This window comes from Nematostella vectensis, chromosome 10 (assembly GCF_932526225.1).
Source record: "Nematostella vectensis chromosome 10, jaNemVect1.1, whole genome shotgun sequence".
Lineage (NCBI taxonomy): Eukaryota > Metazoa > Cnidaria > Anthozoa > Actiniaria > Edwardsiidae > Nematostella > Nematostella vectensis.
The window spans coordinates 1,239,658-1,378,850 of record NC_064043.1 but is presented as its reverse complement, the minus strand read 5'-3'; the positions used below and the strand labels follow the sequence as shown (position 1 = coordinate 1,378,850).

The 139,193-nt window shown below is 39.8% G+C and overlaps 5 protein-coding genes and 1 long non-coding RNA gene across 7 annotated transcripts; 3 read left to right on the top strand and 3 right to left on the bottom strand.

The window, feature by feature from the left end:
* The first annotated feature begins 18,990 nt into the window (after nucleotides 1-18,990).
* On the top strand, nucleotides 18,991-35,611 carry LOC5512142 (protein SGT1 homolog). Its single transcript, XM_032381591.2, has 11 exons — nucleotides 18,991-19,049; nucleotides 19,147-19,195; nucleotides 20,809-20,899; nucleotides 21,206-21,275; nucleotides 31,218-31,288; nucleotides 31,661-31,717; nucleotides 31,893-31,930; nucleotides 32,321-32,385; nucleotides 33,306-33,402; nucleotides 34,380-34,487; nucleotides 34,925-35,611. The coding sequence occupies exons 1-11, from the start codon at nucleotides 19,027-19,029 to the stop codon at nucleotides 35,318-35,320; spliced, it is 1,065 nt and encodes a 354-aa protein (XP_032237482.1). The 5' UTR covers nucleotides 18,991-19,026; the 3' UTR covers nucleotides 35,321-35,611.
* Nucleotides 35,612-36,549: 938 nt separating this feature from the next.
* LOC5512139 (zinc metalloproteinase nas-4) lies at nucleotides 36,550-46,832 on the bottom strand. Its single transcript, XM_001632432.3, has 7 exons — nucleotides 46,257-46,832; nucleotides 42,656-42,811; nucleotides 40,598-40,715; nucleotides 39,974-40,149; nucleotides 39,310-39,603; nucleotides 38,386-38,514; nucleotides 36,550-37,465 (listed from the first exon to the last, which is right to left on the bottom strand). The coding sequence occupies exons 1-7, from the start codon at nucleotides 46,345-46,347 to the stop codon at nucleotides 37,428-37,430; spliced, it is 1,002 nt and encodes a 333-aa protein (XP_001632482.3). The 5' UTR covers nucleotides 46,348-46,832; the 3' UTR covers nucleotides 36,550-37,427.
* Nucleotides 46,833-52,683: 5,851 nt separating this feature from the next.
* LOC116618156 lies at nucleotides 52,684-59,367 on the top strand. The gene is made up of 5 exons (XM_048733481.1): nucleotides 52,684-54,091; nucleotides 55,072-55,565; nucleotides 56,229-56,248; nucleotides 56,490-56,776; nucleotides 57,178-59,367. Exons 1-5 carry the CDS (start codon nucleotides 53,504-53,506, stop codon nucleotides 58,399-58,401), a joined length of 2,613 nt encoding a protein of 870 aa, XP_048589438.1. The 5' UTR covers nucleotides 52,684-53,503; the 3' UTR covers nucleotides 58,402-59,367.
* LOC5512137 (putative ATP-dependent DNA helicase Q1) lies at nucleotides 59,182-65,022 on the bottom strand. Its single transcript, XM_048733312.1, has 4 exons — nucleotides 64,883-65,022; nucleotides 64,367-64,423; nucleotides 61,165-63,470; nucleotides 59,182-61,096 (listed from the first exon to the last, which is right to left on the bottom strand). Exons 3-4 carry the CDS (start codon nucleotides 61,392-61,394, stop codon nucleotides 60,421-60,423), a joined length of 906 nt encoding a protein of 301 aa, XP_048589269.1. The 5' UTR covers nucleotides 61,395-63,470; nucleotides 64,367-64,423; nucleotides 64,883-65,022; the 3' UTR covers nucleotides 59,182-60,420.
* A 288-nt stretch (nucleotides 65,023-65,310) lies between these two features.
* On the top strand, nucleotides 65,311-80,421 carry LOC116618148. 2 transcript variants are annotated; one of them, XM_048733310.1, is made up of 6 exons: nucleotides 65,311-65,450; nucleotides 66,121-66,776; nucleotides 69,065-69,153; nucleotides 70,287-71,337; nucleotides 78,530-78,598; nucleotides 78,766-80,421. In XM_048733310.1, exons 3-6 carry the CDS (start codon nucleotides 69,073-69,075, stop codon nucleotides 79,290-79,292), a joined length of 1,728 nt encoding a protein of 575 aa, XP_048589267.1. In that variant the 5' UTR covers nucleotides 65,311-65,450; nucleotides 66,121-66,776; nucleotides 69,065-69,072; the 3' UTR covers nucleotides 79,293-80,421. The 2 variants fall into 2 exon arrangements, with proteins under 2 accessions (XP_048589267.1, XP_048589268.1); XM_048733311.1 differs by lacking the exon at nucleotides 66,121-66,776.
* A 2,080-nt stretch (nucleotides 80,422-82,501) lies between these two features.
* On the bottom strand, nucleotides 82,502-84,345 carry LOC116618154. The gene is made up of 3 exons (XR_004296059.2): nucleotides 84,071-84,345; nucleotides 83,789-83,956; nucleotides 82,502-83,646 (listed from the first exon to the last, which is right to left on the bottom strand). It is a non-coding gene; the product is annotated as an uncharacterized LOC116618154 (long non-coding RNA).
* Nucleotides 84,346-139,193: the final 54,848 nt, after the last annotated feature.

Sequence of the window (139,193 nt, the reverse complement as noted above, 5' to 3'; positions counted from 1 at the left end):
TCGCAATCACCTTATCCTAAGGTATGTCGATTTCGGGTATACAAACGAGTCACTAAATCTCGCGATCACCTGATCCTAAGGTATGTCGATTTCTGGTATAAAAACGAGTCACTAAATCTCGCGATTACCTGATCCTAAGGTATGTCGATTTCGGGTAACAAATGAGTCACCAAATCTCGCGATCACCTGATCCTAAGGTATGACGATTTCGTGTAAAAAAACGAGTCACTAAATCTCGCAATCACCTGATCCTAAGGTATGTCGATTTCGGGTTATTTAAACGAGTCCCTAAATCTCGCGATCACCTGATCCTAAGGTATGTCGATTTCGGGTATACAAACGAGTCACTAAATCTCTCGATCACCTGATCCTAAGGTATGTCGATTTCGGGTATACAAACGAGTCACGAAATCTCGCGATCACCTGATCCTTAGGTATGTCGATTTTGGGTAACAAATGAGTCACTAAATCTCGCGATCACCTGATCTTAAGGTATGTTGATTTCGGGTATACAAACGAGTCACTAAATCTCGCAATCACCTTATCCTAAGGTATGTCGATTTCGGGTAACAAATGAGTCACCAAATCTCGCGATCACCTGATCCTAAGGTATGACGATTTCGTGTATAAAAACGAGTCACCAAATCTCGCGATCACCTGATGCTAAGGTATGTCGATCTAGGGTATACAAACGAGTCCTTAAATCTCTCGATCACCTGATCCTAAGGTATGTCCATCTCGGGTATACAAACGAGTCACTAAATCTCGCGATCACCTGATCCTAAGGTATGACGATTTCGTGTATAAAAACGAGTCACTAAATGTCGCGATCACCTGATCCTAATGTATGACGATTTCGTGTATAAAAACGAGTCACTAAATCTCGCGATCACCTGATCCTAAGGTATGTCGATCTCGGGTATACAAACGAGTCACAAAATCTCGCGATCACCTGATCCTAAGGTATGTCGATTTCGGGTAACAAATGAGTCACCAAATCTCGCGATCACCTGATCCTAAGGTATGTCGATTTCGGGTATACAAACGAGTCCCTAAATCTCGCGATCACCTGATCCTAAGGTATGTCGATTTCGGGTATACAAACGAGTCACTAAATCTCGCGATCACCTGATCCTAAGGTATGTCGATTTCGGGTTATTTAAACGAGTCCCTAAATCTCGCGATCACCTGATCCTAAGGTATGTCGATTTCGGGTATACAAACGAGTCACTAAATCTCTCGATCACCTGATCCTAAGGTATGACGATTTCGTGTATAAAAACGAGTCACTAAATCTCGCGATCACCTGATCCTAAGGTATGTCGATTTCGGGTATACAAACGAGTCACTGAATCTCGCAATCACCTGATCCTAAGGTATGTCGATCTAGGGTATACAAACGAGTCCTTAAATCTCTCGATCACCTGATCCTAAGGTATGTCCATCTCGGGTATACAAACGAGTCACTAAATCTCGCGATCACCTGATCCTAAGGTATGACGATTTCGTGTATTGAAACGAGTCACTAAATCTCGCGATCACCTGATCCTAAGGTATGTCGATTTCGTGTATAAAAACGAGTCACTAAATCTCGCGATTACCTGATCCTAAGGTATGTCGATTTCGGGTAACAAACGAGTCACCAAATCTCGCGATCACCTGATACTAAGGTATGACGATTTCGTGTATAAAAACGAGTCACTAAATCTCGCGATCACCTGATCCTAAGGTATGTCGATTTCGGGTACAAACGAGTCCCTAAATCTCGCGATCACCTGATCCTAAGGTATGTCGATTTCGGGTATACAAACGAGTCACTAAATCTCGCGATCACCTGATCTTAAGGTATGTCGATTTCGGTATACAAACGAGTCACTAAATCTCGTAATCACCTGATCCTAAGGTATGTCGATCTCGGGTTTACAAACGAGTCACTAAATCTCGCGATCACCTGATCCTAAGGTATGTCGATTTCGGGTATACAAACGAGTCACTAAATCTCGCGGTCACCTGATCCTAAGGTATGTCGATCTCAGGTATACCAACGAGTCACTAAATCTCGCGATCACCTGATCCTAATGTATGTCGAATTCGGGTATTCAAACGAGTCACTAAATTTCGCGATCACCTGATCCTAAGGTATGTCGATTTCGGGTATACAAACGAGTCACTAAATCTCGTAATCACCTGATCCTAAGGTATGTCGATCTCGGGTATACAAACGAGTCACTAAATCTCGCGATCACCTGATCCTAAGGTATGTCGATTTCGGGTATACAAACGAGTCACTAAATCTCGCGATCACCTGATCCTAAGGTATGTCGATCTCGGGTATACAAACGAGTCACAAAATCTCTCGATCACCTGATCCTAAGGTATGTCGATTTCGGGTAACAAATGAGTCACCAAATCTCGCGATCACCTGATCCTAAGGTGTGACGATTTCGTGTATAAAAACGAGTCACTAAATCTCGCGATCACCTGATCCTAAGGTATGACGATTTCGTGTATAAAAACGAGTCACTAAATCTCTCGATCACCTGATCCTAAGGTATGTCGATTTCGGGTATACAAACGAGTCCCTAAATCTCGCGATCACCTGATCCTAAGTTATGTCGATTAGGGTATACAAACGAGTCACTAAATCTCGCGATCACCTGATCCTAAGGTATGACGATTTCGTGTATAAAAACGGGTCACTAAATCTCGCGATCACCTGATCCTAAGGTATGTCGATTTCGTGTATAAAAACAAGTCAATAAATCTCGCGATTACCTGATCCTAAGGTATGTCGATTTCGAGTAACAAATGAGTCACCAAATCTCGCGATCACCTGATCCTAAGGTATGACGATTTCGTGTATAAAAACGAGTCACTAAATCTCGCGATCACCTGATCCTAAGGTATGTCGATTTCGGGTACAAACGAGTCTCTAAATCTCGCGATCACCTGATCCTAAGGTATGTCGATTTCGGGTATACAAACGAGTCACTAAATCTCGCGATCACCTGATCTTAAGGTATGTCGATTTCGGTATACAAACGAGTTACTAAATCTCGTAATCACCTGATCCTAATGTATGTCGATCTCGGGTATACAAACGAGTCACTAAATCTCGCGATCACCTGATCCTAATGTATGTCGATTTCGGGTATTCAAACGAGTCACTAAATTTCGCGATCACCTGATCCTAAGGTATGTCGATTTTGGGTATACAAACGAGTCACTAAATCTCGCAATCACCTGATCCTAAGGTATGTCGATCTCGGGTATACAAACGAGTCACTAAATCTCGCGATCACCTGATCCTAAGGTATGACGATTTCGGGTATACAAACGAGTCACTAAATCTCGCGATCACCTGATCCTAAGGTATGTCGATCTCGGGTATACAAACGAGTCACAAAATCTCTCGATCACCTGATCCTAAGGTATGTCGATTTCGGGTAACAAATGAGTCACCAAATCTCGCGATCACCTGATCCTAAGGTGTGACGATTTCGTGTATAAAAACGAGTCACTAAATCTCGCGATCACCTGATCCTAAGGTATGACGATTTCGTGTATAAAAACGAGTCACTAAATCTCGCGATCACCTGATCCTAAGGTATGTCGATTTCGGGTATACAAACGAGTCCCTAAATCTCGCGATCACCTGATCCTAAGTTATGTCGATTAGGGTATACAAACGAGTCACTAAATCTCGCGATCACCTGATCCTAAGGTATGACGATTTCGTGTATAAAAACGGGTCACTAAATCTCGCGATCACCTGATCCTAAGGTATGTCGATTTCGTGTATAAAAACAAGTCACTAAATCTCGCGATTACCTGATCCTAAGGTATGTCGATTTCGGGTAACAAATGAGTCACCAAATCTCGCGATCACCTGATCCTAAGGTATGACGATTTTGTGTATAAAAACGAGTCACTAAATCTCGCGATCACCTGATCCTAAGGTATGTCGATTTCGGGTACAAACGAGTCTCTAAATCTCGCGATCACCTGATCCTAAGGTATGTCGATTTCGGGTATACAAACGAGTCACTAAATCTCGCGATCACCTGATCTTAAGGTATGTCGATTTCGGTATACAAACGAGTTACTAAATCTCGTAATCACCTGATCCTAATGTATGTCGATCTCGGGTATACAAACGAGTCACTAAATCTCGCGATCACCTGATCCTAATGTATGTCGATTTCGGGTATTCAAACGAGTCACTAAATTTCGCGATCACCTGATCCTAAGGTATGTCGATTTTGGGTATACAAACGAGTCACTAAATCTCGCAATCACCTGATCCTAAGGTATGTCGATCTCGGGTATACAAACGAGTCACTAAATCTCGCGATCACCTGATCCTAAGGTATGACGATTTCGTGTATAAAAACGAGTCACTAAATCTCGCGATCACCTGATCCTAAGGTATGACGATTTCGTGTATAAAAACGAGTCACTAAATCTCGCGATCACCTGATCCTAAAGTATGTCGATTTCGTGTATAAAAACGAGTCACTAAATCTCGCGATTACCTGATCCTAAGGTATGTCGATTTCGGGTAACAAACGAGTCACCAAATCTCGCGATCACCTGATGCTAAGGTATGTCGATCTAGGGTATACAAACGAGTCCTTAAATCTCTCGATCACCTGATCCTAAGGTATGTCCAACTCGGGTATACAAACGAGTCACTAAATCTCGCGATCACCTGATCCTAAGGTATGACAATTTCGTGTATAAAAACGAGTCACTAAATCTCGCGATCACCTGATCCTAAGGTATGAGGATTTCGTGTATAAAAACGAGTCACTAAATCTCGCGATCACCTGATCCTAAGGTATGTCGATTTCGGGTATACAAAGGAGTCACTGAATCTCGCAATCACCTGATCCTAAGGTATGTCGATCTAGGGTATACAAACGAGTCCTTAAATCTCTCGATCACCTGATCCTAAGGTATGTCCATCTCGGGTATACAAACGAGTCACTAAATCTCGCGATCACCTGATCCTAAGGTATGACGATTTCGTGTATTAAAACGAGTCACTAAATCTCGCGATCACCTGATCCTAAGGTATGTCGATTTCGTGTATAAAAACGAGTCACTAAATCTCGCGATTACCTGATCCTAAGGTATGTTGATTTCGGGTAACAAACGAGTCACTAAATCTCGCGATCACCTGATACTAAGGTATGACGATTTCGTGTATAAAAACGAGTCACTAAATCTCGCGATCACCTGATCCTAAGGTATGTCGATTTCGGGTACAAACGAGTCACTAAATCTCGCGATCACCTGATCCTAAGGTATGTCGATTTCGGGTACAAACGAGTCCCTAAATCTCGCGATCACCTGATCCTAAGGTATGTCGATTTCGGGTATACAAACGAGTCACTAAATCTCGCCATCACCTGATCTTAAGGTATGTCGATTTCGGTATACAAACGAGTCACTAAATCTCGTAATCACCTGATCCTAAGGTATGTCGATCTCGGGTTTACAAACGAGTCACTAAATCTCGCAATCACCTGATCCTAAGGTATGTCGATTTCGGGTATACAAACGAGTCACTAAATCTCGCGGTCACCTGATCCTAAGGTATGTCGATCTCGGGTATACCAACGAGTCACTAAATCTCGCGATCACCTGATCCTAATGTATGTCGAATTCGGGTATTCAAACGAGTCACTAAATTTCGCGATCACCTGATCCTAAGGTATGTCGATTTCTAGTATGAAAACGAGTCACTAAATCTTGCGATCACCTGATCCTAAGGTATGACGATTTCGTGTATACAAACGAGTCACTAAATCTCGCGGTCACCTGATTCTAAGGTATGTCGATCTCGGGTATACCAACGAGTCACTAAATCTCGCGATCACCTGATCCTAATGTATGTCGATTTCGGGTATTCAAACGAGTCACTAAATTTCGCGATCACCTGATCCTAAGGTATGTCGATTTCGGGTATACAAACAAGTCACTAAATCTCGTAATCACCTGATCCTAAGGTATGTCGATCTCGGGTATACAAACGAGTCACTAAATCTCGCGATCACCTGATCCTAAGGTATGACGATTTCGTGTATAAAAACGAGTCACTAAATCTCGCGATCACCTGATCCTAAGGTATGACGATTTCGTGTATACAAACGAGTCACTAAATCTCGCGATCACCTGATCCTAAGGTATGTCGATTTAGTTAATAAAAACGAGTCACTAAATCTCGCGATTACCTAATCCTAAGGTATGTCAATTTCGCGTAACAAACGAGTCACCAAATCTCGCGATCACCTGATCCTAAGGTATGACGATTTCGTGTATAAAAACGAGTCACTAAATCTCGCGATCACCTGATCCTAAGGTATGTCGATTTCGGGTATACAAACGACTCCCTAAATCTCGCGATCACCTGATCCTAAGGTATGTCGATTTCGGGTATACAAACGAGTCACTAAATCTCGCGATCACCTGATCTTTCGGTATGTCGATTTCGGGTATACAAACGAGTCACTAAATCTCGCGATCACATGATCCTAAGGTATGTCGATTTCGAGAATACAAACGAGTCACGAAATCTCGCAATCACCTTATCCTAAGGTATGTCGATTTCGGGTATACAAACGAGTCACCAAATCTCGCGATCACCTGATCCTAAGGTATGTCGATTTCGGGTATACAAACAAGTCACGAAATCTCGCGATCACCTGATCCTAAGGTATGTCGATTTTGGGTATACAAACGAGTCACGAAATCTCGCAATCACCTTATCCTAAGGTATGTCGATTTCGGGTATACAAACGAGTCACTAAATCTCGCGATCACCTGATCCTAAGGTATGTCGATTTCTGGTATAAAAACGAGTCACTAAATCTCGCGATTACCTGATCCTAAGGTATGTCGATTTCGGGTAACAAATGAGTCACCAAATCTCGCGATCACCTGATCCTAAGGTATGACGATTTCGTGTATAAAAACGAGTCACTAAATCTCGCGATCACCTGATCCTAAGGTATGTCGATTTCGGGTATACAAACGAGTCCCTAAATCTCGCGATCACCTGATCCTAAGGTATCTCGATTTCGGGTATACAAACGAGTCACTAAATCTCGCGATCACCTGATCCTAAGGTATGTCGATCTCGGGTATACAAACGAGTCACAAAATCTCGCGATCACCTGATCCAAAGGTATGTCGATTTCGGGTAACAAATGAGTCACTAAATCTCGCGATCACCTGATCTTAAGGTATGTCGATTTAGGGTATACAAACGAGTCACTAAATCTCGCGATCACCTGATCCTAAGGTATGTCGATCTCGGGTATACAAACGAGTCACAAAATCTCGCGATCACCTGATCCTAAGGTATGTCGATTTCGGGTAACAAATGAGTCACTAAATCTCGCGATTACCTGATCCTAAGGTATGTCGATTTCGGGTAACAAACGAGTCACCAAATCTCGCGATCACCTGATGCTAAGGTATGTCGATCTAGGGTATACAAACGAGTCCTTAAATCTCTCGATCACCTGATCCTAAGGTATGTCCATCTCGGGTATACAAACGAGTCACTAAATCTCGCGATCACCTGATCCTAAGGTATGACGATTTCGTGTATAAAAACGAGTCACTAAATCTCACGATCACCTGATCCTAAGGTATGACGATTTCGTGTATAAAAACGAGTCACTTAATCTCGCGATCACCTGATCCTAAGGTATGTCGATTTCGGGTATACAAACGAGTCCCTAAATCTCGCGATCACCTGATCCTAAGGTATGTCGATTTCGGGTATACAAACGAGTCACGAAATCTCGCGATCACCTGATCCTAAGGTATGTCGATTTCGGGTATACAAACGAGTCACGAAATCTCGCAATCACCTTATCCTAAGGTATGTCGATTTCGGGTATACAAACGAGTCACTAAATCTCGCGATCACCTGATCCTAAGGTATGTCGATTTCTGGTATAAAAACGAGTCACTAAATCTTGCGATCACCTGATCCTAAGGTATGACGATTTCGTGTATACAAACGAGTCACTAAATCTCGCGGTCACCTGATCCTAAGGTATGTCGATCTCGGGTATACCAAGGAGTCACTAAATCTCGCGATCACCTGATCCTAATGTATGTCGATTTCGGGTATTCAAACGAGTCACTAAATCTCGCGATCACCTGATCCTAATGTATGTCGATTTTGGGTATACAAACGAGTCACTAAATCTCGCAATCACCTGATCCTAAGGTATGTCGATCTCGGGTATACAAACGAGTCACTAAATCTCGCGATTACCTGATCCTAAGGTATGTCGATTTCGGGTAACAAATGAGTCACCAAATCTCGCGATCACCTGATCCTAAGGTATGACGATTTCGTGTATAAAAACGAGTCACTAAATCTCGCGATCACCTGATCCTAAGGTATGTCGTTTTCGTGTATAAAAACAAGTCACTAAATCTCGCGATTACCTGATCCTAAAGTATGTCGATTTCGGGTAACAAATGAGTCACCAAATCTCGCGATCACCTGATCCTAAGGTATGACGATTTCGTGTATAAAAACGAGTCACTAAATCTCGCAATCACCTGATCCTAAGGTATGTCGATTTCGGGTATACAAACGAGTCCCTAAATCTTGCGATCACCTGATCCTAAGGTATGTCGATTTCGGGTATACAAACGAGTCACCAAATCTCTTGATCACCTGATCCTAAGGTATGTCGATTTCGGGTATACAAACGAGTTACCAAATCTCTTGATCACCTGATCCTAAGGTATGTCGATTTCGGGTATACAAACGAGTCACTAAATCTCGCGATAACCTGATCCTAAGGTATGTCGATTTCGGGTATACAAACGAGTCCCTAAATCTCGCGATCACCTGATCCTAAGGTATGTCGATTTCGGGTATACAAACAAGTCACTAAATCTCGCGATCACCTGATCATAAGGTATGTCGATTTCGGGTATACAAACAAGTCACGAAATCTTGCGATCACCTGATCCTAAGGTATGTCGATTTCGGGTATACAAACGAGTCACGAAATCTCGCAATCACCTTATCCTAAGGTATGTCGATTTCGGGTATACAAACGAGTCACTAAATCTCGCGATCACCTGATCCTAAGGTATGTCGATTTCTAGTATGAAAACGAGTCACTAAATCTTGCGATCACCTGATCCTAAGGTATGACGATTTCGTGTATACAAACGAGTCACTAAATCTCGCGGTCACCTGATCCTAAGGTATGTCGATCTCGGGTATACCAACGAGTCACTAAATCTCGCGATCACCTGATCCTAATGTATGTCGATTTCGGGTATTCAAACGAGTCACTAAATTTCGCGATCACCTGATCCTAAGGTATGTCGATTTCGGGTATACAAAGAAGTCACTAAATCTCGTAATCACCTGATCCTAAGGTATGTCGATCTCGGGTATACAAACGAGTCACTAAATCTCGCGATCACCTGATCCTAAGGTATGACGATTTCGTGTATAAAAACGAGTCACTAAATCTCGCGATCACCTGATCCTAAGGTATGACGATTTCGTGTATACAAACGAGTCACTAAATCTCGCGATCACCTGATCCTAAGGTATGTCGATTTTGTTAATAAAAACAAGTCACTAAATCTCGCGATTACCTAATCCTAAGGTATGTCAATTTCGTGTAACAAACGAGTCACCAAATCTCGCGATCACCTGATCCTAAGGTATGACGATTTCGTGTATAAAAACGAGTCACTAAATCTCGCGATCACCTGATCCTAAGGTATGTCGATTTCGGGTATACAAACGACTCCCTAAATCTCGCGATCACCTGATCCTAAGGTATGTCGATTTCGGGCATACAAACGAGTCACTAAATCTCGCGATCACCTGATCTTAAGGTTTGTCGATTTCGGGTATACAAACGAGTCACTAAATCTCGCGATCACATGATCCTAAGGTATGTCGATTTCGGGAATACAAACGAGTCACGAAATCTCGCAATCACTTTATCCTAAGGTATGTCGATTTCGGGTATACAAACGAGTCACTAAATCTCGCGATCACCTGATCCTAAGGTATGTCGATTTCGGGTATACAAACGAGTCACGAAATCTCGCGATCACCTGTTCCTAAGGTATGTCGATTTCGGGTATACAAACGAGTCACGAAATCTCGCAATCACCTTATCCTAAGGTATGTCGATTTCGGGTATACAAACGAGTCACTAAATCTCGCGATCACCTGATCCTAAGGTATGTCGATTTCGGGTAACAAATGAGTCACCAAATCTCGCGATCACCTGATCCTAAGGTATGTCGATTTCGGGTATACAAACGAGTCCTTAAAACTCGCGATCACCTGATCCTAAGGTATGTCGATTTCGGGTATACAAACGAGTCACTAAATCTCGCGATCACCTGATCCTAAGGTATGTCGATCTCGGGTATACAAACGAGTCACTAAATCTCGCGATCACCTGATCCTAAGGTATGTCGATCTCGGGTATACAAACGAGTCACAAAATCTCGCGATCACCTGATCCTAAGGTATGTCGATTTCGGGTAACAAATGAGTCACCAAATCTCGCGATCACCTGCTCCTAAGGTATGTCGATTTCGGGTAACAAACGAATCACTAAATCTCGCGATTACCTGATCCTAAGGTATGTCGATTTCGGGTAACAAACGAGTCACCAAATCTCGCGATCACCTGATGCTAAGGTATGTCGATCTAGGGTTTACAAACGAGTCCTTAAATCTCTCGATCACCTGATCCTAAGGTATGTCCATCTCGGGTATACAAACGAGTCACTAAATCTCGCGATCACCTGATCCTAAGGTATGACGATTTCGTGTATAAAAACGAGTCACTAAATCTCGCGATCACCTGATCCTAAGGTATGACGATTTCGTGTATAAAAACGAGTCACCAAATCTCGCGATCACCTGATCCTAAGGTATGTCGATTTCGGGTATACAAACGAGTCCCTAAATCTCGCGATCACCTGATCCTAAGGTATGTCGATTTCGGGTATACAAACGAGTCACAAAATCTCGCAATCACCTGATCCTAAGGTATGTCGATTTCTGGTATAAAAACGAGTCACTAAATCTTGCGATCACCTGATCCTAAGGTATGACGATTTCGTGTATACAAACGAGTCACTAAATCTCGCGGTCACCTGATCCTAAGGTATGTCGATCTCGGGTATACCAACGAGTCACTAAATCTCGCGATCACCTGATCCTAATGTATGTCGATTTCGAGTATTCAAACGAGTCACTAAATTTCGCGATCACCTGATCCTAAGGTATGTCAATTTTGGGTATACAAACGAGTCACTAAATCTCGCAATCACCTGATCCTAAGATAAGACGATCTCGGGTATACAAACGAGTCACTAAATTTCGCGATCACCTGATCCTAAGGTATGACGATTTCGTGTATAAAAACGAGTCTCTAAATCTCGCGATCACCTGATCCTAAAGTATGTCGATTTCGTGTATAAAAACGAGTCACTAAATCTCGCGATTACCTGATCCTAAGGTATGTCGATTTTGGGTAACAAACGAGTCACCAAATCTCGCGATCACCTGATGCTAAGGTATGTCGATCTAGGGTATACAAACGAGTCCTTAAATCTCTCGATCACCTGATCCTAAGGTATGTCCATCTCGGGTATACAAACGAGTCACTAAATCTCGCGATCACCTGATCCTAAGGTATGACGATTTCGTGTATAAAAACGAGTCACTAAATCTCGCGATCACCTGATCCTAAGGTATGACGATTTCGTGTATAAAAACGAGTCACTAAATCTCGCGATCACCTGATCCTAAGGTATGTCGATTTCGGGTATACAAACGAGTCACTGAATCTCGCAATCACCTGATCCTAAGGTATGTCGATCTAGGGTATACAAACGAGCCCTTAAATCTCTCGATCACCTGATCCTAAGGTATGTCCATCTCGGGTATACAAACGAGTCACTAAATCTCGCGATCACCTGATCCTAAGGTATGACGATTTCGTGTATTAAAACGAGTCACTAAATCTCGCGATTACCTGATCCTAAGGTATGTCGATTTCGTGTATAAAAACGATTCACTAAATCTCGCGATTACCTGATCCTAAGGTATGTCGATTTCGGGTAACAAACGAGTCACCAAATCTCGCGATCACCTGATACTAAGGTATGACGATTTCGTGTATAAAAACGAGTCACTAAATCTCGCGATCACCTGATCCTAAGGTATGTCGATTTCGGGTACAAACGAGTCCCTAAATCTCGCGATCACCTGATCCTAAGGTATGTCGATTTCGGGTATACAAACGAGTCACTAAATCTCGCGATCACCTGATCTTAAGGTATGTCGATTTCGGTATACAAACGAGTCACTAAATCTCGCGATCTCATGATCCTAAGGTATGTCGATTTCGGGTATACAAACGAGTCACGAAATCTCGCAATCACCTTATCCTAAGGTATGTCGATTTCGGGTATACAAACGAGTCACCAAATCTCGCGATCACCTGATCCTAAGGTATGTCGATTTCTGGTATAAAAACGAGTCACTAAATCTCGCGATCACCTGATCCTAATGTATGTCGATTTCGTGTATAAAAACGAGTCACTAAATCTCGCGATTACCTGATCCTAAGGTATGTCGATTTCGGGTAACAAACGAGTCACCAAATCTCGCGATCACCTGATGCTAAGGTATGTCGATCTAGGGTATACAAACGAGTCCTTAAATCTCTCGATCACCTGATCCTAAGGTATGTCCATCTCGGGTTTACAAACGAGTCACTAAATCTCGCGATCACCTGATCCTAAGGTATGACGATTTCGTGTATAAAAACGAGTCACTAAATCTCGCGATCACCTGATCCTAAGGTATGACGATTTCGTGTATAAAAACGAGTCACTAAATCTCGCGATCACCTGATCCTAAGGTATGTCGATTTCGGGTATACAAACGAGTCACTGAATCTCGCAATCACCTGATCCTAAGGTATGTCGATCTAGGGTATACAAACGAGCCCTTAAATCTCTCGATCACCTGATCCTAAGGTATGTCCATCTCGGGTATACAAACGAGTCACTAAATCTCGCGATCACCTGATCCTAAGGTATGACGATTTCGTGTATTAAAACGAGTCACTAAATCTCGCGATTACCTGATCCTAAGGTATGTCGATTTCGTGTATAAAAACGATTCACTAAATCTCGCGATTACCTGATCCTAAGGTATGTCGATTTCGGGTAACAAACGAGTCACCAAATCTCGCGATCACCTGATACTAAGGTATGACGATTTCGTGTATAAAAACGAGTCACTAAATCTCGCGATCACCTGATCCTAAGGTATGTCGATTTCGGGTACAAACGAGTCCCTAAATCTCGCGATCACCTGATCCTAAGGTATGTCGATTTCGGGTATACAAACGAGTCACTAAATCTTGCGATCACCTGATCTTAAGGTATGTCGATTTCGGTATACAAACGAGTCACTAAATCTCGCGATCTCATGATCCTAAGGTATGTCGATTTCGGGTATACAAACGAGTCACGAAATCTCGCAATCACCTTATCCTAAGGTATGTCGATTTCGGGTATACAAACGAGTCACCAAATCTCGCGATCACCTGATCCTAAGGTATGTCGATTTCTGGTATAAAAACGAGTCACTAAATCTCGCGATCACCTGATCCTAATGTATGTCGATTTCGGGTATTTAAACGAGTCACGAAATCTCGCGATCACCTGATCCTAAGGTATGTCGATTTCGGGTATACAAACGAGTCACTAAATCTCGCAATCACCTGATCCTAAGGTATGTCGATCTCGAGTATACAAACGAGTCACTAAATCTCGCGATCACCTGATCCTAAGGTATGACGATTTCGTGTATACAAACGAGTCACTAAATCTCGCGGTCACCTGATCCTAAGGTATGTCGATCTCGGGTATACCAACGAGTCACTAAATCTCGCGATCACCTGATCCTAATGTATGTCGATTTCGGGTATTCAAACGAGTCACTAAATTTCGCGATCACCTGATCCTAAGGTATGTCGATTTCGGGTATACAAAGAAGTCACTAAATCTCGTAATCACCTGATCCTAAGGTATGTCGATCTCGGGTATACAAACGAGTCACTAAATCTCGCGATCACCTGATCCTAAGGTATGACGATTTCGTGTATAAAAACGAGTCACTAAATCTCGCGATCACCTGATCCTAAGGTATGACGATTTCGTGTATACAAACGAGTCACTAAATCTCGCGATCACCTGATCCTAAGGTATGTCGATTTTGTTAATAAAAACAAGTCACTAAATCTCGCGATTACCTAATCCTAAGGTATGTCAATTTCGTGTAACAAACGAGTCACCAAATCTCGCGATCACCTGATCCTAAGGTATGACGATTTCGTGTATAAAAACGAGTCACTAAATCTCGCGATCACCTGATCCTAAGGTATGTCGATTTCGGGTATACAAACGACTCCCTAAATCTCGCGATCACCTGATCCTAAGGTATGTCGATTTCGGGCATACAAACGAGTCACTAAATCTCGCGATCACATGATCCTAAGGTATGTCGATTTCGGGTATACAAACGACTCCCTAAATCTCGCGATCACCTGATCTTAAGGTTTGTCGATTTCGGGTATACAAACGAGTCACTAAATCTCGCGATCACATGATCCTAAGGTATGTCGATTTCGGGAATACAAACGAGTCACGAAATCTCGCAATCACTTTATCCTAAGGTATGTCGATTTCGGGTATACAAACGAGTCACTAAATCTCGCGATCACCTGATCCTAAGGTATGTCGATTTCGGGTATACAAACGAGTCACGAAATCTCGCGATCACCTGTTCCTAAGGTATGTCGATTTCGGGTATACAAACGAGTCACGAAATCTCGCAATCACCTTATCCTAAGGTATGTCGATTTCGGGTATACAAACGAGTCACTAAATCTCGCGATCACCTGATCCTAAGGTATGTCGATTTCTGGTATAAAAACGAGTCACTAAATCTCGCGATTACCTGATCCTAAGGTATGTCGATTTCGGGTAACAAATGAGTCACCAAATCTCGCGATCACCTGATCCTAAGGTATGTCGATTTCGGGTATACAAACGAGTCCTTAAAACTCGCGATCACCTGATCCTAAGGTATGTCGATTTCGGGTATACAAACGAGTCACTAAATCTCGCGATCACCTGATCCTAAGGTATGTCGATCTCGGGTATACAAACGAGTCACTAAATCTCGCGATCACCTGATCCTAAGGTATGTCGATCTCGGGTATACAAACGAGTCACAAAATCTCGCGATCACCTGATCCTAAGGTATGTCGATTTCGGGTAACAAATGAGTCACCAAATCTCGCGATCACCTGCTCCTAAGGTATGTCGATTTCGGGTAACAAACGAATCACTAAATCTCGCGATTACCTCATCCTAAGGTATGTCGATTTCGGGTAACAAACGAGTCACCAAATCTCGCGATCACCTGATGCTAAGGTATGTCGATCTAGGGTATACAAACGAGTCCTTAAATCTCTCGATCACCTGATCCTAAGGTATGTCCATCTCGGGTATACAAACGAGTCACTAAATCTCGCGATCACCTGATCCTAAGGTATGACGATTTCGTGTATAAAAACGAGTCACTAAATCTCGCGATCACCTGATCCTAAGGTATGACGATTTCGTGTATAAAAACGAGTCACCAAATCTCGCGATCACCTGATCCTAAGGTATGTCGATTTCGGGTATACAAACGAGTCCCTAAATCTCGCGATCACCTGATCCTAAGGTATGTCGATTTCGGGTATACAAACGAGTCACAAAATCTCGCAATCACCTGATCCTAAGGTATGTCGATTTCTGGTATAAAAACGAGTCACTAAATCTTGCGATCACCTGATCCTAAGGTATGACGATTTCGTGTATACAAACGAGTCACTAAATCTCGCGGTCACCTGATCCTAAGGTATGTCGATCTCGGGTATACCAACGAGTCACTAAATCTCGCGATCACCTGATCCTAATGTATGTCGATTTCGAGTATTCAAACGAGTCACTAAATTTCGCGATCACCTGATCCTAAGGTATGTCAATTTTGGGTATACAAACGAGTCACTAAATCTCGCAATCACCTGATCCTAAGATATGTCGATCTCGGGTATACAAACGAGTCACTAAATTTCGCGATCACCTGATCCTAAGGTATGACGATTTCGTGTATAAAAACGAGTCTCTAAATCTCGCGATCACCTGATCCTAAAGTATGTCGATTTCGTGTATAAAAACGAGTCACTAAATCTCGCGATTACCTGATCCTAAGGTATGCCGATTTCGGGTAACAAACGAGTCACCAAATCTCGCGATCACCTGATGCTAAGGTATGTCGATCTAGGGTATACAAACGAGTCCTTAAATCTCTCGATCACCTGATCCTAAGGTATGTCCATCTCGGGTATACAAACGAGTCACTAAATCTCGCGATCACCTGATCCTAAGGTATGACGATTTCGTGTATAAAAACGAGTCACTAAATCTCGCGATCACCTGATCCTAAGGTATGACGATTTCGTGTATAAAAACGAGTCACTAAATCTCGCGATCACCTGATCCTAAGGTATGTCGATTTCGGGTATACAAACGAGTCACTGAATCTCGCAATCACCTGATCCTAAGGTATGTCGATCTAGGGTATACAAACGAGCCCTTAAATCTCTCGATCACCTGATCCTAAGGTATGTCCATCTTGGGTATACAAACGAGTCACTAAATCTCGCGATCACCTGATCCTAAGGTATGACGATTTCGTGTATTAAAACGAGTCACTAAATCTCGCAATTACCTGATCCTAAGGTATGTCGATTTCGTGTATAAAAACGATTCACTAAATCTCGCGATTACCTGATCCTAAGGTATGTCGATTTCGGGTAACAAACGAGTCACCAAATCTCGCGATCACCTGATACTAAGGTATGACGATTTCGTGTATAAAAACGAGTCACTAAATCTCGCGATCACCTGATCCTAAGGTATGTCGATTTCGGGTACAAACGAGTCCCTAAATCTCGCGATCACCTGATCCTAAGGTATGTCGATTTCGGGTATACAAACGAGTCACTAAATCTCGCGATCACCTGATCTTAAGGTATGTCGATTTCGGTATACAAACGAGTCACTAAATCTCGCGATCTCATGATCCTAAGGTATGTCGATTTCGGGTATACAAACGAGTCACGAAATCTCGCAATCACCTTATCCTAAGGTATGTCGATTTCGGGTATACAAACGAGTCACCAAATCTCGCGATCACCTGATCCTAAGGTATGTCGATTTCTGGTATAAAAACGAGTCACTAAATCTCGCGATCACCTGATCCTAATGTATGTCGATTTCGGGTATTCAAACGAGTCACGAAATCTCGCGATCACCTGATCCTAAGGTATGTCGATTTCGGGTATACAAACGAGTCACTAAATCTCGCAATCACCTGATCCTAAGGTATGTCGATCTCGAGTATACAAACGAGTCACTAAATCTCGCGATCACCTGATCCTAAGGTATGACGATTTCGTGTATAAAAACGAGTCACTAAATCTCGCGATCACCTGATCCTAAGGTATGACGATCTCGGGTATACAAACGAGTCACTAAATCTCGCGATCACCTGATCCTAAGGTATGACGATTTCGTGTATAAAAACGAGTCACAAAATCTCGCGATCACCTGATCCTAAGGTATGACGATTTCGTGTATACAAACGAGTCACTAAATCTCGCGATCACCTGATCCTAAGGTATGTCGATTTAGTTAATAAAAACGAGTCACTAAATCTCGCGATTACCTAATCCTAAGGTATGTCAATTTCGCGTAACAAACGAGTCACCAAATCTCGCGATCACCTGATCCTAAGGTATGACGATTTCGTGTATAAAAACGAGTCACTAAATCTCGCGATCACCTGATCCTAAGGTATGTCGATTTCGGGTATACAAACGACTCCCTAAATCTCGCGATCACCTGATCCTAAGGTATGTCGATTTCGTGTATAAAAACGAGTCACTAAATCTCGCGATCACCTGATCCTAAAGTATGTTGATTTTGTGTATAAAAACGAGTCACTAAATCTCGCGATTACCTGATCCTAAGGTATGTCGATTTCGGGTAACAAACGAGTCACCAAATCTCGCGATCACCTGATCCTAAGGTATGACGATTTCGTGTATAAAAACGAGTCACTAAATCTCGCGATCACCTGATCCTAAGGTATGTCGATTTCGGGTATACAAACGAGTCACTAAATCTCGCGATCACCTGATCCTAAGGTATGTCGATTTCTGGTATAAAAACGAGTCACTAAATCTCGCGATCACCTGATCCTAAGGTATGGCGATTTCTGGTATAAAAACGAGTCACTAAATCTTGCGATCACCTGATCCTAAGGTATGGCGATATTTGGGATACAAACCAGCAAACGAGTCCAAAATTGATGAGTACCGCATTGGCCAAGGGCGGTAGGAACAGTGTTTTTTAGGCTAAATTTTGTTAATTAACCATGAATTTCCTTTAATTTTCCAAAACACCCTTGATGTACAACTTGAACCGGGTTTTCTAATCAAATTCGGAGAGCGCGTCGCAAACAAGGCACGTTTTAGCCAAATTAGAGAGAATTTTGTTGTTTATTATTAGAATTATATTTAGCCTAAAAACACTGTTCCTGCCGGTGGCGCCCTTGACTGGCCTCGACACATCGACGTGTGTAAATCGACCTTGTTGTACTTCAGTGAAAAAGATACTCTCTTTAGTTGTTCCAGTTGCCCAAAATAAAACAACGTCTATCAAGAGATGGTAAATGTTTTCTTGCGTCTATTGAATCCGAGCCTACCTTGCTTTTTAATCTGGTCTCCCTGTGTTTATCTAATTTTTATAATTTGGGTTTCCTGTTCATAGCCAGGTTACTAAAGCATCTCCCACGGTCGCCATGTCGGCTCCCGATTTGTTCAGGTAAAAACACAGATTTATTTATTATTTGTTCAGTTTCCACGACAAACGTCATGCTAATGTGAAGAACTGTTTGTATTTGTGTTGCCTTTTGTACCAGCGAGGGAAATGATGCGTTTGTAGATGAAAACTACGAGCTTGCGATTCAGGTAATGTGATAGACTGAATTGATGAATCGGACATTATTGTACACACAACAACACCAACTCTGAACCATCAACGGAAAACTCTTCTATTTGTCAGTATATTCTAGATAGATGGGTTTCCCTAGCCACAATGACATTATTTTTGTTCTTTTATCTTAATTCTCTCCTTGTTTTGGAACTGTCAGTGTTGGGAAGTGTAAAAATGTTGACTGATTATGGTGTTGTCGTCATCATTATGATTTTGTGGGGATGGTAGGTGAAATAGGGATAATGATGATTATGAGACTTGATGATATGATTGTACACTGTGGAACTGTGAATGGTAACAATGATGTTTGCTTGTAAGTACAAATTATTTGTTGATAATAGTCAAAGTACTTTTACCTATTATTGGCCACTTTGGGTTTACGTTAAAATATCTTGCAAACATAAAACATTCAGCTTTCAATATTCAAAACAACGAATGTTTGACTGTTTGTTGTAAAAAATCAGACTAGATTAAATTACCTTGATGTCTACAATTAAGAAAAATGTATTTTAGTGAAGAGTGCTTCATTGCTCTATTATCAACCACACTTTCTTATTATCAACCACACTTTCTTATTATCGGCCACACTTTCTTATTATCAACCACACTTTCTTATTATCGGCCACACTTTCTTATTATCAACCACACTTTCTTATTATCAACCACACTTTCTTATTATCAACCACACTTTCTTATTATCAACCACACTTTCTTATTATCAACCACACTTTCTTATTATCAACCACACTTTCTTATTATCAACCACACTTTCTTATTATCGGCAACACTTTCTTATTATCAACCACACTTTCTTATTATCAACCACACTTTCTTATTATCAACCACACTTTCTTATTATCAACCACACTTTCTTATTATCAACCACACTTTCTTATTATCAACCACACTTTCTTATTATCGGCCACAGCTGTCCTATTATCGGCCACTTGCTTTTTTTAGGTAAACAGCACAGAAAACATGCTTCATTTTAGCCGAAAAACCACAGACAATAATCCCTTATAAGTGTACTTTGCAAAAGTTCTATTAAATTCAATTAAAGCTCCATCTGGCTCCGTACTAAGCGATCGAAAAATGCATTACGCCTGCGTGTCACACTGCAAGGCAAAACTTGCAATAGCTCCAATCACTAAAATTTGTTTTGAATCGTTCTAGTGGCCGTTATTAGGACATGCGACAGATGCCCAAACAATGAAAGATCACATGAAACCGAGTTAGAATCAAAGGCCAGAAAGCGTCCTGAGGCATCAAAAACAGAATGGCAGATTTGCTCAGCTATTTTCATTGCGATTGGTAAATGTTGGAGATTTTCATGTCTTTTTTCGTCATAATGTTTTCAACTCAAAGACAATTTTTGGTGTGCTATTTTACAGCACATAAGAATAAACAATGGAAAACATGTTAAACGGACATTGTCTTCTCGTATCGATATGTCATTTTCAACTTGTTCTTTGTAGTTTATGAAATATTTGACATTATTTTTAGGTGGCCAATAATAGGTAAAAGTACCTTGCTGTAACATAGAGCCTACAACAGTGTTTAGAATAAAGTGTGATGGCTCGTTTCCTAGAAATACTCTGCTGCTATTGAACAAAATGCATTCAACCCTGAGTACTACATCAAAAGAGCAGCTGCACAAATAAAGCTTGCTAACTACAAGGGTAGGTCAATGGCATATTCCAAGTATATGCAATGGGTGTTTATATCCTTCATATGGGATTAGTGGTATATAAAAAATATCAAAGTTCGAAATATGATGTGAAGTATTTCCTCTTCATGTTTGATATCAAATTAAGAAGTTGATTTGTTTATTATTGATCTGCCTTCCTATCCTGTCTTCATACTGTAGTCTCAAAATCAAAATTTATATTTCTTGCTAATTTATCCTCTGATTTTCTGCTTAGTTATGAAGTATCAGTATGAATAGTCTAAATTCATATGGTGAAAACATGATTTGTTTATCACAGATGCCTGTACTGATGCATCTGTTGCTGTGGATTTAGACCCTAAAAACTACAAAGCTCATTTAAGAAAAGGGTAAGCTTTCCCAAAAGAGTTTCAAAATACTTAAGGGACTATTGCTAACTATGTTTGCCACGGTGGTGAATGTTCCATATACTCATATACTCTGGACAATCTCCAGTTACTATTGGTTACCATATTGTTACTATATTTCACGGGCACTTAATTTTGCCAAAAAAGGATTGGCATATTTCGCATTTTTAATTTGCTGTGAGACAAAAGTAAAAAATCAAGTTTTTAATCATCTTTGTCTTGGTCGTCATTTAGGAAACAGGATTTGAACAAATCCTTGAAAGTGCTTGGATTTTAAAAGTTGAAATTCAAGGTCTGGAAAGTGCTTGAATTTTTATCGACAGTCCTTGCAAGTCCTTGAAAAATATTTTATTGAAGAAACAAAACAAAGCTTATTTGAATGTAAATTCATTGCAAATTACTGTCAAATATATGGTTTGCTAGCACTTGCTACATATCATTTTGGCCACAGTTCTGTAGTTTAGGTTACCTGTTTTTAAAGCGGTAAAACATGGCTAGCCTGAACAGGTTTTTGGCCTTTTGTCCTTGATGCCAAGTTCTGCTGAGAGCAAAAAGAGATGACAGAAGCACAGAGGATGTACAAGATAAAGTATGTATAACCCATGGCCAGACAGAATTTGCCTAGATCCTGTGTGGATTGTACAGTGAAAGGAAGTGTTCTTCGCCAAGTTCAAGCTCTTGCTACAAGCATGTAAAGATAAGAGACTCCTGGTGCTGGTTTGTGGAGAAAGCTGAGCAGGCTCATAAGACGATCTTCATGGATTTTAACTTTTGGGGGGGGGGGTGGCGAAAGGTCCCAATATATATTGAATTCTTGGATTTAAGAGTTTCAACTTCTTTTCTGATCTTTAGAAAAGCAAGATCTAGTTTTTCTGATATTCAAAATGGCCTTCTCACCGTCTTGGAACTATTTCTTGGATTGACCATTCGCCTCTCCTTACAAGCTTTGGGCTGGATGCGTTCTTCTTAAAGCACCTAGCCTGGAAGAAGTGTTTTTTGAAAACTCTGGAAGCTTTTTAAGATGCTGTTGACATGCTGTCAGGCAAGACGCGAAAAAGCTTCTCTGTTAATTGCCAGTTGATGGTTGAAAACCTGAATAAAGAAGCTTAGAAGCTTTAAAAGGTATTTACAATCATGACAGCTGTAGATAGGCTTGCTAAACTAGATGTAGAAGTAAGGCTCTGCTCAATATCACGAAGACTAGAGAAGGGTCAAGGAGAAGATTGTTGGAACCCAAAAGCGAAGAGGCCAAGAAGAAACGGTAGAAAGGGCACAATTAGGCTCCTCACTAAGTCAAATGCACTGTGAAGCTGAGGGCTTTCAGAGAAGAGGAAGAGAAGTTTTAGAATCTCAAAAAATGTTTGAAATCTGTCGGTGAACGTTTGCTTGAAATCACTGTTTGAATAACAGTTGCTCACTAGTGAGTCATGATGCTTGCATACTGTATGTTTTAAAGAGTCCAATTGTCTTCTATTTCCATTTTGGAAATAGACCAAGTAAAATTGAAAATTAAAAAACGTTGGCCCTTTATGGTCTCTTTGAATTTACTCTTTATACTAATCCTTGAATATCTACAAAGATTCCTTGAAGATGTCCTTAAAAGTCTTTGAATTTGATTTGTGGAAAATTGTACAAACCCTGAAGAAAAAACATGGGCAACAAGACAGAAAGGGTATTGAATTTTGTCATATTAAAGTTCGTAGGAATAGAATTTCAAGGGACTTAAATGTCGCAAAATTAAAGAGACCAATAAGGTATTATTTGGTTAAATTGTTCACTATAGCTTCTCGGTTGTGGCTAATTCCCCATCAGTGTGGCTAATTCTTTTAGCTTAAAATTAGACACAGTGGCTTGTGCCCTCAAGATCCTAGCACACGGAGGCATGTGAATTCAACGTGGCTTAAACAAATGTATAATTTGCAGATGCATGTAATTTCAGCATGGCTTAAACTAATGCATATAGCTGCTGATGCATGTAACTTTAACATGGCTTATATACATGTATATAGCTGCTGATGCATGTAAATTCATCATGGCTTATATACATGTATATAGCTGCTGATGCATGTAAATTCATCATGGCTTATATACATGTATATAGCTGCTGATGCATGTAAATTCATCATGGCTTATATACATGTATATAGCTGCTGATGCATGTAAATTCATCATGGCTTATATACATGGATATTGCTGCTGATGCATGTAAATTCATCGTGGCTTATATACATGTATATAGCTGCTGATGCATGTAAATTCAACATGGCTTATATACATGTATATAGCTGCTGATGCATGTAAATTCATCATGGCTTATATACATGTATATAGCTGCTGATGCATGTAAATTCATCATGGCTTATATACATGTATATTGCTGCTGATGCATGTAAATTCATCGTGGCTTATATACATGTATATAGCTGCTGATGCATGTCAATTCAACATGGCTTATATACAGGTATATAGCTGCTGATGCATGTAAATTCAACATGGCTTATATACATGTATATAGCTGCTGATGCATGTAAATTCAACATGGCTTATATTAATGTATATAGCTGCTGATGCATGTAAATTCAACATGGCTTATATACATGTATATTGCTGCTGATGCATGTAAATTCATCATGGCTTATATACATGTATATTGCTGCTGATGCATGTAAATTCATCGTGGCTTATATACATGTATATAGCTGCTGATGCATGTAAATTCAACATGGCTTATATACAGGTATATAGCTGCTGATGCATGTAAATTCAACATGGCTTATATACATGTATATAGCTGCTGATGCATGTAAATTCATCATGGCTTATATACATGGATATTGCTGCTGATGCATGTAAATTCATCGTGGCTTATATACATGTATATAGCTGCTGATGCATGTAAATTCAACATGGCTTATATACATGTATATAGCTGCTGATGCATGTAAATTCATCATGGCTTATATACATGTATATAGCTGCTGATGCATGTAAATTCATCATGGCTTATATACATGTATATTGCTGCTGATGCATGTAAATTCATCGTGGCTTATATACATGTATATAGCTGCTGATGCATGTCAATTCAACATGGCTTATATACAGGTATATAGCTGCTGATGCATGTAAATTCAACATGGCTTATATACATGTATATAGCTGCTGATGCATGTAACTTTAACATGGCTTATATACATGTATATAGCTGCTGATGCATGTAAATTCATCATGGCTTATATACATGTATATAGCTGCTGATGCATGTAAATTCATCATGGCTTATATACATGTATATAGCTGCTGATGCATGTAAATTCATCATGGCTTATATACATGTATATAGCTGCTGATGCATGTAAATTCATCATGGCTTATATACATGGATATTGCTGCTGATGCATGTAAATTCATCGTGGCTTATATACATGTATATAGCTGCTGATGCATGTAAATTCAACATGGCTTATATACATGTATATAGCTGCTGATGCATGTAAATTCATCATGGCTTATATACATGTATATAGCTGCTGATGCATGTAAATTCATCATGGCTTATATACATGTATATTGCTGCTGATGCATGTAAATTCATCGTGGCTTATATACATGTATATAGCTGCTGATGCATGTCAATTCAACATGGCTTATATACAGGTATATAGCTGCTGATGCATGTAAATTCAACATGGCTTATATACATGTATATAGCTGCTGATGCATGTAAATTCAACATGGCTTATATTAATGTATATAGCTGCTGATGCATGTAAATTCAACATGGCTTATATACATGTATATTGCTGCTGATGCATGTAAATTCATCATGGCTTATATACATGTATATTGCTGCTGATGCATGTAAATTCATCGTGGCTTATATACATGTATATAGCTGCTGATGCATGTAAATTCAACATGGCTTATATACAGGTATATAGCTGCTGATGCATGTAAATTCAACATGGCTTATATACATGTATATAGCTGCTGATGCATGTAAATTCATCATGGCTTATATACATGTATATTGCTGCTGATGCATGTAAATTCATCGTGGCTTATATACATGTATATAGCTGCTGATGCATGTAAATTCAACATGGCTTATATACAGGTATATAGCTGCTGATGCATGTAAATTCAACATGTCTTATATACATGTATATAGCTGCTGATGCATGTAAATTCAACATGGCTTATATTAATGTATATAGCTGCTGATGCATGTAAATTCAACATGGCTTATATACATGTATATTGCTGCTGATGCATGTAAATTCAACATGGCTTTATATACATGTATATAGCTGCTGATGCATGTAAATTCAACATGGCTTATATACATGTATATTGCTGCTGATGCATGTAAATTCATCATGGCTTATATACATGTATATAGCTGCTGATGCATGTAAATTCAACATGGCTTATATTAATGTATATTGCTGCTGATGCATGTAAATTCAACATGGCTCATATTAATGTATATAGCTGCTGATGCATGTAAATTAAACATGGCTTATATACATTATATTGCTGCTGATGCATGTAAATTCAACATGGCTTATATACATGTATATTGCTGCTGATGCATGTAAATTCAACATGGCTTATATACATGTATATAGCTGCTGATGCATGTAAATTCAACATGGCTTATATTAATGTATATAGCTGCTGATGCATGTAAATTCAACATGGCTTATATACATGTATATAGCTGCTGATGCATGTAAATTCAACATGGCTTATATACATGTATATTGCTGCTGATGCATGTAAATTCAACATGGCTTTATATACATGTATATAGCTGCTGATGCATGTAAATTCAACATGGCTTATATACATGTATATTGCTGCTGATGCATGTAAATTCATCATGGCTTATATACATGTATATAGCTGCTGATGCATGTAAATTCAACATGGCTTATATTAATGTATATTGCTGCTGATGCATGTAAATTCAACATGGCTCATATTAATGTATATAGCTGCTGATGCATGTAAATTCATCATGGCTTATATACATGTATATTGCTGCTGATGCATGTAAATTCATCATGGCTTATATACAGGTATATAGCTGCTGATGCATGTAAATTAAACATGGCTTATATACATTATATTGCTGCTGATGCATGTAAATTCAACATGGCTTATATACATGTATATTGCTGCTGATGCATGTAAATTCAACATGGCTTATATACATGTATATAGCTGCTGATGCATGTAAATTCAACATGGCTTATATTAATGTATATAGCTGCTGATGCATGTAAATTCAACATGGCTTATATACATGTATATAGCTGCTGATGCATGTAAATTTAACATGGCTTATATACATGTATATTGCTGCTGATGCATGTAAATTCAACATGGCTTATATACATGTATATTGCTGCTGATGCATGTAAATTTAACATGGCTTATATACATGTATATAGCTGCTGATGCATGTAAATTCAACATGGCTTATATACATGTATATTGCTGCTGATGCATGTAAATTCAACATGGCTTATATACATGTATATAGCTGCTGATGCATGTAAATTCATCATGGCTTATATACATGTATAAAGCTGCTGATGCATGTAAATTCAACATGGCTTATATACATGTATATTGCTGCTGATGCATGTAAATTCAACATGGCTTATATACATGTATATAGCTGCTGATGCATGTAAATTCAACATGGCTTATATACATGTATATAGCTGCTGATGCATGTAAATTCAACATGGCTTATATACATGTATATAGCTGCTGATGCATGTAAATTCAACATGGCTTATATACATGTATATAGCTGCTGATGCATGTAAATTCATCATGGCTTATATACATGTATATTGCTGCTGATGCATGTAAATTCAACATGGCTTATATACATGTATAAAGCTGCTGATGCATGTAAATTCAACATGGCTTATATACATGTATATTGCTGCTGATGCATGTAAATTCAACATGGCTTATATACATGTATATAGCTGCTGATGCATGTAAATTCAACATGGCTTATATACATGTATATAGCTGCTGATGCATGTAAATTCAACATGGCTTATATACATGTATATTGCTGCTGATGCATGTAAATTCAACATAGCTTTATATACATGTATATAGCTGCTGATGCATGTAAATTCAACATGGCTTATATACATGTATATTGCTGCTGATGCATGTAAATTCATCATGGCTTATATACATGTATATAGCTGCTGATGCATGTAAATTCAACATGGCTTATATTAATGTATATTGCTGCTGATGCATGTAAATTCAACATGGCTCATATTAATGTATATAGCTGCTGATGCATGTAAATTCATCATGGCTTATATACATGTATATTGCTGCTGATGCATGTAAATTCATCATGGCTTATATACAGGTATATAGCTGCTGATGCATGTAAATTAAACATGGCTTATATACATTATATTGCTGCTGATGCATGTAAATTCAACATGGCTTATATACATGTATATTGCTGCTGATGCATGTAAATTCAACATGGCTTATATACATGTATATAGCTGCTGATGCATGTAAATTCAACATGGCTTATATTAATGTATATAGCTGCTGATGCATGTAAATTCAACATGGCTTATATACATGTATATAGCTGCTGATGCATGTAAATTCAACATGGCTTATATACATGTATATTGCTGCTGATGCATGTAAATTCAACATGGCTTTATATACATGTATATAGCTGCTGATGCATGTAAATTCAACATGGCTTATATACATGTATATTGCTGCTGATGCATGTAAATTCATCATGGCTTATATACATGTATATAGCTGCTGATGCATGTAAATTCAACATGGCTTATATTAATGTATATTGCTGCTGATGCATGTAAATTCAACATGGCTCATATTAATGTATATAGCTGCTGATGCATGTAAATTCATCATGGCTTATATACATGTATATTGCTGCTGATGCATGTAAATTCATCATGGCTTATATACAGGTATATAGCTGCTGATGCATGTAAATTAAACATGGCTTATATACATTATATTGCTGCTGATGCATGTAAATTCAACATGGCTTATATACATGTATATTGCTGCTGATGCATGTAAATTCAACATGGCTTATATACATGTATATAGCTGCTGATGCATGTAAATTCAACATGGCTTATATTAATGTATATAGCTGCTGATGCATGTAAATTCAACATGGCTTATATACATGTATATAGCTGCTGATGCATGTAAATTTAACATGGCTTATATACATGTATATTGCTGCTGATGCATGTAAATTCAACATGGCTTATATACATGTATATTGCTGCTGATGCATGTAAATTTAACATGGCTTATATACATGTATATAGCTGCTGATGCATGTAAACTCAACATGGCTTATATACATGTATATTGCTGCTGATGCATGTAAATTCAACATGGCTTATATACATGTATATTGCTGCTGATGCATGTAAATTCATCGTGGCTTATATACATGTATATAGCTGCTGATGCATGTAAATTCAACATGGCTTATATACAGGTATATAGCTGCTGATGCATGTAAATTCAACATGGCTTATATACATGTATATAGCTGCTGATGCATGTAAATTCATCATGGCTTATATACATGTATATTGCTGCTGATGCATGTAAATTCATCGTGGCTTATATACATGTATATAGCTGCTGATGCATGTAAATTCAACATGGCTTATATACAGGTATATAGCTGCTGATGCATGTAAATTCAACATGGCTTATATACATGTATATAGCTGCTGATGCATGTAAATTCAACATGGCTTATATACATGTATATAGCTGCTGATGCATGTAAATTCAACATGGCTTATATACATGTATATTGCTGCTGATGCATGTAAATTCAACATGGCTTTATATACATGTATATAGCTGCTGATGCATGTAAATTCAACATGGCTTATATACATGTATATTGCTGCTGATGCATGTAAATTCATCATGGCTTATATACATGTATATAGCTGCTGATGCATGTAAATTCAACATGGCTTATATTAATGTATATTGCTGCTGATGCATGTAAATTCAACATGGCTCATATTAATGTATATAGCTGCTGATGCATGTAAATTCATCATGGCTTATATACATGTATATTGCTGCTGATGCATGTAAATTCATCATGGCTTATATACAGGTATATAGCTGCTGATGCATGTAAATTAAACATGGCTTATATACATTATATTGCTGCTGATGCATGTAAATTCAACATGGCTTATATACATGTATATTGCTGCTGATGCATGTAAATTCAACATGGCTTATATACATGTATATAGCTGCTGATGCATGTAAATTCAACATGGCTTATATTAATGTATATAGCTGCTGATGCATGTAAATTCAACATGGCTTATATACATGTATATAGCTGCTGATGCATGTAAATTCAACATGGCTTATATACATGTATATTGCTGCTGATGCATGTAAATTCAACATGGCTTTATATACATGTATATAGCTGCTGATGCATGTAAATTCAACATGGCTTATATACATGTATATTGCTGCTGATGCATGTAAATTCATCATGGCTTATATACATGTATATAGCTGCTGATGCATGTAAATTCAACATGGCTTATATTAATGTATATTGCTGCTGATGCATGTAAATTCAACATGGCTCATATTAATGTATATAGCTGCTGATGCATGTAAATTCATCATGGCTTATATACATGTATATTGCTGCTGATGCATGTAAATTCATCATGGCTTATATACAGGTATATAGCTGCTGATGCATGTAAATTAAACATGGCTTATATACATTATATTGCTGCTGATGCATGTAAATTCAACATGGCTTATATACATGTATATTGCTGCTGATGCATGTAAATTCAACATGGCTTATATACATGTATATAGCTGCTGATGCATGTAAATTCAACATGGCTTATATTAATGTATATAGCTGCTGATGCATGTAAATTCAACATGGCTTATATACATGTATATAGCTGCTGATGCATGTAAATTTAACATGGCTTATATACATGTATATTGCTGCTGATGCATGTAAATTCAACATGGCTTATATACATGTATATTGCTGCTGATGCATGTAAATTTAACATGGCTTATATACATGTATATAGCTGCTGATGCATGTAAATTCAACATGGCTTATATACATGTATATTGCTGCTGATGCATGTAAATTCAACATGGCTTATATACATGTATATAGCTGCTGATGCATGTAAATTCATCATGGCTTATATACATGTATAAAGCTGCTGATGCATGTAAATTCAACATGGCTTATATACATGTATATTGCTGCTGATGCATGTAAATTCAACATGGCTTATATACATGTATATAGCTGCTGATGCATGTAAATTCAACATGGCTTATATTAATGTATATAGCTGCTGATGCATGTAAATTCAACATGGCTTATATACATGTATATAGCTGCTGATGCATGTAAATTCAACATGGCTTATATACATGTATATTGCTGCTGATGCATGTAAATTCAACATGGCTTTATATACATGTATATAGCTGCTGATGCATGTAAATTCAACATGGCTTATATACATGTATATTGCTGCTGATGCATGTAAATTCATCATGGCTTATATACATGTATATAGCTGCTGATGCACAGACCTCGGCCTGCAGCCGTGATTTCTCAGTACGGACCTAGCAAGCGAGGTTAATAAGTAGTAGGTATATAGCTGCAGATGTATGTAAATTTAACATGGCTTAATGTATATATCTCTTAGGTCATTTTTGTGAAAGGACAGGTTAGGCATGTGTTAAATTCCAGTGCTATATACAATATACCTAAGTATTTGAAGCAATTCAAATGATTTTTTTTTTCAGAATTGCTTATTTTCATGCACAAGACTTCAAAGCTGCCAAAGAGTCATTAGAGAAAGGCTTGGAGTGTGAGAGTAAGTATTAAAGCCAAGTTGAAGTTGTTCAAAAAGATACCTTATTCACACATTCAGAAGCCTCTTACTGTATAGAATATCAGTACCCTAGACATTACCCCCTCAAGTATTAACCCTCTCCCTCAAGTATTAACCCTCTCCCTCAAGTATCACCCCCCCCCCCCCCCCTGGTATCAACTCTTCCTCCCCAGTATCAAAATCTCAGTACCTCTAGAATATTTTTATATTATTATTATATGTATTTAGCAGCCTTTGCCCAGGTGGGATCCTTACTTATAGCATCTGAGCTGACCTTCGTATTCAGAAGTGTTTTTATCATCTTTTTATGTGTCACTAGTGGACAGAGCATTTTTAACTAGATTTTCTCTACAGATGACAACAAAGATTTGAAGAGCTGGTTGGAAAAATGCAAGTCAAAGTTACCTGCTGGTACGGTACACAGGCATTTGTGAATTATTATGTTAGACAAATTATGCTGAGATATATTATGTCAGGTTTCTTTAAAACAAATCTTTTAGCAATTGCTTAGATATTTCTTTCTTTTTTTAATGACTCTATGTTTTGTTTCAGACATTTCTTTTAATTGCTGTATGCTTTGTTTCAGATGTTTCTTCAGAAGCCCAACCAACCCCATCTATAAGAGTAAGTCCAAGGACAAACGCTGTTCTTTTTATGATTTGTTCCAAATGCAAATAACATAGAACATTCAAATTGGTCTATTTGCATGAATTTGCATTTGGAAGGGTACATTAAAAGGACTGTGTCTCAACTAGGTCTAAGCCAAACTGCTGTCCCTTTGGTTGTTATTTTGCTAAACCTAAAGCAGGGCTAGGAATTATACCTGCACAATTTAAAGCCCTATTAAGTCTCTTACTGTATTAAAGCATTATTAACTAGACAAGGACTGTACTGAGGAATATCAGACTGAGATCCTGAATGAATAACCCAAGGCAGTAGCCAATCACAGCAGGCATACTATCGCAGCCATATCATTAAGTGTGGTTCTTACCAAACCATGTTCTATTGTTTTAGGATGAAAATGAAAGCAAGCCTCATGTTCCTGTACAGATCCCCATGCCAGCACCAGCAAAGGCAAAGTAAGCAATGTTCAGCCCGTGTTTATAAACATGTGTTACAATGTGTAGCAAGTTACCTTAGAGAAAGTGTATAGAGTTTATGTGTTACAGATATGGTGATATGTTACGATGTGTAGCATGTTACCTAACAGATTTGTGTTTAGAGTTTGTGTTACAGATACATATGGCCATGTGTTACGATGTGTAGCATGTTACCTAACAGATTTGTGTTTAGAGTTTATGTGTTACAGATACATATGGCCATGTGTTACGATGTGTAGCATGTTACCTAACAGATTTGTATTTAGAGTTTATGTGTTACAGATACATATGGCCATGTGTTACGATGTGTAGCATGTTACCTAACAGATTTGTGTTTAGAGTTTATGTGTTACAGATACATTTTGGTCATGTGTTACGATGTGTAGCATGTTACCTAACAGATATGTGTGTAGCGTTTATGTGTTACAGATACACGGTATGTTGAGGTGTTATAATATGTAGTGTACCATACTACAATAACTTACAGATACCTGTATGGTGATGTGTTGTAAAGTGTCATGTGTTACCTTAAAGATATGGTGATGTGTTACCTCACAGATATGTGTGTTGAGGTTCTGTGTTACAGATACACTGAATGTTACAATATGTAGTGTACTACATTACCTCCTAGATACGTGAATGGTGACATTACAATCACGTGAATTGCGTTACCTAACAGATATGGTGATGTGTTGTAATGTGTAGTGTGTAACCTTACAGATTATGGTGATGTGTGACAATTGTTGTGTATTACCTTGTGGATGCGCTACAATGTGTAGTGTTTTGTATTTTGAAGTGTTACCCCTTGATTTGTTACAATGTGTATTGTGTTACCTAAGATGTGTTACAATGTGTAGTGTTTTGTATCTTGATGTGTTACAATATGTGTTACCTTGCAGGTATGACTGGTACCAGACCGAGACGCATGTTGTGGTGTCTGTGATGATCAAGAATAGTAAACAGGAAGATGTTTACATAGAGTATGGGGATCAACATGTGAGTAACACAACAAGTTTATATAACTACATATGTTTGCATTCTAAACAAGCCAATAACTGATATGACCAATTAATATTTTATACGACAAATCTATTATAAATAATAAAATTTGTTATTATTGTCTGATACTTAAAAAGCCAGGATTATCCATTAAAATTTGCTATTTAAGTATCAGACAATTATAATAGACTTGTTGTATTTTGAGCTGGACGACAAAGTAGTGGCTGACTGGCTTCCTTTAATGGAAATGTGTAATTTATGCAACATCACTTTTGAATTAACCCAATATCTAAATATTTGTTTAGCAATAGCAGTCATCATAAAAAATGGTTTCGCAAAATCTTATTATTTTTTTTTTCAGTCTTTGTAAAACCTCTTGTGATTTTTAAATTGTTTGATAGACATGCCATACATTTTTAAATTGTTTGATAGATATGCCATACATTTTTAAATTGTTTGATAGACATGCCATACATTTTTAAATTGTTTGATAGACATGCCATACATTTTTAAATTGTTTGATAGACATGCCATACATTTTTAAATTGTTTGATAGACATGCCATACATTTTTAAATTGTTTGATAGACATGCCATACATTTTTAAATTGTTTGATAGACATGCCATACATAAAAAGTTGTGCCCAGGAAACCCTTACAGTAGTGCCTCTGATTGAAGGGATAATTTTTCTCCAAGATCCTAATTTTGAGATTTGAAGAAAAAAAAGGTAAATAAAAATAACTGCCGGCCTCACGCTCCCGAGGAAGAAGTGGATTAACTGTCCTGCCCCATTTATTTATTAGAAAATTGTTTCTGTTTCTTTCGTGGTTTTTGTGTTTTGTTGTTTTTGTGTATTTACAGTATCTTACTATGATGTTGGTGTTTTGGCATTGTCGTTGTATTTCTTGATGCTGGTACTTATAGCTCTAGTTCTAGTAAGACAGGAGGTAATGATGGTTTTGTTCGAAATATAGTTAAGCGTGACAGTCAGGCTTCCTAGTGGCAATGACTACAGTCTGGAGTTGGACCTCGCCCACCCAGTCTCACCTAGTCAGTGCAAGACCAAGATTCTGTCCACCAAGGTGAGCGGGGACAACGCTAATATAGATGTGCCATTTGATAGCTTTCTTGTCTAGATATTTTAAAAATATATATTGTATATGTATGGAACATATAACGCTTTGCCAACTGTAACCAAGACAACAAATCACGAGCAGTGTTGTATTGAGTGTTTGATCCTTGGCATGTTGATCCTCAACTTCCTCAACAATACACCTCTTTCCCCTTGAGATTCGACAACAAAAACAACAATACAGCAGTAACAACATCATACAACGACAATAAAACCATCAACAGCGAAAAAAAAACACAGAGCAACAACTACTGCTATAATTATTTAGCAACTACAACTACTACTACTGCTACAACATTGCTACATCTGTTACAACAAAAAGCAACAACATCAGTTTTCGTCTTCATCGTTTATTTAAAATATTGGATGGTTTTATTTTCACCACAGATTGAGCTGAAGATTAAGAAACTGGAAGCAATTCGCTGGTCGTCGCTGGAGACTGACCATAATGTGACAAAACCAGCTGTCAAATTCCCCCAACAGAACGCAACCGCTGACCCGCACCAGTACCCCTCGTCTAGGCATGTCGTGAAGGACTGGGACAAGCTAGCAGCGGAAGTAGCCAAAGAAGACGAAGCCGAGAAGCAAGAAGGCGAGGCGGCTCTTAATCAGCTCTTTCAGAAGATTTACGGGGAGGGTAGTGACGAAGTTAAACAGGCCATGAATAAGTCATTTATCGAGTCCGGGGGAACTGTGTTAAGCACGAACTGGGCCGAGGTAGGGAAGGAAAAGGTTGAGGTCAAGCCACCGGACGGAATGGAATGGAAGGAATGGGAACACTAACGGATCAGCACGGATTTACTGTGAAATGCAATGGTGCGAGGTCTTGCTTGTGGGCAAAGAAAACTGTAGTATCAATGATTTAAACATTGATTCATGTTTTCCGTCGCTGTTGCTAGAAGGAAAACAGATTGCCAAAATCAGATCCATTCTTTGTATTTTCCCGTGATAGCTTTGTCAAGACATTTTTATTCCATAAAATCAACATAGAGGATGTTGAATATTAGTATCGCTTATATTGTGGCTTATAGGAAAAAGAAATAACATTTGCATTAAAACGTTTAACGTTTGAAACTATCCGACTATAACTCGCAATGAGTTAATTGACCTCACCATTCATCTCACTAGGACGCAAGCGGAGGCGCAACATAAATGAGAATCGGTCAAGCGCAAAAAAATCAAGCAGTTGCGTTCTCTTGCGCTTGAGTTCTAGTAAGAATCGGAAAATTACGTGCGCGCGTTGCGCTTGTGCTTACGTCCAACTGAGAACCAACCTTTCGGGCACTCAATATGCTAAAGCTGTATTTTTAAGGATGATTCAAGCAAACAACTTATGCTGGCATCAGCACAACGACGACCTCAAACGCGATGTTGGTTGATGGTTCTATAAGATATTACTGTTAGCGCTGTCCAGGGCAAGCGGAAACGGTTACCATGGTTACTGTTATGGAATGCGAAGTAGGAGAGTGGGCCAGTGCTGAATAACGTATGCGCATGCGCGTGTTCTGGCAAAAAAAAAAAAACAATCGTAGTGTTGAATAGTTCGAGCAAAGGTACGAAAGGCTGACTTCAGTCGTTGTTTTGACAAACTGTATTAAAACCATACTGTACAAAAGATGACAGATTTGTTTGATAATGAGGGAGCCATAAAGAAAATTATAGCCTTAAGTTTGGTCTAGTTTTCTTAGCATTCGTCAAAATGTGACAGTTCGCCGGTAAAACGCTGCCATTTTAAAACAAAAAGGCTAGTTTAACCGCGCGGTACTAGAACTACTAGTCTTGCGTTTTTCAGCACTGTCGGAGAGTCGGACCTCAAAGGCATTACGGTTTGGGGTGTGAGGGCCAAGCCGGTGCGGTGTTTTAGGTTGTTTTAGGCTGGGTTTACGGGGGGGGGGGGGGGGGGGGGCGTTACGGTTAGGGGTGTGACAAGCTAGTGGATGCGTTGTTCGACATTTGGATTTAAAGGGTGAATTACGGTTAAGGGTGTGAGAAGGTAGCAGGTAGGTCTCAAATCAATTTCTTCCTTTATTCGATAGAAGGCACTAAAAGCGTGAATATAAAATGTGACCATTATTCAATAACTACGATATACATATCTACTATACTGTATGGTTTACTACACAGACTTAGAATTCTATGGATGTGAAACGTTGGGCTGTCGAAGTGCGTACACTCTTTTTTTATAAGAACGTCTAGGTTTGATTTGAGGCTGGGGTGTTCTTATTTTTGTCTGAAATGTTATTAAGGATGTCACAGATGATCAACAGCAATAATACTTAAGGTTGTTCTTATAGAACGCAATTTGATTCTGCATTCCAGTACGCATAAAAAAAAAACACAAGCAAAAAATAGTTTGCTGCTATCTGAGCCTCGACCTGTTCTTATCACGTTCTTAGAATTTGAGGGGGTTCTTATAAAATAATATTTTTATTTAATCATATTTCAGGAAATCTTGTATTACTAGAGATATAAAATATAAAATAATGCCTAATAATCAATTTTATTATTTCTATCATCTCTTGTTCAACACTATTTGGATATCAATACTTCATTCGGGTTCTCGACTTCTTTGGGTGTGATAATGGCGTTTATAGGCTGCGCGAATGGAGTAACTGGTGCGAAATATATGAGCTGTTAAATATCAAGATCACACATACAGTAGGTAGTGTAATAAATAAGCCTGCCTGCACCTGCTTTCTTTTTTCATAAATAACCTATCAATTTAGATATATGACGAACGGCGCGAATATTGGACAACAGCTGAGTGTATGGGGGCCGATTGATATGTGGGATGGCTGTAGCGCCAATGGTAGAGAGATGACTGGGTCCTAATATGTGATTGTTTCCACAGTGACCACCTGTGACGTCTTTTCTCCGATGTGGAATTATTCTATTTTGTCGCGTTAGCTTCCAAGAGCTTTTGTTTTTCTAGAACAAAAACGTAAATATCAATGCTTGTCGCTTTTACAATAGAATGAGTGATTATCGGGAGGGGAGGGAAGTTCGGAATGTTGTTTTAAGTAAACCTCTAACTCTTAAAAGGCCCCGGATGGTATTTGGCGAGCACTTGCGGGCACTTGCGAGCACCCCGTTTTTTATGCGAGAACGAGCATTTTGAGTTTTTGAATAAATCGAGCAGCGAGCACATCGAAAATTACAATAGAGCACGGCGGAAAAAAATTGCGCGAGCATGCGAGCCGAAAACTGCGAGCACATCGAGATTTCGGGGGGGGGGGGGGGGGGGGCATTCGGGGGCCCGTAGAGAAATAAATTAGGGCGCGTTTTTCCCTATCATTCTGGAATAGGAATCGTTGGTAGAGAATTTTCATCTTTCTCCAAACCCCCGACCCACGCTACATCCATCCCCCCTTCCCGCTACATCCATCCCCCCTTCCCGCTACATCCATCTCCCCTTCCCGCTACATCCATCCCCCCTTCCCGCTACATCCATCCCCCCTTCCCGCTACATCCATCCCCCCTCTCCGCTACATCCATCCCCCCTTCCCGCTACATCCATCCCCCCTTCCCGCTACATCCATCTCCCCTTCCCGATACATCCATCCCCCTTCCCGCTACATCCATCCCCCCTTCCTGCTACATCCATCCCCCCTTCCCGCTATATCCATCCCCCCTTCCCGCTACATCCATCCCCCCTTCCCGCTACATCCATCCCCCCTTCCCGCTACATCCATCCCCCCTTCCCGCTACATCCATCTCCCCTTCCTGCCACATCCATCCCCCCTTCCCGCTACATCCATCCCCCCCCTTTCCGCTACATCCAAGTTGACGAGCCCCGCACTCTGAGCAGGGGTATTCCCCTCCCTGACACAGGTATCCCAGACACTCACCATTGTGCTGTTGGCAAAATCCGCAAGATAGAGGGCAGTTCTTGCCCATGAATGTCTTCCAGTCGCTACAGTAGTTAATATGGGACGAGAAAAGTTTACATGGCGCCGGGAAAACATCCGTGCAAGGCTCTGCAAGGAAAGGACGCGTAATATTAGAGAATGTCGATGAGCCACTGTTTGTTTACATTTAGATAACTATTTGAAACAAATGTTCAAAATAACCAACCACGATTGACTTGACTTTTGCATATAGTTTATGGCGATATTTTATTAAAAGTTTGTGGCTCGGAATTTGTACGAGGGCGTAAAATGGCGGCGTGCCTAGCCTCTTTGATAAGGCCATTGTATTCATTCGTGGCGTGACACAACAGCATTATCGTTAGCTCAGGGGCGGTAAGGAGGGTCCCTGCAGGTTTCACGATAAACTGACAACAGGGATCCATCTTAACTCGGAAATCACGATTTACGATAAACTGATAAACTGACGACAGGGATCTATCTTAACTCGGAAATCACGATAAACTGATAACTGACGACAGGGATCTATCTTAACTCGGAAATCACGATAAACTGATAAACTGACGACAGGGATCTATCTTAACTCGGAAATCACGATAAACTGATAAACTGACGACAGGGATCTATCTTAACTCGGAAATCACGATAAACTGATAAACTGACGACAGGGATCTATCTTAACTCGGAAATCACGATTTACGATAAACTGATAAACTGACGACAGGGATCTATCTTAACTCGGAAATCACGATAAACTGACGACGGGGATCTATCTTAACTCGGAAATCACGATTTACGATTTTTAAAGAGCATAGATCACGATTCACGCTGATCAAATTTCGTCATTCATCACGGCGAAAGTCTCGTTGTGTGACCCCTTTAAAGTGAAATTGCTGTGCTAGTTACCGAGATGCTTTGGGGCCATCGTCTTTACTTTACTCTTTACTTTAGGCTGTGCCAGTACTGGTCGTTCGGTGCCCGGTTTACAGGGGTAGACTTTAAGCAGTTGGTTGATATCGGTTTCGCTAAAGTCATCCATTTGGCCTAGCTTCCTGGTCGGGTTATCCAGTGCCTCTATAGTGTTCTGTCTGTTTTTGCTAAAGGCTTGCTTGTCGTAGTGCATCAGACTGTGGTAGTCGTACGGAGCGTTAAGCGTATCCAGGACGCTGTGACTGTACACGTTAAAGTTGTTGAAGAATCCTAAGAAAAACACAACAAAAAGAAATCGTTGTTCTCAACTCGCTGTGCTATGTGCTCATACATTTTCAATTTTCACAGTATTATTTAATAACGAGCTTTTTCATCTTACAAAAATACAAAAAGTTGAAAAAGCACCCATTTCCATACTTTTTGGGGAAGATATTGAATTTGATAAATGAACTATAACACATGGTTTACACGGTGGTTACAAAGTTGAATGGTTGGGTTGGGCTTGGATAGCACGCCTCCTATGCGTAACCCATTGCCTTCTATTTAGATGACATGACACAATGCACTTTGCATTACTTCCGCTCAGAGCTTGCGTGACATGCCTAATAAAGAATTACCTCCAGTAGGTTCTGTTACTCACCAGGCTCTATGTTCCACCATAGAATCTTGACGTACTTGTCGCGGTCGTGTCGGGAGTGTTCGTGAAAGAACCCGAGGGCATGCATCAGCTCGTGCATCACCGTACCACGATATTCGCAACCCTCCCCTACTGACAGCTTCTGACGCCCCCCCTGGCGACCGATTGGAGAGTAACACCTATACGAGGGACAAAAAAAACTATCGGTGAAATTTAGAGTAAAAAGTATGCTTTTGTTCCCTCTTACCCCAATCGGTTGAAAAACTATTTGATTTACCAGTCGTTTCTGTGGGGATTGTGCCCTAACGTACGCAGGGAAATAAGGCCGCATCGCCCGAAGTCGGCTGGAAATAGAGCATACTGTTTTTGTTGCTGCAGTCCAATTTTCTTTGCTTTCACTTTTAGCCGGAAAGCTACTTTAAACATAATCCGTGAGACTTTTCCAGGAAACTTACCCATAGTCGAGGCTGAAGTGAACAATCCGTGGGACACTTCTAGAAAACTTACCCGGAGGCTGAAGTGAACAATCCGTGGGACACTTATAGGAAACTCGGGGACACTTCTGGAAAACTTACCCATATTCGAGGCTGAAGTGAACAATCCGTGGGACACTTATAGGAAACTTACCCATAGTCGAGGCTGAAGTGAACAAAGTCTGGTTGAGTACTGCGCGTAACAAATCGAACACATGTCTTCTTATGGTACTCGCGGATCGCTTTACGAATTGCCTTGCGAGCCGACTTGCCTGAGGATAACAAAAATCATATGATGCAAGAATGTCAAAAAGCATGTGTGCTATTCTAAATACAAAAATGTAACATGCGATTGTTTTAATTGAATCTCTCCGACACGCAGCGCCTAGACCAACGCTAGGCGGAGGAGGTCAGGGTCATTTGGAAGGATGGGCTGATGTTGCTCTTAGTATAATTCCCCACTACAGGAGTCCCAGCAAAGAAAGGACACTAGGGTAATTTGTATAGATGAGCTAACACGACATTAAGTTCCCCACCACAGGGGTCCCAGCGATCTGGGAGAAGGTGTCAGGATTGTTTGAATAAAATGTCTGATACTGTAGCCAACCACCACAGGGGTCCCAGCGGTCCGGGAAAAGGTCAGGTAGCCTAGAGGAGTGGTAACATCTGGGATTTGTTTTTGGTAATGTCGTACCAGGGGAGATTAAACAGAACTCTCCCAGACCTGTTTGTCAAACACCTGTTTGTTCTCGTCGACTGTGGACTATACAGACACTGATTCCAAAGAGCATTCTTTTACGAACATACGGAAGAGAGACTATATTTGCTACGTAAAATACTATATCTAAGTATTAAGTTTTTGGGTTTTTTTTTGAACGGTGATATATGATTAGAAGGATCCTTAATATAAAACGTCGCATATATAGCAATGCAATCCACAGGGTATTTGTACTACGACTGCCTGTGGAATCTATCGCCACAGGGAGCCACTTTCCTAGTGAGCATATTTCATATGTGCGCTGTGTGTCTATGCTTTTTTGCGAACTGATATTTGATACAGACAATAACTGTGTTTTGAAATGGTTTGTAATCTTTACATGATACAAATACAGTAGTAGAAACTTACTGAATCGTTTGTCTAAAGTAGTAACTTACCGAGTCGTTTATTAAAAGTAGCAACTTACCGAGTCGTCTGTCTATAGTAGCAACTTACCGAGTCGTTTGTCTAAAGTAGCAACTTACCGAGTCGTTTGTCTATAGTAGCAACTTACCGAGTCGTTTGTCTATAGTAATATAACAGCAACTTACCGAGTCGTTTGTCTAAAGTAGCAACTTACCAAGTCGTCTGTCTAAAGTAGCAACTTACCGAGTCGTTTGTCTATAGTAGCAACTTACCGAGTCGTCTGTCTAAAGTTGCAACTTATCGAGTAGTCTGTCTAAAGTAGCAACTTATCGAGTCATTTGTCTAAAGTAGCAACTTACCGAGTCGTTTGTCTAAAGTAGCAACTTACTGAGTCGTTTGTCTAAAGTAGCAACTTACCGAGTCGTCTGTCTAAAGTAGCAACTTACCGAGTCGTTTATTTAAAGTAGCAACTTACCGAGTCGTCTGTCTATACTAGCAACTTACCGAGTCGTTTGTCTATACTAGCAACTTACCGAGTCGTTTGTCTAAAGTAGCAACTTACCGAGTCGTTTGTCTAAAGTAGCAACTTACCGAGTCGTCTGTCTATAGTAGCAACTTATCGAGTCGTTTGTCTCGTTTGTCTATAGTAATATAAGAGCAACTTACCGAGTCGTTTGTCTAAAGTAGCAACTTATCGAGTCATTTGTCTAAAGTAGCAACTTATCGAGTCGTTTGTCTAAAGTAGCAACTTATCGAGTCGTTTGTCTATACTAGCAACTTACCGAGTCGTTTGTCTAAAGTAGCAACTTACCGAGTCGTCTGTCTATAGTAGCAACTTACCGAGTCGTTTGTCTCGTTTGTCTATAGTAATATAAGAGCAACTTACCGAGTCGTTTGTCTAAAGTAGCAACTTATCGAGTCGTTTGTCTAAAGTAGCAACTTATCGAGTCGTTTGTCTAAAGTAGCAACTTATCGAGTCGTTTGTCTATAGTAGCAACTTACTGAGTCGTTTGTCTAAAGTAGCAACTTATCGAGTCGTTTGTCTAAAGTAGCAGCTTACCGAGTCGTTTGTCTAAAGTAGAAACTTACCGAGTCGTTTGTCTATAGTGTAAGGCACAATGCCATTCTGCCAGAGCTTCACAGCATCTGTGGTAATTTCTCGCCTTGATCGACCCGATGTCTGCGGCTGTTCAATCAACTTTTTCAGTCTTTCTGTCACCAGTATATCGCCTTCGATAACTTCACCTAAGATTCAATAAATCTCTATGTTATATCTAAAACAGGTTATGAGGTATAAGATTTATCAATAGCACTATAGCACGTAACAAGACTCATAGATAGCTGGGGCTATCGGTCCAATAGCCCTGTGGTACTAGTCATTTGGTCCAATAGCCCTGTGGTACTAGTCATACGGTCCAATAGCCCTGTGGTACTAGTCATACGGTCCAATAGCCCTGTGGTACTAGTCATTTGGTCCAATAGCCCTGTGGTACTAGTCATACGGTCCAATAGCCCTGTGGTACTAGTCATACGGTCCAATAGCCCTGTGGTACTAGTCATACGGTACAAAATCCCTGTGGTACTAGTCATTTGGTCCAATAGCCCTTTGGTACTAGCCATACGGTCCAATAGCCCTGTGGTACTAGTCATACGGTCCAATAGCCCTGTGGTACTAGTCATACGGTCCAATAGCCCTGTGGTACTAGTCATACGGTCCAATAGCCCTTTGGTACTAGTCATTTGGTCCAATAGCCCTTTGGTACTAGTCATACGGTCCAATAGCCCTGCGGTACTAGTCATACGGTACAAAATCCCTTTGGTACTAGTCATACGGTCCAATAGCCCTGTGGTACTAGTCATACGGTATAAAAGCCCTGTGGTACTACGGATACTATTTGGTAAAAGTTAGAAATGTGTTCTCCCGATAACTCGATCCTCCAAGGGAAATCGAGAATGGCGGGAGTTCGAGTTACGTAGGGTATAATATATAGATTATATTATGGCCTCTCGTTCAAAAATTTGTTCCAATTGAAACCCGTTTAGTATCCCCTTCAAAGCGTTAGATTTCTCTGATCTTTGGCGAACATAATCACCATTGCTTCTAGTTTGCAAATACTGAAATATAAATAATATATTAATGATCGGCGAGGCGCGACGCACGTGCAAATGAAATCGCAGTTTTGGGGGTTTGGTACGAAATCTAAAATACTGTAGTTGCAAAGAACTCCATTTTGCATATATGAGGTCAGTTCCACATGATGTCTTATACGACATCATGAGGACCACCGAATCGATTCCTTGGAAATATGGAAGAGTAAGTTAGAAATTGACATCGATTTTTTTCGATATTTCCAAGGAATCGATTCTGTTGTCCGCTTGTCATATAAAACATCAAACTGACCTCATATACGCAAAATGGAGTACTAAACGTGTTTTAATTTGACCGAATTTTTGAAAACAATTACCCGCGAATTATTGGTCGAATTATTGGGAGTCAGTTATATTTATTTTTCTCTCCTGAAATAGAACTCACAGTGGGATACTCGGGATTCCCATAGAGGCTTGATATAATCCTTATTTGTACAAAGTTGCCCCGCAGTCCCGCGGGATCACCCGCAGTGCGCTGGAATCCATACCTCTCGGTCGTGGGAGCCATCCAGCCCGCGACCTTGAGATCGTGAGATGGTTTGTGCGCGAATCGTAAACACCTTAGGTATCAGTCATTCAATCATTTGCATAGGCCTAAATCCCAGATAACCTTGCACAACTTCAACTCAGTTCATAACGATGCTCGTAAACTTAGTAAACGTGTAACACTTTTATCGCTTTTAATCAGCGCCAGAGACATATTCAAAACGCGCATAGGAATTTCCTTTCATTATCACCTACTTCCGAGAGTTTGATGCAGTTTTACACGGGGTAATTAGAGCAAAGTTGCGCTTTCTTACACGATGAGGCGCCTAGCTATACAAGACTAGTATCGAAACAATCGGTTACGTAAGGATTGTAGAAAAGTATCTAAGCGAGATATCATTATTGAGGCACATACAGGATTTAATAGCAAGAAAAGAACGCCTCACGCTGCTCTAGATAGCGTAATCATCATCGCAATTTACAATATTATGAGTATTAGTGGAATATGTGAAACACGATATTAAAGCCTGGAGCGCAAATCTTTACGTCTATAAAAAGCTAATGTGTGGTAGGTCTATGAATTCTGTAAATAAACTTTGAGGATGATTTTATCATAACTAAAATAAAAGTTAGATTGCAAAATCAGAGTAAAAAATGCAGACTACTACAGTACAGACTACTTTTACAATTTGTGCAAATTACTACTTTTGTTTGTGTCCGTTAAAAAGAAATGTTAAATTGGTGTGCAATATTAGCGATTCGTGACGAGTACACTCTTTATCAAGTTATACTATTCAAGGAAAACTGCAAATGGCTTTCCGCGTGCGTGTATGCCTTGGAGGCTATGTACCCCGTGGCATTCCCTTTCACTCTTTGATGATAGTTTAATCGCATCTAACAATCCTTTCCGCACACTCTAGGCACCGCCATTTGCACTGCACTTGGTCATCAGTCATTTTTCCCGCAGTAAAAATAGACCAAAAGAAGCGGTTAGGGCATATTGCCGACAGACTTGCTTTGGTTTTGTAGAGCGGGGGCAGTGCTGTTATACGATTAATGCATAGGAAATAGAAGTTTAGAGGTTACTCATTTTAGACTATCAGTCTTTACTGGATTTTGATCGGCGTTTTAGGGATTAGAGATGATTTCTTGCTCGGGTCACACTGCTGTCAACGAGTACAAAAATATTTCTCAAGAGGTTCTCTGGGAAGCCTGCAGTCGTTTTTATTGTGTGTATACCCTTAAAGAAGCATATTTGCTTTAAAAAAATTGAAAAAATAAAATAAAAATATATGTCAGATACGAGAGTATGGGAAAAACGCGCAAATTTTTAGCTTTTAAAATATTTTGTCAGTAAAAGATGAAACCCTAAAGTTCAAACTTAATCGTGTTATACATAACATAAGAAAAGAAATACCCGACGATTTCAGCTGCACTTTGTTTTTAAAACATCCAACGACCCTCTACGATTCTTATGCGAAGCACAATTAGAAAAAAATACAGAAATGCACAAAAAGTGCTTTTCACTGAAGTATACTTCTGTAAAACACCCAAAACACGTAAGTGTATTAATAAGTCTCTTACCAATGACAAACTTAATGACAATAAAATTGACAAAATGATTAGAATAATCGAGTGTGAACAATAATACTAACAAATTGACTTATCACTAGTGTATCGTATGGTCTCACAGTAAGGAGGCAGACTATCAGAGGAGGACTGTATCAACAATGATGACCCTTAGCACTGCAAGCTTTTCCACTCAAACGTAAATTATATATCTAGTCGCCACCAAGCACACTAAAGCAAGCTCACACTTTCTGGTCGAGTTTCCCATGCAGCAAAGTAGAAACACAGGTATTTGCCGCAAAAATAAACAGCGCAAATTCATTGTTTACATACTGTACACCTCATTCAAAAGATAGCACCATTATTTGCTAAGCAAACGTCACTGGGTATTGGAATTTGAAACTTCAAACCTTCTCTTTAAGGGACTAGATGGGATTCTTAACGAGGGGGGAGGCTAGGCATTCATTCATATAAACTAGAGACATACCTTCATTCACTTGAGCAATGTGGTTTTGCGGCCGAGCGTCGGATAGAGATAGAAGACCGAGAAGTAGTATACAGCCTGTTGTTACTATCATGTTGAATGAGAAGCTGTAGCATCGACTGTTATCGATGGGATAGTTAGACGAGCCTCTAGTGTGGGGTCTCCTACACTATGAAAACAATATATGGAATACAACAAGGTCAGTCGCTTATATACCTCCGAGTGCAAGAGCGCCGCGCCGTACAAGCGCTCACTCTACGCGCGGCCGGCGGCTAGGAAACCCTGACATTCTCCTCTGACGTCACCAGTTCATCAATACAGGTCACGTGGTTGACGCCCGCTGAAAGGCCTGCACCTTGATCGAACGGTAGATGGGTTGCTGATTTGATTTAATTTGATTTATTATTACTCCTATAGGTAGCTTTCGCTAATACTAGGAGACCGATTCCTCGGTAAGTAAGCACTGTCACTGGGGGTGGTCACTGCCAGAGGGTTTATTGCGTCCCCAGTGGTTCTTTTACGTCCCTTCGGTTCAGGTTAATGTAGTGCAGCTTGAAGAGACGGGACCTTCGGTTTAGTGTCCTTATCCGAGAAGACTGGAAACACGGGAGAATAACTTCAACTCACTTGTGACAAATTCGATTCAAGGCAGGAACCCGGAAAAAATCCCCAGTTCGAGCCAGGATTCGAACCTGGGCCACAGCGGTGAGAGGCCGACGCGCTAACACACTAGGCCACCCGTGCTTCCATATGTTATCACATAGTTTTGCGGGCATTTGTTGGGGAGATATGTAAAGGTAGAGTATGCGCTGACGTGTGGACATGATAATGATTTTAAAGATCAAATAACGATTGCGTGAGCGTGGTGGCTTTGGCCGACTCTGGAAATGTCTAGCCGTAGGGGAGGGGGATTTACCTTTGCTTTCGACAATTCCTTCCCGGAAGAATTCATTTGAATCTATTCATTGATCTTCTCTTCCGTAAACAGATCGATAAGGAGTCCTTGATAAGGCTTTTTGTATCATTATAGAACAATGCCCTTCACCGTTATCAAAACAACGGCTTATGTGCCTCTTGCCGCATCGCTTTGCGCTTTCTAAAAACTCGGGTAGCACTTATCATCCAGACATCACGTGGAAGAATGACAACATCAAACGACGCGCTCAAACGTGATGAACTTTACCTATCAATAAAGGAGCTGGGATCGTGCCCAAAATGTTAATAACTTGCTTATTGTTGTGGATTATTGCAACTCTAAGATGAAATCGACACACGTCGAGAGATACCCCCTGATAAGATTCATCATGTTTTTGAAAGGAGTTTTGGCGTTTAACCGACTAGCGACAAACGGCTTAAAAAGTAACTAACTTAACGACAAAACATGAAAAAAAATAGTGACTAGCGACAAAGAAAATATTTGCCGACTATCGACATTTTATTATTTCCGGTATTTGACTCTCTACTTTCATCGTCAATCTACTTAAATTCGGCCATTTCATAATCTGCACTATGTATTGTTGCATTTCAGTCAATTATTAATCCATAATTAATTTATTATCGAGTTATTCATTACTAATCAATCCTAAATAATGTATAAATCTTGTTTTTACATGAAATCTGGTACAAATGCGAATACTAACTTAGATTCACCGACTAACGACAAAGACCAATAATTCTTACCGACTACCGACAAGTTATGGAAATTTTAACTGACTACGACATGCAGACCCCCCCTCCCTCCCCCCCATCCAGAACCTGCTTCAGGGAATGTGATTTCGAGGGGGATGGGGGTACCTGGACAGGGTTTGTCATAGAGTACCGCTAAAAATAAATACAAGCAGTTTTAGGTTTAACTATGTATAATATCGTCTTTTATATCAAGCAATTTATTTAACGTGTAACTGGTGATACTTTTGTCTTTCCATCAGATTTTGACAGCTAAACAAAGGGTACCTACATATATATATTTCTCGGATATTTCTTGGTTTGTAGGGAAAAAAACACGCGAACTACCGTTTCATCTCTACAAGCCTGTTTCGTGATTGCCCACTCATCAGGAGATTTATTAAGAATATATTACTACCATCATCCATGTATCTATGGATAAAATTAACATAAAAATAGGGCGCGAAATTTGAATGGCTGTTATGATGAAATTGAATAGTTCAGCTGTTGCATAACAAGGCTTTGTTCCTGTGGCGGCACGAAGACACTAGCTCGTTACGCTTGTTTAAAGTTGATAGATTGGGTTGGCGGATAATGATAAGTTTTTCTTTGAGGCAGAAATTACATCTTTCTAGAGCTGTTGTAGGCGGAGTGAGATGACAGGATTTCCCATGAAATAAAGTGTTCTATGTCGTTGTCTTTAAGGCTCCATATGTACTTGCTTAGTTCGGTCGAGTTTCTGTGTTTAGCGTGTCGGAATGAGGCGGTGTGGTTTCTATATCTTGTCTTGAATTCGTTCTAGGTTAGTCCTACGTAGGTTTCGGAGGTGTTGTTGTCCTTTCTTGTTACAGTAGCTTGGTAGATAACAGATGATTGGAGGCAGTTTCCGTCAAGGGGGCACGCGTTCTTTTGTCTGCAGTTGCATGTTTTGTTATTGGCGGTGGCGAGGGAGGTAGGGGCGTCTTCGGTTGTTATTGATGAGGCGATTATGCGTTTGTTGTGGCTGTCAATTATCTGCTTGGTGTTGCTCATGCAGCTATAACTGATTTTAATTGTGTTCCGGTTGAAGATTTTTCTGAGTTTGTGGTCTTTAGGGAAGTGCTTGTCTATGAGTGAGAGGAATCTGTGGCCGATGTTGGTGCTTGTGTTCTTGCTAAAAGGTGGGTTGTACCAGATAATGTTGTTGCGCTGGCGGTTCTTGCGTTTGCTTGTGGTGTTTGGTTCGTAGTGCAGCGTGTAGTTATATCCACTTTCGTCGAGTGCTTTCTGGTATGGCGGGGCGGCTTGGTCGAAGTTTTCTTTGTCTGATGATCAGACAAAGAAACCTTCGACCGTTCCCGAAATGTCGTTTCCGAAATTTCGTTGCCCGAAATGTTGTCCCATCCGAGAAAAAAAAAATATATATATACCTTTTGTCTTTCCATCCATCAAACTCTTTGACAGGTGGGGGGCGCTCAGCCGTGGAGCGCGTACTCGCGTAGGAGACGACACTCGGTTTGCAAAATACAACATTTTAGGTCCATTTCCTCATCATATGTATTTTTTCTTTCAATTGACAAAGGATATCATGTGAGTTTAAGGTTTGGGAGTTTAGTTTAGGGTCCCAAAATATGTAAATAATTTTTCGCGCGATTTAAAAGCAGAATTACGCGCTCTTATAAACTAAGTATTATAATCGGAGTTGAAATTAAATTTTAAAATAATACCACTAGACTTTTTCACCCCCAGTTTCATTAACTAGCTAACTTAGCTAGTATCTAAATTCCCGATTCGTAAATAGATTTCTGTAAATAATAAGAACCTCAACTGATGGTCATCATTCTTTACATAACACATTTCGCATTGTGAGCACATTCGCATGGTTTATGCGCCAACAAAAACACATCTTTGTTGAAAAGCTTAATTATTGCCAATTTAGTGAACCTATGGAATAATAAAGAAGAAGAATATTTTTTTTTCATAATTTTATTTAAAAAAAAAAGTGTTGTCATTCTCATCTTTTGCTATTATCGGATAGCGGGATTATTACGGCAATAAATGAGTCTATGTTATTAGGCAGTTGAGAATAAAACACACCGTTGAAGAGAGTACAATGTAAAGAAAATAGCCAATAAACGTCCAAATATATGGATATGATATTAAATATGGATCGTTACTTTATTTTTCGATCAAATTTATTTAAACTAGGCTGTTAAAACATGGAAACAAGATACAACTAGTACATGTACGCACTTTCGAATCTTTTCGTTACTTTGCTTTGTTATCACTAAAAATCCTAAGCTCGGAATAGGAGTTTTTAAGGCAGGAATTGAAGTCAACGTTCAAACTCCGATGATAATACCTTTACTACTTTATTTAAACCGTAGGAAGGCTCCGAAAAAAACTAAAACTACTCAGACCGTGGAGGTGAGCTCCCTGTGTAATCGCGTGAAAATAAACTCTGGAACCCTAAACTAAACTCTGTCAACCTTAAACTCACATATATTATTTGTCAATTGAAAGAAAAAATACATATGATGAGGACATGGATCGAAGATGTTGTATTCTGGGGGGTAATGGTTAAAATAGGGATACGAGGGGAAAGAGAGACGTGGCGAGGAGGGGTGATGGTTAAAATAGGGATACGAGGGGAAAGAGAAAAGAGATAAGGCGGGGGGAAAGTACAGGGAGGAGGAAGGAGGGGTAATGGTTGAAATAGGGATACGAGTGGAAAGAGAAAAGAGATAAGGCGGGGGGAAAGTACAGGGAGGAGGAAGGAGGGGTAATGGTTGAAATAGGGATACGAGGGGAAAGAGATAGGAGGCGAGGCGGGGGGGGGGGGGGAGGAGTACAGGGAGGAGGAGGGAAGGGTAATGGTTGAAATAGGGATACGAGGGGAAAGAGAGAGGAGGCGAGGCAGGGGGGGAGTGGAAAGAGTGACCAAGAGGGGAGGGGAGGGTAACATTTGTTGCCATTGGCCCAACAATGCTGTACATAATGTTGTGCGGTTATCATTAGTATCACCTACTACTGCATAGGGAAATGCTATTTTTATGAGGTATGAATCCAACACAAGGTATGTTGAACGCCTCTGTGAAAGAGAGTGGTTGCGCTGACGTTTCGAGCGTTAGCCCTTCGTCGGAGCAAAAGAAACTGAATCGGATGGTGGAGTGGTTTTTATAGTGTAGTGTGCGAACAATAGGCAGTGAGCCGGCGCCGCGCGCGCGGTCTGACAAAGGAACAAGGAACAATAGGCAATTAGAGCGGGGCGTGCTAAAGAAATCGTAATTATTTATGCAAAGGACAGTTTTTCGTTTATACCTAGGGGGGCTCGACAGCCAAGAGAGAAAATAATTCTTTTCTCTTTCTGGATGCGAGAGTCATTAGAACCGCTGTGTAAAGAAACTCCAGACAAGTGGTGGACAGAGTGTTATTTTTATGAGAATTATCACCACCAGCCATAACAAATATCACATGAAAACCAACGAACTGGCCAGAAAGCTTAAAGATGATATACTTTCATAGGGCAAATATGAAGTAGGATTTCCGAAATGAAGCAGGAAATGAGATATGTTATATATTCAGATTGCTATTGTCCTGCGCGGTAGCCTCTCCGACTGCTCATGCGCAGTTAGGAGATGGCGAGCATGTGCTTTTGAGTTCGGCCATGTTTACGTTCCAGAGTTAAAGTTTAACAGTGTTACATACTGTCTCTTTTATTGGATTATTATCTTCAACCTGACTTCCCAATACACTACAAGATATATCATCCGATATTTGTCAGCCTTGTTTGTTAGCTATTAACGGTACTCACGAAATAGTATATAATAATAAAAATGAACACCAAATAGTTATAGATCTTCAGGTGCTGAATGTAAAACAACTATAAACTAATTTGGAAATGCATGAAATGGATAACAATAGCTGGTGATTACAGATCAGGTTAGGTTTTTTTGATATTTTTATTTACTTATTTGCAAAAACATATGGTGTGAAGAATCTAGGGTTTTTTTGCTGAGAAAAGAAAATAATGTGTTCATAGAAGCAATTAGCGAGGCCAAAAAAATTATGATAGTAAAAGAAGCATTAGTTCCTTTGAAAGCTTGCTAACAATTATTCGGTGTGTGTGTGCGCGCGTCGTTTTTCTGTTTAGGCCGAACGGACGCATCAAAGTTTCTTCAAATAAATGTCTTTTCCTATCCAGCGTGCAGTACACGTAAGATTGTGGGGGGGGGGGGGGGGCACAATACAGAAACACTAAGAAAATATTGGGGGGCACAGCAACGCCCCTTCTGGTCATTTCCTTATAATGTTCGAAAATATTGGGGGGGCACAATACAGAAACACTAAGAAAATATTGGGGGGCACAGCCACGCCCTTCTGGTCATTTCCTTATAATGTTCGAAAATATCGGGGGGGGGGGGCACAATACAGAAACACTAAGAAAATATTGGGGGGCACAGCCACGCCCTTCTGGTCATTTCCTTATAATTTTTCAAAATATTTTTTTTTTTTGGGGGGGGCATATGCCCCCAGTGCCCCACCCCGTGCTCCTTCCTATTTGTATGTGATCCTGAATTCTTCCAGTTTATTAAATCAGTTAATTAAATCTACACCGAATAATTCAACATTGCGCCTTTGTCCCTCGGTACGGTTAAGAAATCGTCTAAATTAGATTTAGACCTCCTATTTATTGTGAACTTTGCACCACAGCATCAGTGCTAGGAGTTCGTGAGGACACGATATGACTATTAAGAATAGTAAAATATGTTTTTTTTTTTTGTGGGCGGAGGGGGGACGGGGGCTCTTCACTGATATCATCAATACATGCTCAAAGATCCATCGTACTTTGCGGGCGCCCCCAAATGTCACAAAGCTGGCTGATTCTAGCCTCCTACGCGCCGCTCTTTGGGACCACGATTCCTTAGGCCCCGCCTGCTCCACAGAGCGGCAAAACGAATTAGCTATTGTCTTTACATGGCCAATCACGATCGAGCGATTGTTTGCGAACAACCAATCAAAACCCATGTTAGAATGCCGCACCCTGTGTTTCCGCCAAAACAAGTGTTTCGATTTTCCCTTTTCAAATGTTGCAATAAAATGTCCCAAATATAAATGGCAGAAACTCCTAAGAAAATTGTCGAGGCAGACTATAAATGCTTCATCTGTAGCGGTGTAACGACAGTGTCTTGTGGTAAAGTGAATGTTTTGGGGAAAAGCTCTATAGATATCTCCAAACTGATAAAATGTTCGACGGGAGAGGATCCCATTGTTTACGGGAAGGAAAATTCCAGACTTCTTATCTGTACAAAGTGCTACAAGAGACTTGCGAAACTAGAAAGAGCACTGAAACATGTTGATAGTGTAAAACTCGAGATAAATGAACTGTTCACGGCAACAAAACGACGAGTGAAGCGCCTGAGACCCCCTGAAAGCGCCGCTGTGGATCCAAAGCCCGTCGCTAAATCTCTCAAGTTCTCGTCGGCAGAAAATTTATCAAGTGCTGTTCCCAACGTTTCTACTACTTGTACTTCTTCAATTGGCCACGCAGCCTTCTATGGGAGCTCTCTCGCCTGGTTGTTACCGCGGTGTAGTGGCATGCAGGCATGCAGCTAATCCAACGAGCTAGCGAACCTGTTAGTGTTAGTCACCTTTTAGGTCAGCCATTGTCAGCTTCAACTCCACGGTCAACCCCGACGAAGGTACAATCTCAGGAAAAAACACATGCCAAAGTCACATTAAATGTGGACTATCCAAGCAATAAAGTGAAGAAAGTATTATCGCCTGACTACGAGTCCTTGGGCAAGGCGATTATTCACGGTCCTCCATCGCGGATAGCGAATGCCGTTATGAAATGCGCACCTGTATCTCAACTGGTGGTTGAGAAAGTTCTACGGATCTTCAAGGCAGAGGTGGCCGATCTTTGCTCCAGAAAGCAGCCTTCTTTTCTAAGAAAACGCACAAAAAAGGATCTAGAAGAGTTTGATTTTGAAAAACTTTGCCAGGAATGGAGGAAGCGGGCGCCGCTGTTTTATTCTTTTCTACTAACAGCATGTACTGCTCGAAAGAGGGAGAACGTAACATGGTTCCCAAGTATGGCTTTGGCTGGTTCCATCCTACTCAAGCAGCGATGTTCGGACATGAACACGACGGCGTGCATTATGGCTGTTCTCGTGAAAACACGATCGATGGAGGTGAGGCATCTCGTAATTCAATAACTGTTTCTGGGGCGGGTCCTGTGACGCTAAGTTGTACTAATTTGTTTTTTCATACACACCTCGGGGTAATGGCAATGAAAATGTTCGGTCATTTCTTACTTCCTTTTTAAGATGTTTTAGAAAATATAGATATAATGACTATTTTTTCCAAATAAGGCCAACTAAAGAAAGACATGTTTATCGTCCCCGCCCGCATCCTTTATCGGGGCCGCATCAATATTTTTTTGCTATTTCTGCTGCTTTTTCATTGTTTGTTCCTCAGAAATTCATATTTTGTGCGTTAGCGGTGCCTAGGCAGACGTTCCCGTTTCAAGGCTTTTCTTAAGACTTTTTTCACCCTTTCGCAACATCGCGGGACTTTCTTTTGTAAATCATATCAAACATATTCCCCACGGATAGTGTCCTTCGTATGTATTGCCTTATATGGGTATAGATGCCCATATTTAGAACAGCTAAAGTTTTCCCGCTCCCTGATCTCCAGAAAACATGGTGAAAAATACTCATTCCTGTTAATTTGCGACTCGCGGCGAAAATTATTTACCAAAATTTGCTCGCTTGGTCAAATCTTTTCCTTACTAATCCTATAAAGTCCTTAGACCCAGGCCTCCAAGAGATTGACCAAGCGGGTTTGAAGGTCACCCAAATATTGATATGGAACAAATCTTTGATAAACCAAGGAGAAAAAATAAATAAAGAAATCAAAATCATTTTTACTAGTTGCTAACAATTTTGTGTACATTGTTACTATTAGCCCCCCCCCCCCCCAACCAGATAATAACCCCCCCCAATCAAGAGTGTGCTCCACCCCTGGTAGTGGATAATCCAAGTTTGGGTCTCTCTACTCTGATGTGGAAAGGATGGGGCCAGGGGAAGTGAAAAATTGATAAAAATGGACAAAATGTTATTCTATTTGATTGTTATTTAAATGAACAATTGTTTTGTTCTCATTCCCAAAGGCAACACTGAGCAGACTAAACAAGCTCAAGGTTACATGCAGCAACACCAAAGCTCTGCAGGTTCTTGATGTTCTTGGTGAGGACCATGATCATGTGTGTGTGGAAACTCAGAAGAAAATAGCTCATGAAGTTAAAGCCACTAAAGAGGCCATGGAGAATCACACCACTGCTGGTCACTGCACTCAGAAACCAGATGCCAAGCTCATAACTTGCAAGGGTTGCCAGGAAATTGTTTCTGCTAAAACCCAGTCCCACCCCCCAGGGTTCGTTGTGGCATTTGACAACATTGACATGACAATAGGAAGAAGGCAGATGACAATTTCTGCACAAAATGAAGATATCCATTGGGTGAACCATGCAATGATCATGAACAGGGTGTCTGGTAATGGCTTGCAATCTGAATGCCCTAAGGCAACCCTTACAGACATTCCTAATATTGAATTCCTACAAACTTTGATGACCAGAACAGACAACGATTTAATTGCATTGTATTAGTGTCAAGAGTTTTGGTTGAGTACTTTGGATGTTTTACTAATCTCAAGGATGTTTGCATCAAGCACTTACCCCACAAATACAACAAGGATCTAGCAGAGCAGTCTATTAAGGTGTGTGTCTACTTATTGCATAGTCTAAAAATCAATTTGAAACCCCTGAGGGCAGAACTGAATTTCAAAATGGGAGCACTTAAATAAAGAGGAAAGTTAGGAGGAGATGCAGTAAAAACTAACTAAACTGCAATTCTTTGGTGTAAAAATTTGATGGTTTCCAGGTCGAGTTGTGGATAAAACATTCCTGAATGGGTTAGTTCATACTGCAACTTCAGTTAATTTCTGAGAATGCCCATAAAAAATCAAGACATGGAAATAAAAAAAGGTGTCTTTTCTGTCTGGCTGTGTGTCTACCATACAATCTCACTTAGTAACCCCACTCATTGAAAACTGTTCTGCCATCCCTGAAAAGCATGTAACATACTGTGTTTCTAGAAGCATTGTTCCAAACTTGATTCTGGTTAGTAGGGATTGTGCAAATACCCCTTCCTGATCCCCTTACCTGACACTACCATTAACATTATTTTTCAATTACCATTTTACACATATTACATTTGTACACATATTACATTTTTAAGATTTTTTATACTCTTTTTTTGCATTTTTTAGCATATTTAGAATGAATTTTTGTAACATTTAAGTAACTTTAAGTTTTTAATTTTTATTGTAAAATGCTTAGAATCTAGTATTAAGCACTATAACAAAAACACTCTATTGTTATTATTATTATTAATTGAGGAGTGGGAATAGCCCAATGAAAGAGGCCTGTGAGCCAAAATTCATCTCTCTGACATTTTTCTGCAATATATTTTGTTTTACTTATTTTACTACTATTACTATTATTTTACCTTTTAACTACATTTTACTTAGTTTCTATTGTTCTTTTTCTTTATTCTTCAAAGGTTCCCCTGGGAGTAATTTTTAAAGATGAAAACACAAATGAGGACATGCTACATATTTTGCAGCAATTTCATGGCTATCTGCCTCATTTGGATGAAGGCCAGTATGATCCACAAATATTTGCTGGCGTCCAATTGAGTATCGAGAGGGCTGTCAATCTTATTGCAGCTGTTGCCAATGGCTACACTCCAGAGTCAACATTAGAGGGAATGCACCTACAAATTGGAGACTGGCACACTGCCGTCAAAGTTCTCTCTGTAATTATACAGCAAAATCAATCCCTATAGTACAGGCCCGCAGCAGTAATTTGAAAAATAATAATAATTTGAAAAAGCATACTTAATGTGTGCTTAAAGGTGTTAATTATAGGAAATGGAAAGTAGGAAATGTGTATTTTTTCGAAGGTTGAACCACCCAATAATATTATTTGAAGGCTGCCAATGTGGGAGCCCCCCCCCCCCCCCCCCCCCAATAATTTTGAGGTTGCTATGGCCTTGTAGTATAGGCATTACCCATAGGACGTACATGTCATCGATATAACAGCTTAATTACTGGGTTTAAATTTTATTAGGCAATGTTTTCCATATTTTAGACAAAATGCTGAAAAAATTCTCTCTCCTGCTTAGTTTTTATGGTATTTTATTTTAATTGTTTGCAGTTGCTGTTCAAACGATTCTACTCAGCCCAGAGTGATGGAGATCTGTGCACTATGTATGCTGACAGAACCACTATTAACCGCCGAAATGTAACAGCCGATCCATCAAAGGCTTATCATGCTGACAGAGATTTCCTTATCATTGTCATACAATCCAGGATAATAGCTGCTGCAATGGAAGTTCTGGGCATCAAATCGAAGTCTGACCAGCCAACTAAATGTGCAATCCCCAAAGATATGGAAAACATGAGCAAGTTAGAAAAGTTGACATTCCTACACAAAGTTTCTGGCTTGGTTGTAGATGCCATAGTATTTGACAAAACAGTAAATGGTTTTGTTGACAGTATCCTAACTGCTCGAGAGAAACAAGATGCAATTGATAACCAAGTTTTGACCCCAGATGGTAGGTTTCCTTGTCGTTATCATGGGTGTACTCGCTCCTTTGCGGTTGATGGAAAGTGCAGACGCAAGCATGAGCTGACTCATGACCCCCCACCAAATGCTGATGAAATTAATACATTCAAGCCCTCTGATGAAATTCCAGAATCAGCACCTGCTGAGGATCAGTGTGATGATGTTTATGCATACAACTGCAGTCTCTTATCAGATGGCTTACTATTCATGAACTTCCTTGATGCTATAGCTGAGGGTGATGGTCTTAGAATCGTACGCCAGTTCAAGTATTTCTTGCTTCACTTCAAAGTTGATGGAATACACAGCCATAAATATGCATTAGAAAGTTTATACCAGTCATTCCTTTTTACTGCTCTGCTGAGCCCGAGAGATGCAGAGCGCTTCATTTGGAACAGAACAGTAAACAACTGCGGTTTGGTTGGACGAAATATCCCACTTGATCTTGATGTTGAACATAGTAACAAGTTTTTAAAACAGGCTTTCAAGAACCTTGGTCCGAATCTGACTGAAGCTGCTGTTACTAGAATTTGTAGAGCAGAAAACAGTTCACGTGCTATACTTGCTAGCCTTGACTCTTCCATCCAAAGATCATCAGGGTCAAGTGAGCATACCTGCCGGTCAACAGAAAGAGATTTGGAAACTCTTGTTAATTCATGCATCACTAACAAAGTATTCACACCGCAAGATAATCGCCATTATGTTTACTTCAGAGACTTTCAAAGAGATCCATTTGCTTCTCTGGATATGTCAGAGTTGTACAAATGGATCAACAAGCACAAAAAGAACATAGAGTGTGGCTTGAAAGCAAGGTAAATTATTCGAACAGTTGTGTTGGTCATTTGCCAATGGGAGATTAATAGTATACATCACTGTATGATACAGATGGTTGACTAGAATATCATGTAGGCACACAGCAGTCAAGCACAAGGACACTGGATGACCAAAATAATGGGATTCCTTTGATACACTGGTTGAGGGTTCTAATTGAGGCACTTGAACTGGATGTAATATGGATCACAGGCAAGCATGCAGACATCCTTGGAGCTTGTCCTGTTTTCCAAGAATCAGAACCTATTAACCTAGAGACATGGAAATTTTACATATTTTTAGTACAGCTTTTGGCTCTTTGAGAGCAATGAACAATATAAATATAATAAAAATATATCAAAGATGCCAACTCTCCCACATGCTGAAGGAGTTATGTGCATTTTAGCCTTCTCCCACTCTCCAGCATTTTATGTATAGTTGAATCTCCCACATTTAATAGAAAGATAATTGTTCTGAGATATTTAACAAACAAGGACGTTTAGTGGCAAAGAATATAAAAAGACACCCTATCTCCCACATTTAAAGGCCAAAGGTTGTTATCTCTGAAATGTTGTGTTATGGTGAATCCAGAGTTTTCTTTTGCATAGAATTCCAAGATATCAATAAGTTGAGCACAAAAGCATCCTCATTGCAGCAAGTTCACTAAGTTGCTGAAATTTTGAAAAGCCAACAAAATGGTGTTTGTAAAATTTGGCTTTTGGTTGTCAGACACTTTTCAACTTGAGCTAAATCACAGAGGTCCTATGTACATGTATGAGGCAGATCTTGGTTGACATGTTTTACTCTCATTAGTAGACATTAGTATATCATCACATCTAGTGGGACTACGAATAATAGACTACTGAATACTTATACAAACATAAGATATTGTCTGAATGTGTATACAGTACAACTTTAACAACTCCAAATTTAAAGAATTTATAATAAAAGCTCATTAAGTGTGCCACACAGCATCGTGGAAAAAATTAAGTCTTTACTATGCTCTAAACTGCAGAGAAAATGTGGAAGTACTGTTTAGACACTGTCCTCCTGGGTCTTTTTCTTGTTTGCAATGCAAACTAAAGAGTAGAGCAATTAGTGTGCTGTGGGCCAAAACAGCTATTGTTGAGGTCATACACACTATAAAATTAATTCGAGTTTTTAAAGTCACCTCCAGAATCGCTTACTGTGTTCTGTTAAGTTTTTGCCGCTCTAAGTGTCTGTATTGCAATTTGTTATATGCCAATGAATCTTAAATGTAAAAGTTGCGTTACAGATTTTTCTGCTTTTTCCCTTCACTTGATACCCAGCTCTGACAAGAATAACATAAGCCGTGTCATACACCTACTGGTGGTATACATTTTTTCTACTCTATACTTAGATTTGTAAGTGCAGTCAGAGCAGCAGGTGATAAGCCAGAAGAGTCAGATGACTGCATGTGGGTTGACTCATTTACTGTGCTCTCTAATGCAGACCAAGATAAATTGTCTGCCATCAAGGCAAAGAGCTCTTCGTCCTCAGCTAGAGCAGCCCATTCTCCAATTACTTCGTCATCTAATTCATCATCGCTAGTGCCCAGTCTCATATCTACCATGCATGACAGATGTTCCATATTTCAATCTTATCTGTGACATCCTCAAAAGAAAATAAAGTTTCACAGTTTTCTAGCACCTGGTCGATTTGTGTTTCTCCAAACCCCAGAAGAGAATTTATGCTAATCAGACTTTGGACCATGCCATGTGCTGACTTTCGTACCAGATCCATTAATAGTTTCTTGTGGTACTTTTTGAGTAATCCTGAGAGTTCTTTTTTCTGGTCTTCACTAACAGAATGCCTTTTCTCTTCTGATGCAATACCTGTCTACGTAACCATGAAATCAGTGTAACTTTCACAATTTTCACTACCACATTCACAAGCTTTAGCACAATTATCACAGCAAGCATGGAGGTCTCCAGAAAATACAATATGGTTCTTGCTAAAATGTTTCATAAGCATCTGTCTCCTGCAGGTTGTAGCTTTGACGTATTATTTTATGTCCCTTTCCACATGATTCAGCATAATGCCTTTGTACAAAAGATAAGAAAAACTAGACTTCCCATCTCTTCCAGCACGACCATTCTCTTGGATAAAGGCCTCACAGTTTTTTGAGGGGCCAAAGTGTATTGTGCGGTGGACACCTTTACAGTCTATTCCCATGCCGAATGCTATGGTTGCCACCAAGACTTGCACATGACCATCCAGTCTTTTGAATGACTCTAATATTGCATCCTTATTTTGTTTTGGAGTACAGGAATGAAGCATTTCAAGTTTTGGTTTTCCATTAGCAACCAACTCTATCAACATAGATCTCAGGGTGCCATACACCAAAGAACACTGTTTTATTGTTTGGCAGTAGATGATTGTTTTATCTCCACCATCTTTTCTTTCATTGATTTCATTCACCAACCATTTAAAACTTTCTTTAGCATCCATTGAGTTACTTAAATACTTGACAATATAGGTAATGTTCTTCTTATTGGGATTTTCATTTATTTCTATGAAGTCTTGCATTCTAAGTACATCTGTAATTGTTTCTTTTGTTGACAGCGTTGCTGTTGCTGTCAAAGCAATTACTTTTGCACCAGCAGCGAGGGTTCTCAACTCATGAAGCTCTGAATATATTGTTCTAAATGCCACCATCTTATTTGTAGATGAAGTCCCCCTGTCAAAAAACGAAAAGCGTGAGCCATACAAATATATATGATCGTTCTCATAATACGACATGCTTACCATTGCTTGATTACATGCGCTTCATCAACGGCTATGCAACATAGTTTTTCCTTGAACAACGCGCTAGAAAGCAGCTCCCTCCATCGCTGGTTTTTCAACCATGATTCTGGGCTTCCATATATCACGGAATACTCTCCGTTCTTTACTTTACCAGCTTCTCCCTCTTTTAGATTGCTGAGACTCACAGAACTTACACCGATGCTTCGTAAATAATCCACGTGGTCGTCCATTAAACACACAAGAGGAGACAACAACAACAACGTGCCCTGACTTCCTTCGAATATCGTCGAAGACTAGCGGCATAGCTTGGTAAATCAGCGACTTTCCATAGCCAGTCGGCAAATTAATAAACAAATCCGCTTCACCCTTGGTGAACTCCTCAATAGCCTCCTTTTGATGGCTATTCAAGGCCGCAATTCGGAATTTCTTTGACACAAGACGGAACACAGAGCTGAGATCGTTCGCCATCTTGAATTTTTTCCCGCGAACAGCCAAGGTCAACTTTCCAGTATTTGGAAAGTGAACGCTGATTGGCTGATTCTTTTTGCCGCTCTGTGGAGCATGCGCTCGTGGGGCCTAAGGAATCGTGGATTCGAGCATGATAAAAATAGTATCAGGTCAGGGGATTCCCCACGATACTGCGTCATCGTTCTTTTCTTCCCTTCGGTCTTTATTCACGAAATTAATGGTAAAACGTGCGGTTAAAGACTAACTACTAGATTAGTAGGCTATCGGAATACAGGTCGGGATACAAGTACAATCAAGCGTGCAACTCGTTGGTCTACATGCGGATCCTTACATGCACCAGTAGTTATTTTATAGCGGTAAGTAAATTGATGTAAGTTGCAATTACGCACTAGTACATCACGTTTCTATGCATTTTCAGTAAAAAGCAGCTCTCCTTGAATTATCGTAGTATCGGCGGTATTTGAGCTCTTCTTGCATGTAACGTATTCTCAAACATTTTGAATTATTCTCATTTAGCTCTTTATATGGATATCTTGACCATTTTTACGGGCGATCGGGTAAAAATTTAAATTTTGCTCAATTTTGGCGGTGCCTCTTTAATTTAACATAAAAAAGCTTTAATTTGACCGAAATCCATGTCATACATTTTATAGTTAAAAAGCCATGCCATGAAATTCTGGACCAAAAAAACATTGCGCTTTGCCACGGTAATTTTGACCCCCTGAAATCCCACGCCTTGCCACGGAAATTCTAGCCCCCAAAAAACTTCGCATCTTACCACGGAAATTCTGGCCCCAAAAAACATCGCGCCTTACCACGGAAATTCTGGCCACCAAAAACATCGTGCCTTGCCACGGAAATTCTGGCCCCCAAAAGTACGCGCCTTACCACGGAAATTCTGGCCCCCCAAAACATCGTGCCTTGCCACGGAAAATCTGGCCCCCAAAAGCATCGCGCCTTACCACGGAAATTCTGGCCCCCCAAAACATCGCGCCTTACCACGGAAATTCTGGCCTTCAAAAAACATCGCGCCTTACCACGGAAATTCTGGCCCCCGAAAAACATCGCGCCTTACCACGGAAATTCTGGCCCCCAAAAAACATCGCGCCTTACGACGGAAATTCTGGCCCCCAAAAGCATCGTGCCTTGCCACGGAAATTCTGGCCAAAAAAACAATCATCACGCTTTGGCACGGAAATTCTTTCCCCTAAAGACATAACCCTCAAAAAACATTGTTATTCTTCGAACTGCATAATTTATTTACATATAATATATCATTCATATGATATACTTATAATATCATACGATTATTTATGGCCTATTTAACTCTTCGAATAAATACTATAAACTAAAACAAAACTTTTAAATTGAGGTAAAGGGTAAAATGGGCAAGGTATATGGACAAACTACATGTAGAGTGAAATGCATTCTCAAAATACACGACATACAGTAGAACCTAGTTAAATCGAACTAGAATAACTCTAATCCTCCCGCTATTTCGAAGCAAGTCCTGTTCCCCTTGAGTTGGTTATGACTCAAAACCACGTTTCTTCGACCTTGCTTACTCGAACTCCCCGCTAACTTGAACTAAATTTTCCTTTTCTTTCAGAGTTTAATTTAGCGAGAGTCTACTGTATTTTACAAAACAATATTAAACTCTGCTATCAATGACTGATAAGATAGTCGTATCTCTCCTTCAAAAATGTCCTGGTAGCCTTTTCCAGTTTCTTTGTGGCAGTTACTTTGTGGCAAACTCCTGGGCTTTTCATCTTCACTGTCAGCATTTGAGGTATTGGCATCAATACTATCATCCAATAATGAGTAAACTTCTGGGTATACTGTAGTATATAAAAAAAAGTCATGAATTAAGGGTACCTGTATCTATGTAATTGCATTGAAGGACCTGACTTGCATAACGCACTGATTATGTTTATTGTTTCCAAAATTCTAAACATGAGAAACAGCCCGATTCATGAGAAAATTCAGTTTGATGTGCAAACCAATAGAAATCTGCAACATTTAGCCAATTTGATTCACTTTTAGAGTTGTTTGTTTTGCCTGTTAACAACAAAAATGGCGTTGAAGCAGTGCATTGTGGGAACAGTGGGTCAGGCCTTTATTCATTTTTATTTGGCAAATGCATCTTATACAAACTCAAGGATATTATGTTTGAAATGTGTATACATAATGCACAATTTAACCCTATATATTAAGGGGTCAGCTCTATTAAGCTGACATGGTCACCATTCTGATAGTCCCAAAAGCATCCAAAAGTATTACAAATTGCCTTTATTTTTGCTAATTTTCAGGAGCTCTTTCCAGTGATTGTGACAGTGTTTTGCCATTTCGCTTCTATCAAATGGCAGAGTTAACTGCCAACTACAGTGGAACCTCTATTAACCTCCCTCTGGACCTTAAGAAGTGGCAGTTTAATAGAGGTTGATTAGAAAATATGATATTTTTGGGATTTCAAAAGTGGCAATTTAATAGAGGTTGGCCGCTTAATAGGTGGCCGCTTAATAGAGGTTCTACTGTAGTCTATTTCTTACAAACAATCTTTACAGAAAAAGTATGTATATGTAAATTGGAATAAATTATTCATCGTGGATGAAAGATACTTATGCAATATTTTCTATTGTCTTATTGCATTGTGAGTAGTAAAGTAGTTTTATATTTATATGTACTAAAAAACTCTTAGTGTGAAGAGAAAAATATTGACAAGTAAACTTCTTACCTTCAGCAAATTCGTGATTGTTTATGTCACTGGCATTTGAGCTAAAAGGAAAAACTCCTGCAAACAACCAAATAGCTAATTTTAGATACATAGACACTCACTGTACAGTACTAGGAAACACATCATCAAATTATGGGCTACTTTATTTAATCATTATTCCTTAAGCCCGAATGGGCTAGGAGCCAATAGCCCATGAGGCCAAAGGCTCAGGCAAAAGGGAAAATCGTTTTATAGTAAAATCAGACTACAACAGTAGTTGGTCGGAATTTAGTCAGTCTTTATGGTTGCAATTCCACTACGGTAAGTTACTTGTAGGCTACATGAACCAATCGTTCGATTGATTTTGATTGGATTCAGTAAACAAACATAATCGAACAATAAAATTTCTGTTAGAATGACTCAAAACTTTGCATTTTTGACTTGCCTACTGTAACTCGAACTCCCGCTAATTTAAACTGATTTTGACTATTAAAAAGATGTAAGCTTAGTTATAAACTGAAAAAAAAATGCGCTTACCTGACATTTTCGGGACTTGAGCAGGAACTGAATGAATCATCGAAGATTATGCAGTCATCTGAGGGAGTAGAGAACTCGCCACGTCCATAGCTAACAGTCGTCATTCGTTGCCTTTTGAAGGGCGACGAACTTGTTTCTTTATGCAAGCCAGTCGATCTGCTTTTTATCGGTGTACTGGTAAAAAGTGCTGGTCCTGGACTATCGTTGTCCATGGTATTAAAAACGACAATATAAAGAGCATAAGAGTGAAGACTTGGAAAAACATGGAGCTGTTTTAGAGACTGAATGTGTGACTGTTGAGTTGAGCGCGTTGATTGAGCACGTGATTTCAATCAAATTTTTGTCTGTTGTCCAATCACACGACACGTCAGCGGAAGCTATGACTTCAAAAGTCCAGAGTCCAGAAGGCGGCAGCGGCAAAAATGTGCAACAGCTAGCAAACAAATCGTTGGTGTCGGGCCCCTTGCTTTGAGAATAAGTCAATTAAATGGCCGTTTCAGCATAACCTGCGTGTCTAAACTGAATGCTAGAAGTGCCGGTATCAAGTTTGCCGAATTCTTTCTAATCGGTAAGTTCTTTCAACTGAGGCTATTTCAAGTATCCAATCACTGTTTAATCTCTGTTTTATAAGTTAAGTAGTCGTACGATTTCACCGTCGTTTTTGCTTTGCTTTTTAAGTTAAACTTCAGTTTTCTCAGCAAAATATGGACCATCTAACTTTTGTCTTTTGACCTTGTATTAAACGCAAGAGTTGTAAGAGTTCGGACAAATTTAAAAGCTTAAGCTACATGATCCCACGCTGTGTCCTGGACCGCGCTATTACACTAGCTTAACTGCTAAAAACTATGCTGGAAGCTAATTTCCTGTTACAAAACATAACAAAAGGATGCTTTGACACTCCCGGATTAACCTATGTTGTGTAATTTTTTAATACAATATACCAAAAACTGGAAATCGACTCTGTAATTTTTTAAGTATAAGCGAGCTGAAGCGAATTGCAATAAGTACCGCTAGGCAGGGCAGCTTGACCGAGACAGTATAAAGCCACAGGCCTCTGTCCCGGGTCTTTGCATTGTTATCACAAACTTTAACCCTTATTGTGATTCCTTAATATCTCGATTTTTACAAAAATGGGAAGAAGTAACGAGGAGAAGTTGTGGTATATCAAAATCGAATCTGGCAAGGGTTTCTTACACAAAGGCGGAAAACGCTACTTTACCAGCTTCTCCCTCTTTTAGATTGCTGAGACTCACAGAACATACACCGATGCTTCGTAAATAATCCACTTGGTCGTCCATTAAACTCACAAGGGGAGACACGACAACAACAATATGCCCTGACTTCCTTCGAATATCGTCGAAGACTAGAGGCATAGCTTGGTAAATCAGCGACTTTCCATAGCCAGTCGGCAAATTAATAAACAAATCCGCTTCACCCTTGGTGAACTCCTCAACAGCCTCCTTTTGATGGCTATCCAAGGCCGCAATTCGGAATTTCTTTGACACAAGACGAAACACAGAGCTGAGATCGTTCGCCATCTTGAATTTTTTCCCGCGAACAGCCTAGGTCAACTTTCCAGTATTTGGAAAGTGAACGCTGATTGGCTGATTCGTTTTGCCGCTCTGTGGAGCATGCGCTCGTGGGGCCTAAGGAATCGTGGATTCGAGCATGATAAAAATAGTATCAGGTCAGGGGATTCCCCACGATACTGCGTCATCGTTCTTTTCTTCCCTTCGGTCTTTATTCACGAAATTGATAGTAAAACGTGCGGTTAAAGACTAACTACTAGATTAGTAGGCTATCGGAATACAGGTCGGGATACAAGTACAATCAAGCGTGCAACTCGTTGGTCTACATGCGGATCCTTACATGCACCAGTAGTTATTTTATAGCGGTAAGTAAATTGATGTAAGTTGCAATTACGCACTAGTACATCACGTTTCTATGCATTTTCAGTAAAAAGCAGCTCTGTACAGGACCCGAAATCATCCCAGGACCCGAAACGATCCCAGGACCCGAAATGATCCCCAAAAGTACCCCAACTGATCCCGGGACACGAAACGATACCAAGGAGTCCCCGAAATCAACCCCACGGAATTGCGGTAATGGACATCAGGAAAGCAGAAGAAAGCACTTCCAATTCTTAAAGCATAATTAAGGGTTGACAGCGAATCTATTTCTAAATAACATGACTTAAAAAACTTAAATTCCAATACAATTCTTCTATTAATTACATTGCCCCGGCGGTAAACCCATAAACAGAGTCCAAAACAAATACACAACATTTAATTGCTACTGAAAGGAGTACAACATAAACATAGCACAGCCAAGCACAGCCTTGCTCAGAACAACCAAACTTTTGATCTTCGAAACATTTGCAGTTCCAACACATGACTCTGACACTATAAATCTCGTTTCCGGTAAACATCACCCCTAAACATCTATATTCATTTGACAACCAAACGTGTATTTCACCACGAAATCCATGTTCACACGAGCGAATATTTACCGACAGCCGGTTTGGCCGAGAAGATGGAATGACAAAAGCACACTGAGTAATGCACTCGAACAACCCTTTAACTGTCGTTGAAAAATATTAAGAGGTGTGGCTTTTGTTGAAAGCAATATGTGCGTTTTGAATTTCCTCATGTAGTCGTGCGTACACCACTGCATGATTTCTCTATCTCTCTTTATGATAGGTCTTTCATTCACCGAACACAAACAAACATTTTACTACGGGGAAGCAGAGGCATGTATTATCTGTGGAGACTTTCTTTTATGGCTTGTTATGTATAAATGATTTATTCACCCCTGGTTTTTCAAATTACCATCACGGGAATTGTTATTTGACCCCAATCGCTGACCCAACCAAGCTGTCGGAAGCTGCATTTCCAGCGCAGTCGTATATAAAAATCTTAATACTATGGTTTTAGTTAATGCAAATTTCTGGATAGTAACAGAAATGACGCTAAAATGTTTCAAGTGTTTTTAAAAGTGAAAGCCAATCCTTCCACATTCCTTTTGTTTGTCCATTACTGCAATTCCTTGGGGTTCATTTCGGGGACTCATGGGGATTGTTTCGGGTCCCGGGATCAGTTGGGGGCTTTGGGGATCATTTCGGGTCCTGGGATCGTTTCGGGGCCTGGGATCATTTCGGGTCCTGTACAGCTCTCCTTGAATTATCGTAGTATCGGCGGTATTTGAGCTCTTCTTGCATGTGTTGGCGGTACTAATTCCTTTACTCGCGGAAAACTGAATACTTTTTTACTCTTCCATTATCGATTAAATCACTACAACCTATTCATTAAATATACGATTAAGCTTAAACAATCTACATTATATAAAATGTAAGTCGTGATTTGAGACACGGATGCTTTTCGGCATATTACAGGGTCATGCCTAGATGTCATCGCTCATAGTCTAGAATTAATGGTGCTTTCGTTGTTACTTATACTGTACAAATCAAAGTTATCCTTATTACCAACATGTTAGCCACAATACCACACTTAGCCAAGATAAAAGCACTTATTGATTAGTCATTACTTTGTTTTGTTATGTCATTGTCTTCATAAATACCGGGAACGGCTGTTAGCAAGGTTTATTTACCGGCAAATGCGCGTGATACAGTAGTTACTAATTTATGCGAATCGCTAGCAAAGGCGATGTTCTTTCAAAACAAAAACAATCCGATTAGATGCTCGCATTTTCTAGCTATGTACCGTTCGATCCTTGAGGAGAGAGAGAAATTTGATCGAAAGTGCCGTAGGTTAGTCTTAAAAATGTTCACCATTTTACTGCCCATTCGAAAGCTGCATCAAAGTTTCTGTCAAGATCAATGCTTGTCATAATTAGAAGATGTGGTGTGTTGTAGAGAATTCTTTCTAATTCGAAAAAAGAGAACCGGATTCTGATTCTGACGTTGACTGGGAATCAAATAAGGCGCGAGTTTTTGGTTATCTTTGTTGTGTTCCTTTTTTTTTCCGAGGGAGGGGGGATTGCCTTGATTTTATTTTTTATTTTTTTTGGGTCAATATCCATACCCAATTCCTGAAGTGAAGCCAAGTAACTAATTTATGGTATTGATGATGATTATGTTGTTATTGTTTGAATTTATTTATCAGGTGATATCAAAACAAGTTTCAGCATTTTATGATATCTTTTGCTTTTATTTTCCCTTTCCAGCATAGACCATGGCTTCGTGGTGCAAGTTAGCGGGAATTCTCCTGGCGGGAATTCTCCTGTCTATACCTCTATACATTGTCCAGAGCAAGGTCAATAACTATAATTTTATAATTGTAGCTATCATAATGCCATTCTCTGGTTCAGATATTTTTTTAGGGGAGCACGGTTTTTATGTTTATGTGAAAAGCTCCAAAAAGACCACTTATACTTTTTTTTCTCATCGAATAGGTGAGGCTATTAGGGAGAGGAGGTTTATGGGAGGGGGGATTAAAGAGAGGAGGTTTATAGAGGAGGGCTGTTAGGGAGAGGAGGTTTATAGAGGGGGGCTATTAGGGAGAGGAGGTTTATAGAGGGGGGCTATTAGGGAGAGGAGGTTTATAGAGGGGGGCTATTAGGGAGAGGGGGCTTATAGAGGGAGGCTATATTAGGGATAGGTGGTTAATAGGGGGGCTATTAGGGTAAGGTGGCTTATAGTGGTGTGGCTATTAGGGAGAGAAGGTTTATAGAGGGGGCTATTAGGGAGAGCAGGTTCATAGAAGGGGTAGCTATAAGGGAGAGGAGGTTTATAGAGGGGGGCTATTAGGGAGAGGAGGTTTATAGAGGGGGGCTTTTAAAGAGAGGAAGTTTATAGAGGGGGGCTATTAGGGAGAGGAGGTTTAATGAGGGGGGCTATTAGGGAGAGGGGGTTTATAGAGGGGGGCTTTTAAAGAGAGGAGGTTTATAGAGGGGGGCTATTAGGGAGAGGAGGTTTAATGAGGGGGGCTATTAGGGAGAGGGGGTTTATAGAGGGGGGCTTTTAAAGAGAGGAAGTTTATAGAGGGGGGCTATTAGGGAGAGGAGGTTTAATGAGGGGGGCTATTAGGGAGAGGGGGTTTATAGAGGGGGGCTTTTAAAGAGAGGAGGTTTATAGAGGGGGGCTATTAGGGAGAGGAGGTTTACAGAGGGGGGCTTTTTTCAAAATCTCTTTTTTCTGTTGTCGACACTAGGTGTTTTTGGCTCCCTCAAAAGTTCCATGATCTAGTATAATGCGCTTGTCTCTACTTCTAAACTGACATTTGGTGTCTTTCTTTATACATAAACCAAGTAAGAATCATTTGAGCTAGATTAAAGTTAGATAAAAGAAAAATGTTTTTATAGGAATAAACTTCGAAAAATATAAGTCACATTGCTAAAAGATTTTGAAAAATATTAATCGATTTTTTTGTACTGATGATGATCATAGAAAATAAGCCGCCATGAAAATCGATGGAGAACATCACCGAGGATACAACTGTGTCCCAAAGACATGATAACAGTCCGAAAAGGGAGTAAACAGAAATGTGTTAAGTGCACGAAATGTAGGCGAGGCTGGGGAGCAAACATTGACTGTGGAGATCTGGTAGAAATAAATCACGATGGCGATTTCGACTACAGATGTGTACGTTGTGAGAAGGGTGTGACATACTCTACAAAGCGCGATGAACACACGTGTAAGAGGTGCACTGGCTGTGGAGTCAATAAAAAGGTGATGAAATCCTGCACTCGAAAGGCGAACACGAAGTGTGGTGGATGCCGACTTGGGTTCTATGCGGATCTTTCTTTTCCTGGTGGATGCTTCTTTGAGTGTGCGTTTTGCTGTGGCGACAGAAATGATACTCAGATAACGGAGTGTGAAAGGCAGGGCCTGCCACCCTATAAGCAGTGCAGCTTTGAGCAGAAAGAGAGATGCCGGATTCCAGCGCAGAAGTGGAAAGATGAGGCAGAGAAGGCTAACGCTACCTTGTCGCCCTCCAGATCAGTGATATTACCAACACCATCACCATCTCTGTCGGTATCATTTTTGTCAACTGCAGCAGCATTATCGTCGCTATCAACCGCAACAACAGCATCACCGCCATCATCATCATCATCATCATCATCACCATCATCATCATCACCATCACCACCACCACCACCACCACCACCACCACCACCACCACCACCACCACCACCACCACCACCACCACCACCACCACCACCACCATCATCATCATCATCAACATCATCATCATCATCATCATCATCATCATCATCATCATCATCATCATCATCATCATCATCATCATTCAAAGAGAAGGAGTCACAAGCAAGCAAGGAAAGCACGCGACTTATAGCCAGCAGGCATAACATTAATGTCACCGTAACCCATCGTGACCATTACCTGCTCTATGCTATCTTAGGCGTTGTCTTTTGCAGTGTCTTAGGCGGTGGAATTATAATTACAGGATCCATCTACAGAAGGTTCAGGAAGTCAGGTAATCTTGTACTTAACTGTACTTTTTTTTCAATTTCTTATCAAAATATTGTTCTTAAGATTTGTTTATTTTGATTCTAGAATATTCTGGTCAAGGGGTGGGGAATTTATCAGCCATTAACGAGTTTAAGCATGGACGAGGCCTAGGTGCTTACAAACTAACTGTTCAATTACCTAGTTCTATATAAACCTAGCTAGAGCTCTATGCTCTTAAGTTTGAACATGCTATAGTCGGGTTGTAATCGGGTTGTTGTCGGCAAACGTTTCGTCTTCGATCGTAAAGGGTTACACTTGGGTTACAAGGGTTACAAGGGTTACACTTGAGTTGGAGCCGTGCTCTGTTGTGTCAACCTTACCGCTATTTCAATATGTGTAATAGTGGTAGAAGCCTTATAAATAAATAAATAAATAAATAAATAAATGAATGAATGAATGAATGAATGAATGAATGAATGAATAGATTCATGGGCCTTTTTGTAACCGAGTCGTGTTCCTTTTTGTAACTTTGTTCCTTTTTGTAACCAAGGTTTGGTTACGAAAGGGAACAGTGCTCCTTTTTGTAACATAGGCCAAGTTACAAAAAGGAGCATATGTTCCTTTTTGTAACCATGTGCTCCCTTTTGTAACATTTGTGATCCTTTTTGTAACCTAAGCCAAGTTACAAAAAGGAGCACATGTTCCCTTTCGTAACTTTGGGTGTTCCTTTTGGTAACCTTAGAAAATAGGGCTAAATTCAGAAACTGAATTCTACAGTAAATATCCAAACCCTATTTAAACGACAAATAAAACATTTTATTCTTATCTCCTACATTGTATAAGTACATATTAGTGTAACAATAAGTTGTAGAATAAGATTGATAATGTCGGTGCTCCATCATTGATATCATCAATAATACGCATGCGTAGTAACGCTCTTCATCAATAATACGCAGCCAGTGACATCCTTGCTTCTATTTAATTCGCTGAATTTGTTTTTATTTAATGATATACACCGATACACATTTTTGTCGATTCATGAGCGTTTTAAACACTAAAATATTAAGGTTTACATCCCACATTGAGGGGAGCATGTAATTAAACAAGCAAGGCTCAATCGATAACGTCTTCCTCTCATTTTGAAGTCCAGACGACGTTTAAAGGTAAGTACCGCGTTTGCTTTCTTTATGGTGCCCCAACACCATGCGGCTGAAATGCTCTGGATATTTGTATGGGAGCCCCCCATAGCTCACTAGAATATCCAGTAACACATGTGAGGGGCAATAGGGCGATTTAGGCCCTAAAAAGGGACGCCTGTTGCGCAGGTTATGATTACTATGTTCTGTTTCTATCATAAGATGGCTAGCTGTGACCCAGTCAAAATGGAGAAATCATATAAAAGACAGAAACATCGCTGTCCAGTGCCTGCCTGTCAGAAAGAAGTGATTCACCTCCCTCGCCATTTGATAACAGTGCACAAATGGAGCCGCGAAAAGGCATTAGAGGCACTGTCTGTGTTCGACCTTAGGGCAAAAAGAACGAAGTCAGAGGCTGTCCCAGAGCAAAGAGCCAAGCGGACTTACAAACGTCGGGTTTGTTCGTTCCCAGGGTGCAACCTGATCGTGCGAAGGTTGCACAACCACCTGAATGCAAAACATAAGTTAAGTCGACACGACGAGAGATACAAACAGCTATTGAAAGAATCGCGATGGGAAGAGATAGGCGAAGATTTCCAGGAAGAGTGTGTAGTAGAGATCTCCTCTGACACCGAGTCCGAGCCCGAGCAAGAGCCCGATCCCCAAAGCCAGAGCCAAAGCAAGGGTAAGGGCCAAAGCCAAAGCAAGAGCAGTCAATCCAGTACAATGTCATCTAATGAAGAAGAAATGTGCCTCCAGGAAATCCATAGAAAATCCGAAAAAGCAAAAGCTATAATGAGAGGAGGTCAAGTAGATCAACACAAATACAGCTCAAGTGATGACGATAGTGATGAAGTTATCCCTTCGTCGCCGATTGGAAAGAAGAGGAGCATCTTTCTTAAGCGCGCGCTAGCCGATATTCACACCGACACTCCAAAGGTTATCAAGAAGAGAACAACTGGGGGATTGGCAGGAGAACAATCTTCACCGACACTATGGAAAGCAACTGCAGCAGGCAATAGCAAGAAAAAGGATGACTTATCAACGTCGAGCCCAGCAGAGGAGATAGAAGACAAAGACTACGAGCCAGATGGCGAAGATGAGGATGAAAACGAAGATAATGAAGGTTGTAGTAATGATGATGAGGATAATGATATCGATGTTACCGATGAAGAAGATGAATTGATGATGAAGGCAGAAACGCTGATGAAAGATGATGAAGGCAGAAACGATGACACAGATAAGATATTGGACGCATTTTTACAATGGCTTCAAGGTATCGATGGAGGTAGAAGAGAGTTGCGTACCGCTAAGCAATATGTTGCACAGGTTCACGCAATCATCAAGGATGATCCAGATGAGCTGCGCATCGACAGCATCCTGAATAAGAAGCATCTTCGAGACAAATGGTTACAGAAATTGGAACGTAACAGGAAGCCAGGGACCTGCAAGGCATATCTAGGTTCATTATCAAGATTTCTCCGTTTCCTTGTTGTGGAAAAGTTAGAAGACCTAAAGCTAACAGAAGAGCATGTGACGAAGGTTAGAGTGCAAGTCCAAGAGTGGTCGGCTTCCTTTAAGAAGCCGTTCAAAGAAAGAAGATGGGAGAAGCATCAAGAAGACCTAGAGAAACTCATAACCCCGGAGGACGTCCAGAAGTTTTCTAAGTCGGCTCCAGTAAGAGCGGCAATCTCGACACTGGGAAGATACATGGAAAAGGAAGGGTCCCCGGGTCAGACAGACTTTTGTACTGTCAGAGACCATCTCATCACTCGCCTATGCATCGAGAATGCATGTAGAGCTGGCCCGCTTCCAAATATGACTTTGCGGGATCTAGATAGAGCCACGAAAGATGGCGATGAAATGATTGTCACCATTTTGAAGCACAAGACATCTGCCTCGGCAGGCCCAGCCCATGTAGTGCTAAGTCCCACAGTCTTCACCTGGCTAAAGGCGTATGTAAAATACATGAGAAACAAGGTCAGCGGAGCAGGAACAGATCCCGATGAGAAGGTTTTCATCAGCTTCACAGCGAGTGAGATGACATCATCCATGATATCTGCTCAACTTAATTCGTTTTGGCAAAAGGCTGTCGAGAAGATTAGAGTAAATGCAGCTTCATTCCGTAAAGCAGCTGTTTCCGTGGTCCACGAAGAGCACCAACATCTGAGGAAGGACCTAGCCGACCTTATGGGACACAATCAAAAGACCGCCGAAAAACGTTAGGCAGAAGTCTAAGTCGGCTGCAAAAACCTCTCTGGTGCTCAGAAATATCATGTATGCGGAAGGGGCATCACATGTAGAAGCAAGTGAAGCCCTGCCTGTGAAGAATGGGGAAGCAGAAAAGTCTGGTCGTCACCACTGGACAGAGAAAGAAGAGGAGGCTATCCAAATGGCATTTAAGGATGCCATTGAAGAATGCAAGCTTCGGTTAGATGCCGTGAAGCAAGAAATACCCAAGCAACCCCTTCTGGCGCATATCGACGCCTTGAAGGTTTACGATAAAGTAAGGAGCTTGATGAGGAAAGAAAATACACAAGCGAGCCCTTGCCTCCCCACAGAGAAAATGTCCCAACAAGAGAAGATGGAAAGAATGTTGGGTCGGGAAGATGCTGAAGAATCATGCCTCAAGAGTAAGGGGTCTCAAGTATTTACAGATTTGCAGTCTAATCTCTGTCTGCGACTGTTTCATGATCTCCTACACAACAATAACAGGATCGAGAGAAAAGCCTTGATGGAACGAGTCATGAGAGATGACGAGGCCAAGAAAGAGTTGTCTGCGTTTACTCCACAACAACTTGCTGACAAGGTGCGTGCAGAGCGCAACAAAGCTAAGAAGTCAAAGTAGTAGAAACAATCTAATGACCACTCCAGGCATTTTCAGCCGTTTTCAGCCATTTTCGCGTTTGTAGTAAGTTCAGTTGTTAAAAATGTTTGCGCAAGAGGATTCGAAGGATTCACTAAAATTGTTGTTAATGACTTGTTTGTTCATACGGAACACAGAGACATTATTATATTTAAATGTATATAAAGGGGCGTTATTATACTTAAATGTATACACAGATACGTTATTATACTTAAATTTATACACAGAGACGTTATTATACTTAAATGTATACACAGAGATGTTATTATACTTAAATGTATACAAAGAGGCGTTATTATACTTAAATGCATACACAGAGACGTTATCATACTTAAATGTATACACAGAGACGTTATGAGCAGCAACCGCAAGCGACATTATTAATAAAGCTGCCCTGTAAGGCTGTAATATGTTTCTATGAGTACACCCATCTCTGAGCACTTTCAATCCATGTGTAGTTTGAGGAAAGACGAATAGCAGATTATGATTCCTTTAAGGCCAGTTTGAGTTATCCGCTTTCCTAGAGGCTGCTAAAAATTGCAAAAGTCAAGGAAATAGCGAAAACCTTATTTTGATACAGCACACGAATGATGCATTTTACCCAGTCTCCAAGAATCGTCATATCTCAGTCATTTTAATTCAAAGAGCTATTAAACTCAGGAAAAGCAAATACGAATAGCATCTGATGATTCTTGTTAGGCTTGCTTGTGTTATACGTCTTTCAAGAGGCTGCAAAGAAGCTGCAAATATCGAAGCAATATAGCGGAGAATTCAAAATGTGCCTATTATCCTTGGAGATTTGACCAAAAAACTGAAACACAGAAAATGAAAATAGTAACAACTACTCTCTGAATCGAATGGTTGTCTATCCCTGCTTCAGTTTTTAGTTGTTTTACCATGATTTTAAACATAAATAAACCTAATTTTTCTGATAATTGTTACACTAAAAGAGACATGATTTTCGCGGTCGTTCCTTTTCGTAACCTGACATATATTTCAATAAAATATTATTGTGATCTCACATATATATTTCTTTGCTATGAACAAACCTATAAAACATTATCAAACCTAGAATTGCATAGAAATAAAAATCTTTTTAAATAAAATACTTTTTATCCTGCACTGGTTATAGCACCCCAAAATGTTCCTTTTTGTAACATTTAAGCATTTTCAGCGGGTCCAGGAAAAAAATCAAAAAAGCAATTTCTTCTAAGTTCTTGCTTTACTTCTTGGATATGTTCCCCGCCAATATTTGATCTCTTTTATACATGCATAAGCAAAACGATCCACCGCTTCATTGGGTATTTATTTCAAATCTCTCGGGCCGGATAGAAACTGCCAAAATTTGAGTATTTTTGGATTCGCCTCTGAGGACAATTTCGCTCGAATTTTCTTTATAAATCATTTATATTTAGGTGAAATGTAACCAAATTTTGAGAGAATCTTACTTAACTATCCTTCTATGCGTACAACGAGTTGAGGGGCCTCAAGCGGAAGAATTCGATCGATTTTACGCTTTTTTGTGAGGTGACTTTAACTGCGTTAAATTTGAATCTTATGATTGGCACGGGTCCCCATAAAGTCCATTGGTCTGAGCACGGTCTTGAAGCCTCGAAAATTCTACGCAAATCAAAGCAGGTTAGGAAGCTAGGAGGGGTATGCTAAAGTCCAGATAGATGATATATCCCGACGATACAGCGTGATTTCGGTTTTTCTGTATTTTTGTTGGCTGAAACCTAAAGGGTGTTCCTTTTTGTAACATTTTGCTCTTTAACTTTAAATATCATCGCCAATTTTTAAGTTGGGTTTATTTAGTTTTCACCATCCAATATCTGCTTAAAAATCTTCCTATAGATATATTCGCTATGATTTAATGATGTTCCTGATTGAAAAGGGGTCAAGTTGAAAAAATGTTACGTAAGGGAACCACGATGAATCTGTGAATGAATAAATAAGTAAAAGCTTTTTGTTGTAATAGATTTTAAATGCAAAAATTCTGAAATTCTGAAAATTTTGCGCCTTCCCGTTTTTCCTATTTTCCTATTTTTCCTATTTGGGTTTCTTATCCTGCTGGACCCGCCTCGTACACTTCAATTTGTTATCCAAAAAAGGACTTGCACACTTTGATTTGTTATCATCCAAAAAAGGACACGCACACTTTGATTTGTTATCATCCAAAAAAGGACTTGCACACTTCGATTTGTTATCATCCAAAAAAGGACTTGCACACTTCGATTAGTTATCATCCAAAAAAAGACTTGCACACTTCGATTAGTTATCATCCAAAAAAGGACTTGCACACTTCGATTAGTTATCATCCAAAAAAGGACTTGCACACTTCGATTAGTTATCATCCAAAAAAGGACTTGCACACTTCGATTTGTTATCATCCAAAAAGGACTCGCACACTTAGAATTCATTTTGGTCTCCAAAAAAGGACTTGCACACTTAGAGTTTAATTTGGTATCCAAAAAGGACTCGCACACTTAGAGCTCAATTTGGTCTTCAAAAGGACTCGCACACTTAGATTTTAATTTGGTCTCCAAAAAGGACTCGCACACTTAGAGCTCAATTTGGTCTTCAAAAGGACTCGCACACTTAGATTTTAGTTTGGTATCCAAAAAGGACTCGCACACTTAGAGTTCAATTTGGTCTTCAAAAAGGACGTTTAATAATTTTGATGTTGATATCAGACGGCACCCCCTATAAACTGCAAACCACTCAGCCATATAACAGGCCCGTACCCAAGGGGGTGCAGGGGGTGCGAACGCATGCCCCCACAACAGCCGAAGGTCCACTTTTGGTTCTACAGAAGGCGTACTCTTTTGTAGATTAAACTATAAACCATAAGCTAGATCACTCTGGTATATATGTAGCCAAATCTGTCAATAAACGTTCCGTGGAGATACTCCAAAGGCATAAAACATCCCTCTTTCTTCTTTCGGGGATGGTCAGATTTTTTATAAGAGAATACACCCCCCCTCCCCCCCGGAAAAATTAGGCCAATTTGTTTGGATTCCGCACCCCCCCCCCCCCCCCCCAAGAAAAATCCTGGGTACGGGCTTGTATAATGTATTTTATTTTATCATCATGCTCTTTTTAGTTTTGTTTTCGAATAATTTGCTAGTAATTCAGTCCTATACTGCAATGGCTGTATATTATACCTATCACCTATCATCTAGGATATAATTTTTAATTTCTTCTTCTTTATAAAGGTGAAACTAAACAAGCGCCGAACCATAGCCCGAAATCGAAGCAGAAAAGAAAGCAAGGAACATTGAAAAGTATGTATCTGTACAACAGTATATGATTTAGAATCTTGCCACCCCTACCTCGCTGAGATACAGTATATTCGCTACTCCTCCTCCTTCCAATTCCGTGGGGCTGTACAAATGCCCTTTTCATCGTAAACCAGCGAATGGTGTGGATAAAATGTTGAATTTTATTTTAGATTCCTGCCCTCTCAGTACTCTCATCGAAAAACCTTGCGACTTTCATGATGTATGTGAGCTGCTTGATCTTGACGACGGTTACAAGGCATTAGTGGCCTATTATGAAATTCCAGCCACCAAATCACAGTACTTCACGGCAGGCGATAAGAAGCCATCCGCAAATTTCCTGGAATTTTTGAACACTCTTCAAGAAACGCCTCTGACTCTCGAGGAGCTTGCAAGGGCAGTGGATCGAGAAATACTGACGGAAGCTGGAGGACAAGCTTCTGAAAGAATCCGAGAATTTGACGAATCACAAAGAGAGGATGTCGCAACGAAGGCACTTAGCGAATCTCCCGAAATATCTGAGTCACAAAAAGGTGAAGAATTCGAGTTACAGCCGATGCTTACTGGTGTGGACAGGGCCGCGCCTTCATTTAAGCCAGATCCAAACATAGACGAGTCACAAGAAGGTGAAGAATTAGAATTACACTGCTTGCAGGGTAAGCAGATTATACGTAATCGAATTGAGCTTGGTACTAAGTAGTCAGTAACAATAAGGGCTCTGTTCTCATCTTTCCAACTATAGATACATATTCTAAAGCGCTAAATAAAAAGAATAAAAGGAAACAAAAAGTTACATAAAAATGAAATATTAAACATTATGGGCTAGGCGGAACAGATACGTCTTGAGCGCTTGTTTAAAAGGGGTGAGTCCTCTTATCCGCCTGATGATAATGGGAAAATTGTTCCATAGTTCTGGACCGGCATGTGCGAACGCCCTGTCTCCTATGGTTTTGCATCTAGTCTTTGGGACTGCCAGAAGATTAGCGGTTTTTGATCTGAGGTTATAGGAAGAGCGACTGCAGTTGATAAGGGACTTCAGATAGGCGCGAGCGTTGCCTTTAATGCTGTGGTGAATAGCAATACAGTCAACTCTCTGCTATAAGTAGACAAGGTACTTGAGGGAACTTGTAGCCTATTTGAGTTTGCAGGAGGTGCAAATTATACGCGACACCAATGACTAAAATATAGTGTATAATCTGTAGGGCACTTGAAGCCAATTCGAGTTAGCGAGGAGTTCGTCATGTATTTATTTTTCAGAGCTTTAGGAGGCATCAAACTATTGTAGTGTGGAGGGACAATGCAGCAACTTTAGGGAAATTTTGGGGGTACAGCCACGCCCATACTGGTCATTTCCTTATATCTAAAAGTATTTTTAGGGGGGGGGGGGGCACTTCCCCCAATGCTCAACCCCTTTTAACGGCCCTGATTCTTATCACGACAAAAAGAATAAAATAGACGAGATGAGGGGTAAGGCGGACTCGAGGTACCACACGAGGTACCAATATGGCGCCCCGTCGATAGGTCCCTTTCGAATATAAGTGACTAAAATATATGGTTTCCACGAAACTTGAAGCCACTCGAAGACACAAAATTCGAAGGCGACAAAAAAGCGAAAAAAACTTATTGAAGCGGAAATAGCTTCAAATACAGATTTTTCAAAACAAGATTGATTGATATGGAGTCATGTGCGAGTAGAAATGACTTGAATATAGTCTCTGATGTACTTGAAGTCAATTCGAATCTCAACGTGAGTTATCTGAGAAGGATTGACTGAAATATAGTCTCTAGGGTTCCACTGTACTCACAAAACAACACCATCACATTTCAAAGGAAATGAACAACATTAAAAAAGTATCAAAGGTGACAAAAGGCTTGGATATATTCCTCTAATAGGAGAGGATTGGCACGCCTCACCCTTGTTACTAAATATCACTCAAATAATTGGTTGATAAAATAGCAAAAAGTATCAAAGGTGACAAAAGGCTTGGATATATTCCTCTAATAGGAGAGGATTGGCACGCCTCACCCTTGTTACTAAATATCACTCAAATAATTGGTTGATAAAATAGCAAAAAGTATCAAAGGTGACAAAAGGCTTGGATATATTCCTCTAATAGGAGAGGATTGGCACGCATCCTTGTTACTAAATATCACTCAAATAATTGGTTGATAAAATAGCAAAAAGTATCAAAGGTGACAAAAGTCTTGGATATATTCCTCTAATAGGAGAGGATTGGCACGCATCCTTGTTACTAAATATCACTCAAATAATTGGGTGATAAAATAGCAAAAAGTATCAAAGGTGACAAACGTCTTGGATATATTCCTCTAATAGGAGAGGATTGGCACGCATCCTTGTTACTAAATATCACTCAAATAATTGGGTGATAAAATAGCAAAAAGTATCAAAGGTGACAAAAGTCTTGGATATATTCCTCTAATAGGAGAGGATTGGCACGCATCCTTGTTACTAAATATCACTCAAATAATTGGGTGATAAAATAGCAAAAAGTATCAAAGGTGACAAAAGTCTTGGATATATTCCTCTAATAGGAGAGGATTGGCACGCATCCTTGTTACTAAATATCACTCAAATAATTGGGTGATAAAATAGCAAAAAGTATCAAAGGTGACAAAAGGCTTGGATATATTCCTCTAATAGGAGAGGATTGGCACGCATTCATCCTTGTTACTAAATATCACTCAAATAATTGGGTGATAAAATATCAAGGGCACCCAACGACGAAAATTTCACAACCGGCCTAAAATGAGTTAAGATACCGTTTTTATTTGTTTGAAGTCATTCTTATACAATATAGAGCTTTCCTAGATATTTTTTATCTGTTCGGATTTGCTTGGCGAAATAAAAGCCATCCGAAAAATCTAGTAACTCATCCCGAGGCATCCGAAACTCCTAGCGATTCTAAGATCCTTAAGCGAAATTTCTAGGTAATGCCCCTTGTATACTCGCGCTCCCGAAAATACTAGGGTTCCTTTTTTAAAGCATGTCGGACGTAAAAATCTCCCGAAAATGGTGATGGTGGTAACAAAAGCAACTCCGAAAAACATGTGATCCAGCTCTCTTCCCGAGAAACATAGGTGATCTAGAAATACAAATTTCGAAAAAAGTAGAAATTTCAATCCGTAGGTGACCTTGCTTCCGAACAGATATTTGACCGCAAATGGTCGTTAGGTGCCCTTGAAAATATGTTCATTCAACCACATGTCCATATTTGGATAACGCGCGACAGGGCTATCAATGCATTGCCCCGCGCATGTCATTCACGAGATACCGCACAATCTCGTGTTCAATGAGATTGTGCTGAAATTGCTGAAATTACGATACCTGTACTGCTGCCACATTAGCACTTATACCAGGTATAATAAAGACCATGTCGGTCTTTAGGCGCGTAGCCAGGGAAGGCAAAGGAGGTTCAGCCTCTCGACCACCAAAACCTGGACGTCATAAAGGGCAACAAGAATTGGAAAAACAGATATGTTTGTGTGCCCAAGATATTGGCACTTGTACAGTTGTACAGTTAATGTGCGATCATACGTAGACATAGTATCCACTTGTCTTGTATTTCAGGCCGCACCTATTATTATAAGGTCGTTCGTACGTAGAATTCGTATGCACTTGTCTTGTATTTTAGGACGCACCTATTATTATTAGGGCGTTCGTACGTAGACTTCGTATCCACTTGTCTTGTATTTTAGGCCGCACCTATTATTATTAGGGTTGCACTTTGGATGCACTTACACTCCCAGGTTTTTTTCGCTGACAGAACTTAAATTTTCGACAATTCCATGCATCCAGATCAGACAAAGTAAAAAAGTTTTTAGAAAGGGTGTAAATAGGAGTGTTTTGTATATTTAATAAGCTTTTGCTGTTTTTCAGATTTATCTATTGTATACAACTTTTTCTTAAAAAATACCTTTTTCTTAAAAAAATGCCAGGTGTTAATGACGAATAACAAAGGGAAAATGTTAGTTCTAAGACCGGTCGCTGTTTATTGTTTTCAATATTTGCAAGGACAAAGATGATACATAAAATAATTGCATTATTATTTACATTTTCATTTAATCTATAAAAGAAATATGAAAAGAGTCAAGTTCTGTTAGTCTGCCACTCTCCGTTCGTCATTTGCAATGACAACGTTTTTTTTTTTACATTGGTGTACAATATTATTTGAGGTTAAAGGCCGGGGGGAGAACTCTATATAAACAATGTACATATGCTCGTCCCAACCCCCGAACACTTCCTGTCACAGCCTGTAAGGCTTTCTGTTTAATCAAATTTCAATCAGCCGGTTAATAAAACTCAGAAACCTGATAATTCTTATTAATTATCTGCTATCCCTTAGGGTTAAAACATACAGAAACCACACCCAGGTTAGGGGTTAACCACAAGGTTAAAATTAATTTTCTCGACATGCATATGTACATTTTTTTAAGGGAGAGTCCCCACCCTGAGATTTAGTTTTTAGTAATTGTACGGTTTGGTAGATACACAAGTTTGAGATATTTACATTACGTTAGCGTTTTATTTGATACTTAAAATATTTTCAATTAATTTTGTATTTTTAATTACAATTGACTGTTGTTATCATTAAAATTTAAAAACATTGACTGTTGGTATCATTAACATTTATTAACATTGCACTCTAAGTAGTTGGCGCTGTCGCTGCTACATACTCGACCTAGCACACCGGTTGATCCTTTCTTCGTGTCGCGATGACAGTAGTCCGGTGAGGGCTTTAGGAAGACCAGGCTACGGCGGGCTTTTTTTGGTCAGCGGTGTTAACACACACATTTGTTGTGCAAATGGATGACCGCTCTGGCCTTGCTTTTGTCCACATGGCGGGCGTTTAGAAAATGTTTGGAAAGCACTTCACCAAACTTGACATTGTCGTTGCACCCCCGCCATTCTCCAGCTTGGCCCGTCTGTCGCACACACGCGCAATTCCTAAATATACCTCTCCTACAGTCCCTGGTTAAGAAATACGTGACGGCTGCGGCATTTATACTGTGTACGAAGGCTGTCTCTCTGTTAGCTGTGGATATAAGAAAAAAAAGGATATTAGATATACGAGACAACGGAAACATATTAATTTTCAAGCGTTTTCCTATTGTCGCTTCAGCTACGAGATTTTCTGCCGTTACAGCATCGCGTCTTATATACAACGTCGTAATTACCTAATCGTCGGATCATATACAGAGGGTCTCTCTTCTTTATTGGACGGGCCCACACAGAAGAGCAGTTCCATTTGCTAGCTTTGAATTGCTGAATTTGAGTGCGAGGCGTAGAGGATACTGTTCTTTAATGTTTCAAGGCTCTCTTGTTGTAGAATCAGCTTTGCGGTACTGCAAAACGTGTCAAATCAAATTAGAAAAATTTTACAGGATATATCCTAAACGCGTTCGCTGTTGATCACTTCTTTTCCTATTTATGATAAGCGCAACGTTGCGGTCACTTACAGTTTTTGGCCAGTGGATGATTTCAGAATGACGAACAATGTTATTATGAATTGCAATTGCATGTTTCTTGGAAGGTATTTTCTCTTGGTAAGTAGATCGTGTTGTTGCTTAAGGCAGGTTGTTTGTGTAAGCTACAAGAAATATCCAGACATTTATAAAGACCGCCAAAACTCATCTATTCGAATGTTGGACAATAGTCCTAAACCAGTGAACCAATAATCAATTAAACAAGCAAAGCGCAAACGCCGCGGTATTTTCTTGCTTGAGACAGAAGAATGTGTGAAACTGAACCAGTAATCAATTAAACAAGCAAACAATAAGCGCAAACGCCGCGGTATTTTCTTGCTTGAGACAAAAGAATGTGTGAAATTTGATAGTTTAGAGCGGGTGTTTGTGTTTTCATGGTTCTGGAAAGTTTCACAAAAACTTATAAAGTTTTGAAAAAATGTGCGCCCATTTGTGTTCCCTCATACTGTAGTTTTCTTGGTGCTAATAACGAGTGTATGTCAAAACAAAGCCAGGGCCAAGGAGCCTAGAGCGCCGTATCTTAACAACTAGACAATACGGGAATTTTAATATCGATTATCTTTATTATTCTTTTCATAATCTTATTTCAGCGCTGAAAAATAATTAAAAAAATACACTTTTCCCTCACCGGGAATCGAAGCCGGGCCTCGGTGGTGAGAGCGCCAGATCCTAGCCACTAGACCATATGGGAATTTCATGTAGTTTATCATTATCTTTTAATAAGAAATATAGCTTCTTCCTCCAGCTATTCAATATAACGTCTTTCAGCAGTATTTCTGAGATCTGACATTTGCTACTAGAAACGCTTCAAAGCTGATACAACACACAACACATATTTTAACAGAGGCATTTTCATTCCGACTTTGTACTAGTCTCCTTCGTAGCTCCCAGCGGTCGGAGTCACACATCGCTCCGAAGCGTTGTGTGACTCCGACCGCTGGGGCTGCGAAGGAGACTATTGTAGGGTCGGCAATAGCATGATTTTTCAATAGATTTTGACGCAGAGCACAGCGCCCGATTAATACATTTTATTAAGCCTCCAGGAATCGTCATATCTCTGTTGTTTCAATGCAAAGACACACTTGACAAAAGTAAAGACAAAAGGTAGTTAGTGAATTTGCTTTGGATAGTTTATATCCTACTTCTTCTTTACAAGTGTTGCTTGTTGTCTAAGGCGTTGCTTGTTGCCTAAGCTGTTGCTTGTTGCCTAAGGTGTTGCTTGTTGTCTAAGGTGTTGCTTGTTGTCTAAGGTGTTGCTTGTTGTCTAAGGTGTTGCTTGTTGTCTAAGGTGTTGCTTGCTGCCTAAGGTGTTGCTTGTTGTCTAAGGTGTTGCTTGTTGTCTAAGGTGTTGCTTGTTGTCTAAGGTGTTGCTTGTTGCCTAAGCTGTTGCTTGTTGCCTAAGGTGTTGCTTGTTGTCTAAGGTGTTGCTTGTTGTCTAAGGTGTTGCTTGTTGTCTAAGGTGTTGCTTGTTGTCTAAGGTGTTGCTTGTTGTCTAAGGTGTTGCTTGTTACATAAGGTGTTGCTTGTTGTCTAAGGCGTTGCTTGTTGCCTAAGCTGTTGCTTGTTGCCTCAGATGTTGCTTGTTGTCTAAGGTGTTGCTTGCTGCCTCAGATGTTGCTTGTTGTGTAAGATGTTGCTTGTTGCCTAAGGTGCTGCTTGTTGCCTAAGGCGTTGCTTGTTGCCTAAGGTGTTGCTTGTTGCCTAAGCTGTTGCTTGTTGCCTCAGATGTTGCTTGTTGTCTAAGGTGTTGCTTGCTGCCTCAGATGTTGCTTGTTGTCTAAGGTGCTGCTTGTTGTCTAAGGTGTTGCTTGCTGCCTCAGATGTTGCTTGTTGTCTAAGGTGATGCTTGTTGTCTAAGGTGTTGCTTGTTGCCTAAGGTGTTGCTTGCTGCCTCAGATGTTGCTTGTTGTCTAAGGTGTTGTTTGAACTTATTCATCGCGTAGTAGTAATTCGAACGAAGTGATTGCTAATAATGTGTTGTGATTCGCTTCCCGTAGGCTGCAAGTTTAGCTTTTACTCAAGTCAAATCTTACAGAAAACTTGAGTACCATTTGCCACCACACTCTCCATTATCAACACCGTCAAATACTAAAAGAATAGAGAAATAGTAATAACAAATTCCAATTATTCTGATAAATGATTATAATAAAAGCGCACCCTATGTACATACGCTAGATTCATTCAGGGATCCAGAATTTTCTATCTAGTAGAAACAAACGATCCAAATGATTTTAATCATTTTAATCATTTTAGTATTTAAAAATACTAAAATGTTCAGTTTACCAATTTCCACAATGTTCCAAAACAACCGTGTGCGAGCAGTTTCGCCATAGTTTTAGCTACGGACAGTTCCATGCGCAGTCATAGGTATCATATGGAAAATGCATAGCATTTGAAGATTCCTTAATAAAAAAAATTACCCACTTTTTGGCCGCCGAGGGGGGGGGTCTCCAATTTCAAACATTGGAAATATATGCAGACCTATTAATTTAGGGGCAAATAAAGACATACTTCTGTCTTATAACAAAGGTCCATATTTTTTTCTATTCTTCAGTCATAACACGCATAAACGGTCTAAAGGAGGCATTGGTTAAAAAATGTGATACGGGCAATTAGAGACTGGGTGGCACAAGGCATACCCAAACACTCGTCCCGCCGGCTGTGATACGGGCAATTAGAGACTGGGTGGCACAAGGCATACCCAAACATGGACGCTTACATAGAGGAGATTCTCAATAGCATGCCTGACAAAGAGGCGCCCGCCGTACTGGCAGGGCTGGTCCAGAACATCCTGGACAAGGGCATCCCCGAGGATGCCAAGCGCAAGCTGCTTAAGCCGCTCATGCCGGCGGGCTCGCGGCCAGAGGAAGTCTGGCGCGAGTTCGACCCATTGCTGCTGGAACGGCGGCAAGAGGGCCCAGAGGGCTTAGACCCCGAGGAGTACTATTCTCTCTTCGTCGGCGGCGCCCATCTTCGGTTCCCAAGCGTGGATGCCACTCTTCGGGGCCAAGACATAAGCGCCGGTGTTTACCAGGAGATACGAGATCTTGGTGGAGCAGGTGTCATGGCTCTAAAGCCGGTTATGCGGGGGCCTGATATTAATGACGACGGCTCGGTGTGGTGGGTCTCGCACGAGCGAGAGTCTCTGAGGGCAAACGCAGTGCTGCCGCTGGTGCTCGAGATTGTAGACCCCGACCGGCGTTACGGACTCTTCACGGTCGTTGGTAAGGCCCCCGCAGAGCCATTGGCGCCAATCACGGAGGAGGAAGGGCGCTCGGAGCACAAGATTGGTGGGTCGTTAGTCAAAAGAGGGGACCAGATCGCAGTCGGCGCCCTGGAAGGCATCGATGCGGGTATTTGGGAGAAAGGACGAGAGTACCTCGTCTACGTGAGATACGAGCTTAGCCCTTTACCTGAGCAAAATGGGGAGCCTCGGCCAATGTTTGAGCGAGAGGGGAGTGACGCCTTCGCTAACTGTGTTGTGAGCTATGTTGCCGAGTTCTTGAGGAATCACGGCACCTCGCGCTCCCTTGGTCTAACCAAGACACGAGGCAAGATCCTCGAGCGATATGACAAGAAGCTGGCCACTACGGGATGCACCAAAGAAGACCTCTTTGAGATGGAAAAGAAGCTCGAGATAAAGCTGGTAGCCGTGGACGCCCTGGGCAACGTTATGTGGGACTCGGGGAAGTACAAGAGGGGGTACACACAAATCCGCATCCCTTGCCACAATAACCACGCCTGGGCGGAGTTTCCGACTGAACCACCTGCGATCGCGAGCGTCCACGGCCTAGACTTCAAGGCTGAGGGGGAGCTTCGTTCGTTATGTCAGGAGAAGGCTCTAACCAGTACCAGGGCAAGACCATCCAGACTCCAAGACGTTTGTTTATCATAGGCCACAGCTTAGAGGGCTGGATCACGAATGCTGTATACACCGGCATCTCCCGCGTGCGGCGCGCCGACCAGATAGTCCGCGTGATTCCCCCCCGATAACACCCCCGGTGCCTTGGTTCCCACAGGACTACAGGCTACGCCTAGTGAAGAGCTCATAATAGCGCGAATCAAGCGATACGCTATAGACGACAGGCAAAAGGGTCGCACAAAGTACACGGGACCGCACCACGTTCTGACGGTAGACCACGTACTCGGCATGATTGCTGACGCGGAAAAGAAGTGCACGGTCTGTGGCACTCAGCTTCTGCTTCAGGGGTACACCAAGAGCCATCCCCAATGCTTCAGTATCGACCGGCTGGACGACAGTCAGGGTCTTAGCTGCAATAGAAGGCACAAGCGCTGATCACGCTAGCGTCACGCTACGCAACTGCGAACGCGTGAAGCCGTGCTTAGAGTACGCCGTGTAATACAACACTGGCTGTACGGGCTCCATGACCCTCTTTAGTATTGGGTATGCCCTGCTTGTCCACCACGGGTCCGTCGCTCGCCGTCGGCCCTTGTCCTGAAGGTCTTCCTCGTTTACGGCGATGTACACCTCCGTCCCTACCTCTAAGGGGACCTCTAAGGGGGGCTTTTCGGCTTTGAGAGGCACGCGCCTCAGCTTTATGTCGTCTTTAGGCGCAAAGCCAGTCATGCGAGTCTTCGTTGCGTTTATGTTCGAGATGACGATTGGCAAAGCAGTAACCCACTCGCGGTTTGTCTCGCCGGATGCAAGCTCATTCGAGTACTGCGCACGAAATATGGCGCTGTGCCAGCCAGCGATGGAAAGACTCGGCGAAAGCTTGGCTCCTGTGGTGCCCTGGCTCAGCCCGTCGGACCACCACCCCGTGGTCTGTTAGGAGCTTTGTGGTAGCACCCTTGAACTCCGTGCCGTCATCAACCATGAGGACTTTAGGCCATGTGAGAGGTCCCTCTGCATAGATGTCAGCGAGTTCGCGGAAGACGACGGCCGCGCTCTTAGTCCTCAGTGGGCGGGCGGCTTTATATCGTGAAGCAACGTCAACGACAGTCAGGGCATACTTGTACCCGCGGTCGGTTGGCAAGAATAGCAGGTCCGACTGGTGGATACGGTTTGGTATCTGCTCCGAGAAGTGGGCGTAGGTAGTCGGAGGACGGGGTGTCTGTGTGTAGCCCCCGACGGGCTGCGAGCTTACCCACCTGCGCACTCGATCTATGGAGGCTGAGCCCTTGGGAAGTTTAGCATGCAGAGCGGTCACTCCCTGGAAGCCACCTCTGGCGTAGTATATAGGACGAAGGAACGCATCGAGTTCTTCGTCAATGTATCGCGATACATTGCAACAGGTGTATCAGTCTCCAACAGGCGGTTGCCGTCTGCTCGGGCAGTGCCGAGGTGGTCTTTCTGAGGCCGGTATGCAATCATCTGCAATCATCTTATACGTATACGCATACGTATACGCATGCGCATACGCGCAGCATGGAAAAATGCCGCCTAGATGCAGCGTCGGAACGGCAGCTACATCACAGCAAGCGGCTAGCTGTGTAGCCGATGGCGAGAGCGCCGGCGCCAATGTACGCCAACTCGGCGTTTTTCTGCGTTTTGCTGGGGATGTAGTAGTCGGATAGCTCAGGAGCCCGCATCCACTCCAGGGATTGTTTTGGCCGGGTCTGGTTGTAGAGTTTGAGCGCGTAGTCAGTGTCGGTGAAGTTTTGCTTTGCGAGGGACCCTCTCTCGCGACTTTGAGCTTGCCAATCGAGGCGTCCATAGACTTGTTGGTATTTCTCTAGGGCCTTGTCGTGCCTCTCCTTCTCAGCTAAGGCAGGGCTCTCATCGTTCGACAGGAACTTTGCGAGGTAATTGCCACCAACGAATGCAGTCGCGTTTAAGACGGCGCCGCCAACCAAAATCGCGATGGAGGCCATCGAGTAGTGTGTGTACGTTTCACGTGTGTACGTGAACACGAGTCTAATACATGGCCCACACTTGTAGTAGTGTGCCACAGTACACTACTACATGGGCAGGATCTGGTCCTCAAGGTAACCCTTCAAAGCGACAGCACCTGCAACGGCGACAGTCATTTTTGCGTAGTTCATGGCGTTCGCGGAGGGGTCTTTGGTGAAGTCCTCGCGCAAGGCCTTGCACCCAACCCAGCCGATACCGGCGACGAGGCTGGTTATGACTGCGGCGTCGGTGATGGTCTTTGTAATCTTGCTCTGCTGCGTCATCGACATTGCGATGCACGGACGTGCGGATATGGGTGGGGCCCTCGTGTCTAAATGTCTGCTTACTCCATGGCTAACAGCCGAGATTTGCATTGTCCGGGAGGGCGAAGCGCTGTCGCCGGAACGGCAAGCGGTCGGTCCCTGGTCTGCTGTGCGGCCGCCAGCGGCGGCCTTGCGGGCGGAGTCACGTCGTCGGCCGCTACATGCGGATCGGTAGCTCGCTGTCTAACAGCTGGTGTACGAGTGAACGCGGCAGCTAGCTCCCGCCTATGTGTGTAGAGACCGATCAATGACACTAGAAGACCAGCGACCCCGATAACCGAGCTAGCCGACCAAGCAGAGTTGCTTTCCGGGACTGGTGTGTGCACCGAAGGCGTGCCGAAGGCATCTTCGGCGCGCGTGCGCAAGCCCTCGAGTCCCTGTGACTCGCCAGCGACCGGCGACTCAACGTGTTGCACGACCCGAAGTGTCTCTTTCTTCGCTCTGTTAATTCGGTTCCACTTTGCCAAGCGCCTTCCGGCTTCGACTCGCCCAGGGTGTTTAGGTCGGGTCGCGGGTGGTTCGGGGCTCGTGATTCTCTCCGCCAACGCCGAAGGCGTACGTGCAGGTTCATGAGCAGCTTGTTCCGCAGCTTGTTTGTCAGGTTCCGCTGACCCGTTTGCCTTTCCGGCAGGCTGGGCACTAGTACGTCCTTGAGGTTCCTCCATTTGTGATACAACTACTTGGTTGCTGAAGAAGTGGCAAGCTTTCAAATGAACGTCTGCTCTGGGATGGCAGACTCGCCACTGTGCGTTTGCGGGCAAACCACTGGTGAGTCCGCGACTGCTAACTCGTGTTGACACCGCGTGTCAGCGCTTGCCGTTCCGGCGGTGTTCACATGACGTGCTACGTGTAACGCCCGACGGCTAAAGCCATCAAACGACCGCAGCGTAGAGACAGGCTTCCGCACAATATGCGGAGCTCGTTGTTGATGATGTAGTCGGACACTAGGTCATTGTGAAGATCGACCACACTGTCTATCGGCAGCGCCATGCCTACTAGCTTGTTCGTAAGCTTCAGAAAGCTGTCTGCCAGGGCGTCTGTTGTCCGGCTGGCTAGAGCGGTCTCGTAACGCTTCTCGTACTTCCTCACCTCCTCGGCGCTCATGCGTTTGACGTCCTCGTGAGTCAGGGCCTTGCCTACCATTTCTCTCGGCTTCCCCGAGGCTACGAGAATCGCGAGTTTCTCCCTCGCGTCTGCTATCTCAGTTTGCTCAACTCCGGTTGCCGTTCCGGCAGGCTGCGTCGAGCAGCCCAACGACTCGACGGCCGGGAGGCCGGCGGCTCCCCCCTCAAGAAGACTCTCAAAGTATTCGTCGCTCATCATGCACCCCCTGCCGTGGCTAAAGTGCAACACGTGGATCAATGCGTTATGCCCTAGGGCATACGTGGGCGGTGGTTTACTGCGCTTACCGTTCAACTAGGGCGATGGTGTAAGGGTGACGTAAGCAAAACTCTAACTTCGAGAACTTTTTCGTCTTGAGGGCCTTCATGTACTCTTTCATCTTCTCTTCTGAGAGCAGGATAGCTTTCATGTCCACCTTGCTCGGGGTATTAAAGACCACCAAGGCCGCGATGTTCTCACGGAACGGCTTCGTGATGCTGGTGAGCTGCTGCGTGATCACCCACACGCTAATACCCACGTGGCGCGCGCTGAACGCCAAGTTGACGGGCTGGTCAGAGCGCCTCTTTACGTCTTTCGAGGCCGCACAGTCGTCGAGTATGATTAGCATATTAGTGCCTTTGAAGAGAGCGGAGACAAACCTCAGCAGCATGTCGATCTGACCCGCCTCAGGTGCGATGACAAACAGACGATTGTCGCCCTCGCCGAAGCCGTCGTATGTTTTGTTGTAGACAAAGGTAGGGCACATGAGTACGATGTAGTCAAACTTGCCCCGGAAAGGGCCGCGCAGCCGGTCCACTATGAATCGGGTCTTCCCGCATGACGTCGGGCCCACGATGAGAGCGTTAAATGGGATGTTTTTCGGATCCATACCGCGCTGCCGTAGCGCTTTGCGCAGAAACACGTTTCGGTGTCTGTGCTCAGTATTGTATGGACTCTAGCTGTCCGTTCATAAGGTTCATTTGGGCGTCGGCCACCACAAACACGTGACAGTTTACGGTACCCGTGCCGCTCGCCGTGCGTTTTATCTCGAGGTGCACACCGTCGCGGACGTTGACCAATCGGAGACCACCCCCATGGATAGCACTGTCGTCCGTCGTTCGAAGGTCGATCCACAGAGCAAACTTGTTATCGCCATGGAACGACTCGGGGCCGACCGCCGGGACGGCAGGCGCCCCGCTGTGCCTCCCCCGGGGAGGGGCGGACGAACCGCCTTTTCGCCTCCCTCCAGAAATCCGTGGGGCGCAGCCCCTGGCTGAAGACCTTGTTTGGCATGCCGTCGATTGTAAGGCGAACGCTCTTGATGTTGGGGTACACGAACTTCTCAGAGTCGCGAGCCCCTGCCGTGTATGGCTCCACAAAGAGGAGCAACAGACCACTCATAGACCTTCGCGGCAGGTTGACACTCTCGTTGATTATGCTGTCTGTCCCTTTGCTAATCACGAATGTCTTGTGAAGGTTCACTTGCTCGTAGAAGAACGTTGTGCCGTTTTGGTTGGCGGCGGCTGCAGACCGGGCGAGGTTGTCGTCCCTCAGGCTTTCGTATTCCAGCTCTAGATTTTTGATGCCATAGGATAATTTGGTAGCATCGCTTCCGACTACTACCTGGTCAACCGTTGCGAAAGTGATCTCGAAGAGCAGCGCCTCGGCGAGCGCCCTTGGGTACAGTACGCCGTGGTCCGTTAGCAGAGAATGGTCTAGCGGGATGGTGTACCTCGCCCCGTGGGCGGCGTTTAGAGCGTTCTTCTTGGCGTTACTAGTCGCTTTATCGCCAGCCTTGGAGCGAAGCTTGCGCATGTTTTCTGACTGTATGCCCTGTTCCAGGCGGTCCTTTCTCTCGACCTTGGACAGTTAAAGCTCCTCATACGTCTTGAAGACGTCGTAGTGGTTGGTGTCCTGGAGCGTTTCTCCTGCAAACGTGATTTTCAGGCGGCTCACGAGATTTCGATTTTGTTCACGACGGTATTATTTGCATGGCCTGAGATGGAGAGATCAAGACCGACCCTCAAGGAGCCAGGCACGAGCGTGACGCCTTCCGATAGCTTTGGGACCACCACATATAGCGTCTAGCCTGGGGAGGCCGTCGACGGGTTGCGTCAAAGCCATCTTCAAAAAGTACGGCTTTACCGTCACCGCTATCGGCTTGGCCGTAGCGACGACGATCGTGGCCATTGTGACGTCGCTCGGCAAGTCGCTCTCCTCCGTGGCCAGATGGGTCGGTAACAGGCTTAAGGCCATCGGGAAAAAGCTAGGCGAGCTTCTCCCTGGGCTAGTAGGCAGCATCGCGAGCTTCGTGTTTAAGGCTGCAGGAGAAGCGGTGAAATTCCTTGGCGAAAATGGGTGGCTGCTCATTCTAGCCGTAGCCGCGTTCTTGATTCGTCGAATGCAAAGCAGTCATCGGAACAAGTAATACGCCGCGGCCACCGCGAGTGCCGACAACCCCGCCTTGAGGGCGGTGTGGTAACTTTTTTCGCCCGGTCCGGGTGCGCTTGCCGTTCCGGCGGCAGTCATGCTATGCGCAGCGTGCGTACGTGGAGAGGAGGCAGGGGCCGCGCCCTCTGCGTGCACTTTCGCAGGGGCGGAAGCCTTGCTTCGCACCTCGCGGTCGATCCCAGGGTCAGTCACGTGTTGCACCCTAGGATGCCCACCGGCCATGTTATGAGCACCGACTGGCTTTGTCTCGGTGTTGATCGCGTTTGCGCCGAGCGTCATGGAGTCTGTGGCTTTCTGCAGCTTATTGTTGTAGCCCACGAAGCTTTGCGTGTTTATCACCAGATCGCTCGGCATCAGCCACACTCCTGGTGCGACCGCAAGACTCAGTCTCACCTTGGCCTCCTGCACGGCTAACTGGTACCTTTGCACGCTTTGAGCGATGTCGTTTTCTATGATCGCGTATTCAAGCAGCTTCGTGAACTCCGCCTGCGGCCCACCGGCCCCCGCGATAGAGGAACGGATGTTTACCTGCGCGCCAAGCACTGTGTAGGCGAACGCCTCGACCGAGCGATCGAGTCTTCCTAGCCCTGCCTTTGTCAGCCCCTCACCATTGGGAGGCGCAAGCCAGCTATATTGCACGCCCCCGTGGTCGTCGTTGCGTATGTAACCCAACTGCTTTCCACTATTGTACGTCCCACCTTCGTCGCTAAACAGATTGAGGTGGCTCGGGTACTCGTCCGCCGCCGTGTCGTAGCCACGGATCACGTGCACGTTGCGATACCCCTCCCCCGGGTAGAACACAAACACATCGCCTAGCCCGTGGTTCCGCCCGCCTTTCCATCTGAAGTCCAGCTTACGCGGCAAACCGAACTCTATACATAGACGCTCGAAAGCGGCCTTCTTGTAGGGGTTATCTTTTTGCGTGAACGGGCTGTCGCCAGGCAGGGGGGCGCCGAGCTCGTAGAGTATCCTCCGGGTGGTAAAGTAGACGTGAAACCTTAGAAATCCCCTGATGACAGAGGGGAGCGTGGCGAAAGCGGGGTCGACTAGGGACACCCCACATCCTGCGGTTGCGCACCAGACCGCAAAGTTGAGTTGCTGTGGCCAGTACCCATAGGAAGGCTCCGATAGCCACCGGCGAGACTCCTTGGCGGGCTTGTGCGTGACTACTGTCTCTTTGAATATGTCTCGGACCCTAGTCGTGAATGATTTGTCCTCAGCCACGTGTATCTCTAGCTGCGTGAGTAGTGGGGTGATGTCTGAGGCCGTGCTCTCCACGGGGGTCGCGGGCACGGCTTAGAGCAGCTTTTGCGCGAGGGTCAGAGACCTAGGGAAACCGGTTTTTGCGCGTTAGACTTGTTAGGCTATAGCGTGTTTGATATGTTCGGCTATAGAGGCTCCCGCCGCAACTGCCGCCTTCTTCGTCTCCTCCTCCTCCCTTCGGGGAATCGCCTCCTCGTTCAGCATCCGCCAGCCTTCCCAATCCATGCTCAGCCCTATTAAACACGAAGGCGGGCTATGTTCAACACAATGACGGGCCTACATGCTGTGTTCACCGAAGGCGAACTGACGCTCTTCTTCGAGCAGCCGATGAGGCGCCCACGCTTCGTGGCGCTCCGGCAGTGCTCGCTGTTTAACAGCTGGTATAATCTCGAGCGGGAGCATCAGATAACGACCATAGCCTCCCTCCCGCCCATCGCTACTCTACCAGCCGGGCACTACACGGCCGAGTCCATCGTGGAAACGATCAACCGCGCTAAAAGCAAGAATCTGAGCGCGAAGCTGGATCCCCTCACCGGGAAGATCGCGCTCACGACCGATGGCATTGCGTTCCTGAACGCCGAGCTTTGCGCACTATTTGGCCTGGAGGCTAAAGACAATCAGTTGGGGGAGCGGGGCCTCGTACTGCCCGTGGAAAAGCCCCCACTTGAGGTGACTTTGCCGAAAATAGAGGCCATCTACATCTTCTGCGATATCGTAGACCGCACGCAATGCTTTGCCTTAGACGAGCCTTCAAACGTTATCGCTTGCCTAGAAACCCGCGGGACGCCGCCCGAGAAAGTCGTCTATGGGCCCGACATCCCCGTTTGTGTCGCAGCATCTTCCTCTGAGTTTGTCTCAAGTATCCAAATATGGATCAGGGATGACCACGGTAGACGGGTGGACTTTAAGGGCAAGCCTGTTCGCCTCGTATTAGAGCTAACCTAGGCCCGACACAACAAGCATGGCAAACAGCGACGTTAGCGTTTACCCCCCGATTTGCCCGCAAACGCACATGACGCCCACCGCTCCGGCAAGCATCGGCGGCGACGTGCAAAGCTTCCGACTCCAGAAAATATGTGACACTCAGGCGGTCCTAGACAACGAGATAACGCATCATCGACAGGTGCGGAAAAAGTATAAGCGCGCCTTTGCCGTTACCCATGCTGTGTCTGTGGCATCCGGCATCGCTGCAGGGGCGCTTTCCAGCGCCGGGGTGGGGGTCTCTCTGAGTGGGATAGGGGTTCTGATCGGCGGTCCGCTGGCAGGGGTCGCTGGGCTGGTCGGTGTCGTGGGCGCGGGGGTAGTCTCTAGGGGTCTTACGAGCAAGGTGGCTAAACACGAAGACACGATGGTTTTAGCGGAGAGTAAGAAAAACTCGATCAGCGAGCTGGTCTCTAAGGCTCTGCAGGACGGGCATATCTCAGACGAAGAGTTTCGGCTAATACTTCAGGAACAAGAGAGATACTACGCGCTCAAGGCCGCTATCAGAGCTCGACACGGCCTCGCACCGCGTGAGAAAAAAAAAGCAGGAAAGGGCCCTCCCTGGAAACCCGCGAAAAGATAAAAAAGAGGCTGCAAAAAATTCGCGAGGAGTTCGGGAGCGAGGTGTTCGAGTAAAACTCAGGTTTAGACGCCACGCCAGTGGCTTTGAATTTACGGCCGAAAAACGGTCATTCCGCGCTCCGTAGGTTGGCGGCCCAATCCACGTCCCTCGTTTTCACGGCCCTCAGGCCCTAGCACAAGGCGCTGGAGTCCCCGACATAGATTAATGACTGCTAACCATCGCTAATTACTCATCCATGCAGAGTGTGTTTTGCGAAGTAGATTAATAACCAGCGACTGTTAGTCTACGCGAAACGCGTTTTGGTGCCACCGAAAGCCCACAGCCTGGAATGGGGCTGGGGGGGTCGGAGGGGGGACTAGCGCCTCCCAAGCCTAAGACGGGGCTGGGAGGCCCGGAGGGGCGATTCGTGCCTCCTACTCGTTTCTATGAAACCCCCCAGTCCCCCCCTCATTGACCTCGTAGATCTTGTCTCTTCCCTCCTAAATAACAAACAAAAGTATGTTTGTTATTATCTATATGCAAAGGAATCTACAGTAGTTTTCTAATCAGATATTTTTTTTGTCTTTTAACATTCACCTGTTCTTTCAACACTCTTCCTCGAGTTTGCTTGTCTCACAAATAGACCTTGTTTGATAAACAAAGACATGTTAACAACTTATTCAATAAATAACTTTTTTAAAGCTTATTATTTTTTAAAACTTATTCAATAAATAACTTTTTTTAAAGCTGTCAATACATTGTTGACATAATATAATATTTTATTGAAAACTATGTTTATTGACAGTTTGTGGTCATTTTCTTTGAATTTAAGTCTCCCATATGTACCAAAAGCTCATAAGTCAGTATTAGAATTTCACTGAAATTCATTGTATCAGGAGCAGAGAGCTATTGCAAAGCTCTTAACATGACACTGCCCCTTTAAAGAGCTGTAAACAAATCAAAATAGGTGGTGGTGGGTCTCTGTTGTTTTCGTTTTATTTTGAGTTTGCTTTATTATAATTTTTTTTCGGGGGGGTTTCAGCTCAAAAGAGTCAAGCAACTAAGCAACTAGTACAACAGATGTTGGCTTTGCAGTCTTTTATTCAATATATTGAAGATTATCATGCAATTCTGTAGTTTGACAGCAAGTATATATTTATTTTTCTTTCTTATCTTTCTTTTCATTTACAGTTCTATATATACAGTGTGACCATAGCTACGATTACAATTATTTAGAAACATTTTTGCCTTCTAACAGAAACCATCTTGACTGAAAACACTCACTGTAGGGCATTCGATATTAGGCATTTCTTTCATGCGGCTGTGAGGTTGACATGTCCAAATCCAGAGGGGCCACACCCAACTCGGAATCATGGGGGCCCATGAAAACATGGTGATGCGGAACATTTTCCTGCCTTTACATACCCTCATTCATCAGGAACACCTGTGCAGTTGATGCCCTTAGGTGGATGGGGTGCACAGGTGCTTTGGGTGTGGCCCTGAAGATGGCACAGTCACCACAAGATGTACCAGAATGAAGTTGTATACAGTGGAAAACAGTCAATAGCCATGGAATTTCTAGTGTATTGTATGTTATACATGTTTTAAGATTTATTTACTTATATTTATTAAATTACAGTAGTTTTTAAAAAATATTATTTATTACTTGTATAATTGAGAAGAGTAATACATACTTCTCATTGACCTCGTAGAGCTTGTCTCTTCCCTCCTAAATAACAAACAAAATGATTTTTGTTATTATCTAGGTGCAAAGGACCCTACAGTAGTTTTCTAATCAGATATTTTTTTTGTCTTTTAACACTCACCTTTTCTTTCAACACTCTTCCTCGAGTTTGCTTGTCTCAAAAATAGACCTTGTTTGATAAACAAAGACATGTTACCAACTTATTCAATAATAGGTAACAACTTCAAAATTGTATTAAGAGAGAGTGCCCCTCTGCTTTTGTTGGCATTATGGTAATAAGAAATCTAGATTTCCTTAATACCCCTCTTCTCTCCACCAATTAAGCATTCTATGTATGCTTCCCTTTTTTTATCTGTTTTTTTTTTATTTTTTTATTTTTACGCAAAACTATGCACGATTGAGGGGGCTTAGCACTAAGTAAGAAAATAGAATTGAATTTTTTTTTTTAATGCCATTGGCCTGGGTTCGAACCCGGCCTGAAGAACAAAAAGGAAACCATACATACGGATTACCCAATCGGTATGGCAGCACAAGGCTTTTACGGAAGGCTGTAAAGAACCCGAAGGCCCCAAGCACCGATATTTCCGGCGAATATGCTGTACAACACTCTTGCAAGGTATTCCGACCCGCGCATTAATGGGGAGGACAATAACCAGGATCCCAGGCCTATAATACGGTTACGCCACGTACAGCTCGCCGAGATATAGGATGAAAAAAAATACAGGTCTATTTGGGCGTCTTGGGTCCCTTGGGGGCTGCCTATGTCGGTGCGTGGCATCGTAACGCACGGGCGCATTGTCTTTTATTGTGTACAGGACATCAAATTAGGGAAGAAAAAAGACGTTGTTCTGGGAACCGTTGTTTTAATATCATGTAAAAATCATAAAACAAATAAAAATAAATAAAGTGGAATTTGGCGATTCTCTTTTTCTTTGTGAAGCTTATTAACCTACATACCGGCCTAAATATCCATTAAAAAAAATTAAAAATGCAATTAAAGACGTAAGGGGGAAGGGGGTCGTAAAATCGCATAGAATATTGACAAAATCAGCAATACTGTCTGCGCTGACTAAGTAAAGCTTTATTTCACTTTAAAGGTGTCTCGAGTCAGTGTTTATTGTAAGCTTAGCTTTTTATTTAGCTACAAACAGTTGACCTTTTTTTAAAGCTGTCAATACCTTGTTGACATAATATAATATTTTATTGAAAACTATGTTTATTGACAGTTTGTGGTCATTTTCTTTGAATTTAAGTCTCCCATATGTACCAAAAGCTCATAAGTCAGTATTAAAATTTCACTGAAATTCATTGTATCAGGGACAGAGAGCTATTGCAAAGCTATAACCACGACACTGCCCCTTTAAAGGGCTGTAAACAAATCAAAATAGGTGGAGGTGGGTCTCTGTTGTTTTCGTTTTATTTTGAGTTTGCTTTATTATTTTTTTTGGGGGGGGATTCAGCTCAAAATAGCCAATCAACTAAGCAACTAGTACAACAGATGTTGGTTTTGCAGTCTTTTATTCAATATATTGAAGATTATCATGCAATTCTGTAGTTTGACTGCAAATATATATTTATTTTTCTTTCTTATCTTTCTTTTCATTTACAGTTCTATGTATAGTGTGACCATAGTTATGATTACAATTATTTAGAAAAATATTTACCTTCTAACAGAAACCATCTTGACTGCAAAACACTCACTGTAGGGCATTCGATATTAGGCATTTCTTTCATGCGGCTGTGATGTTGACATATCAAGATCCAGAGGGGCCACACCCAACTCGGAATCATGGGGGCCCATGAAAACATGGTGATGCGGAACCTTTTCCTGTCTTTTCCCTCATTCATCAGGAACACCTGTGCAGTTGATGCCCTGAGGTGGATGGGGTGCACAGGTGCTTTGAGTGTGGCCCTGAAGATGGCACAGTCACCACAAGATGTACCAGAATGAAGTTGTATACTTGTTAAAAATGTAAAAACATGTGAGCGGAAAACAGTCAATAGCCATGGAATATCTAGTGTGTTGTACGCTATACATGTTTTAGGATTTACTTACTTATACTTACTAAATTACAGTAGTTTTTAAAAAATATTATTTACTACTTGTATAATTGAGAAGAGTAATACATACTTCTCATTGACCTCGTAGATCTTGTCTCTTCCCTCCTAAATAACAAACAAAATGATTTTTGTTATTATCTAGGTGCAAAGGAATCTACAGTAGTTTTCTAATCAGATATTTTTTTGTCTTTTAACACTCACCTTTTCTTTCAACACTCTTCCTCGAGTTTGCTTGTCTCACAAATAGACCTTGTTTGATAAACAAAGACATGTTACCAACTTATTCAATAATAGGTAACAACTGCAATATTGTATTACGAGAGTGCCCCTCCCCTCTGCTTTTGTTGGCATTATGGTAATAAGAAATCTAGATTTCCTTAATACCCCTCTTCTCTCCACCAATTAAGCATTCTATGTATGCTTCCCTTTTTTTATCTGTTTTTTTTTTTTATCATTATTTTTACGCAAAACTATGCAGGATTGAGGGGGCTTAGCACTAAGTAAGAAAATAGAATTGAAAAAAAAAATTTTTTAATGCCATTGGCCTGGGTTCGAACCTGGCCTGAAGAACACTCTTGCAAGGTATTCCGACCCGCGCATTAATGGGGAGGACAATAACCAGGATCCCAGGCCTATAATATGGTTACGCCACGCACAGCTCGCCGGGATATAGGATGAAAAAAAATACAGGTCTATTTGGGCGTCTTGGGTCCCTTGGGGGCTGCCTATGTCGGCGCGTGGCATCGTAACGCACGGGCGCATTGTCTTTTATTGTGTACAGGACATCAAATTAGGGAAGAAAAAAGACGTTGTTCTGGGGACCGTTGTTTTGATATCATGTAAAAATCATGAAACAAATAAAAATAAATAAAGTGGGATTTGGCGATTCTCTTTTTCTTTGTGAAGCTTATTAACCTACATACCGTCCTAAATATCCATTAAAAAATCAAAAATGCAATTAAAGGCGTAAGTTGGAAGTGGGTCGTAAAATCGCATAGAATATTGACAAAATCAGCAATACTGTCTGCGCTGACTAAGTAAAGCTTTATTTCACTTTAAAGGTGCAGCGCCATGGTACTGCACATGTCTCGAGTCAGTGTTTATTGTAAGCTTAGCTTTTTATTTAGCTACAAACAGTTGACCTTTTTTTAAAGCTGTCAATACCTTGTTGACATAATATAATATTTTATTGAAAACTATATTTATTGACAGTTTGTGGTCATTTTCTTTGAATTTAAGTCTCCCATATGTACCAAAAGCTCATAAGTCAGTATTAAAATTTCACTGAAATTCATTGTATCAGGGACAGAGAGCTATTGCAAAGCTATTACCACGACACTGCCCCTTTAAAGGGCTGTAAACAAATCAAAATAGGTGGAGGTGGGTATCGGTTGTTTTCGTTTTATTTTGAGTTTGCTTTATTATTATTATTATTATTTTTTTTTTTTGGGGGGGGGGGAATTCAGCTCAAAATAGCCAAGCAACTAAGCAACTAGTACAACAGATGTTGGTTTTGCAGTCTTTTATTCAATATATTGAAGATTATCATGCAATTCTGTAGTTTGACTGCAAATATATATTTATTTTTCTTTCTTATCTTTCTTTTTATTTACAGTTCTATGTATAGTGTGACCATAGCTATGATTACAATTATTTAGAAAAATTTTTACCTTCTAACAGAAACCATCTTGACTGCAAAACACCCACTGTAGGACATTCGATATTAGGCATTTCTTTCATGCGGCTGTGAGGTTGACATATCAACATCAAGAGGGGCCACACCCAACTCGGAATCATGGGGGCCCATGAAAACATGGTGATGCGGAACCTTTTTCTGTCTTTTCCCTCATTCATCAGGAACACCTGTGCGGTGGATGCCCTTAGGTGGATGGGGTGCACAGGTATTTTGAGTGTGGCCCTGAAGATGGCACAGTCACCACAAGATGTACCAGAATGAAGTTGTATACTTGTTAAAAATGTAAAAACATGTGAGTGGAAAAGAGTCAATAGCCATGGAATATCTAGTGTGTTGTACGTTATACATGTTTTAGGATTTACTTACTTATACTTACTAAATTACAGTAGTTAAAAAAAAAATATTATTCACTACTTGTATAATTGAGAAGAGTAATACATACTTCTCATTGACCTCGTAGAGCTTGTCTCTTCCCTCCTAAATAACAAACAAAATGATTTTTGTTATTATCTAGGTGCAAAGGAATCTACAGTAGTTTTCTAATCAGATATTTTTTGTCTTTTAACACTCTCCTTTTCTTTCAACACTCTTCCACGAGTTTGCTTGTCTCACAAATAGACCTTGTTTGATAAACAAAGACATGTTACCAACTTATTCAATAATAGGTAACAACTGCAATATTGTATTGAGAGAGTGCCCCTCCACTCTCCTTTTGTTGACATTATGGTAATAAGAAATCCAGATTTCCTTAATACCCCTCTTCTCTCCACCAATTAAGCATTCTATGTATGCTTCCCTTTTTTTATCGTTTTTTTTTGTATTATTTTTACGCAAAACTATGCAGGATTGAGGGGGCTTATCACTAAGTAAGAAAATAGATTTGAAAAAAAAAATTTTTTAATGCCATTGGCCTGGGTTCAAAGCCGGCCTGAAGAACAAAATGGAAACCATACATACGGATTACCCAATCGGTATGGCAGCACAAGGCTTTTACGGAAGGCTGTAAAGAACCCGAAGGCCCCAAGCAACGATATTTCCGGCGAATATGCTGTACAACACTCTTGCAAGGTATTCCGACCCGCGCATTAATGGGGAGAACAATAACCAGGATCCCAGGCCTATAATACGGTTACGCCACGCACAGCTCGCCGAGATATAGGATGAAAAAAAAAAATACAGGTCTATTTGGGCGTCTTGGGTCCCTTGGGGGCTGCCTATGTCGGCGCGTGGCATCGTAACGCACGGGCGCATTGTCTTTTATTGTGTACAGGACATCAAATTAGGGAAGAAAAAATACGTTGTTCTGGGAATCGTTGTTTTAATATCATGTAAAAATCATAAAACAAATAAAAAATAAATAAAGTGGGATTTGGCGATTCTCTTTTTCTTTGTGAAGCTTATTAACCTACATACCGGCCTAAATATCCATTAAAAAATCAAAAATGCAATTAAAGACGTAAGGGGGAAGGGGGTCGTAAAATCGCATAGAATATTGACAAAATCAGCAATACTGTCTGCGCTGACTAAGTCAAGCTTTATTTTACTTTAAAGTTGCAGCGCCATGATTCTGCACATGTCTCGAGTCAGTGTTTATTGTAGGCTTAGCTTTTTATTTAGCTACAAACAGTTGACCTTTTTTTAAAGCTGTCAATACCTTGTTGACATAATATAATATTTTATTGAAAACTATGTTTATTGACAGTTTGTGGTCATTTTCTTTGAATCTAAGTCTCCCATATGTAACAAAAGCTCATAAGTCAGTATTAGAATTTCACTGAAATTCATTGTATCAGGGACAGAGAGCTATTGCAAAGCTATTACAACGACACTGCCCCTTTAAATGGCTGTAAGCAAATCAAAATAGGTGGTGGTGGGTCTCTGTTGTTTTCGTTTTATTTTGAGTTTGCTTTATTATTATTATTTTTTTTTGGGGGGGGGGGGGGAATTCAGCTCAAAATAGCCAAGCAACTAAGCAACTGGTACAACAGATGTTGGTTTTGCAGTCTTTTATTCAATATATTGAAGATTATCATGCAATTCTGTAGTTTGACTGCAAATATATATTTATTTTTCTTTCTTATCTTTCTTTTTATTTACAGTTCTATGTATAGTGTGACCATAGCTATGATTACAATTATTTAGAAAAATGTTTACCTTCTAACAGAAACCATCTTGACTGCAAAACACCCACTGTATGGCATTCGATATTAGGCATTTCTTTCATGCGGCTGTGAGGTTGACATATCAACATCCAGAGGGGCCACACCCAACTCGGAATCATGGGGGCCCATGAAAACATTGTGATGCGGAACCTTTTCCTGTCTTTTCCCTCATTCACCACAAGATGTACCAGAATGAAGTTGTATACTTGTTATAAATGTAAAAACATGTGAGTGGAAAACAGTCAATAGCCATGGAATATCTAGTGTGTTGTACGTTATACATGTTTTAGGATTTACTTAACCTTTTGGAGGTTACACTCGTAAAAAAAATTCCCGAATGTAACCCTGATGCTTTTCCCGAATGTAACCTCCAGTCCGATGGTGACTTTGCTTGGGGATAGTTTACGATACCAATAGTATTAAAAGTAATTTTCATTTCAATTCCCTTCAGCAATGCCACGTTAGTCTTTCGTTGCGGACACTTGACTACTAACGCAGCTACCCGGTTTCGATTCCCGCTGATAGCGTATTTTTTTTTCTTTATTTTTTTTTTAATATCGATACTTAATTATACTGTTCTTGGTGTGTCATGACATAAAAAGAAGGTATAGGGACATTTTTATGTACTCTCAGCATCTTTGATGTGCTCATGCTTTGTTCAGAATCCTGTACATATTTTATGCACACAAGAACTAACTAGATTCCTTGGATAACTAGATTAAGTAGATTCTAACATAGAGCATAGCGCTCGATAGATTGATATACCTTTTTTTCCGAGTATACTGTTTTATTTTTCCTAATGTTACTTTTTGGAATTTACATTCGGAAAAAAAATTATCGATTGTAACCTTTTGGAGGTTGCACTCGAAAAATCATTCCCGAATGTAACCTCCAGTCCGATGGTAACTTTGCTTGGGATAGTTTACGATACCAATAGTAGTAAAAGTAATTTTCATTACAATTCCCTTCAGCAATGCCACGTTAGTCTTTCGTTGCGGGCACTTGACTACTAACGCAGCTACCCGGGTTCGATTCCCGCTGATAGCCTATTTTTTTTCTTTATTTTTTTTTTTTTAAATATCGATACTTAATTATACTGTTCTTGGTGTGTCATGACATAAAAAGAAGGTATAGGGACATTTTTATGTACTCTCAGCATCTTTGATGTGCTCATGCTTTGTTCAGGATCCTGTACATATTTTATGCACACAAGAACTAACTAGATTCCTTGGATAACTTGATTAAGTAGATTCTAACATAGAGCATAGCGCGCGATAGATTGATATGCCTTTTTTTCCGAGTATAATATTTTATTTTTCCTAATGTTACTTATTGGAATTTACATTCGGAAAAAAATTATCGATTGTAACCTTTTGGAGGTTACACTCGTAAAACAAATTCCCGAATGTAACCCTGAAGCTTTTCCCGAATGTAACCTCCAGTCCGATGCTGACTTTGCTTGGGATAGTTTACGATACCAATAGTATTAAAAGTAATTTTCATTACAATGCCCTTCAGCAATGCCACGTTAGTCTTTCGTTGCGGGCACTTGACTACTAACGCAGCGACCCGGGTTCGATTCCCGCTGATAGCCTATTTTTTTTCTTTATATTTTTTTTTTAAATATCGATACTTAATTATACTGTTCTTGGTGTGTCATGACATAAAAAGAAGGTATAGGGACATTTTTATGTACTCTCAGCATCTTTGATGTGCTCATGCTTTGTTCAGGATCCTGTACATATTTTATGCACACAAGAACTAACTAGATTCCTTGGATAACTAGATTAAGTAGATTCTAACATAGAGCATAGCGCTCGATAGATTGATATACCTTTTTTTCCGAGTATACTGTTTTATTTTTCCTAATGTTATTTTTTGGAATTTACATTCGGAAAAAAAATTATCGATTGTAACCTTTTGGAGGTTGCACTCGAAAAATCATTCCCGAATGTAACCTCCAGTCCGATGGTAACTTTGCTTGGGATAGTTTACGATACCAATAGTAGTAAAAGTAATTTTCATTACAATTCCCTTCAGCAATGCCACGTTAGTCTTTCGTTGCAGGCACTTGACTACTAACGCAGCGACCCGGGTTCGATTCCCGCTGATAGCCTATTTTTTTTTCTTTATTTTTTTTTTTTTTAATATCGATACTTAATTATACTGTTCTTGGTGTGTCATGACATAAAAAGATGGTATAGGGACATTTTTATGTACTATCAGCATCTTTGATGTGCTCATGCCTTGTTCAGGATCCTGTACATATTTTATGCACACAAGAACTAACTAGATTCCTTGGATAACTTGATTAAGTAGATTCTAACATAGAGCATAGCGCTCGATAGATTGATATACCTTTTTTTCCGAGTATACTGTTTTATTTTTCCTAATGTTACTTTTTGGAATTTACATTCGGAAAAAAAATTATCGATTGTAACCTTTTGGAGGTTACACTCGTAAAACAAATTCCCGAATGTAACCCTGAAGCTTTTCCCGTATGTAACCTCCAGTCCGATGGTGACTTTTCTTGGGATAGTTTACAATACCAATAGTATTAAAAGTAATTTTCATTACAATTCCCTTCAGCAATGCCACGTTAGTCTTTCGTTGCGGGCACTTGACTACTAACTCAGCGACCCGGGTTCGATTCCCGCTGATAGCCTTTTTTTTTCTTTATTTTTTTTTAAATATCGATACTTAATTATACTGTTCTTGGTGTGTCATGACATAAAAAGAAGGTATAGGGACATTTTTATGTACTCTCAGCATCTTTGATGTGCTCATGCTTTGTTCAGGATCCTGTACATATTTTATGCACACAAGAACTAACTAGATTCCTTGGATAACTTGATTAAGTAGATTCTAACATAGAGCATAGCGCTCGATAGATTGATATACCTATTTTTCCGAGTATACTGTTTTATTTTTTCTAATGTTACTTTTTGGAATTTACATTCGGAAAAAAAATTATCGATTGTAACCTTTTGGAGGTTACACTCGTAAAACAAATTCCCGAATGTAACCCTGAAGCTTTTCCCGAATGTAACCTCCAGTCCGATGGTGACTTTGCTTGGGATAGTTTACGATACCAATAGTATTAAACGTAATTTTCATTACAATTCCCTTCAGCAATGCCACGTTAGTCTTTCGACGAGGGCACTTGACTACTAACGCAGCGACCCGGGTTCGATTCCCGCTGATAGCCTATTTTTTTTTTTCTTTTTTTTTTTTTTTTAAATATCGATACTTAATTATACTGTTCTTGGTGTGGCATGACATAAAAAGAAGGTATAGGGACATTTTTATGTACTCTCAGCATCTTTGATGTGCTCATGCTTTGCTCAGGATCCTGTACATATTTTATGCACACAAGAACTAACTAGATTCCTTGGATAACTTGATTAAGTAGATTCTAACATAGAGCATAGCGCTCGATAGATTGATATACCTTTTTTTCCGAGTATACTGTTTTATTTTTCCTAATGTTACTTTTTGGAATTTACATTCGGAAAAAAAATTATCGATTGTAACCTTTTGGAGGTTACACTCGTAAAACAAATTCCCGAATGTAACCCTGAAGCTTTTCCCGAATGTAACCTCCAGTCCGATGGTGACTTTTCTTGGGATAGTTTACGATACCAATAGTATTAAACGTAATTTTCATTACAATTCCCTTCAGCAATGCCACGTTAGTCTTTCCTTGCGGGCACTTGACTACTAACGCAGCTACCCGGGTTCGATTCCCGCTGATAGCCTATTTTTTTTTCTTTATTTTTTTTTTTTAAATATCGATACTTAATTATACTGTTCTTGGTGTGTCATGACATAAAAAGAAGGTATAGGGACATTTTTATGTACTCTCAGCATCTTTGATGTGCTCATGCTTGGTTCAGGATCCTGTACATATTTTATGCACACAAGAACTAACTAGATTCCTTGGATAACTTGATTAAGTAGATTCTAACATAGAGCATAGCGCTCGATAGAGTGATATACCTTTTTTTCCGAGTATACTGTTTTATTTTTCCTAATGTTACTTTTTGGAATTTACATTCGGAAAAAAAAATTACCGATTGTAACCTTTTGGAGGTTACACTCGTAAAACAAATTCCCGAATGTAACCCTGAAGCTTTTCCCGAATGTAACCTCCAGTCCAATGGTGACTTTGCTTGGGATAGTTTACGATACCAATAGTATTAAAAGTAATTTTCATTACAATTCCCTTCAGCAATGCCACGTTAGTCTTTCGTTGCGGGCACTTGACTACTAACGCAGCGACCCGGGCTCGATTACCGCTGATAGCCTATTTTTTTTTTTCTTTATTTTTTTTTTTAAATATCGATACTTAATTATACTGTTCTTGGTGTTTCATGACATAAAAAGAAGGTATAGGGACATTTTTATGTACTCTCAGCATCTTTGATGTGCTCATGCTTTGTTCAGGATCCTGTACATATTTTATGCACACAAGAACTAACTAGATTCCTTGGATAACTTGATTAAGTAGATTCTAACATAGAGCATAGCGCTCGATAGATTGATATACGTATTTTTCCGAGTATACTGTTTTATTTTTCCTAATGTTACTTTTTGGAATTTACATTCGGAAAAAAAATTATCGATTGTAACCTTTTGGAGGTTACACTCGTAAAACAAATTCCCGAATGTAACCCTGAAGCTTTTCCCGAATGTAACCTCCAGTCCGATGGTGACTTTTCTTGGGATAGTTTACGATACCAATAGTATTAAACGTAATTTTCATTACAATTCCCTTCAGCAATGCCACGTTAGTCTTTCCTTGCGGGCACTTGACTACTAACGCAGCTACCCGGGTTCGATTCCCGCTGATAGCCTATTTTTTTTCTTTATTTTTTTTTTTTAAATATCGATACTTAATTATACTGTTCTTGGTGTGTCATGACATAAAAAGAAGGTATAGGGACATTTTTATGTACTCTCAGCATCTTTGATGTGCTCATGCTTGGTTCAGGATCCTGTACATATTTTATGCACACAAGAACTAACTAGATTCCTTGGATAACTTGATTAAGTAGATTCTAACATAGAGCATAGCGCTCGATAGAGTGATATACCTTTTTTTCCGAGTATACTGTTTTATTTTTCCTAATGTTACTTTTTGGAATTTACATTCGGAAAAAAAAATTACCGATTGTAACCTTTTGGAGGTTACACTCGTAAAACAAATTCCCGAATGTAACCCTGAAGCTTTGCCCGAATGTAACCTCCAGTCCAATGGTGACTTTGCTTGGGATAGTTTACGATACCAATAGTATTAAAAGTAATTTTCATTACAATTCCCTTCAGCAATGCCACGTTAGTCTTTCGTTGCGGGCACTTGACTACTAACGCAGCGACCCGGGCTCGATTACCGCTGATAGCCTATTTTTTTTTTCTTTATTTTTTTTTTTAAATATCGATACTTAATTATACTGTTCTTGGTGTTTCATGACATAAAAAGAAGGTATAGGGACATTTTTATGTACTCTCAGCATCTTTGATGTGCTCATGCTTTGTTCAGGATCCTGTACATATTTTATGCACACAAGAACTAACTAGATTCCTTGGATAACTTGATTAAGTAGATTCTAACATAGAGCATAGCGCTCGATAGATTGATATACCTTTTTTTCCGAGTATACTGTTTTATTTTTCCTAATGTTACTTTTTTGGAATTTACATTCGGAAAAAAAATATCGATTGTAACCTTTTGGAGGTTACACTCGTAAAACAAATTCCCGAATGTAACCCTGAAGCTTTTCCCGAATGTAACCTCCAGTCCGATGGTGACTTTGTTTGGGATAGTTTACGATACCAATAGTATTAAAAGTAATTTTCATTACAATTCCCTTCAGCAATGCCACGTTAGTCTTTCGTTGCGGGCACTTGACTACTAACGCAGCTACACGGGTTCGATTCCCGCTGATAGCCTATTTTTTTTTCTTTAATTTTTTTTAAATATCGATACTTAATTATACTGTTCTTGGTGTGTCATGACATAAAAAGAAGGTATAGGGACATTTTTATGTAATCTCAGCATCTTTGATGTGCTCATGCTTTGTTCAGGATCCTGTACATTTTTTATGCACACAAGAACTAACTAGATTCCTTGGATAACTTGATTAAGTAGATTCTAACATAGAGCATAGCGCTCGATAGATTGATATACCTTTTTTTCCGAGTATACTGTTTGATTTTTCCTATTGTTACTTTTTGGAATTTACATTCGGAAAAAAAATTATCGATTGTAACCTTTTGGAGGTTACACTCGTAAAACAAATTCCCGAATGTAACCCTGAAGCTTTTCTTGAATGTAACCTCCAGTCCGATGGTGACTTTTCTTGGGATAGTTTACGATACCAATAGTATTAGACGTAATTTTCATTACAATTCCCTTCAGCAATGCCACGTTAGTCTTTCGTTGCGGGCACTTGACTACTAACGCAGCGACCCGGGTTCGATTACCGCTGATAGCCTATTTTTTTTTTCTTTATTTTTTTTTTTAAATATCGATACTTAATTATACTGTTCTTGGTGTGTCATGACATAAAAAGAAGGTATAGGGACATTTTTATGTACTCTCAGCATCTTTGATGTGCTCATGCTTTGTTCAGGATCCTGTACATATTTTATGCACACAAGAACTAACTAGATTCCTTGGATAACTTGATTAAGTAGATTCTAACATAGAACATAGCGCTCGATAGATTGATATACCTTTTTTTCCGAGTATACTGTTTTATTTTTCCTAATGTTACTTTTTTGGAATTTACATTCGAAAAAAAAATATCGATTGTAACCTTTTGGAGGTTACACTCGTAAAACAAATTCCCGAATGTAACCCTGAAGCTTTTCCCGAATGTAACCTCCAGTCCGATGGTGACTTTGTTTGGGATAGTTTACGATACCAATAGTATTAAAAGTAATTTTCATTACAATTCCCTTCAGCAATGCCACGTTAGTCTTTCGTTGCGGGCACTTGACTACTAACGCAGCTACCCGGGTTCGATTCCCGCTGATAGCCTATTTTTTTTTCTTTATTTTTTTTTAAATATCGATACTTAATTATACTGTTCTTGGTGTGTCATGACATAAAAAGAAGGTATAGGGACATTTTTATGTAATCTCAGCATCTTTGATGTGCTCATGCTTTGTTCAGGATCCTGTACATTTTTTATGCACACAAGAACTAACTAGATTCCTTGGATAACTTGATTAAGTAGATTCTAACATAGAGCATAGCGCTCGATAGATTGATATACCTTTTTTTCCGAGTATACTGTTTGATTTTTCCTAATGTTACTTTTTGGAATTTACATTCGGAAAAAAAATTATCGATTGTAACCTTTTGGAGGTTACACTCGTAAAACAAATTCCCGAATGTAACCCTGAAGCTTTTCCCGAATGTAACCTCCAGTCCGATGGTGACTTTTCTTGGGATAGTTTACGATACCAATAGTATTAGACGTAATTTTCATTACAATTCCCTTCAGCAATGCCACGTTAGTCTTTCGTTGCGGGCACTTGACTACTAACGCAGCGACCCGGGTTCGATTCCCGCTGATAGCCTATTTTTTTTCTTTATTTGTTTGTTAAATATCGATACTTAATTATACTGTTCTTGGTGTGTCATGACATAAAAAGAAGGTATAGGGACATTTTTATGTACTCTCAGCATCTTTGATGTGCTCATGCTTTGTTCAGGATCCTGTACATATTTTATGCACACAATAACTAACTAGATTCCTTGGATAACCTGATTAAGTAGATTCTAACATAGAGCATAGCGCTCGATAGATTGATATACCTTTTTTTCCGAGTATACTGTTTTATTTTTCCTAATGTTACTTTTTGGAATTTACATTCGGAAAAAAAATTATCGATTGTAACCTTTTGGAGGTTACACTCGTAAAACAAATTCCCGAATGTAACCCTGAAGCTTTTCCCGAATGTAACCTCCAGTCCGATGGTGACTTTTCTTGGGATAGTTTACGATACCAATAGTATTAAACGTAATTTTCATTACAATTCCCTTCAGCAATGCCACGTTAGTCTTTCCTTGCGGGCACTTGACTACTAACGCAGCTACCCGGGTTCGATTCCCGCTGATAGCCTATTTTTTTTTCTTTATTTTTTTTTTTAAATATCGATACTTAATTATACTGTTCTTGGTGTGTCATGACATAAAAAGAAGGTATAGGGACATTTTTATGTACTCTCAGCATCTTTGATGTGCTCATGCTTGGTTCAGGATCCTGTACATATTTTATGCACACAAGAACTAACTAGATTCCTTGGATAACTTGATTAAGTAGATTCTAACATAGAGCATAGCGCTCGATAGAGTGATATACCTTTTTTTCCGAGTATACTGTTTTATTTTTCCTAATGTTACTTTTTGGAATTTACATTCGGAAAAAAAAATTACCGATTGTAACCTTTTGGAGGTTACACTCGTAAAACAAATTCCCGAATGTAACCCTGAAGCTTTTCCCGAATGTAACCTCCAGTCCAATGGTGACTTTGCTTGGGATAGTTTACGATACCAATAGTATTAAAAGTAATTTTCATTACAATTCCCTTCAGCAATGCCACGTTAGTCTTTCGTTGCGGGCACTTGACTACTAACGCAGCGACCCGGGCTCGATTACCGCTGATAGCCTATTTTTTTTTTCTTTATTTTTTTTTTTAAATATCGATACTTAATTATACTGTTCTTGGTGTTTCATGACATAAAAAGAAGGTATAGGGACATTTTTATGTACTCTCAGCATCTTTGATGTGCTCATGCTTTGTTCAGGATCCTGTACATATTTTATGCACACAAGAACTAACTAGATTCCTTGGATAACTTGATTAAGTAGATTCTAACATAGAGCATAGCGCTCGATAGATTGATATACCTTTTTTTCCGAGTATACTGTTTTATTTTTCCTAATGTTACTTTTTTGGAATTTACATTCGGAAAAAAAATATCGATTGTAACCTTTTGGAGGTTACACTCGTAAAACAAATTCCCGAATGTAACCCTGAAGCTTTTCCCGAATGTAACCTCCAGTCCGATGGTGACTTTGTTTGGGATAGTTTACGATACCAATAGTATTAAAAGTAATTTTCATTACAATTCCCTTCAGCAATGCCACGTTAGTCTTTCGTTGCGGGCACTTGACTACTAACGCAGCTACCCGGGTTCGATTCCCGCTGATAGCCTATTTTTTTTTCTTTATTTTTTTTTAAATATCGATACTTAATTATACTGTTCTTGGTGTGTCATGACATAAAAAGAAGGTATAGGGACATTTTTATGTAATCTCAGCATCTTTGATGTGCTCATGCTTTGTTCAGGATCCTGTACATTTTTTATGCACACAAGAACTAACTAGATTCCTTGGATAACTTGATTAAGTAGATTCTAACATAGAGCATAGCGCTCGATAGATTGATATACCTTTTTTTCCGAGTATACTGTTTGATTTTTCCTAATGTTACTTTTTGGAATTTACATTCGGAAAAAAAATTATCGATTGTAACCTTTTGGAGGTTACACTCGTAAAACAAATTCCCGAATGTAACCCTGAAGCTTTTCCCGAATGTAACCTCCAGTCCGATGGTGACTTTTCTTGGGATAGTTTACGATACCAATAGTATTAGACGTAATTTTCATTACAATTCCCTTCAGCAATGCCACGTTAGTCTTTCGTTGCGGGCACTTGACTACTAACGCAGCGACCCGGGTTCGATTACCGCTGATAGCCTATTTTTTTTTTCTTTTTTTTTTTTTTAAATATCGATACTTAATTATACTGTTCTTGGTGTGTCATGACATAAAAAGAAGGTATAGGGACATTTTTATGTACTCTCAGCATCTTTGATGTGCTCATGCTTTGTTCAGGATCCTGTACATATTTTATGCACACAAGAACTAACTAGATTCCTTGGATAACTTGATTAAGTAGATTCTAACATAGAGCATAGCGCTCGATAGATTGATATACCTTTTTTTCCGAGTATACTGTTTTATTTTTCCTAATGTTACTTTTTTGGAATTTACATTCGGAAAAAAAATATCGATTGTAACCTTTTGGAGGTTACACTCGTAAAACAAATTCCCGAATGTAACCCTGAAGCTTTTCCCGAATGTAACCTCCAGTCCGATGGTGACTTTGTTTGGGATAGTTTACGATACCAATAGTATTAAAAGTAATTTTCATTACAATTCCCTTCAGCAATGCCACGTTAGTCTTTCGTTGCGGGCACTTGACTACTAACGCAGCTACCCGGGTTCGATTCCCGCTGATAGCCTATTTTTTTTTCTTTATTTTTTTTTAAATATCGATACTTAATTATACTGTTCTTGGTGTGTCATGACATAAAAAGAAGGTATAGGGACATTTTTATGTAATCTCAGCATCTTTGATGTGCTCATGCTTTGTTCAGGATCCTGTACATTTTTTATGCACACAAGAACTAACTAGATTCCTTGGATAACTTGATTAAGTAGATTCTAGCATAGAGCATAGCGCTCGATAGATTGATATACCTTTTTTTCCGAGTATACTGTTTGATTTTTCCTAATGTTACTTTTTGGAATTTACATTCGGAAAAAAAAATTATCGATTGTAACCTTTTGGAGGTTACACTCGTAAAACAAATTCCCGAATGTAACCCTGAAGCTTTTCCCGAATGTAACCTCCAGTCCGATGGTGACTTTTCTTGGGATAGTTTACGATACCAATAGTATTAGACGTAATTTTCATTACAATTCCCTTCAGCAATGCCACGTTAGTCTTTCGTTGCGGGCACTTGACTACTAACGCAGCGACCCGGGTTCGATTCCCGCTGATAGCCTATTTTTTTTCTTTATTTGTTTGTTAAATATCGATACTTAATTATACTGTTCTTGGTGTGTCATGACATAAAAAGAAGGTATAGGGACATTTTTATGTACTCTCAGCATCTTTGATGTGCTCATGCTTTGTTCAGGATCCTGTACATATTTTATGCACACAATAACTAACTAGATTCCTTGGATAACTTGATTAAGTAGATTCTAACATAGAGCATAGCGCTCGATAGATTGATATACCTTTTTTTCCGAGTATACTGTTTTATTTTTCCTAATGTTACTTTTTGGAATTTACATTCGGAAAAAAAATTATCGATTGTAACCTTTTGGAGGGTACACTCGTAAAACAAATTCCCGAATGTAACCCTGAAGCTTTTCCCGAATGTAACCTCCAGTCCGATGGTGACTTTTCTTGGGATAGTTTACGATACCAATAGTATTAAACGTAATTTTCATTACAATTCCCTTCAGCAATGCCACGTTAGTCTTTCGTTGCGGGCACTTGACTACTAACGCAGCGACCCGGGTTCGATTCCCGCTGATAGCCAAATTTTTTTTCTTTATTTTTTTTTTAAATATCGATACTTAATTATACTGTTCTTGGTTTGTCATGACATAAAAAGAAGGTATAGGGACATTTTTATGTACTCTCAGCATCTTTGATGTGCTCATGCTTTGTTCAGGATCCTGTACAGTTTTATGCACACAAGAACTAACTAGAATCCTTGGATAACTTGATTAAGTAGATTCTAACATAGAGCATAGCGCTCGATAGATTGATATACCTTTTTTTCCGAGTATACTGTTTTATTTTTCCTAATGTTACTTTTTGGAATTTACATTCGGAAAAAAAAATTATCGATTGTAACCTTTTGGAGGTTACACTCGTAAAACAAATTCCCGAATGTAACCCTGAAGCTTTTCCCGAATGTAACCTCCAGTCCGATGGTGACTTTGCTTGGGATAGTTTACGATACCAATAGTATTAAAAGTTATTTTTTATTACAATTCCCTTCAGCAATGCCACGTTAGTCTTTCGTTGCGGGCACTTGACTACTAACGCAGCTACCCGGGTTCGATTCCCGCTGATAGCCTATTTTTTTTTCTTTATTTTTTTTTAAATATCGATACTTAATTATACTGTTCTTGGTGTGTCATGACATAAAAAGAAGGTATAGGGACATTTTTATGTAATCTCAGCATCTTTGATGTGCTCATGCTTTGTTCAGGATCCTGTACATTTTTTATGCACACAAGAACTAACTAGATTCCTTGGATAACTTGATTAAGTAGATTCTAACATAGAGCATAGCGCTCGATAGATTGATATACCTTTTTTTCCGAGTATACTGTTTGATTTTTCCTAATGTTACTTTTTGGAATTTACATTCGGAAAAAAAAATTATCGATTGTAACCTTTTGGCGGTTACACTCGTAAAACAAATTCCCGAATGTAACCCTGAAGCTTTTCCCGAATGTAACCTCCAGTCCGATGGTGACTTTTCTTGGGATAGTTTACGATACCAATAGTATTAGACGTAATTTTCATTACAATTCCCTTCAGCAATGCCACGTTAGTCTTTCGTTGCGGGCACTTGACTACTAACGCAGCGACCCGGGTTCGATTCCCGCTGATAGCCTATTTTTTTTCTTTATTTGTTTGTTAAATATCGATACTTAATTATACTGTTCTTGGTGTGTCATGACATAAAAAGAAGGTATAGGGACATTTTTATGTACTCTCAGCATCTTTGATGTGCTCATGCTTTGTTCAGGATCCTGTACATATTTTATGCACACAATAACTAACTAGATTCCTTGGATAACCTGATTAAGTAGATTCTAACATAGAGCATAGCGCTCGATAGATTGATATACCTTTTTTTCCGAGTATACTGTTTTATTTTTCCTAATGTTACTTTTTGGAATTTACATTCGGAAAAAAAATTATCGATTGTAACCTTTTGGAGGTTACACTCGTAAAACAAATTCCCGAATGTAACCCTGAAGCTTTTCCCGAATGTAACCTCCAGTCCGATGGTGACTTTTCTTGGGATAGTTTACGATACCAATAGTATTAAACGTAATTTTCATTACAATTCCCTTCAGCAATGCCACGTTAGTCTTTCGTTGCGGGCACTTGACTACTAACGCAGCGACCCGGGTTCGATTCCCGCTGATAGCCTATTTTTTTTTCTTTATTTTTTTTTTTTAAATATCGATACTTAATTATACTGTTCTTGTTGTGTCATGACATAAAAAGAAGGTATAAGGTAATTTTTATGTACTCTCAGTATCTTTGATGTGCTCATGCTTTGTTCAGGATCCTGTACATATTTTATGCACACAAGAACTAACTAGATTCCTTGGATAACTTGATTAAGTAGATTCTAACATAGAGCATAGCGCTCGATAGATTGATATACCTTTTTTCCGAGTATACTGTTCTATTTTTCCTAATGTTACTTTTTGGAATTTACATTCGGAAAAAAAATTATTGATTTTATTCTTTTGGAGGTTACACTCGTAAAACAAATTCCCGAATGTAACCCTGAAACTTTTCCCGAATGTAACCTCCAGTCCAATGGTGACTTTGCTTGGGATAGTTTATGATACCAATAGTATTAAAAGTAATTTTCATTACAATCCCCTTCAGCAATTCCACGTTAGTCTTTCGTTGCGGGCACTTGACTACTAACGCAGCCACCCGGGTTCGATTCCCGCTGATAGCCTATTTTTTTTTCTTTATTTTTTTTTAATATCGATACTTAATTATACTGTTCTTGGTGTGTCATGACATAAAAAGAAGGTATAGGGACATTTTTATGTACTCTCAGCATCTTTGATGTGCTCATGCTTTGTTCAGGATCCTGTACATATTTTATGCACCCAAGAACTAACTAGATTCCTTGGATAACTTGATTAAGTAGATTCTAACATAGAGCATAGCGCTCGATAGATTGATATACCTTTTTTTCCGAGTATACTGTTTTATTTTTCCTAATGTTACTTTTTGGAATTTACATTCGGAAAAAAAATTATCGATTGTAACCTTTTGGAGGGTACACTCGTAAAACAAATTCCCGAATGTAACCCTGAAGCTTTTCCCGAATGTAACCTCCAGTCCGATGGTGACTTTTCTTGGGATAGTTTACGATACCAATAGTATTAAACGTAATTTTCATTACAATTCCCTTCAGCAATGCCACGTTAGTCTTTCGTTGCGGGCACTTGACTACTAACGCAGCGACCCGGGTTCGATTCCCGCTGATAGCCAATTTTTTTTTCTTTATTTTTTTTTTAAATATCGATACTTAATTATACTGTTCTTGGTTTGTCATGACATAAAAAGAAGGTATAGGGACATTTTTATGTACTCTCAGCATCTTTGATGTGCTCATGCTTTGTTCAGGATCCTGTACAGTTTTATGCACACAAGAACTAACTAGAATCCTTGGATAACTTGATTAAGTAGATTCTAACATAGAGCATAGCGCTCGATAGATTGATATACCTTTTTTTCCGAGTATACTGTTTTATTTTTCCTAATGTTACTTTTTGGAATTTACATTCGGAAAAAAAAATTATCGATTGTAACCTTTTGGAGGTTACACTCGTAAAACAAATTCCCGAATGTAACCCTGAAGCTTTTCCCGAATGTAACCTCCAGTCCGATGGTGACTTTGCTTGGGATAGTTTACGATACCAATAGTATTAAAAGTAATTTTCATTACAATTCCCTTCAGCAATGCCACGTTAGTCTTTCGTTGCGGGCACTTGACTACTAACGCAGCGACCCGGGTTCGATTCCCGCTGATAGACTATTTTTTTTTTCTTTATTTTTTTTTAATATCGATACTTAATTATACTGTTCTTGGTGTGTCATGACATAAAAAGAAGGTATAGGGACATTTTTATGTACTCTCAGCATCTTTGATGTGCTCATGCTTTGTTCAGGATCCTGTACATATTTTATGCACCCAAGAACTAACTAGATTCCTTGGATAACTTGATTAAGTAGATTCTAACATAGAGCATAGCGCTCGATAGATTGATATACCTTTTTTTCCGAGTATACTGTTTGATTTTTCCTAATGTTACTTTTTGGAATTTACATTCGGAAAAAAAATTATCGATTGTAACCTTTTGGAGGTTACACTCGTAAAACCAATTCCCGAATGTAACCCTGAAGCTTTTCCCGAATGTAACCTCCAGTCCGATGGTGACTTTTCTTGGGATAGTTTACGATACCAATAGTATTAGACGTAATTTTCATTACAATTCCCTTCAGCAATGCCACGTTAGTCTTTCGTTGCGGGCACTTGACTACTAACGCAGCGACCCGGGTTCGATTCCCGCTGATAGCCTATTTTTTTTCTTTATTTGTTTGTTAAATATCGATACTTAATTATACTGTTCTTGGTGTGTCATGACATAAAAAGAAGGTATAGGGACATTTTTATGTACTCTCAGCATCTTTGATGTGCTCATGCTTTGTTCAGGATCCTGTACATATTTTATGCACACAATAACTAACTAGATTCCTTGGATAACCTGATTAAGTAGATTCTAACATAGAGCATAGCGCTCGATAGATTGATATACCTTTTTTTCCGAGTATACTGTTTTATTTTTCCTAATGTTACTTTTTGGAATTTACATTCGGAAAAAAAATTATCGATTGTAACCTTTTGGAGGTTACACTCGTAAAACAAATTCCCGAATGTAACCCTGAAGCTTTTCCCGAATGTAACCTCCAGTCCGATGGTGACTTTTCTTGGGATAGTTTACGATACCAATAGTATTAAACGTAATTTTCATTACAATTCCCTTCAGCAATGCCACGTTAGTCTTTCCTTGCGGGCACTTGACTACTAACGCAGCTACCCGGGTTCGATTCCCGCTGATAGCCTATTTTTTTTTCTTTATTTTTTTTTTTTAAATATCGATACTTAATTATACTGTTCTTGGTGTGTCATGACATAAAAAGAAGGTATAGGGACATTTTTATGTACTCTCAGCATCTTTGATGTGCTCATGCTTGGTTCAGGATCCTGTACATATTTTATGCACACAAGAACTAACTAGATTCCTTGGATAACTTGATTAAGTAGATTCTAACATAGAGCATAGCGCTCGATAGAGTGATATACCTTTTTTTCCGAGTATACTGTTTTATTTTTCCTAATGTTACTTTTTGGAATTTACATTCGGAAAAAAAAATTACCGATTGTAACCTTTTGGAGGTTACACTCGTAAAACAAATTCCCGAATGTAACCCTGAAGCTTTTCCCGAATGTAACCTCCAGTCCAATGGTGACTTTGCTTGGGATAGTTTACGATACCAATAGTATTAAAAGTAATTTTCATTACAATTCCCTTCAGCAATGCCACGTTAGTCTTTCGTTGCGGGCACTTGACTACTAACGCAGCGACCCGGGCTCGATTACCGCTGATAGCCTATTTTTTTTTTCTTTATTTTTTTTTTTAAATATCGATACTTAATTATACTGTTCTTGGTGTTTCATGACATAAAAAGAAGGTATAGGGACATTTTTATGTACTCTCAGCATCTTTGATGTGCTCATGCTTTGTTCAGGATCCTGTACATATTTTATGCACACAAGAACTAACTAGATTCCTTGGATAACTTGATTAAGTAGATTCTAACATAGAGCATAGCGCTCGATAGATTGATATACCTTTTTTTCCGAGTATACTGTTTTATTTTTCCTAATGTTACTTTTTTGGAATTTACATTCGGAAAAAAAATATCGATTGTAACCTTTTGGAGGTTACACTCGTAAAACAAATTCCCGAATGTAACCCTGAAGCTTTTCCCGAATGTAACCTCCAGTCCGATGGTGACTTTGTTTGGGATAGTTTACGATACCAATAGTATTAAAAGTAATTTTCATTACAATTCCCTTCAGCAATGCCACGTTAGTCTTTCGTTGCGGGCACTTGACTACTAACGCAGCTACCCGGGTTCGATTCCCGCTGATAGCCTATTTTTTTTTCTTTATTTTTTTTTAAATATCGATACTTAATTATACTGTTCTTGGTGTGTCATGACATAAAAAGAAGGTATAGGGACATTTTTATGTAATCTCAGCATCTTTGATGTGCTCATGCTTTGTTCAGGATCCTGTACATTTTTTATGCACACAAGAACTAACTAGATTCCTTGGATAACTTGATTAAGTAGATTCTAACATAGAGCATAGCGCTCGATAGATTGATATACCTTTTTTTCCGAGTATACTGTTTGATTTTTCCTAATGTTACTTTTTGGAATTTACATTCGGAAAAAAAATTATCGATTGTAACCTTTTGGAGGTTACACTCGTAAAACAAATTCCCGAATGTAACCCTGAAGCTTTTCCCGAATGTAACCTCCAGTCCGATGGTGACTTTTCTTGGGATAGTTTACGATACCAATAGTATTAGACGTAATTTTCATTACAATTCCCTTCAGCAATGCCACGTTAGTCTTTCGTTGCGGGCACTTGACTACTAACGCAGCGACCCGGGTTCGATTACCGCTGATAGCCTATTTTTTTTTTCTTTATTTTTTTTTTTAAATATCGATACTTAATTATACTGTTCTTGGTGTGTCATGACATAAAAAGAAGGTATAGGGACATTTTTATGTACTCTCAGCATCTTTGATGTGCTCATGCTTTGTTCAGGATCCTGTACATATTTTATGCACACAAGAACTAACTAGATTCCTTGGATAACTTGATTAAGTAGATTCTAACATAGAGCATAGCGCTCGATAGATTGATATACCTTTTTTTCCGAGTATACTGTTTTATTTTTCCTAATGTTACTTTTTTGGAATTTACATTCGGAAAAAAAATATCGATTGTAACCTTTTGGAGGTTACACTCGTAAAACAAATTCCCGAATGTAACCCTGAAGCTTTTCCCGAATGTAACCTCCAGTCCGATGGTGACTTTGTTTGGGATAGTTTACGATACCAATAGTATTAAAAGTAATTTTCATTACAATTCCCTTCAGCAATGCCACGTTAGTCTTTCGTTGCGGGCACTTGACTACTAACGCAGCTACCCGGGTTCGATTCCCGCTGATAGCCTATTTTTTTTTCTTTATTTTTTTTTAAATATCGATACTTAATTATACTGTTCTTGGTGTGTCATGACATAAAAAGAAGGTATAGGGACATTTTTATGTAATCTCAGCATCTTTGATGTGCTCATGCTTTGTTCAGGATCCTGTACATTTTTTATGCACACAAGAACTAACTAGATTCCTTGGATAACTTGATTAAGTAGATTCTAACATAGAGCATAGCGCTCGATAGATTGATATACCTTTTTTTCCGAGTATACTGTTTGATTTTTCCTAATGTTACTTTTTGGAATTTACATTCGGAAAAAAAAATTATCGATTGTAACCTTTTGGAGGTTACACTCGTAAAACAAATTCCCGAATGTAACCCTGTAGCTTTTCCCGAATGTAACCTCCAGTCCGATGGTGACTTTTCTTGGGATAGTTTACGATACCAATAGTATTAGACGTAATTTTCATTACAATTCCCTTCAGCAATGCCACGTTAGTCTTTCGTTGCGGGCACTTGACTACTAACGCAGCGACCCGGGTTCGATTCCCGCTGATAGCCTATTTTTTTTCTTTATTTGTTTGTTAAATATCGATACTTAATTATACTGTTCTTGGTGTGTCATGACATAAAAAGAAGGTATAGGGACATTTTTATGTACTCTCAGCATCTTTGATGTGCTCATGCTTTGTTCAGGATCCTGTACATATTTTATGCACACAATAACTAACTAGATTCCTTGGATAACCTGATTAAGTAGATTCTAACATAGAGCATAGCGCTCGATAGATTGATATACCTTTTTTTCCGAGTATACTGTTTTATTTTTCCTAATGTTACTTTTTGGAATTTACATTCGGAAAAAAAATTATCGATTGTAACCTTTTGGAGGTTACACTCGTAAAACAAATTCCCGAATGTAACCCTGAAGCTTTTCCCGAATGTAACCTCCAGTCCGATGGTGACTTTTCTTGGGATAGTTTACGATACCAATAGTATTAAACGTAATTTTCATTACAATTCCCTTCAGCAATGCCACGTTAGTCTTTCGTTGCGGGCACTTGACTACTAACGCAGCGACCCGGGTTCGATTCCCGCTGATAGCCTATTTTTTTTTCTTTATTTTTTTTTTTAAATATCGATACTTAATTATACTGTTCTTGTTGTGTCATGACATAAAAAGAAGGTATAAGGTAATTTTTATGTACTCTCAGTATCTTTGATGTGCTCATGCTTTGTTCAGGATCCTGTACATATTTTATGCACACAAGAACTAACTAGATTCCTTGGATAACTTGATTAAGTAGATTCTAACATAGAGCATAGCGCTCGATAGATTGATATACCTTTTTTTCCGAGTATACTGTTTGATTTTTCCTAATGTTACTTTTTGGAATTTACATTCGGAAAAAAAAATTATCGATTGTAACCTTTTGGAGGTTACACTCGTAAAACAAATTCCCGAATGTAACCCTGAAGCTTTTCCCGAATGTAACCTCCAGTCCGATGGTGACTTTTCTTGGGATAGTTTACGATACCAATAGTATTAGACGTAATTTTCATTACAATTCCCTTCAGCAATGCCACGTTAGTCTTTCGTTGCGGGCACTTGACTACTAACGCAGCGACCCGGGTTCGATTCCCGCTGATAGCCTATTTTTTTTCTTTATTTGTTTGTTAAATATCGATACTTAATTATACTGTTCTTGGTGTGTCATGACATAAAAAGAAGGTATAGGGACATTTTTATGTACTCTCAGCATCTTTGATGTGCTCATGCTTTGTTCAGGATCCTGTACATATTTTATGCACACAATAACTAACTAGATTCCTTGGATAACCTGATTAAGTAGATTCTAACATAGAGCATAGCGCTCGATAGATTGATATACCTTTTTTTCCGAGTATACTGTTTTATTTTTCCTAATGTTACTTTTTGGAATTTACATTCGGAAAAAAAATTATCGATTGTAACCTTTTGGAGGTTACACTCGTAAAACAAATTCCCGAATGTAACCCTGAAGCTTTTCCCGAATGTAACCTCCAGTCCGATGGTGACTTTTCTTGGGATAGTTTACGATACCAATAGTATTAAACGTAATTTTCATTACAATTCCCTTCAGCAATGCCACGTTAGTCTTTCGTTGCGGGCACTTGACTACTAACGCAGCGACCCGGGTTCGATTCCCGCTGATAGCCTATTTTTTTTTCTTTATTTTTTTTTAATATCGATACTTAATTATACTGTTCTTGGTGTGTCATGACATAAAAAGAAGGTATAGGGACATTTTTATGTACTCTCAGCATCTTTGATGTGCTCATGCTTTGTTCAGGATCCTGTACATATTTTATGCACCCAAGAACTAACTAGATTCCTTGGATAACTTGATTAAGTAGATTCTAACATAGAGCATAGCGCTCGATAGATTGATATACCTTTTTTTCCGAGTATACTGTTTTATTTTTCCTAATGTTACTTTTTGGAATTTACATTCGGAAAAAAAATTATCGATTGTAACCTTTTGGAGGGTACACTCGTAAAACAAATTCCCGAATGTAACCCTGAAGCTTTTCCCGAATGTAACCTCCAGTCCGATGGTGACTTTTCTTGGGATAGTTTACGATACCAATAGTATTAAACGTAATTTTCATTACAATTCCCTTCAGCAATGCCACGTTAGTCTTTCGTTGCGGGCACTTGACTACTAACGCAGCGACCCGGGTTCGATTCCCGCTGATAGCCAATTTTTTTTTCTTTATTTTTTTTTTAAATATCGATACTTAATTATACTTTTCTTGGTTTGTCATGACATAAAAAGAAGGTATAGGGACATTTTTATGTACTCTCAGCATCTTTGATGTGCTCATGCTTTGTTCAGGATCCTGTACAGTTTTATGCACACAAGAACTAACTAGAATCCTTGGATAACTTGATTAAGTAGATTCTAACATAGAGCATAGCGCTCGATAGATTGATATACCTTTTTTTCCGAGTATACTGTTTTATTTTTCCTAATGTTACTTTTTGGAATTTACATTCGGAAAAAAAAATTATCGATTGTAACCTTTTGGAGGTTACACTCGTAAAACAAATTCCCGAATGTAACCCTGAAGCTTTTCCCGAATGTAACCTCCAGTCCGATGGTGACTTTGCTTGGGATAGTTTACGATACCAATAGTATTAAAAGTAATTTTCATTACAATTCCCTTCAGCAATGCCACGTTAGTCTTTCGTTGCGGGCACTTGACTACTAACGCAGCGACCCGGGTTCGATTCCCGCTGATAGACTATTTTTTTTTTCTTTATTTTTTTTTAATATCGATACTTAATTATACTGTTCTTGGTGTGTCATGACATAAAAAGAAGGTATAGGGACATTTTTATGTACTCTCAGCATCTTTGATGTGCTCATGCTTTGTTCAGGATCCTGTACATATTTTATGCACCCAAGAACTAACTAGATTCCTTGGATAACTTGATTAAGTAGATTCTAACATAGAGCATAGCGCTCGATAGATTGATATACCTTTTTTTCCGAGTATACTGTTTTATTTTTCCTAATGTTACTTTTTGGAATTTACATTCGGAAAAAAAATATCGATTGTAACCTTTTGGAGGTTACACTCGTAAAACAAATTCCCGAATGTAACCCTGAAGCTTTTCCCGAATGTAACCTCCAGTCCGATGGTGACTTTGCTTGGGATAGTTTACGATACCAATAGTATTAAAAGTAATTTTCATTACAATTCCCTTCAGCAATGCCACGTTAGTCTTTCGTTGCGGGCACTTGACTCCTAACGCAGCGACCCGGGTTCGATTCCCGCTGATAGCCTTTTTTTTTCTTTATTTTTTTTTTTAAAATATCGATACTTAATTATACTGTTCTTGGTGTGTCATGACATAAAAAGAAGGTATATGGTCATTTTTATGTACTCTCAGCATCTTTGATGTTCTCATGCTTTGTTCAGGATCCTGTACATATTTTATGCACACAAGAACTAACTAGATTCCTTGGATAACTTGATTAAGTAGATTCTAACATAGAGCATAGCGCTCGATAGATTGATATACCTTTTTTTCCGAGTATACTGTTTTATTTTTCATAATGTTACTTTTTGGAATTTACATTCGGAAAAAAAATTATCGATTGTAACCTTTTGGAGGTTACACTCGTAAAACAAATTCCCGAATGTAACCCTGAAGCTTTTCCCGAATGTAACCTCCAGTCCGATGGTGACTTTGCTTGGGATAGTTTACGATACCAATAGTATTAAAAGTAATTTTCATTACAATTCCCTTCAGCAATGCCACGTTAGTCTTTCGTTGCGGGCACTTGACTCCTAACGCAGCGACCCGGGTTCGATTCCCGCTGATAGCCTTTTTTTTTTCTTTATTTTTTTTTTAAAAATATCGATACTTAATTATACTGTTCTTGGTGTGTCATGACATAAAAAGAAGGTATAGGGACATTTTTATGTACTTTCAGCATCTTTGATGTGCTCATGCTTTGTTCAGGATCCTGTACATATTTTCTGCACCCAAGAACTAACTAGATTCCTTGGATAACTTGATTAAGTAGATTCTAACATAGAGCATAGCGCTCGATAGATTGATATACCTTTTTTTCCGAGTATACTGTTTTATTTTTCCTAATGTTACTTTTTGGAATTTACATTCGGAAAAAAAATTATCGATTTTAACCTTTTGGAGGTTACACTCGTAAAACAAATTCCCGAATGTAACACTGAAACTTTTCCCGAATGTAACCTCAAGTCCAATGGTGACTTTGCTTGGGATAGTTTATGATACCAATAGTATTAAAAGTAATTTTCATTACAATCCCCTTCAGCAATGCCACGTTAGTCTTTCGTTGCGGGCACTTGACTACTAACGCAGCGACCCGGGTTCGATTCCCGCTGATAGACTATTTTTTTTTCTTTATTTTTTTTTAATATCGATACTTAATTATACTGTTCTTGGTGTGTCATGACATAAAAAGAAGGTATAGGGACATTTTTATGTACTTTCAGCATCTTTGATGTGCTCATGCTTTGTTCAGGATCCTGTACATATTTTATGCACCCAAGAACTAACTAGATTCCTTGGATAACTTGATTAAGTAGTTTCTAACATAGAGCATAGCGCTCGATAGATTGATATACCTTTTTTTCCGAGTATACTGTTTTATTTTTCCTAATGTTACTTTTTGGAATTTACATTCGGAAAAAAAATTATCGATTGTAACCTTTTGGAAGTTACACTCGTAAAACAAATTCCCGAATGTAACCCTGAAGCTTTTCCCGAATGTAACCTCCAGTCCGATGGTGACTTTTCTTGGGATAGTTTACGATACCAATAGTATTAAACGTAATTTTCATTACAATTCCCTTCAGCAATGCCACGTTAGTCTTTCGTTGCGGGCACTTGACTCCTAACGCAGCGACCCGGGTTCGATTTCCGCTGATAGCCTTTTTTTATTCTTTATTTTTTTTTTAAAATATCGATACTTAATTATACTGTTCTTGGTGTGTCATGACATAAAAAGAAGGTATATGGTCATTTTTATGTACTCTCAGCATCTTTGATGTGCTCATGCTTTGTTCAGGATCCTGTACATATTTTATGCACACAAGAACTAACTAGATTCCTTGGATAACTTGATTAAGTAGATTCTAACATAGAGCATAGCGCTCGATAGATTGATATACCTTTTTTTCCGAGTATACTGTTTTATTTTTCCTAATGTTACTTTTTGGAATTTACATTCGGAAAAAAAATTATCGATTGTAACCTTTTGGAGGTTACACTCGTAAAACACATTCCCGAATGTAACCCTGAAGCTTTTCCCGAATTTAACCTCCAGTCCGATGGTGACTTTGCTTGGGATAGTTTACGATACCAATAGTTTTAAAAGTAATTTTCATTACAATTCCCTTCAGCAATGCCACGTTAGTCTTTCGTTGCGGGCACTTGACTCCTAACGCAGCGACCCGGGTTCGATTCCCGCTGATAGCCTTTTTTTTTTCTTTATTTTTTTTTTAAAAATATCGATACTTAATTATACTGTTCTTGGTGTGTCATGACATAAAAAGAAGGTATAGGGACATTTTTATGTACTTTCAGCATCTTTGATGTGCTCATGCTTTGTTCAGGATCCTGTACATATTTTCTGCACCCAAGAACTAACTAGATTCCTTGGATAACTTGATTAAGTAGATTCTAACATAGAGCATAGCGCTCGATAGATTGATATACCTTTTTTTCCGAGTATACGGTTTTATTTTTCCTAATGTTACTTTTTGGAATTTACATTCGGAAAAAAAATTATCGATTGTAACCTTTTGGAGGTTACACTCGTAAAACAAATTCCCGAATGTAACCCTGAAGCTTTTCCCGAATGTAACCTCCAGTCCGATGGTGACTTTTCTTGGGATAGTTTACGATACCAATAGTATTAAACGTAATTTTCATTACAATTCCCTTCAGCAATGCCACGTTAGTCTTTCGTTGCGGGCACTTGACTACTAACGCAGCTACCCGGGTTCGATTCCCGCTGAGAGCCTATTTTTTTTTCTTTATTTTTTTTTTTAAATATCGATACTTAATTATACTGTTCTTGGTGTGTCATGACATAAAAAGAAGGTATATGGTCATTTTTATGTACTCTCAGCATCTTTGATGTTCTCATGCTTTGTTCAGGATCCTGTACATATTTTATGCACACAAGAACTAACTAGATTCCTTGGATAACTTGATTAAGTAGATTCTAACATAGAGCATAGCGCTCGATAGATTGATATACCTTTTTTTCCGAGTATACTGTTCTTTTTTTCCTAATGTTACTTTTTGGAATTTACATTCGGAAAAAAATTATCGATTTTAACCTTTTTGAGGTTACACTCGTAAAACAAATTCCCGAATGTAACCCTGAAACTTTTCCCGAATGTAACCTCCAGTCCAATGGTGACTTTGCCTGGGATAGTTTATGATACCAATAGTATTAAAAGTAATTTTCATTACAATCCCCTTCAGCAATGCCACGTTAGTCTTTCGTTGCGGGCACTTGACTACTAACGCAGCGACCCGGGTTCGATTCCCGCTGATAGCCTATTTTTTTTCTTTATTTTTTTTTTTTAAATATCGATACTTAATTATACTGTTCTTGGTGTGTCATGACATAAAAAGAAGGTATAGGGACATTTTTATGTACTCTCAGCATCTTTGATGTGCTCATGCTTTGTTCAGGATCCTGTACATATTTTATGCACACAAGAACTAACTAGATTCCTTGGATAACTTGATTAAGTAGATTCTAACATAGAGCATAGCGCTCGATAGATTGATATACCTTTTTTTCCGAGTATACTGTTTTATTTTTCCTAATGTTACTTTTTGGAATTTACATTCGGAAAAAAAATTATCGATTGTAACCTTTTGGAGGTTACACTCGTAAAACAAATTCCCGAATGTAACCCTGAAGCTTTTCCCGAATGTAACCTCCAGTCCGATGGCGACTTTGCTTGGGATAGTTTACGATACCAATAGTATTAAAAGTAATTTTCATTACAATTCCCTTCAGCAATGCCACGTTAGTCTTTCGTTGCGGGCACTTGACTACTAACGCAGCTACCCGGGTTCAATTCCCTCTGATAGCCTTTTTTTTTTTCTTTATTATTTTTTTTTTTTAAATATCGATACTTAATTATACTGTTCTTGGTGTGTCATGACATAAAAAGAAGGTATAGGGACATTTTTATGTAATCTCAGTATCTTTGATGTGCTCATGCTTTGTTCAGGATCCTGTACATATTTTATGCACACAAGAACTAACTAGATTCCTTGGATAACTTGATTAAGTAGATTCTAACATAGAGCATAGCGCTCGATAGATTGATATACCTTTTTTTCGAGTATACTGTTTTATTTTTCCTAATGTTACTTTTTGGAATTTACATTCGGAAAAAAAATTATCGATTGTAACCTTTTGGAGGTTACATTCGTAAAACAAATTCCCGAATGTAACCCTGAAGCTTTTCCCGAATGTAACCTCCAGTCCAATGGTGACTTTGCTTGGGATAGTTTACGATACCAATAGTATTAAAAGTAATTTTCATTACAATTCCCTTCAGCAATGCCACGTTAGTCTTTCGTTGCGGGCACTTGACTACTAACTCAGCGACCCGGGTTCGATTCCCGCTGATAGCCTTTTTTTCTTTATTTTTTTTTAAATATCGATACTTAATTATACTGTTCTTGGTGTGTCATGACATAAAAAGAAGGTATAGGGACATTTTTATGTACTCTCAGCATCTTTGATGTGCTCATGCTTTGTTCAGGATCCTGTACATATTTTATGCACACAAGAACTAACTATATTCCTTGGATAACTTGATTAAGTTGATTCTAACATAGAGCATAGCGCTCGATAGATTGATATACCTTTTTTTCCGAGTATACTGTTTTATTTTTCCTAATGTTACTTTTTGGAATTTACATTCGGAAAAAAAATTATCGATTGTAACCTTTTGGAGGTTACACTCGTAAAACACATTCCCGAATGTAACCCTGAAGCTTTTCCCGATTGTAACCTCCAGTCCGATGGTGACTTTTCTTGGGATAGTTTACGATACCAATAGTATTAAACGTAATTTTCATTACAATTCCCTTCAGCAATGCCACGTTAGTCTTTCGTTGCAGGCACTTGATTACTAACGCAGCGACCCGGGTTCGATTCCCGCTGATAGCCTATTTTTTTTTCTTTATTTTTTTTTTTTTAATATCGATACTTAATTATACTGTTCTTGGTGTGTCATGACATAAAAAGATGGTATAGGGACATTTTTATGTACTATCAGCATCTTTGATGTGCTCATGCCTTGTTCAGGATCCTGTACATATTTTATGCACACAAGAACTAACTAGATTCCTTGGATAACTTGATTAAGTAGATTCTAACATAGAGCATAGCGCTCGATAGATTGATATACCTTTTTTTCCGAGTATACTGTTTTATTTTTCCTAATGTTACTTTTTGGAATTTACATTCGGAAAAAAAATTATCGATTGTAACCTTTTGGAGGTTACACTCGTAAAACAAATTCCCGAATGTAACCCTGAAGCTTTTCCCGTATGTAACCTCCAGTCCGATGGTGACTTTTCTTGGGATAGTTTACAATACCAATAGTATTAAAAGTAATTTTCATTACAATTCCCTTCAGCAATGCCACGTTAGTCTTTCGTTGCGGGCACTTGACTACTAACTCAGCGACCCGGGTTCGATTCCCGCTGATAGCCTTTTTTTTTCTTTATTTTTTTTTAAATATCGATACTTAATTATACTGTTCTTGGTGTGTCATGACATAAAAAGAAGGTATAGGGACATTTTTATGTACTCTCAGCATCTTTGATGTGCTCATGCTTTGTTCAGGATCCTGTACATATTTTATGCACCCAAGAACTAACTAGATTCCTTGGATAACTTGATTAAGTAGATTCTAACATAGAGCATAGCGCTCGATAGATTGATATACCTATTTTTCCGAGTATACTGTTTTATTTTTCCTAATGTTACTTTTTGGAATTTACATTCGGAAAAAAAATTATCGATTGTAACCTTTTGGAGGTTACACTCGTAAAACAAATTCCCGAATGTAACCCTGAAGCTTTTCCCGAATGTAACCTCCAGTCCGATGGTGACTTTGCTTGGGATAGTTTACGATACCAATAGTATTAAACGTAATTTTCATTACAATTCCCTTCAGCAATGCCACGTTAGTCTTTCGTCGAGGGCACTTGACTACTAACGCAGCGACCCGGGTTCGATTCCCGCTGATAGCCTATTTTTTTTTTCTTTATTTTTTTTTTAAATATCGATACTTAATTATACTGTTCTTGGTGTGGCATGACATAAAAAGAAGGTATAGGGACATTTTTATGTACTCTCAGCATCTTTGATGTGCTCATGCTTTGCTCAGGATCCTGTACATATTTTATGCACACAAGAACTAACTAGATTCCTTTGATAACTTGATTAAGTAGATTCTAACATAGAGCATAGCGCTCGATAGATTGATATACCTTTTTTTCCGAGTATACTGTTTTATTTTTCCTAATGTTACTTTTTGGAATTTACATTCGGAAAAAAAATTATCGATTGTAACCTTTTGGAGGTTACACTCGTAAAACAAATTCCCGAATGTAACCCTGAAGCTTTTCCCGAATGTAACCTCCAGTCCGATGGTGACTTTTCTTGGGATAGTTTACGATACCAATAGTATTAAACGTAATTTTCATTACAATTCCCTTCAGCAATGCCACGTTAGTCTTTCCTTGCGGGCACTTGACTACTAACGCAGCTACCCGGGTTCGATTCCCGCTGATAGCCTATTTTTTTTTCTTTATTTTTTTTTTTTAAATATCGATACTTAATTATACTGTTCATTGGTGTGTCATGACATAAAAAGAAGGTATAGGGACATTTTTATGTACTCTCAGCATCTTTGATGTGCTCATGCTTGGTTCAGGATCCTGTACATATTTTATGCACACAAGAACTAACTAGATTCCTTGGATAACTTGATTAAGTAGATTCTAACATAGAGCATAGCGCTCGATAGAGTGATATACCTTTTTTTCCGAGTATACTGTTTTATTTTTCCTAATGTTACTTTTTGGAATTTACATTCGGAAAAAAAAATTACCGATTGTAACCTTTTGGAGGTTACACTCGTAAAACAAATTCCCGAATGTAACCCTGAAGCTTTTCCCGAATGTAACCTCCAGTCCAATGGTGACTTTGCTTGGGATAGTTTACGATACCAATAGTATTAAAAGTAATTTTCATTACAATTCCCTTCAGCAATGCCACGTTAGTCTTTCGTTGCGGGCACTTGACTACTAACGCAGCGACCCGGGCTCGATTACCGCAGATAGCCTATTTTTTTTTTCTTTATTTTTTTTTTTAAATATCGATACTTAATTATACTGTTCTTGGTGTGTCATGACATAAAAAGAAGGTATAGGGACATTTTTATGTACTCTCAGCATCTTTGATGTGCTCATGCTTTGTTCAGGATCCTGTACATATTTTATGCACACAAGAACTAACTAGATTCCTTGGATAACTTGATTAAGTAGATTCTAACATAGAGCATAGCGCTCGATAGATTGATATACCTTTTTTTCCGAGTATACTGTTTTATTTTTCCTAATGTTACTTTTTTGGAATTTACATTCGGAAAAAAAATTATCGATTGTAACCTTTTGGAGGTTACACTTGTAAAACAAATTCCCGAATGTAACCCTGAAGCTTTTCCCGAATGTAACCTCCAGTCCGATGGTGACTTTGTTTGGGATAGTTTACGATACCAATAGTATTAAAAGTAATTTTCATTACAATTCCCTTCAGCAATGCCACGTTAGTCTTTCGTTGCGGGCACTTGACTACTAACGCAGCTACCCGGGTTCGATTCCCGCTGATAGCCTATTTTTTTTTCTTTATTTTTTTTTAAATATCGATACTTAATTATACTGTTCTTGGTGTGTCATGACATAAAAAGAAGGTATAGGGACATTTTTATGTAATCTCAGCATCTTTGATGTGCTCATGCTTTGTTCAGGATCCTGTACATTTTTTATGCACACAAGAACTAACTAGATTCCTTGGATAACTTGATTAAGTAGATTCTAACATAGAGCATAGCGCTCGATAGATTGATATACCTTTTTTTCCGAGTATACTGTTTGATTTTTCCTAATGTTACTTTTTGGAATTTACATTCGGAAAAAAAATTATCGATTGTAACCTTTTGGAGGTTACACTCGTAAAACAAATTCCCGAATGTAACCCTGAAGCTTTTCCCGAATGTAACCTCCAGTCCGATGGTGACTTTTCTTGGGATAGTTTACGATACCAATAGTATTAGACGTAATTTTCATTACAATTCCCTTCAGCAATGCCACGTTAGTCTTTCGTTGCGGGCACTTGACTACTAACGCAGCGACCCGGGTTCGATTACCGCTGATAGCCTATTTTTTTTTTCTTTATTTTTTTTTTTAAATATCGATACTTAATTATACTGTTCTTGGTGTGTCATGACATAAAAAGAAGGTATAGGGACATTTTTATGTACTCTCAGCATCTTTGATGTGCTCATGCTTTGTTCAGGATCCTGTACATATTTTATGCACACAAGAACTAACTAGATTCCTTGGATAACTTGATTAAGTAGATTCTAACATAGAGCATAGCGCTCGATAGATTGATATACCTTTTTTTCCGAGTATACTGTTTTATTTTTCCTAATGTTACTTTTTTGGAATTTACATTCGGAAAAAAAATATCGATTGTAACCTTTTGGAGGTTACACTCGTAAAACAAATTCCCGAATGTAACCCTGAAGCTTTTCCCGAATGTAACCTCCAGTCCGATGGTGACTTTGTTTGGGATAGTTTACGATACCAATAGTATTAAAAGTAATTTTCATTACAATTCCCTTCAGCAATGCCACGTTAGTCTTTCGTTGCGGGCACTTGACTACTAACGCAGCTACCCGGGTTCGATTCCCGCTGATAGCCTATTTTTTTTTCTTTATTTTTTTTTAAATATCGATACTTAATTATACTGTTCTTGGTGTGTCATGACATAAAAAGAAGGTATAGGGACATTTTTATGTAATCTCAGCATCTTTGATGTGCTCATGCTTTGTTCAGGATCCTGTACATTTTTTATGCACACAAGAACTAACTAGATTCCTTGGATAACTTGATTAAGTAGATTCTAACATAGAGCATAGCGCTCGATAGATTGATATACCTTTTTTTCCGAGTATACTGTTTGATTTTTCCTAATGTTACTTTTTGGAATTTACATTCGGAAAAAAAATTATCGATTGTAACCTTTTGGAGGTTACACTCGTAAAACAAATTCCCGAATGTAACCCTGAAGCTTTTCCCGAATGTAACCTCCAGTCCGATGGTGACTTTTCTTGGGATAGTTTACGATACCAATAGTATTAGACGTAATTTTCATTACAATTCCCTTCAGCAATGCCACGTTAGTCTTTCGTTGCGGGCACTTGACTACTAACGCAGCGACCCGGGTTCGATTCCCGCTGATAGCCTATTTTTTTTCTTTATTTGTTTGTTAAATATCGATACTTAATTATACTGTTCTTGGTGTGTCATGACATAAAAAGAAGGTATAGGGACATTTTTATGTACTCTCAGCATCTTTGATGTGCTCATGCTTTGTTCAGGATCCTGTACATATTTTATGCACACAATAACTAACTAGATTCCTTGGATAACCTGATTAAGTAGATTCTAACATAGAGCATAGCGCTCGATAGATTGATATACCTTTTTTTCCGAGTATACTGTTTTATTTTTCCTAATGTTACTTTTTGGAATTTACATTCGGAAAAAAAATTATCGATTGTAACCTTTTGGAGGTTACACTCGTAAAACAAATTCCCGAATGTAACCCTGAAGCTTTTCCCGAATGTAACCTCCAGTCCGATGGTGACTTTTCTTGGGATAGTTTACGATACCAATAGTATTAAACGTAATTTTCGTTACAATTCCCTTCAGCAATGCCACGTTAGTCTTTCGTTGCGGGCACTTGACTACTAACGCAGCGACCCGGGTTCGATTCCCGCTGATAGCCTATTTTTTTTTCTTTATTTTTTTTTTTTAAATATCGATACTTAATTATACTGTTCTTGTTGTGTCATGACATAAAAAGAAGGTATAAGGTAATTTTTATGTACTCTCAGTATCTTTGATGTGCTCATGCTTTGTTCAGGATCCTGTACATATTTTATGCACACAAGAACTAACTAGATTCCTTGGATAACTTGATTAAGTAGATTCTAACATAGAGCATAGCGCTCGATAGATTGATATACCTTTTTTCCGAGTATACTGTTCTATTTTTCCTAATGTTACTTTTTGGAATTTACATTCGGAAAAAAAATTATTGATTTTAACCTTTTGGAGGTTACACTCGTAAAACAAATTCCCGAATGTAACCCTGAAACTTTTCCCGAATGTAACCTCCAGTCCAATGGTGACTTTGCTTGGGATAGTTTATGATACCAATAGTATTAAAAGTAATTTTCATTACAATCCCCTTCAGCAATTCCACGTTAGTCTTTCGTTGCGGGCACTTGACTACTAACGCAGCCACCCGGGTTCGATTCCCGCTGATAGCCTATTTTTTTTTCTTTATTTTTTTTTAATATCGATACTTAATTATACTGTTCTTGGTGTGTCATGACATAAAAAGAAGGTATAGGGACATTTTTATGTACTCTCAGCATCTTTGATGTGCTCATGCTTTGTTCAGGATCCTGTACATATTTTATGCACCCAAGAACTAACTAGATTCCTTGGATAACTTGATTAAGTAGATTCTAACATAGAGCATAGCGCTCGATAGATTGATATACCTTTTTTTCCGAGTATACTGTTTTATTTTTCCTAATGTTACTTTTTGGAATTTACATTCGGAAAAAAAATTATCGATTGTAACCTTTTGGAGGGTACACTCGTAAAACAAATTCCCGAATGTAACCCTGAAGCTTTTCCCGAATGTAACCTCCAGTCCGATGGTGACTTTTCTTGGGATAGTTTACGATACCAATAGTATTAAACGTAATTTTCATTACAATTCCCTTCAGCAATGCCACGTTAGTCTTTCGTTGCGGGCACTTGACTACTAACGCAGCGACCCGGGTTCGATTCCCGCTGATAGCCAATTTTTTTTTCTTTATTTTTTTTTTAAATATCGATACTTAATTATACTGTTCTTGGTTTGTCATGACATAAAAAGAAGGTATAGGGACATTTTTATGTACTCTCAGCATCTTTGATGTGCTCATGCTTTGTTCAGGATCCTGTACAGTTTTATGCACACAAGAACTAACTAGAATCCTTGGATAACTTGATTAAGTAGATTCTAACATAGAGCATAGCGCTCGATAGATTGATATACCTTTTTTTCCGAGTATACTGTTTTATTTTTCCTAATGTTACTTTTTGGAATTTACATTCGGAAAAAAAAATTATCGATTGTAACCTTTTGGAGGTTACACTCGTAAAACAAATTCCCGAATGTAACCCTGAAGCTTTTCCCGAATGTAACCTCCAGTCCGATGGTGACTTTGCTTGGGATAGTTTACGATACCAATAGTATTAAAAGTAATTTTCATTACAATTCCCTTCAGCAATGCCACGTTAGTCTTTCGTTGCGGGCACTTGACTACTAACGCAGCGACCCGGGTTCGATTCCCGCTGATAGACTATTTTTTTTTTCTTTATTTTTTTTAATATCGATACTTAATTATACTGTTCTTGGTGTGTCATGACATAAAAAGAAGGTATAGGGACATTTTTATGTACTCTCAGCATCTTTGATGTGCTCATGCTTTGTTCAGGATCCTGTACATATTTTATGCACCCAAGAACTAACTAGATTCCTTGGATAACTTGATTAAGTAGATTCTAACATAGAGCATAGCGCTCGATAGATTGATATACCTTTTTTTCCGAGTATACTGTTTTATTTTTCCTAATGTTACTTTTTGGAATTTACATTCGGAAAAAAAATTATCGATTCTAACCTTGTGGAGGGTACACTCGTAAAACAAATTCCCGAATGTAACCCTGAAGCTTTTCCCGAATGTAACCTCCAGTCCGATGGTGACTTTTCTTGGGATAGTTTACGATACCAATAGTATTAAACGTAATTTTCATTACAATTCCCTTCAGCAATGCCACGTTAGTCTTTCGTTGCGGGCACTTGACTACTAACGCAGCTACCCGGGTTCGATTCCCGCTGATAGCCATTTTTTTTTTCTTTATTTTTTTTTAAATATCGATACTTAATTATACTGTTCTTGGTTTGTCATGACATAAAAAGAAGGTATAGGGACATTTTTATGTACTCTCAGCATCTTTGATGTGCTCATGCTTTGTTCAGGATCCTGTACAGTTTTATGCATACAAGAACTAACTAGATTCCTTGGATAACTTGATTAAGTAGATTCTAACATAGAGCATAGCGCTCGATAGATTGATATACCTTTTTTTTCCGAGTATACTGTTTTATTTTTCCTAATGTTACTTTTTGGAAATTACATTCGGAAAAAAAATTATCGATTGTAACCTTTTGGAGGTTACACTCGTAAAACACATTCCCGAATGTAACCCTGAAGCTTTTCCCGAATGTAACCTCCAGTCCGATGGTGACTTTTCTTGGGATAGTTTACGATACCAATAGTATTAAACGTAATTTTCATTACAATTCCCTTCAGCAATGCCACGTTAGTCTTTCGTTGCAGGCACTTGACTACTAACGCAGCGACCCGGGTTCGATTCCCGCTGATAGCCTATTTTTTTTTTCTTTATTTTTTTTTTTTTTTTAAATATCGATACTTAATTATACTGTTCTTGGTGTGTCATGACATATAAAGAAGGTATAGGGACATTTTTATGTAATCTCAGCATCTTTGATGTGCTCATGCTTTGTTCAGGATCCTGTACATATTTTATGCACACAAGAACTAACTAGATTCCTTGGATAACTTGATTAATTAGATTCTAACATAGAGCATAGCGCTCGATAGATTGGTATACCTATTTTTCCGAGTATACTGTTTTATTTTTCCTAATGTTACTTTTTGGAATTTACATTCGGAAAAAAAATTATCGATTGTAACCTTTTGGAGGGTACACTCGTAAAACAAATTCCCGAATGTAACCCTGAAGCTTTTCCCGAATGTAACCTCCAGTCCGATGCTGACTTTTCTTGGGATAGTTTACGATACCAATAGTATTAAACGTAATTTTCATTACAATTTCCTTCAGCAATGCCACGTTAGTCTTTCGTTGCGGGCACTTGACTACTAACGCAGCGACCTGGGTTCGATTCCCGCTGATAGCCTATTTTTTTTCTTTATTTTTTGGTTAAATATCGATAC

Excerpts from the sequence above, each read along its gene's own strand:
- LOC116618148 (XM_048733311.1), top strand. The coding sequence starts at position 69,073 with ATGGCTTCGTGGTGCAAGTTAGCGGGAATTCTCCTGGCGGGAATTCTC. Across the intron at positions 71,338-78,529 it reads CAGAAGGTTCAGGAAGTCAG|GTGAAACTAAACAAGCGCCG; the intron begins GTAATCTTGTAC and ends TTCTTTATAAAG. Across the intron at positions 78,599-78,765 it reads AAAGCAAGGAACATTGAAAA|ATTCCTGCCCTCTCAGTACT; the intron begins GTATGTATCTGT and ends ATTTTATTTTAG.
- LOC5512142 (XM_032381591.2), top strand. The coding sequence starts at position 19,027 with ATGTCGGCTCCCGATTTGTTCAG. Across the intron at positions 31,718-31,892 it reads CAAGTCAAAGTTACCTGCTG|ATGTTTCTTCAGAAGCCCAA; the intron begins GTACGGTACACA and ends GCTTTGTTTCAG. Across the intron at positions 34,488-34,924 it reads CCAAGATTCTGTCCACCAAG|ATTGAGCTGAAGATTAAGAA; the intron begins GTGAGCGGGGAC and ends TTTTCACCACAG.
- LOC5512139 (XM_001632432.3), bottom strand. The coding sequence starts at position 46,347 with ATGATAGTAACAACAGGCTGTATACTACTTCTCGGTCTTCTATCTCTA. Across the intron at positions 42,812-46,256 it reads CATTGCTCAAGTGAATGAAG|GTGAAGTTATCGAAGGCGAT; the intron begins GTATGTCTCTAG and ends ATTGAATCTTAG. Across the intron at positions 37,466-38,385 it reads ATTTTGCCAACAGCACAATG|AAAAACAAAAGCTCTTGGAA; the intron begins GTGAGTGTCTGG and ends TTTTTGTTCTAG.
- LOC5512137 (XM_048733312.1), bottom strand. The coding sequence starts at position 61,394 with ATGGACGACCACGTGGATTATTTACGAAGCATCGGTGTAAGTTCTGTG. Across the intron at positions 61,097-61,164 it reads GCGCATGTAATCAAGCAATG|GGGGACTTCATCTACAAATA; the intron begins GTAAGCATGTCG and ends GTTTTTTGACAG.
- LOC116618156 (XM_048733481.1), top strand. The coding sequence starts at position 53,504 with ATGCAGCTAATCCAACGAGCTAGCGAACCTGTTAGTGTTAGTCACCTT. Across the intron at positions 55,566-56,228 it reads GATTTAATTGCATTGTATTA|CATATTTAGAATGAATTTTT; the intron begins GTGTCAAGAGTT and ends TGCATTTTTTAG. Across the intron at positions 56,777-57,177 it reads CTGCCGTCAAAGTTCTCTCT|TTGCTGTTCAAACGATTCTA; the intron begins GTAATTATACAG and ends AATTGTTTGCAG.